At 37.7% G+C, this 124,156-nt stretch overlaps 2 protein-coding genes, 1 long non-coding RNA gene and 1 pseudogene across 19 annotated transcripts in view; 2 read left to right on the top strand and 2 right to left on the bottom strand.

Annotated features, from left to right (window-relative positions):
- The first annotated feature begins 1,088 nt into the window (after window positions 1-1,088).
- Window positions 1,089-89,217, top strand: KIF27 (kinesin family member 27). 14 transcript variants are annotated; one of them, XM_027094273.1, is made up of 18 exons: window positions 1,091-1,246; window positions 5,114-5,498; window positions 11,811-12,038; window positions 15,115-16,058; window positions 20,607-20,750; window positions 27,112-27,318; window positions 34,905-35,074; window positions 35,570-35,673; window positions 37,295-37,450; window positions 40,447-40,652; window positions 47,044-47,241; window positions 54,800-54,913; window positions 57,514-57,690; window positions 62,425-62,640; window positions 70,990-71,196; window positions 72,674-72,872; window positions 74,836-75,000; window positions 88,297-89,217. In XM_027094273.1, exons 2-18 carry the CDS (start codon window positions 5,201-5,203, stop codon window positions 88,779-88,781), a joined length of 4,218 nt encoding a protein of 1,405 aa, XP_026950074.1. In that variant the 5' UTR covers window positions 1,091-1,246; window positions 5,114-5,200; the 3' UTR covers window positions 88,782-89,217. The 14 variants fall into 14 exon arrangements, with proteins under 14 accessions (XP_026950084.1, XP_026950085.1, XP_026950078.1 ...); XM_027094274.1 differs by having other exon boundaries at window positions 11,838-12,038; XM_027094277.1 differs by lacking the exon at window positions 74,836-75,000 and having other exon boundaries at window positions 1,090-1,246.
- Window positions 41,540-43,501, bottom strand: LOC113613461 (heterogeneous nuclear ribonucleoprotein A1-like; annotated as a pseudogene).
- Window positions 89,218-92,996: 3,779 nt separating the features above from the next.
- On the bottom strand, window positions 92,997-107,635 carry LOC113613482 (uncharacterized). The gene is made up of 3 exons (XR_003430273.1): window positions 107,175-107,635; window positions 105,011-105,131; window positions 92,997-93,320 (listed from the first exon to the last, which is right to left on the bottom strand). It is a non-coding gene; the product is annotated as an uncharacterized LOC113613482 (long non-coding RNA).
- Window positions 107,636-107,661: 26 nt separating this feature from the next.
- Window positions 107,662-124,156, top strand: part of GKAP1 (G kinase anchoring protein 1) — an 81,427-nt gene continuing 64,932 nt past the window's right edge. For 2 of the 4 annotated variants that reach the window (XM_027094206.1, XM_027094209.1), the window contains exons 1-4: window positions 107,662-107,973; window positions 108,421-108,554; window positions 116,556-116,808; window positions 119,369-119,512. In XM_027094206.1, the coding sequence (XP_026950007.1) occupies window positions 116,599-116,808; window positions 119,369-119,512 (354 nt within the window). In that variant the 5' untranslated portion in view covers window positions 107,662-107,973; window positions 108,421-108,554; window positions 116,556-116,598. The remainder of the gene's footprint in view (window positions 107,974-108,420; window positions 108,555-116,555; window positions 116,809-119,368; window positions 119,513-124,156) is intronic. The other 2 variants (XM_027094208.1, XM_027094207.1) reach the window with 2 other exon arrangements.

Consider the following 124,156-nt stretch of genomic DNA (forward strand, 5'->3'; position numbering starts at 1 on the left):
ATTCCCAAACCTAAATTGTTACTGTTATTCATTGCAGTTTTGTCAGCAGACCAGTCATGATAGGCAACTTTAAAAAAAAAAATTCTAAAAGTGCAACATAATTAACAAATTCACATCTTTGGATTTTAAAAATTCAAAATAATTCAATTTAATAATTTAAGCAGCTTTTTTTCCTGCTTTCACTTTTAATTTTTATGAGAGAAGGACTGCTTTTTGAAGATACTTAGATGGTGCTATTAAAAATGGGAGGCATTGAGGCATTTAAAAGTAAATTGGAAAAGTTAAACATAGAATTACCATATGACCCAGCAATTTCATTCCTAGGTCTATACCCAGAAAAACTGAAAAAAACAAAACAAAACATTAAACAGATACTTGTACATGATGTTAATAGCAGCATTATTCATATTATTCCCAAAGTGGAAAAAACCCACATATCCCTCGGCTGATGAATGGATAAATAAAATGTGGTATGTCCACATAACGTAATATTATTCATCCATAAAAGGGAATTAAAGTTCTGATACATGCTACAACATGGGTGAAACTGGGAAACGTTTAGCTCTTGCCAGACACAAGGCCACAAATTGTATGATTCTATGACTATGAAATGCCCAGAACAGGTAAATCCATAGAAACAGAAAGCAGATTAGTGGTCGCCAGTGGCTGAGGAAGAGAGGAATGGGAGTGACTGCTAACTGGTGTGAGGCTTTCCTTTTGGGGTGATGAAAATGTTTTGGAAATAGGTTATGGTTGCACAACATTGTGAATGTCTAAAACGCCATTGAATTGTACACTTTAAAACGGTTCATGTTATGTTATGCGGACTTAACTTCAATAAAAATAAACGAATTGGTAGCTAAAATATTGAAAGCAATGTGAATCTTTCTCATATTCATCTTACAAACTCCTGGAGAGTTCTCTGGCTCAGCACTATGAGCGGGGTCCCTGGGTAGTATTTACTTCGGAGCTAATCTGGGAGACGGGGCCTCCAGGTGGCCGGCTCTAGGCTCCTCCCTGACGGGGCGGGGGCATGGGCGGGGCTTGGCGGGCTGGGGCGGGGCCTGGGGAGCTTCCGGCCGCCCTGAGGGGTGGGGGCGCGTCAGCGCGGGCTTTGCTGGTTGCCGGGAGAACCCGCCACAACAAAAGGCGCGGGCTGAGGCGGTAGCTGCGGTGCGGCGGTGCGAAGTGAAGGCGAAGAGTCCTGCGCTGCGCTAGCCGCGGGAGACTGGGGTTTCTCGAACCGGTCAGTGAGTGGCAGGCGGGTCGGGCCGGGCTGGCGGGGTCGGCCCTGGTGCGGCGCCGGCCGGCTCTCTGAGCCGGTGTTCCCGGTCGGCCGTTGGGAGGAGAAGGGGCCGGCCGGGGGGATCGGGAGCCTCCGCGGCTCGGCTGTCGGGGAGGGCGGTCGGGGCGCCCGCAAGGCGGAGCAGTGCGTCCGAGGGGCCTGGGCCTATGCTGGGACTCCCAGGCGAGCGGCCGGGGAAGTTGGGTGCGCCTTGAGGTAGAAGGTCTTGGGGAAGAGGGACGCGCGGGAACCCCGGGAACCCCGGACCGAGCCTCACTGAATCGGATCCTGTGTATTTCTTGTTTTCGTGCTTCCAGCTGCGGTATCTGAAGAGGGATGGAAAGGCCCATCTTCCTTGGGGGTTTCGTTTTGTCACAGGTCTCCTTTTTCCATTGCGGATGTTGAAACTTCGGGGCATTATAAGTTCTGCGGAAGTCTGAAAGACCCCTCCCTTAGAGCAGGAGATAATTGAGAAAGAAAGGGTGCCCAGATTCTTTCTTTGAAACACTTTTAAAATAAAACTTCGCCCACTCCAACTTTAAAAATCTTTGTTGTTTCCCCTGTTTGCTTCCTGTCTTCTCCATCTGTTCTTTATGCATTTGGGGCCTTTTCTGAGATCCTTATGAGATTCACTATCCACTTGCCAGAAAGTTTCTTAAGAAAATATTACTTACAAACTACAATTTTTAGCAGTCACTACTTCTGAAAAGCCAAGGGAACAGGATGGCAACGGTATTTGGAGACACTTTTCTGATCAACGACACGGCATCAGTGATCGAATATTTCTCCTTCCTTTGCTCAGATTTCCAAACTCCGTTGAGTATGCCAGCCAATCAGATTTCACCTTTCTTTACATTGATTGGTGAGATTAATACATACGCTTCTGATGGCTGTAATTGATCAGAATCTGAAGAAGTATAAGTGCTATGGATTTTTTAAAAGACATGTAAATTCTTTTTAAAATTTATTCATTTATTCATTCATTTATTTATTTATTTTAGCGGTACGCGGGCCTCTCACTGTTGTGGCCTCTCCCGTTGCGGAGCGCAGGCTCAGAGGCCATGGCTCACGGGCCCAGCCCCTCCGCGGCATGTGGGATCTTCCCGGACCGGGGCACGAACCCGTGTCCCCTGCATCGGCAGGCGGACTCTCAACCACTGCGCCACCAGGGAAGCCCAGAACCATTTATTTTTGTTTTGTTTCTTTAAACATTTTTGAGTATCTTCTTTTTTTTTAAGATTTATTTTTTTGGCTGCGTTGGGCCTTCGTTGCTGTGCGCGGCCTTTCTCTAGTTGCGGCAAGGGGGGCCTACTCTTCGTTGCAGTGAGAAGGCTTCTCATTGTGGTGGCTTCTCTTGTTGTGGAGCATGGGCTCTAGGTGAGTAGGCTTCAGTAGTTGCAGCACGCAGGCTCAGTAGTTGCGGCATGTGGGCCCTAGAGCATGTGGGCTTCGGTAGTTGTGGTGCATGGGCTCTGTAGTTGTGGCTTGCAGGCTCAGTAGTTGTGGTGCATGGGCTTAGTTGCTCCGCAGCATATGGGATCTTCCCAGACCAGGGATCAAACCCGTGTCCCCTGCATTGGCAGGCGGATTCTTAACCACTGTGCCACCAGGGAAGTCCTATGAACCGTTCTGAATTAACTTGTATACGATGTGAGGTAGAAGTCCAACTTCATTTTTATGCATGTGGATATCCAGTTGTCCCATGACCACTTGTCGAAAAAACTATCTTTCCCCCATTGAATTGTGTTGACACTGTTGTTGAAAATCAGTTGCCCATAAATATGAGGATTTATTTCTGTATTCTCAATTCTTTTCCATTGATCTTTAAGTCTGTCGTATGCCAGTACCACACTGTCTTGATTACTGTTGCCTGGTTTTAAAATTGGGGAAGTATGTCCTCTAACTTTGTTCTTTTTCATTATTGTATTGGCTATTCTATGTCCCTTGAATTTCCATATGAATTTTAGGATCAGCTTGTCAGTTTCTACAAAGAAGTCAACTGGGATTTTGATAAGCATTCTGTTGACTCTTTAGATCAATTTGGGGAATATTGCCATTTTAATATGTTAAGTCTTCTAATCCATGAACATGATATGTTTTTCCATTTATTTAAATCTTCTTTACTTTCAACAATATTTTGTAGTTTTCAGAGTGTAAGTTTTACACATCTTTTGTTAAATTTATTCCTAAATTTATTTGATTCTTTGTAATGCTATTGTAAATGGAATTGTTTTCTTAATTTATTTTTCAGGTTGTTCATTGTAAGTATAGCTACCAATTTAATTTTTTTAAAACATTGTCCCTGCAGTTTTTAAAAAATATTTATTTATTTTACTTTTGGCAGCATTAGTTCTTAGTTGCGGCACATGGCATTGTTCGTTGGGATGCACAGGTTCAGCAATTGTGACGCGCAGGCTCCAGAGTGCACAGGCTCTGTAGTTGTGGTGCACGGGCTTAGTTGCCCGTGGTGTGTGGGATCTTAATTCCCCGACCAGGGATCGAACCTGCATCCCCTGCATTGGAAGGCAGATTCTTTTCTGTTTGTTTTTAAAAATAATTTATTTTATATATTTATTTTTGGCTGTGCTGGGTCTTCGTTACTGCACACGGGCTTTCTCTAGTTATGTTGAGTGGGGGCTACTCTGTTGCCGTGCGCAGGCTTCTCATTGCAGTGGCTTCTTGTGTTTCAGAGCACGGGCTCTAGGCTTACAGGCTCAGTAGTTGTGGCACATGGGCTTAGTTACTCCACGGCATGTGGGATCTTCCTGGACCAGGGCTCAAACCCGTGTCCCCTGCATTGGCAGGTGGATTCTTAACCACTGTGCCACCAGGGAAGCCCAGAAGGCGGATTCTTAACCACTGGACACCAGGGAAGTCCCCCAATATAATTTTTAATGTATTAATTCCACCAGAGATCTTCAGAAATAAGTACCATGTAATTTAGGAGTGGAACAGCAGTTTTTCTGTTAGTTTTGGTTATTTTTAAATAGAAGATTTAGTTTTAAATTTACATTGACTTATAGAAATCCTTAAAACTATTTTCATGGATTGATTTCTAACATTTGCGACAAAGAGGAGTTGTTATTTTTCAGTACATAGCTGTAAAATCTAAGGGTTTGCTTTGCACTACTGTGTACATGTACAATTACCCAATTATTTCCTTGCCTTATGTTTCTTTTTAATTAATTAATTTATTTATGGCTGAGTTGGGTCTTCGTTGCTACACGGGCTTTCTCTAGTTGCTGAGAGCAGGGGCTACTCTTCGTTGTGGTGCGTGGGCCTCACATTGTGGTGGCTTCTCTTGTTGCAGAGCACGGGCTCTAGGCACATGAGCTTCAGTAGTTGTGACACGTGGGCTCAGTAGTTGCGGTGCACAGGCTTAGTTGCTCCGTGGCACGTGGAGTCTTCCCAGACCAGGGCTCGAACCTGTGTCCCCTGCATTGGCAGGCGGATTCTTAACCACTGCGCCACCAGGGAAGTCCTTGCCTTATGTTTCTAATTCCCCGGTTATTCAATATTTAGATTAATGATCTGGGAAACATATTACCACTATAGAAAGAATGGCACAGTGGAATCCCATGCACTTATCACTTTGCTTCATCATTTACCAACTCAAGGCTCCCATCCCCTAGATTATTTTGCAGCAAATCCAGACATCATATCACTTCATCTATAAATTATAGGTATACTTTTTCAAGACAGATTTACTCTTTGTAGCTATCTTATATTAGAACAAAACCTGCTTTAATTGACTTTGCTTTAGAAGTTGCTTAGTTTATTAGGATAGAGAAGTCAATAACTAAATTTTGTTTTTATTTTGATACACAGGAGTCCAGATCTTACGTAAAATGGATGTTTCTCACGCTAGATACTGAATATTAAGTAGAAAATCTGTTTAGTAAAATCTAAGCTGCCATGGAAGAAATACCAGTAAAAGTTGCTGTAAGAATTAGACCTCTGCTGTGCAAAGAAGTTCTTCATAATTATCAGGCTTGTGTGAGAGTTATTCCAAACACCCAACAAGTTATCATTGGGAGAGATAGAGTCTTTACTTTTGATTTTGTTTTTGGCAAAAATTCCACTCAAGATGAAGTTTATAATACCTGTATAAAGCCACTAGTGTTGTCACTCATTGAGGGCTATAACGCAACCGTTTTTGCCTATGGACAGACTGGATCTGGGAAGACATACACCATTGGAGGAGGCCATGTTGGTAAGATTCTCATACTCTTTTACTTTTATTTCAGACAGTAGAAAGAAGCTGAAATACCAGTGCCTGACACATAGTAGGTGCTCAGCGTATTAACTGAATGAAATAATCAATAGGATAACAGATGTGTTCATAAGATCATCATCTTTGAAAGATTTGCTTTAAATAGTGAAGTTTCATTAAACAATTTATGATTATATTAGCTTGAGGAAAGACGTTTAAGACAATGTTCAGTATTCAGCCCTTTGCTGTTTTTCCCCAGTTTTGAGATATAATTGACATGCAACATTGTATTAGTCCAAAGTATACAGCATAATAGTTTGATATATCTATATATTGCAAAATGATTCCCACAGTAAGTTCAGTTAACATCAATCACGTCAGTTACATTTTTCTTCTTGTGATGAGAACTTTTAAGTTCTACTCCCTTAACAATTTTCACAGCTTGGTCACATACTTAAAGCTATATTATCTTTTTTTAAGAGGCCATGAATACAATTTTAATTCCTTAAGGGAAAATGTTATTAAAGTTATCTATTGTCCTAAAATATTTTAGCTAAAATATTTCATACCAAAAGAAACAGATCACCATTAGGAAGAGTTTTTGATGTTTTTTTCTGCTAGTTTAAAAAAAATTAATGTTCATTGTAAAAAGAATTGCAAGTGATGCTTAAGAAATCTAATTAAACTAATGAAAGCTCCTCTCATTCCCAGGAAATAACAGTTTGATGTATACATTCAGAGTCCTCTAGACATTTTTCTAGGTATATTACAAGTACTCACACATGTAGTGTTTTGGGTTTTTTTGTTGTTAGTTTAATTGTTTGATGAGGTATTTCATACCTGTGATTCTGTAACTTTCTTTTTGCATTTAACGATATAAAATATCATTTCACTTCTTTCCATTTGGGTCATAGAATTTCACCTCATTTTTTTTGGCTGTACATATAATGTTCCATAGTTTGAATGGATCATAATTCACCCATTCCACTATTAATGGACAGGATTAATGGTTGGTTTTGATTTTTACTGTTATAAAAAGTTACAGTGTATATATCTTTATGCATTTAACTTTGCATCCATTTGTTAGTATTTGTAGAATAGATTCCTAGAAGTAGATTTGTTGAGTAATGGGTATGCACGTTTAAAATGGGGATAGATACTGACAAATTATCCAAAAGGGTGTACCAGTTTATATCCTGCCACCAATATGTGAAAGCCATTTATTTGCTCATATCCTTGCCAGTTACTGGAAATCAGAAATCCGAAATTTTTTTTTCACTATCTGATAAGTGAAAAATTGCACTTTGTTGTTTGAAGTTACATTTCTTGGTGTATTTGTGAAAATAGCATTTTTGATTTCCCAGCCTAGCTGTAAGACACCAATTCTGGGTCAGTCATCTGCTGTTTGATTATTGACCGTGCAAATAATGTAGTTTTTTTCTCCAATAAATAATTTATTGAGCTTTTGCAGTGGCTAGAGTACCATGCTAGGCACTGTGGTAGATGAAATCTCTTATTTTTCAATATGATGCTTATTTAAATTACTATTCATTTCCCTGTTTTTCAGAACCTTGGATTTACCAACTTTTACCAGGTGTAATCTTCTCTAAAAGCTTTCATTTGCATACTCTTTTTTTTTTTTTTTTTTTGCGGTACGCGGGCCTCTCACTGTTGTGGCCTCTCCCGCTGAGGAGCACAGGCTCCGGACGCTCAGGCTCAGCGGCCATGGCTCACGGGCCCAGCTGCTCCGCGGCATGTGGGATCTTCCCGGACCGGGGCATGAACCCGTGTCCCCTGCATTGGCAGGCGGACTCTCAACCACTGCGCCACCAGGAAAGCCCTGCATACTCTTTAAATAGTGTATAAGAGCTAAATGATGGCTATTAAAGTATAAAACTTTACAGTTTTTCTCTCTGAAATAGTCTTTCAGGAATATAAGAGTGACAGTGAAAATGTGATCTTTAGGTTACCAGAATACATTTTGAAGCTTTATTTGTAAATATTATTTGTAATTCAGCTTTTTTTTTTTTTTTAAGTCTTTTGAGTTACTCTGCTTTGTAATCTGTTGAAGTGGGAAATGAATGAGCTATTCTGATCAGCCTCATATTCTGGCTAATCTAGAATGCATATATTCAATATATGCTGGAGTTTATAGATAGTACTATTGGCTAGTTCCTGGAAGCTCTCCAGAAGGAATTTTCACTTTCTCTTTTACTCGAAAAACCTGCAGCTTCCCATATTTGCTACATGATGGCAATCAAAGGCGGTCCAAGTTAGTAAGGTTCAGATTTTCAGGATGTTTGTTGCCAAAAATCTGAACATTGGTAATCTTCAACTTGGAAGCAAGTTGTTTTTAAGGTTCATTTGTAAGCCACCTTTTTGTAGCTTGGAATATATTTTCCATGGAACAATGCTAAAAATGGTGGGCAGGTTTCTAAATTGGCCTACAGAAACTTATTTAACTTTAAGTCCAATTTATTCTTGTACTTATTCTAAATTTTATCTTGTACATTATTTTTACTATTTTAAAAATTGTGGTTCAATAAATAAATGTAAAACAAAATTTACCATTTTAACCATTTTTAAGAGTACAGTTCTGTGACATTAAGTATATTCACAGTGTTTTGTAACCATCACTGCTCTTTCCAAAACTTTTCATCTCCCCAAATAGAAACTTTGTACCCATTAAGCAATAACTGTCCTCCCCCTGCCATCCCCTGGTAACCTCGAATTTACTTTCTTTGACTGTAAGTTTGCCTCTTCTAGATATTTCATAGAAGTGGAGTCATACAGTGTTCGTCCTCCTATGTCTGGCTTCTGTACTTAGCAGAATGTATCTAAGGATATCCTACATGTTGTAGCATGTATTGGAACTTCATTCCTTTTTATGACTGAATGATTTTCCATTGTATGTATAAGTCATCTTTTGTTTATCCATTCATCTGTTGATGGACACTTGAATTGTATTCCCCTTTAGGCTATTGGGACTAATGCTGCTATGAACATTGGTGTACAAATACCTGAGTCTCTTGTATGCATTTCTGTTCATTCATGTTATTGTGTTAATCTATGTTCTGCGTTGCGCAAGTGATGGAGGAGAAGAGGCAGTAATGGAGGAGAAGAGGCGTAGAGATGTTCCCTTCCTCATTCCTGGATTGAGGTCTTGGCTTGGGCAGAACTGGTCTTTCTGTACCTCTCTTCTGCACACGTCCTTTGTTGCCATTAGACCCTGGCTTGCTCCCCTGTCCCTTTCTTATGCCTGTTTACCCTCAAACTACCTGTACCTTTCCATCCCAGAAATCTCAAAACATGCTTTTTGGCTAAATTTGAAGAAATACGACACAAATAATTTTTTTTAAAGGGTTCTTGCTAACATAAATGAGTTGCATTCCAATGATTGGGATTCTCTCCAGACCATAATAAATGATCTAAAGAGAGATATTTTAGATATTTTAGGTACTACCTCTACTTATTTTGAACTTCACTGGTGCCACTTATGCCTATTGCATTCCTGGGGTTTTCAATAAATATTTTCTTATTAAATCTTTTATTTTTGCCTTAAACTGTTATATAACTATCATTTAGTTTTTTTCATTGTCATGTCATTTGATTGTAAGCTTTTTTTTGTGCTGCTTGCAATTCTATACAGTATATTTAGTTTATTTTTAAGTTATTTATATTTAAAACTTTTAGACTATATATATTTATTTCTAAAGGTAAAAATTCAGATATTACAGCCATAAGATAAAAGTTTTCCTTTCTTTTCTCTCCCTGTTCTAACTCCCCAGAGGTAACCACCGTTTTTTGTGAATTTTTTCAAAAATATTCTTTGCATAGATATGTATGTTTTCTTTTATGCAAATGAATTTGCTCTCCAGTTGTTTTTTTTTTTTTTTTTTTTTAACCGTACGCGGGCCTCTCACTGTTGTGGCCTCTCCCGTTGCGGAGCACAGGCTCCGGACGCACAGGCCAGCGGCCATGGCTCACGGGCCCAGCTGCTCTGCGGCATGTGGGATCCTCCCGGACCGGGGCACGAACCCGTGTCCCCTGCATCAGCAGGTGGACTCTCAACCACTGCGCCACCAGGGAAGCCCTGCAGTTGCTTTTTTTAACTTTATGGATCTTAGACATCTGTTTAACAATAGGTGCATGGTATACCATTGTTAACCATTCTCCTACTAATGGATTTATTAGTGTTTGGAATTTTTTATCAATTACAGGAAATTGTTACTGATCCTTATACAACACCTTTGGGTATGTGTATATGTATTTCTTTAGGACTATATCTGAGTCAAAGGGTGATCACGTTTCAACTTTTGATACTATTTATACTAATGTTTCTCCAAAAAAGCTGTGCTGCTTAATATTGTCATAGTATTCTAAAGGACCAGTTTGCTCACCTTGAGGAAATGAGGCATTATCAAATTTAAAAATCATTGCTCACATGACATTTTAAACAGTGAATAGTCATAAACAGTGATCACAGTTTTTCATTAATTACATTGATGTTCACAATTACATTGTGAATACAGTTTTTTCATCAATTACAATGATGTGATTTTTAATAGTATTTTAGTGTTAATAATTGAGAGAATGCTGGGTAATTCAGTCTTTATTGTATCTTAAAATAATTACATTTCTCACTTCCCCTCTGTTTTACCCACTCTCGCTGCCATCCAACCACCCCACTTCTCACTGCTCCTCTTTGCTGCAGAACCTTGAAGGTATTATCTGTGACTCGTGTGTCAGTTCTCCTCTTGGTCTTTCATACACTCACTCCGTTCAGACTTTCACCTCCACTACCACTGACACTGCAATTGTCGAGATATCACAAATGACCTTCACTTACTAAATTTAGTGGTCAATTCTCATCAAACCGGCCTTTCAGCAAATTTGATGCATGCTGTCCACTTGGTTTCCAGGCCACCACGTTCTTGGTTTCCTCCTACTTAACTGGTCACTCATGCTCTCTTGCTGGTTCCTGATAAGTGAACCAACAAATGATGAAGTGCCCAGGGCTCAATCTTTGGTGTTCTTCTCTTCTGACTCTCAACTTTTCCCCTTGGTCTCATCCAGCCCTACGACATTAAATACCATCTATGTGTAGCTTCCAGTTTTTTACCTCCAGTCCAGATGACTGTCTTGTACTCTAGTCTTATATATCCAACTGCGTATTCAACCTTCCCAACTGTATCCCTAATAGATACCTCAAACTTAATAGGTCAAAAAATGAACTTCTGACATTTTCCCCTTAAACCAACTCAACACACACTCTTCCCTATATCAGTTGATGGCAACTCCACTGGCTCAAGACAAAATCTTGGAGTCATCTTTGACTCATCACTTTCTGTCACATTCCATATCCAATCTGTCAGGGAATCTTAATGGCTCTCCCTTCAACATAAATCCAGAACCTGGTCACTTCTCACCTTTCTCTGTTGCCAAGCTTATGTCACCGTCATGTCCACCTCTCCCCCGAACCCTCTAGACTCCTGGATTAGTGCACTGGTCTCCTAAGTGGTCTCCCCACTTCTGCCCCTACCCTTCTATGACTGAGGCAAAACGCAGCAGACAGAGTAGTCTCTTTTAAATCCCAAGTTACTGCTCTGCTCCAGTGGCTCTCATCTCACCCAGAATAAGACCTAAAATCTATCGTGGTCTACAAGGACCTACATGGTCTTGTTTCTGTCACCTCTCTGACCTCATGCCCTGCTACTCTCCCCTTGCTCCATCTGCTCCAACTACAATGGCCTCCTTATTTATGGATCACACCATTTTAGCACCTTTATGCTTGCTGTTCTGGGACATTCAGATACCTAGATGGCTCCTCTGCCACCTCTTTCAAGTTTCTGCTCAAAGGTCAGCTTCTCCGTGATGCCCACCCATCATGACTTTCCTATTTAAAGTTACAAGCACCTCCCATCAAATACACTTACACTTCCAGTCCCCCTTACCTTGCCCTATTTTTTTCTCCAGGCATACTTAATGCCTTTTAATATACTATATAATTCACTTATTGTTTTTAGCTGTTGTTTGTCTATCCTAGTACAGTTCCTTAAGGGCAGGGATCTTTTCCTTGTTTTGTTCACTGATGGTTCCCAGGGTCCTAGAATACTGCCTGGCACATAGTAGGTACTATATAAATATTTAATGAATGCATGAATGAAGTTTGAGTAAGAGCATACATGTGAAAATTTTCACTTCTGAACTTTATAGAAAAAAAAGTTTTCTTTTTCTATTTTTAAATTTTATAATAGAAATTTGAGAAAATAAATTTATTGATTGTAGCTTTTCTTATATCTTAAATTTCAGATGTGCTTTCTTTCTCTAAATTTTCAGCTTCAGTTGTGGAGGGTCAAAAAGGTATCATTCCTCGTGCTATCCAAGAAATATTTCAAAACATCTCTGAAAATCTTAGCATTGACTCTAAGATAAAAGTGTCTTATATAGAAGTATACAAGGAAGACCTAAGAGATCTTCTAGAATTGGAGACATCTATGAAGGATCTTCACATCCGAGAAGATGAAAAGGGAAACACAGGTAAAGTAGCCTACTTAATTGATAGTCTTCATTAGCAAATGAATATGATTTAATTCAGTTTCTGGATATTTTCCAAGGATTCTTTAAAAACAGACATAGAAACAAAATGCATTTGTTTTTGCTTTTAAATTGAATAGCTTATTGATTACCAGTAGCAGTTAACGCACCCAGGTGAAAAGTAGAAGTTCAGAGTGGTTGGTAAGATGAAGTTATTAAGGTGTAATTCCAAATACAGGTGACCCTTGAACAACGTGGTGGGGAGGGTGGCGATTAGGGGTGCCGACCCTCTGTGCAGTCAAAAACCCAAGTATAATTTACAGTCATCCTTCTGTATCCACTGCCTCACCGGATTCAACTAACCTCAGATTGTGTAGTACTGTAGTATTTACTATTGAAAAAAATCCACATGTAAGTGGACCTGCACAGTTCAAACCCGTGTTGTTCAAGGATCAACTGTATTTATTTCCTATAATTGCCACCTCCCCCGCCCCTGGGCTGATCTTAAGAAAGTGTGACATAGGCTAAATTAATTTTTGTACTTTTTTTTCTCCCAGAGTTACCCTGAGGTTGGGGATGGCTTCTCCCTTTGGTGTTTTGGTGTTCATCCAAGTTGATCCAAGAACTCTCCTTTCTTCCTTTCTGATTTTTGTCCCAGCACACCTATTGCTTCCTCTTTTTTTTTTTTTTAAATTTAGAGTTTATGTGTTTGCTCCTTCATATTGACATTTACTTGTCCTTTGTTGTGCTTCTCAACGTCTGACGTTCTGTGCTGTCAACCTGTTAATCTCATTAAACATCTATTTGTTTGGAAATGGGAGAACGTTAGAATGGGAAGGTCAAAATACAAGTATTTTAAAGAATAACACTTTCTGATTTTCTGACTTAAAAGGTAATATGTTCAACGTAGAACATTTTGAAAATATAGTAAAGTATAAGGAAGAAAGTTAAAGATCATCTTTAATCTCAGAACTCAGAAATAGCAACTTCCAATTTTGGTGTGTTTCCTTCCAGATTTCTTTTTCTGTACACATCTGATTAAAAAAAAAAATACACTCACAACCCCACATATTGTATGGCATCTTTTTTTTTTTTTTTTTTTTTGCGGTACGCGGGCCTCTCACTGCCATGGCCTCTCCCGTTGCGGAGCACAGGCTCTGGACGCGCAGGCCCAGCGGCCATGGCTCACGGGCCCAGCTGCTCTGCAACATGTGGGATCCTCCCGGACCAGGGCATGAACCCGTGTCCCCTGCATCGGCAGGCGGACTCTCAACCACTGCGCCACCAGGGAAGCCCCTTGTTTTGTTTTTTAGAAAGAAAGCATACATAGTACTTTGTGACCTTATTAGATAATTTTGTATAGTTTATCTTTTCTGGACGAAATCCAGACGGATGTTTTGAGCTTCTGTAAAATGTAATTATTGAATGTGTTTATCTTTTATTAAAAGTTACCAAAAAAATACATGTTTATTGTAAAATAGACAGTAGGGAAGTATACACTATCACTCCTCATAAATTTAATGATGGAAATACTCCACACCTGATAGCAATCCTGCAAAAATTTTGGGAGGATGTAACAGTCTTAAGACAAATTACCATATATCTTATAAAATGTCCCAATCACAACCAAAATGCATTTGTTTGACATATTTATTGAGTTTCTCTGTATCAAGTGGTAGTTGGTATCCAACCTAGATGCTGCACAATTAACATCACCTTGGAAGCTTTTTAAGAAATACTGATTTCTGGGCCCCACGTTTCACAGATTCTGATGAATTAGTTAAAGATGGGGCATGGGTGTTGGCACTTTCCCTTTTATAAAGCTCCCAGGTGATTCAGCTGGGTTTGAGGACCATAGATAGTGCTAAGCTATAGCCTAACATTAGAAAACTTTTAGAAAAGTTATACTATGATTTATGGTTAAATTGTTATATTTTATAAACTGATAGTTTAGCACTCCCTGTTGTAGTACAGGTACATTAGAACTTTAAATGAACTGGGCTGTTAAAAAAGGTGTCATGATGGAAACAATGCAAGAAAAGTGAATATTTTTTAAAGAAACAGTGACTGACAAGATCTGATTAAAGAGGAAGCTTGGTGCTGTAATTCAAGCACAGACTTGGGAGGTTTACTGCTGTGATTCAATTCCCAAATCCACCTACTCCTTTTCGAAATATTTTTGGATATAAACAAATAACACATGTAGTAAGCTTAGGTTATTCTGGGTTCTATTCTGTTGTTAAAATAGAAACTTTTTTGCCTTTTTTGAATTGCCTTGCACTCTTATATTATGTAGGGGGAAACTGTTTTTAAAATGAATAAACAGGGCTTCCCTGGTGGTGCAGTGGTTGAGAGTCCGCCTGCTGATGTAGGGGACACGGGCTCGTGCCCCGGGCTGGGAAGATCCCACATGCCTTGGAGCGGCTGGGCCCGTGAGCCGTGGTCGCTGAGCCTACGGGTCCAGAGCCTGTGCTCCGCGACTGGAGAGGCCACAACAGTGAGAGGCCCTAGTACCGCAAAAAAAAAAAAAAAAAAAAAAGAATAAACAACTTTATTTATATTGAAATTTTCATTTATCATTGGTTATTTACCAAAAACTTTAAACCTTAGGATGGCTTGAATATTAACGAAACTCAAAAGAAACTAATTTAATTTAATTTTAATCTACTACTGATTAATTCTTTTGAGTTATATATATAATTAATCTATTATCTTTCAATCAGTATATTAGACTCTACAAATCAAAATACTGGAATAAATAATTTTTCTTTTGTCATGTGTTTTAAAGAATTGAGTGTGATGTGTGATTCCAAGAAAACCCACAGATTGTTTAAAACATACATATATATGACATCTTTTAGAATTTAAACATCAAAATGAATGCCATCTATTAAAATAGTCCTGTTAGCAGATTATCTAAAATTATTTAATGATGTTGCTGATGTTACTTTTATTTTGAAATGCTATGAAGTTTTTTAAAGGGACTGTCTTAGCTGGGCGGTATAAGCAAATGATAATTGTTGTATGGTTAATTTAACTCTACTGGATTTTGATTAAAACTTGCTGTTGCTATTTTAAGTGATTGTTGGGGCCAAGGAATGCCAGGTGGAGACTGCAGATGAAGTGATGAGTCTCCTGGAGATGGGGAATGCAGCCAGGCATACGGATACCACCCAAATGAACGAGCACTCCAGTAGGTCACACGCGATTTTCACAATCAGCCTTCGTCAAGTGGCGAAAAATAAAGAGGCAGCTGAAGATGGATCGTGGTATTCCCATCAGCATATTGTCTCAAAGTTCCACTTTGTGGATTTGGCTGGATCAGAAAGAGTAACCAAAACAGGGAATACTGGTGAACGGTTCAAAGAATCCATTCAAATCAACAGTGGCTTGCTGGCTTTAGGAAACGTAATAAGCGCTCTTGGGGACCCACGCAGGAAGAGTTCACATATTCCATACAGGGATGCTAAAATTACCCGGCTTCTGAAAGATTCCCTGGGAGGCAGTGCCAAGACCGTCATGATCACCTGTGTCAGTCCATCCTCCTTGGATTTTGACGAGTCCTTAAATTCTCTCAAATATGCCAACAGAGCACGCAACATTAGAAACAAACCCACCTTAAACTTCGGCCCCGAGTCAGACCGTATGGGCGAAATGGAATTTGAGATTAAGTTGCTTCGAGAAGCTTTGCAAAGCCAGCAGGCTAGTAGCAACCAAACTAGCCAGATCCATCGGGAGGGGACTCCTGATAAAAATAGGATCCATTCTCTTGAGGAGCAAGTTGCTCAGCTACAAGGAGAATGTTTGGGTTACCAAAATTGTTTAGAGGAAGCCTTTACCTTCCTGGTGGACTTAAAAGATTCTGTCAGACTAAACCAAAATCAGCAACACAAACTGCAGGAGTGGTTTAACGTGACCCAGGAGGTCACGTCATTCAGAGGAGACCAAGGCATTGGAAACCTGGAAGAAGGACCACAGCATATTACAGTTCTCCAGCTGAAGCGAGAGCTTAAGAAATGCCAGGTACTTAGACACTTTTGTAAGTAACTTGTTTAAAGACTAAATTTATCTGGGCAAGTAAGAGTCATTTTGGAATTTCAGAAGTTTTTTTGGAAAGGATTATATATAAAATCTCATTTGCCTTTACTCTGTTTCTTTCTCCCTTTTCCTATTGCTTTCTCCTCATAATTCATCTCTTTCTTGGTTCCTCCTCCTTTCTTCTTCAAATGTATTTTAATTTGTTGTATTTATTAAGTAGGCTCTTGTGGGACTGGTCATTAATTTAGAGGATGAGAAGAAACACAGTTTCAGAACAAAATTAGGTTAAATTTTATTGAGTTTTTAATCCCTCTTTAGGTCAGTGCTTCTTGAAAGAAAAAAAATACTACCTGACTCCTTGAGTTTGGTGTTTTGATTTTTTAGACAAACAAATAAATCATCATATTTGATAATATTTAAGGAATGTAGCTATGTACATGTATACATATTGTATATATGTATATTGAGTTAAAATTACATTTTCCCACTTTTCATTTGAAAAACATTTGTTATTTAAAGATTATGTGTCACTGGGGAAATAATGGAGAATAGACATACCTAGTTCTGCTTATGTGGAGTTTGCAATCTGGTGGACAAATGGATAGTCCACCATTTTTTTTAAAATAGGAAAAGATATAGGTAATAAGACGGCTTTCTATTTAGAAATCTTTCCTCAATATCTATTTGTATGTATTAGAAAGAAACCTCTATTACAGCAATTCTCAAACTTTTTGCTCACAAGTTTTCTTTACTTTCTTCAAATTGAGGTTCCCTAAAGAGCTTTTGTTTGTGTGGGCTGTTATCTATTGATATTTACCATATTAGAATTAAAACAACAAATTTAAACTATTAATTCACTCAGAACTAACAATAATAACCCAATTACATGTTAATATAAAGAACATTTTTTCATTAAAAATAACTATTTTCCAAAACAAAAAAATTTAATAACAGTGGAATTGCTTTATATTTTTTCAAATCTCTTTTCATGTCTGATTTAATAGAAGACAGGTGGATTTTCATATCAGTCACCATGCAGTTTGTTGCAATATGTTGTTTTAGTTGAAGTATATGAAGAAAATCCAGCCTCATCTAGATTTGTAGCTGGAAGAGAGGAATATTTTAATGACTTTTTCAGATAATTGTGCATATTCTTTGACATTATATCAAAACTCAACAAGCGGAAATTTCCTAAAGGTTACCTGCAATGTGGGATTTGAAACCATTTTGTTACATTAACATTCACTGATTTTTATCTTGTACTTTGAATGGATCTTTTATCCACACACGATTTTGAATCAACATGCATTGGACACTTGAAAAATATTTGTTTACTAAATTATGAAGATCTTTCAATGCTGACACATTTCACTATACACTATCAAAAAAATCACATTCCTTAATATCACCACTGATCTCACCTGCAAAGTTGTTAATTACTGGAAGCTGTCAAGTTTACAGTAGCAGAAGTGTTTTCCAAAATTCTAATTTTTGCATGAAACTTGAATTTTATCATTTGCAACAAATACTATTAGTTGTTTTCCTTGAAATGATGGTTCTGTCACACATACAAGTGTGAATAGTTTGTCTGTTGTTCTTTAGAGGAAAAATAGCACCCTATGAAAAATGTGGCTAGTTCAGCTTGCAACTCAAACAGTTGCACAAGATTTTTTGCCCCAGATAACTATCACCCTTCAGTATACAGCAGAACTACTTTATGCATACCTCCCATTTGACACATAGAATACTAAAAAAGTGCTCATGTGTTGAGATTTAATGAAATCATGTTTATTCCTTCATCAAGATATTCTTAAGTGAAACTGGCATTTGTTGGTTTGTTTGTATTGTTAGGGCACAGCAGTGAAGAATACAGTGGCTACCACTACAGTTTGGTGACACTTTCTTTATTCATACTAGGAGCCAGCAGTATTACATATCATTGTTTTTGCACCATCAGTACAAATGACAACATGGTGAAAAAGGCAAATATCATTTTAGTATAACTAGGAAAATGGTTTTAACCTCATGGATACCCTGAAAGGATCTAAGTTTCATGCTAAAAGATTCACTACTGAATACACTACGAGAACTGCTGCTCTTTTACAAAGCTTTGATCTTTAAATATAAGCATATAAAGTACTGCTTTTAAAATCATGGATTTTTTTTTTTTTTAAAGGCAGTAACTCTGCTCTGCCTTTTTCTTAAATAGAGCAGGCCTGGCCCTTCCTGTTTGGTATAAGAAACTGGCAGAACATTAAGTACAGGTAATAGGAAGCTTGAACTTTGTGGTACGCTATAGGAGTTGGTGGTAGAAAGCATGCTTCTAAGATGACTGATTTTGGAAGCCCACAAAACCCATCTGCTTGGGGGTGAGATGGGTAGTAACCTCCTCTCTCAGTCTGTTGGAAACTCTAAATTTAAACTTGCTCTAGATAATGTACTCTAGATTATGATATCCCAAAGATATTAACAGTCTTGATGAAAAATGGTACCATGATCAGATAGTTTTGGGAAATGCTAGGTTGCAAAAAACAAACAGGTTTCTTAATCCAAAGACTTCCCAGAACTTTGAAAAGTACTGATGTATATTGTGAGTCTCCAGGTGAGAGATATAGCATTCAGTGTTTCCCAATTTAAAAAAATGGATTCCCTTTTTTGGTCTGCAACCTTCTAGGCCTAGTAATCTATGGATACCACTGAACAGCAAATAGACAAATGATTGGTGTCATTCCTTACCCCATATGTCTCTTTAAAAAATTGTTTTTTAAACTTCATTTCTGTTCTTTTTTTCTGTGAGAGAATATAGTAGTTAAGAACATGGGTAACAAACTTCAAAGGTTTGAATCCCAGCTCCTCTGTTTACTAGCTCTCTGACCTTGGACAAGTACTTAACCTCTCTGTGCTTCAGTTTCCCTACCTGTAAAATGGAAACACTAATAATAAGCTCCGTTTAGGGTTGCTTTGAAAGCTATTAGAGCATTATTAGTTCCCATAAAGTGATGATAAAGATGCCTGAGCTATAGTAAGGCTTAATACACATTAGCCTATTATGATCTCCTCTCATTTATTCTTCTTCTACCTGGGCCTAGGTTATACATCTGTGGCAGCTAAGGGATTGGACTCAGTAGTTGTAGGTAGGGCCACGTGCCAGGGGTTCTGTGAAGGCAGCTCATCCCCTCATAAATACCTCTTAAGTCTCTTGGTTACTTTTGTACTCCATAATTTGAACACAGGGACAGTATGTGAACATGAACATACTCAACAGATAAATACTTTTAAATAAATAATAAACAATAAAACTGTAGTTTATAAAGTATATGTAAAAATATTTAAATATGCAGCACTGGGAGAGCAGTTACATTTTAAGCTTCTCGGATGGGCAATTAATTGCCCATAGCAGAGGGTATTAACTAATGAGAATTATAGTTATATTTTATTTTAAAAACAGAAAAGTCATAAAGGTCATATAAATATATAGGGTTATAAGGACCATCAGGGTCATGCGTCCTCTCCTTATTTGGTCATTCAAAGATCCCAAGCAGAGAAAAGAAGGGACTTGCCCAAAGTCCCAAGGGAAGGCTGTAGCAAATTCAAGGCTGGCCTTAGTCCGTGGGTTCCCAGTGCAGAGGCCCATCCATCTCCACACCACCGCCTGAGAGGTCACGCACATGCTCTGGTTTTGTGAATTAAATCTTGTTTGTAAAGAGAGCACCATTTTGTAAATAGCTACTCCTCTTTTCCTGTGGCTTAGCAGAAAGAGCATAGGCTTCGGATCTAGAAAGGCCCTGGAGTTGACTGTCAGGAATTTGGTTTTATCCAGTGTGTTGTCCTGGGAAGAGGTGTTAACTCACTGAGCTTTAGTTTCTTCATGAAAAAGGAATCATGTCAATTCACTGAGATATTTTTAAAATGCCAAGTTACAATCTAGCATAAAGTAGACCCTTGATCAATGTTAATTTTCTGTTTATTTAGTTCAAAATTTGTTTTAAAAGTATTATTTGCATATCCCGAGTTTATTTGGAGACAGGCAAACTAAGAAAACTATACGTTTAACCATATTTCCAGACATCTTCAAAATATATCTCTTTTTAGTGAAAGGGTGCAAAATTAGCAAATGTTCTTTATTTAAACATCCAAATGCACTGTTATACTCTATAGGTCAGTTTGGGAAATGTGACCTCTTTGATTTTTAAAAACCCACATTAAAATCTCATGGCAATTCTAGAAAACTTATAAAAATCTCATTGAATGTACTCTAGAACTTGAATAACTGGCTTCAATGTTAAAATGCAGGAAATAAAAGTAAGGAAAATCTTCCTGTCTTTGTGGTGATTAATTCTTACATTATAGCAGTAATAGGTCCTCTCAGCTGTTTCTGCCTTTCTTATAAAGAAACCAGAAACAAAGGATAAGACAATTTTAAGAGACATCTTCAAGGTGTCATTAAACCACAGTTTTTGTGGTATTATGTGGGCTCTCTCTCGAGTACTTTCCATATTGAATCTCTCTTGTGCTTTCTTTCCCTCCCCCCAGTGTGCTCTTGCTGCTGCTGAAGTAGTATTTAATCAGAAGGACCTGGAAGTGAAGGAACTAAAGAATCAAATGCAAATGATGATGCAGGAAAACAAAGGACATGTTATATCTTTGAAAGAAGCGCAAAAAGTGAATAGGTTGCAGGTAGAGTTTTTTAATGTACCTTGCTCTGTATATTTCATTGGAATAGTACATGACTAAATAAAATAACATTGTAAATGATAAGTGGGAATGTTTGCAAAAATAGGTTTCAGATGGAGTTCTGAACACAAGCACCTGAAAGAGTTATTACAGTTTTCCTCCTAAATTGGTGTGAAGGGAAAACATTTTTATAGTTAGCTTGACTTATATTTCAAAAATACAAAACCTGGGGCTTCCCTGGTGGTGCAGTGGTTGGGGGTCCAAGTGCCGATGCAGGGGACGCGGGTTCGTGCCCCGGTCCGGGAAGATCCCACATGCCGCAGAGTGGCTGGGCCTGTGGGCCATGGCCGCTGGGCCTGCGCATCCGGAGCCTGTGCTCCTCAGCGGGAGAGGCCACAACAGTGAGAGGCCCGCGTACCGCAAATAAACAAACAAACAAAAAAACAAAACCTTATACCCAGGAACTTAATTTGCAAATCATATTATGGTTATCCTTTCTTTATACTTTCCCTTCCGTTGTTTGCCAAAGTAATAGGCAATATTATATTGTCAAGTGTTGGAAGGTAAACACATAATTTAAACTTTTTGATTTGTTAGATTATCGTTTTATACTCCATCAGTGATTCGCTCTTTAATTTTGGCTAAATATTTCAATTTCTCTATCTTAGCTTTTCTGTATTAACATGGATGTGCCTGCAGAGTAACATGGTATGTCCCTAAATATTATACTCCCTGGCTATGAACCCTACCACCCCCCCAAACAGTTAATTTCATTTAAAGACTTTAGCTTCCTATCAAGGAGTAACTACTGCTCTGAGTAATAATCTGATTCAGACAAATTAGACTTTGATTTTGACATTATTTTTGTTTTCTTTTTTAACCCTTCTAATTCTGTAATAATTTAAAAACATAAAACATATATAAAATAATATGTGTTGTTCAGTGATTTATCACAAAGAGAACAGCTGGGTAGCCACCACCAGTTCAAGAAATAGCACACTGCCAGCCCCTCGGAAGCCCTTAGTCTCTCCTCCTCGGAGAGAGCTGCTCTCCTAATTTTCATAATGATAATTTCCTTGCTTTGCTTTGTGGTTTTACTATGTATCCTTGAACACTACAGTTTAGTTTTTGGAATTTTTATAAATTTAATCATTCAATATATATTCTTTAGTATCTGGTTGCTTTTATTGAACATTTTATCTGTTCTGATTCATCCACGTTGTGTGTAGCTGTAGCTTGATTAGTTTATAGCTGTACAGGATTTCATTGTATGAATATACCACAATTTATTTTTCTGTTCTACTGTTGATAGACATTTTTTTCTATGAATTTTCTTAAACATGTCTCCTGGTGCACACGCACACACATTTCTTTTGGATTTGTGCCTAGGAGTTGAATTGCTAGGTCATAGGGTAGGCGAATCTTCAACCTTAGTAAATGATACCAAACTTGTTTTCCAGTTTAAACTTGCACCAGCACTGTATGAGCATTCCTGCTGCTCCACTTGCTTGCCAGCATTTGTTATTGTAAAGTTTTAAATCTTAGGCAATCTGGTAGGTATATAATATTATTTTATTGTGGTTTTAATTTGCACTTCCCCGATGACTAGTGAAGTTGAGCACTTCTTCATGTTTTTTTGCTATTTGGATACCTTCTTTTGTGAAATGCTCATTCAAGTTTCTTGCTTGCTTTCCTATTGGACTGAGTCTTTCTATATTATCTTCTAGGAGCTTTATTGTTTTGCCTTTTACATTTTGCTGTACAGTTCTCCTGAAATTGATTTTTGCATGTGGGGTAAAGTAAAGGTCAAATTGCATTTTTTTTCCATATAGCTATCCATTTGTTCCAGCGTCACTTTTTGAAAAGGCCATCTTTTCACCACTGTCTTTGTCATAAGTCAAGGTTCATTCATGCATGCATCTATTGTATATTTCTGGGACTTCTGTTGTATCTCATTGGTTTTTCTGTCTTTGGACCAATGTCACATTTCTTATTTATTGCAGGTTCCTAATAAGTCTAGATATTCTATAGAGCAAGGCCTCTGCTCTGTTTCCCTCCTCCCCAAGAATGTCTTGGTTGCTCCATATAAATTTTAGAATCAGCTTTTCAAGGACCACAAAAAAAAAAAAAAAAAAACTTTTTTGTGATTTTGGTTGGGATTGCATTAAATCTATAAGATACATTTGGAAAGAGTTAACATCTTTTGATCATGAGTCTTTTCACTAACCCATGAACATGGTATATTCCTCCATTTACTCATGTTTTCTTTGGTTTTTCTCAATAATGACTTTTTTGTGTGTATGTAGAAGTATTGCACATCTTTTGTTAGATTCATTCCCAGGTACTTTATTTTTTTATGTGACTGTAAATGGAATCTTTTCAGATTTTCATTTTTTGTTGGTATGTGTAACTGTATTGATTTGTGTATGTTGATAGCTTATACCCAGCAACCTGATTAAATTCATTTTTTAATTCTGATATTTTATGTAAATTCTTTAGGATTTTCATTTATAATTATGTCATCTGCAAATGAAGACATTTTTATTTCTTCCTTTATGATCCTTATACCTTCTGTTTTTTTTTTTAACCTTACTTCATTGACTGACATCTTTAATACAGTGTTGAATACAAGTGTTGATACCAAACATCCTTGTCTTGTTTCCAACTGCTGAAGAAAAGCTTTCACTGTTTCACTATTAAGTATCATGTTTACTGTAGATTTTTTTTTTTTTTTTTTTACTTTTTGGCTGCATTGTGCAGTATGCGGAACTTCCCTGACTAGGATCAACCTGTGCCTCCTGCAGTGGAAGTGTGGAGTCTTAACTGCTGGACCACCAGGGAAGTCCCAATATATATATATTTTTAATTTATCCTTTATCAAACCAAGGAAAATTTCTTTGCTGAGAATTTTTATTATGAATGGATATTAAATTTTATCAAATGATTTTTCTTTATCATGATTTCCTCCCTTTATCCTGTTAATGTGGTGAATTATATTGATTTTTCTAATTTTTAAACCAATCTTATATTCCTGGAATAAACCTTTCTTTGGGTCATGATGTATTGTGTTGGGGGTCCCCAAGACCACCCTCAGGTTGGATGATGAACCAGGAAGACTCAGCATATAGTTGTGCTCGTGGCTAAGATTTATTACTGTGAAAGGAGAGCAAAGGGAACGGGGACATAGAGTGAAGTCCAGGAGAAACCAGGCACAGGCTTCCAAGAGTTGTCTCCTGGTGGAGTCATCCACATGTGCTTAATTCCCCCAGCAAAGCCTGTGACAACTCACGTGAAATGTTGTCTACCAAGGAAACTCAGTAGAGACTCAGGTTTTATTGAGGGCTGGTAATGAAGGCATTCTCTGCCCAGCATGTACCAAAATTCCAGACTACCAGAAGGAAAGCAGGTGTTCAACATAAACCACCTTGTCTGTACAAACACTTTGAGCACAGTGAGCCACTCTTACCAGTTAGGGTGTTGGGAACCCTCTTAGGATCCAAGTTCCCAGACACCAGCCAATGGACAACCTCTTAAGCAGGTCTTTCAAAGGATAGCAGTCAGGTCTGCTGTGTTAACTGTTTTCTACAAGTGTCCTTGATTTGGTTTGTGATTATTTTGTTAAGGATTTTAGCATCTCTATTCATGTGTGAGATTAGCCTATATTTTCCTTTCTCAAAATATTCTTGTTAGATATTGTAACAAATTAGGTTAGCCTAATAATATAGGTTAGGTAGCATTCCTTCTCTTTCTATACTTTAGAAGAGTGTGTGAAAAATTAGTGTTATTTCTTCCTTAAATGTTTGGTTGAATTCACCTGAAAAACATTTGGGACTGGAACATTTCTTTGTGGAATGTTTTATTATGAATTCAATCATATTTTCTTTTTGCCCCCCTTTTGATAAGGTTTATTTGTCTAAGAATCTAACAACTGTGTCTAAGTTTTCATATTTATTGGCATAAGTTTGTAATAGTCTCTTATCTCTTTAATGTTTTTAGACGTGTGATGATATCCCCCTTTTCATTCCTGGTTATTTGTGCCTTCTCTCTTTTTTTTTTTCCTTGATCAACTTCACCAGGGATTTATCAATTTTATTAGTCTCTTCAGAGAAGAAATTCTTGACTTTGTTGATCTTCTCTAGTATATGTTTATTTATTATTTAATTAATTTCTACCCTTATCTTTATTATTTAATTTTTTCTGCTTTTTTGGGGATAGGATCCTATGCTATCTTTCTAAATTCTTTAGATGGATGCTTAGTTCATTGATTTTTAGCCTTTCTATATATTTTTAGCCTTCTATAATATATGCATTTAAATTTATATGTTTCCTCCTAAGCTTATTTTTACCTGCATTTCACATTTGCCTCAAAATATTTCCTAATTTTTATTGTGACTTTTTTCTTTGACCTATGGGTTATAGAGTTATTTTATTTCCAACACATGGAGGATTTCTTTTTATTAACTTTTAGCTTAGTTGCATTTATTAATTTTTAGCTTAATTGTATGATTTCAGTTCTTTGTGTTGAAAATTGCTTTATGGCTTAGCATAAGGCCAGTTTTTGTAGATACTACAGAAGTGTTTGAAAAGAATGTGTATTCTGCAATCATTGGGTACTCTTAATCCTGTTTATCCTGTTATTCAAATCTATATTTTTACTCACTTTTTGGGGGTCTTTTTGTCATATCAGTGATTTAGAGTGATGTTAAAATCTCCCACTATAATTTTGGATTTGTCTTGAGAATAGTGACCATTTTTGCATTATATATATTTAAGCTCGGTTATTAAGTACATAGAAATGTAGAATTGTTACATCATCCTGGTAAATTGACCTTTTTTTTAAATCACTTTTTCCCTCATTTTATCTCTTCTAATGGTTTTTGCCTTAAAGTCTATTTTATATTAATATAGCTATACCAGCTTTCTTTTGATTAATGTTTACATGGTATCTCTTTTTCTATCTTCTTTTTAATCCTTCTGTGTCTATTTTAGTTGTGTTTCTTGTAATTAGCAGGTTAGATAATTTTACAATTCTTTCTGACAGTCCTTATCCTTTAATTGGATTACTTAGTTCATTTCTGAATTTAACATAATTACTATTACATTCTGGTTATAATCCCACCATTGTGATTTTTACTTATCCTATCTGCTCTATGTTTCTTCTTCTCTCCTTCTTACCTTCTTTTGGATTAATTGTGTATTTTTAAATTTACTTCATTACCTTAGAAGTTGTACTTTCACTTTTTTTAGTGGTTATTCTGGAGAGTATACCATGCACCCTTGACTTAATACAGTCTAATATTAATTGGTATTTTTACCCTTTTCCTAGAGAGTATAAGGACTCCATTTAATATCCCCCGTCAACTTATATGCTATTGATGTTTTATATTTTAATTATCTGAATACATGACTTTTAAAATAAAGTTACATTTTATAGCTCAGCATTAACACAGTGAAAGTTTAGGGGTTTTTTTCCTCCTATTTAAACATTATAATACATGTGAAATATTAAGATGAATGACATTTCTTATTTACATAATTTTGTGCTTATAAAACAAAGATTGATGTTAGAGCTTTCTAGATTGGATATACTTCAGAATTTTTCTTTAGAGGATATGTAAGAAGCTAAACCACACACGGTGTCTCCCCCCCCCCACCCCCCCATATAATTTGTTCTGCTTTTGATTTCCAAGTTCTTTCTCCCACGACTCTCAGTTGCCTATCTTCTATCTCTTTGTGTTTCTGGCTTTCTTTTTCGCTGAGTAAAGGCTTTCACTTCACTGCACCTGTTACCACTTTCTGTCCCCTTTGCTGTCACCTCAGCTCTTTGCAATTTTCTACACTTTTTAACTTTCTGGTCTCTTGTTACTTCTTGGATTTCACTCTGAAGATTCAAACTTTTATAAAGATCAGCTAATCACAGTGCTTCAGGTTGGCAAGCTAACCAGTCACAGTGTGTGGGGCACTGTCTTGCACACTCTTTAGGCTGTATTTATTGGTGCTTACTATTCGAAAGTTTTTACCACTCAGGACAATCCTAAATTCTTGTGAACACCAGAAAGCTAGTCTTTGTTTTTTGGGTTTTTTTTTTTTAGAAAAAAAAATTTTTTTTTTTTGTGGCTGCGCCACACACCCTGCAGGATCTTAGTTCCGTGACCAGGGATGGAACCTGCGCCCACTGCTGTGGAAGTGTGGAGTCTTAACCACTGGACCGCCAGGGAAATCCCAGAAGGCTAGTCTTTGGATAAATGAGGTTTTACTGTTTTGTTAAGGTAGTTGTAATTTTGGTCGATGTACAGTTATTTTTAATCATTATACACATACTGAGGTTCTCTGTTTTAAAAATTCTTATCTCTCTTCTACAAAGAATGAAAAAATAATAGAACAACAACTTCTTGTGGATCAACTGAGTGAAGAACTAACAAAACTTAACCTGTCAATGACTTCGTCAGTTAAGGAAACTTGTGGAGATAGGCCAGATGCCAGGATACCTGAAAAGAGACCATATACTGTACCATTTGATACCCGTTTGGAGCATTATATTTATATTCCAGCAAGATCAGATTCCAGGAAGGTAAAGTCTAAGCATTAATTTCTTTCTTATTATGAGATTTAAAAAATATTGTATATAATATTATATCACAGTGTATTTGTGTAGTCTTAGCAGGTTTTTTTTCCATTTGGTTTCATACACTTTTGTTTATACTCTTCTTTTTTGTTTGTTATGTATACTCTTTTTTAAATCATGCTTCTTTTTAATAAAAAAATTAATAGGTAGGAGAATGTATAGATATATTTGGAAGGAATAGTTGAAGATAGTGCTTACATTTATCAAGGAGAAAAAAGCTACCCTTTGCTATTGTATTTTCAGACATGACTAAGTCTGATATCTTCATGAATTTTTTCTATCTTTAATTACCCAACCCAAGTTGATGAGGTTGGAGGTATTTATTTTGACTTACTTTGTCTGTCTGATTATTTTCAAAATGACATTTATGTGTTATTCAGTCTTGCCAAGTTTGACATAATCAAGACTATATAAAAATGAGTGTGAAGTTTCATCTTAATTTTTATTTATTTATAAAAAATATGTGTGTGGGTAGTAAATATGTGCACACACTGATTTCTCTTGAAAAATCAAGGAATCTCCACCATGGAAAAGACTAATTAGCAGATTCATGAATTTTGGTTTCCATTTATTAATTTTAGGACTGGAAATGATTTGTTTCAGATCTATACATTGGTTACAGTCAAAGGGATAAGAAATATGAGAGGTGTCATAGACTTTGCAGTCAGGCTGGCTTGGGTGTGGATACCATCTCTATGGTGTAGGCCTGGATGGATGACTAAAACCGTATGAACCCCAGGCTCCTTATCTGTCAGAATGGGGGACCTGCGGGGGTGTATGGAGGATTTACATGAGATGTTGACTCCAAAAGTGCCTGGCACACTGCATCCTAACACATGTTCATGGGGTGCTTCTACTATGTCCCAGGCTCCATGCCTCAGAATGAGTGGGACAGATGCTGCTGTTACCTCTACAGTTTTCAATTTTGAGTGGTTGGATTTAAAATTTAAACCATCGTTGCTATTAATTTCAGTTAAACTTTTTAGAGTTATTGACATTTTTTTCTTGGTTGAATACATGGTAAATTTGCATAGAACATTTGAGAAGAAAGATAAGGTCTTTGTAGGATTCAAATTGGATATCTATTAATTCAACTTAATTATATATCAAGTCTTCTATATTAAAAAGAATTTTTTTTACTATTGGCTAGTAATGTGAAAGAATTTCCTGTTTCTGGTCATTCTTTGTTTTTCTTTTTACATTTTTTTTTGGCTGCGTTGGGTCTTCATTGCTGCATGTGGGCTTTCTCTAATTGAGGTGAGCAGGGGCTACTCTTCGTTGCAGTGCGCGGGCTTCTCATTGCAGTGGCTTCTCTTGTTGCGGAGCATGGGCTCCAGGCGCGCGGGCTTCAGTAGTTGTGGCACGTGGTCTCACGTGTGGCTTGCAAGCTCTAGAGTGCAGGCTCTGTAGTTGTGGCGCACAGGCTTAGTTGTTCCGCGGCATGTGGGATCTTCCCTGACTAGGGCTCAAACCCTGTGTTCCCTGCATTGACAGGCAGATTCTTAACTACTGCGCCACCAGGGAAGTCCCTCTGTTCATTCTTTTATTTTATAATAATAACAACATTTTTTTCTGATTATAAAAATTAGACATATTTATTATCTCAGTCTCTGTTTCTTTCTCTTTTTACTAGATGTTCACACACATGCATGCGTGCACACACACACAAACACACACACATTCTTTGAGGAGACTCTTGAGAAGGGGTTAGGCCCCTCTGTTCCTTTTTTTTTTTAAGATTAAAAAAAATAATAAATTTATTTATGGCTGTGTTGGGTCTTCGTTGCTGTGCACGGGCTTTCTCTAGTTGCAGTGAGCAGGGGCTACTGTTCGTTGCAGTGCACGGGCTTCTCATTGCGGTGGCTTCTCTTGTTGCAGAACACGGGCTCTAGGCGTGCAGGCTTTCGTAGCTGTGGCACATGGGCTCAGTAGCTGTGGCTCCTGGGCTCTAGAGCAGTTGTGGCACACAGGTTTAGTTGCTCTGTGGCATGTGAGATCTTCCCGGACCAGGGTTCGAACCCATGTCCCCTGCACTGGCAGGTGGATTCTTAACCACTGTGCCACTAGGGAGGTCCCTAGGCCCCTCTGTTCTTATCTCTAGTTGTTTGATTAGACCTGAACAGCCATGACTGGAATAAAGACTTCCACAGTTATTGTTTCAAATTAGCAAATTATTATTTTTAAAATTTTAATTAGTTTCATTGCCCCCTTTCACTTTCAAGGGTTTTGGTTTGGAAAACATATTGTGTGGTTACCATAGCTTAGGAGAGGGCAGATACACTATAAGACTTGTAGCTCCTCTGTGGTTACAGGTAATCTCAAAGTTCCCTTATGACCAAGTGGGATTAAGATGTAACAGAAAGAAAGAACCAGTGAGTTTGCCAAAAGATTGCTGTGACATGGAAGGAAAAGACCCGACCAGAGAGACTCTGCATTATGTTGAGGAATGGCAACACTTACTCCCAGTGCTGTTTCCTTCACCATGGATGGACTATATTTAAATTAGCAAATTCTTAGTTTTGTTTTTAAAATTTTCCTTCTAGCCCAAAAGAGCCCTTCTAGCCACTAAAAGAAGGGGAAAAGGGAGAAAATGCAATGATCAGCAGTTTTGAGAGTTCTCTTGCTCTTATTGTGTGTCCAGGAATCCTGGCCCCCACTCTTGCTTGGACTGGTTACTGCAGCAGACATGAAGACTTGCATGGAAAGACACAAAGCCTGCCAAGCCTTGTTCAAGTCCTGTTTCCTGTTCCATTGTTCTAGAGTGAGCAGAACGTTTCATATTAAATACCAAAACTAGTTAAATTAAGCTAAAGAAGACGTCTGAAATCTCATTTCATTTTTTCCTGGATTTCTGTCACCTTGGCAGAAGTTGAACTAATATTTTCCAGCTCTAATATTTTCTTTTAGAATTTAGCTCAAATATTTTCTTGAAGTAAAAATAGTCTGACAAGGGAAATATTTCCTTGACTTAAAATACTTTCAAAGAGGGCTTCCCTGGTGGCGCAGTGGTTGAGAATCCGCCTGCCGATGCAGGGGACACGGGTTCGTGCCCCGGTCCGGGAAGATCCCACATGCCGCGGAGCGGCTGGGCCCGTGAGCCATGGCTGCTGAGCCTGCGCGTCCGGAGCCTGTGCTGCGCAACGGGAGAGGCCACAACGGTGAGAGGGCCGCGTACCGCAAAAAATAAAAAACTTTCAAAGGAAAAGGGGAACAATGGCTTAATTAGTTTTTAAATTGATTGCATAAAGAGTTTGATTTTATTTCTTATATGTTTGTTTATACATATTGGAGGGAAAGAGTGAAAAGATCTTATTTATTTTAAAAGTGTATTTTTTATATATATATATATATAAAACATATACTTTTGTAGCTAGCTTTTCTCACTTAATGTATCACAAATGCTTGACAGTCATTAAATATTCTATATCATGATTTTGACAGGTAATAATATTTTATCCTAAGGACATACCATTGTGTACTTTTTCCTATTGTTGCACATTTAAGTTGTTTGCAACCATCTCTTAATCTAAAAAGTTTAATTCCAAAATGGAATTTTAGGATTTATCTACTTATGTAGAAATCCTAAAGAAATTGCCCTTCACAACTAAATATTATAATTTACCAAATTATTAGGAAAAACGAGAAAGAAACTCATTTGTCTCAAAAGATACCAGAAACTCATCTAATATAAACTCATGTAAAATTGAATCTAGATTTAAATTTAAGGAAAAATATGTAACAGAGGTTTCTATTTTCTTAATGTGGTAAATGTGATATAATTAAAGCCAAACACCAGTGTTATATCAGTACATACCAAAAAGGCACTTTGGAAGGAAAAAAATTACAAAGTGGTACCAGTCTTTACTTAGGTTTAAAATAATACCATATATGCTGATGATGCTACCATTTTTCATGGATTATAAGACTCACTTTTTTTTTTTCACTTTATCATCTTTGGTGGTAGGATATGTTTTACAATTGATGGTACTTCATAGATGATAGCTTTTTTCTTTCTTGCTGATGTAAAAATAATGGTGTGTCTTACAATTGATGACATTTTAGATTTGATAAAATATTGTATTATGAAAAGGAAATAAAAGCAATAGGTAAATAATATCACTTTCAGTACTTGACATAATTGTATAGTAAGAAAACCAACAAAAATGTTCTTAAGGGATTCTTTTTCTTTCTTTCTTTTTCTTTTGGCTGCCTCGAGTCTTAGTTGCGGCACGCGGGATCTTTCTTTTTCATTGCGGTGCGTGGGCTCCTCGTTGCAGCACACAGGCTTCTCTCTAGTTGTGGCATGAGGGTTTTTCTCTCTCTAGTTGTGGTGCATGGGCTCCAGGGTGCGTGGGCTCTGTAGTTTGTGGCATGCGGGCTCTCGTTGAGGTGCGAGAGCTCAGTAGTTGTGGCATGCGGGCTTAGTTGCCCCGTGGCATGTGGGATCTTAGTTCCCTGACCGGGGATTGAACCCGCATCCCCTGAATTGGAAAGTGGATTCTTTGCTACTGGATCACCGGGGAAGTCCCAAGGGATATATTTTTTAAACCTCTGGAATCTCCAAACTCACAAAAGTGGAAATATCTGTAAAATCTTTTCTGTTTTTCCTGAATGAATTACATTTTTATTGAGTCACAAAATTCTTATGCATTAAATCCCATACACTGAAGTCAACAGCCTTTTCAGTTTTCATTAAGATTTTATCTTTCACACAAAGGCCATTTTTTTCTCACAAAATAATTAATTAGTTTTGCTTTTTAATCACGTCTTTGCATAGATTGTTGCTCATGATGAAGCAGAGCTGTGTGAGGTGTGTCTGCTGAGCTTTGACCAGGTTCCCTTGCCAGCCCAGCACTCATTCCTGCAAAACATACCAAGTTCACAGTAGCAAAATGACAAATTACATCTTATGAACCTTTGTGGAACTCTCAAATTCAACTACAAAATTAAATATGTGAAAGCCACAATCTGTGGTAAATAAGTTACAACACATCTCATGAAACAAAATCAAACGCATCACTAGTGAGAAGAGATTATCTTATTGTATGATGATTGAGAATATTATGCTCAGGTCTGGGTACAACACCTAAGTCAAATTAGATTATTTTTGGAGAACAACCAAGTTGCTGAAGGACCTTGGAGAAAATCTGAAGTAACTCTAGATTTAGTCTGATTCAGAGGAGACATGATAACTGCTTTCAAGTATTTGAAGGCTTATCATTACTGTTAGACTTTGTCTCTAGAGCTAGGACCAATGAGAAGCAATAAGGCAATATAAGAGGCAATATAAAGAGAGATTTATTAATGAGAACTGTCAAAGTAATATGAGAGGTCTCAGGGCTTGTGCGGGTCCCCACAGTGAATTTGTTTAAGCGGAGGTTAAATGATTATTTGCAGTATTACAGAGGAGAGTCAAACATGGGATGAGTTGAACTCTAATCTTTAAAGTTCTGTCCAGTCCTGTTGCTATGTAATTCTTGGAAAAAATGGTTAGAATAAAAAAATTGCCTTCTAGTTGGATACACTTCAGTTATCTGAATTATTACTCAGCTTATTGAGTACTTACATTGTGATCAGTGTTGCTTGGGGTATGGTTGAAAATGCAAAAATATTCTTTGTTGGGAGCAGGGAGTGCAGAAGCAACTGAAAGAAGCAGGACCCAACACTTAGGTAGGAAGGGGCCAGATTATAGAAGGCTTGGTGAGCCAGAAGGGGCTAAGAACCATTCTTTTGGATGGAATGACTGTTAAGGAATTAATTTACTGAATGTTACTCATTGTGGCAGAACCCATTTGGTGTTCATTATTAAGCTGGGTCATTTGCTTTTCTTTGTAAAAAGAAAATTTTAAAGCAAGTTACAATCCCAGAAAACAAAGTTTGATTCTGAACAAAAAGTTTTATTTGCTCCTGAAATAAAGCCCTCCTCCCAGCCCCCATCCCCACCCCCATCAAAGAGCAACCTTGAATCCTGTTGGTTATGGTGCAGGTGGCCATGCTAGGTACAATGTGCTTGTTAGATAAATACTTCTTGAGTTGGTTCTTCTGTAAATAATCTCCATACCCCAGAACTGGGAGGCCACCTAGAAAACTTTACCCTCCATCCATCATGGTGCTGATGTGATGGATGGTCTTATTAGGTGACCAACAGTGGAGGCACAAAAATCAAGTATCAAGGAATATCCAGTATCAGGTTGGCTTTCCTGGGAGGTGGTGTGTAAAGGACCTACGTCAATTGAATCTTCACACCATGTGATATACACATTCTACTGTATGTAGTAATTTTAATAGCTTATAATGATTTATATTAGTAAATTGAATGTCTCCTTTAAGATCTTATTATTTACCTTTTTTGAGAAATTACCCTCAGGTTTGGTTATAGAGAAGTGGTTAAAAAGGAAATATTTGGTAACAGAAACTAGAATAAAAGTATAAAGGCAATATCTAATTCATTGTTTTCCAAGGTGAATTTTTGAGAACTTAAGGCCAATAGAATAATAATATAGAAAGTTTCCAGGCTAGTCCATGAAAATCTATTTATCCCATGATACATATTAAGTGTCACTTAGAGCATTAATTCAGCTCTCCCTGACTACTACATGTAAAGTCTGAATAAATACATTTCAAATTTTCAAATCAGGAATATTTTTCCCTGGCAGAAGGAGTGGTAGTGGCTCTGGATTTCTTCATGTGGTAGGATTTGGATTAGAGGGGAATTGCAGATCCTTAGCAGCACTGCAATTCTCCAAGTGTTCAGAAATGGGAAGATTGTGGTGGGGTGGGTAACAGTTGTCTCCTATTACACTGTGTATGGGCTTCACATTTGTTGGGGAGTGCCTGAGCTATGTTTAAGAGCTGTGATGTTGGGACTTCCCTGGTGGTCCAGTGGTAAAGAATCCGCCTTACAGTGCAGGGCCTGGTCAGGGAACTAAGATCCCACATGCCGAGGGGCAACTAAGCCTGTGTGCCACAACTGTTGAGCTCACATGTCTCAACTAGAGCTGGCGCACCACAACTACAGAGCCCACGCGCCCTGGAGCCTGCGCGCCACAGCTGGAGAAGAGAAAACCCGCAGGCCGCAACTAGAGAGAAGTACACATGCCGCAATGAAAGATCCCGCGTGCCTCAACGAAGATCCCGCATGCCGCGACTAAGACCCAACGCAGCCAAAAATAAATAAATAAATAATAAAGAAATCTTTTAAAAAATATTAAAAAAAAAAGAGCTGTGATGTTTTCACTCATGCCTCTTTTTGGTTTCATTTTTGAGTGCTATTTTCCCTGAAGCTATATGAACTTTCTAGAAGAGGAAGAGCTGTGTATAGATTCTGAAAGAAGTGTGTGTCCATGAGGCACAATAGTATTATGAAATGAATTTTGACTTTTTTTGTGGGCGGGGGGGGGATGTATATTTTCAGTGATTGGCTATTTTAAGAGTACCTATCTAACCTCTTTAAAAAACATTTTGAGTGATAGGATAAAAACAGACACTAAAAATCACGTTTTTTGTTGTTGGGTGGGGTAATCACTTGTAAGGTCTACACTAGTCCTCCTGTATACTCTCTGGATCGACTAGTTGCCGGATTTCGAACACGAAGTCAGATGCTGCTGGGTCACTTAGAAGAGCAGGATGAAGTCCTCCACTGCCAGTTTTCTGATAACAGTGATGATGAAGAGTCAGAAGGCCAAGAGAAATCTGAAATTAGGTATGTTAATATAGACTGATTTAATAAACATAATTACATGATGCAATTAATATATACAGATGTAGGTTTTTTTCATTAAAGTATATCTTTTTCCATTTAGTAGGAGAGTTAAGTGGTTTTTGCTACATGTACTGTCAACTAATGTGTTATGAAACCAGTGTTTGAACACAAGTCATCAGTCTAACAACTGTAAAATAATTTTGCTTTAAAGCATTTATGGTGGTTGAATTTTAATTTTCAGAGAGAATGATTTTGGATTTCCTAATTCTGCTGCCACAGTGGCAACAAACATGATGAATTTTCCACTGGGTCCAACATGGTGGGGGATATCTTTTTATTCTGTGGAATATTAGTAAGTTCCATTTGTTTTGTATTAATCATTTAAAGAATAATTAATCAATTTAAAGAATAATTTGGGGGGAAACTAATTTGAGGGCATATTAGAAACCACTAACAGACAAGTTACCTTTGATCCTGATATTTTTTTTTTTTTAGACATAAAGGTTGCTCGTGGATTCAAAAGCCAGGCTCTGTTTGTTCTTTTGTTGAATTGAATGATATTCAGGATCAAACACAAAAGTCAAGATTGGAGAATGAAGGTACACAGACTTTCTCAAGTACTTTAGATCTAATATTTATGACACCTCTCTTTTTCTTCAGGCAATAATTTAAGAAGCATCTGGGAATTCTCCAAGACGGGAACTTGATTAGGAGTGCTTTCCTGGCTTTTCCTTTGTGTTCTCTGCTCTACCTCTACCTGAATTTTTGTTCGTTTTTATTCCTTAATGAAAACAGTTTTTCCACCAATCAATTCAAGCTAGAGTTATAGGCTAAATCTCTCAGAATGGGGATTTTATATTCAAACGTGAGTTGATATACATTGTACTCTTGACTTATTTAAAATGCATCTTAAGTAATTTACTAGCTCTCTACTGCTTCACTGGCACCCATGCCTACCATTAGTGATATATTTGTCATTAGAGCCAACTTAGTCTAGTGGGTACTTATAATGTTCACAACTGACGAGAATTTATGCATCAAAAAACAGCATAAAAGACATTTTATGTTGCAAAAAGTATACGCGGAGATTTTAGCTCATTTCTCTTAGCCTATGTGTGGTCACAACACCAAGCGTAAGAGTACAGAGAATATAAATAACGTGATAAGTCCTACACTGTGAAAATAGCATCTTTTTAAGAGCCTATGGGGGACTTCCCTGGTGGCGCAGTGGTTAAGAATCTGCCTGCCAATGCAGGGGACACGGGTTCGAGCCCTGGTCCGGGAAGATTCCACATGCTGCAGAGCAACTAAGCCCACGCACCACAACTACTGAGCCTGCGCCCTAGAGCCCGTGAGCCACAACTACTGAAGGCCGCACGCCTAGAGCCCGTTGTCCACAATAGAAGCCACCGCAATGAGAAGCCTGCTCACCTCAATGAAGAGTAGCCCCTGCTTGCCGCAACTAGAGAAAGCCTGTGTGCAGCAGCAAAGACCCAATGCAACCAAAGATAAATAATTAAAAATAAATTTGAGCTTATGCGTGTAATATTAAAAAATGAAATTGAGATAAATTTTTAAAATATATAAATAGTGTAGATAAGTGGTACCCAAGTAGCCATCCTTGAACTGTTTGTTACTGGTCTACAACCAGGTAAGAAACTTAATGTCAGGATGTAAATCAGTGCACCAGCTCCTTCATTGAGGAAGTCTTACTGTGAAAAAAATGTCAGCTGAGCTAAAAGAGTGAGGTAATTGATTTATGTTCTAGTACAAGACAGAAACAAACAGTGTGAGGCCACACTCTTATTAGCCTGGGGTAGAGGGAGACTACATTCTCTGATTACCGTAAAACTGTGAGTTAATAGGAAAAAAATTAAAACCTCTACCTATCTGGAGATTTTATATCTTTCTTAAATAACTCGGGTTCAAGAAAAAGTCAAATTGCAGAATATCTAAGGGTAATGAAAAACTGTATCAGAACCTACAGGATATGACTAGAGCATATGCATATGTTTTAAGGAAAGGAAAACTCATTGTGAGCTGGGAAACTAAAGTCCCAATTGCTATGTATTTTTTCCTTTTTTTTTTCTGTCTGTCCCTTCCTCTGTTACCTCTAGACTGCTTGTGTGTCTGCCTTTTTTTTTTTTTTAACTCTACTTCTGTCAAATATTTCTGAGCAGATAGTTTTTATTTCTCAGTTTTGTTTCTTTTATTTTAAAGATTTAAAGATTGAATGTCTCCAGGAGAGTCAAGGGTTGAATTTGCAAAAATTAAGGAATTCAGAGCTCATACTTACTGAAGCTAAACAAAAAATGAGGGAACTTACTATCAACATCAAGGTGAAGGAAGATCTGATTAAAGAATTAATTAAAACAGGTAATAGTATCCTGTGAACCAGCTTATATGAGAAAGAAAAGCTTCTAGGGCTTCCCTGGTGGCGCAGTGGTTGAGAGTCCGCCTGCCGATGCAGGGGACATGGGTTCGTGCCCCGGTCCGGGAAGATCCCACATGCCGCAGAGTGGCTGGGCCTGCGGGCCACGGCCGCTGAGCCTGCGCGTCTGGAGCCTGTGCTCCGCAACGGGAGAGGCCACAACAGTGAGAGGCCCGCGTACCGCAAAAAAAAAAAAAAAATCTTCTAAAGTTGCTTCTGATGTTGTAACATTTACTTTAATTTTTGATGTTCAGGACTATCCACGTCAGCTTGGAATTCGTTCTAACAAGGTGTGCTCTAGAGCCAGTATGTGGAGGTTAATTATCAAAAGAACTTTGTTATATTTGATTTCATCTATGAATTTTTCTAACCAGTGTGAATTCTGTGTTGTGCTGAAACTCTATGGCACTTAATGTTTTTTGCCACTCTTTAGAAACATTATACTAGGCATCTGGGATAAGTCTGAGATGTTTTCCGAGTTCATTTTTAGTAAATACTTATTTTAAATTATTAGTCTTTATTTTCTTGGATAGTTCATATTTAACCTTAATTATAAACTTTATATTTTAAATGTAGCTAATTTTTGTTTTTCTGAAGATATAAGGATTTGTCCTTGAGAGCTGTCCTCTTGAGTGAGCCGGGCTTTCATCTCCTCCCCTTAATCTACCAGGTTGGGCATATGTACCACATCCTCTCCTCACCCTGCAACTCCATTAGGCTTGCCTTAAAATGCACATCTCAAGCTTTTGGGGTTCCCCTCACTAATACACTCCAAGTGTAAGCCTTGACTATTCTGAAATTCAGTAAAGAATTGAAGGAATAAGACACACTAGCATTTCTTTCCCCCAATTTCAATGCAAAACAACTCTGGTCACTTTTGGGGAAACTGAAGGAAATACTATCCTCCTCTTCTTCAAGCCCAAGACTATAATCACACTCAAACTACACGAATTGTGGTTCCCAAATCCTCTGCCAGCAAGGAGAAACCTGCCTGGCCTCTCCCTCCTCTTTCCTGCAAGCTTGCTTTCTGACTGTCAGTCCTCCTTTCTCAACTTCCTCTCCTCTAGCTGCTATCCAATGCATTTTCCTTTTTCATTCCTAGTGGTGTATGGGCTATGCATCGTCCCAGCTCCAGTTATCCCAGATGTTTGATTTTGACCATTCTTCTTCCTCATAGGCAGGATCAATGCCAGTAAACCTCTCTTAGGAGTATCTAGGAAATGGTTTAGGGGTTTAAATAGCTTCTCTATCCCCATGATTTTAGGGTAGTGAGTGTAGAAATTGAGGATATTTACCACTCTGAAATAAACGATTTTCTTTCATATAGGTTATCCCACCATGGGATATCTAACTAAACAAGCACACTTTTGTAACCTGGTATACCCATCCTGGTTGCCTGAAAATAGAGGGTACCTGAACTTAAACAGAGAAGGTCCTCTTCTTGTTCGTAGAACGAAGGGCAGTTTGGAGCTTTCCTAAAGTCCCTTAGAAATGGTGATTAGCAAAAGGGTCAATGTGTACTTACTTTTCCAAGTCCTCTCACTGAAGACTTCCCCAAACAGTAGCTACTTCAGCCAAAATTAATAACAATGACAATTATACTGTATTTCATCAATTTTAATACACTTTTTTCACATTTTAATATCTCTGAAATCAGGATGCATCTTAAAAATCAGTGGCATTTTAGCATTTTGTCATGGTGTAATTGGTACTGTATATTTTTTTTCTTAGTGGTTCATAAAATATTAGCGTGTTAAACAATTTATGGGATCACAGATTCATTAAAACATTGTTGTCATATGTATTTTGAAGTTAGTTGAAAGCATAGAATTGTAGAGCCAGAAGACAACTTACAGTGCATTTAGTTCAATAACTCCCTTTATTAAAAAATTAAGAGTTTTACAGTATACCAGTATAACAACCTGTCCTGGTGATTATTCACCCCATGACCTCTAGACTCTTACTTCCCACTGCTGCTAGTTTGTCAGTCTGGTTCAGGACAGTCGACTATCCAGAATAAATCAGAACTAAATTTTTAGGGTCAGTAGCTGGGTTTAGAATGAAAAGAGATATAGAAATACCTATATTCTATTTTTCTCTATGTTCTAAATATTCATAAGAAAAGCATTTTAAAAAAATTATCTTTAACAAGTTAAAATGAAATAAAAAAGGAGAGGGGGCTAGCTCTATACTAAAGGATTCTTAAGAAACATAACAATAAGATGTACTGTGACCTTGTTTGCATTGTGATTAAAATAGACTAATTGTAAAAGACATTTTGAGACAGTTGGGGAAGTCTGAATAGGAACTGGTGGGTATTAGCATTGTTAGGTGTGATAATGACTTTTTGGTTATTTCCATATTCTGTTTAGATGCTTATTGAAGTATACATAGGTGATGACATTATATCTGGGATTGCTTTAAAGTTTTTAAGTAAATTGAAGAAAAAAAAGTATAGATGAAGTAGCTGTGGCAAAATCTTGATAACTGTTGAATCTGGGTGATGGACTTTCATTATATTATTTCTCTACTTTTGATATGTTAAAAAATTTTCATAATAGTAAAAGAAAAGAATTCGGAGACAGATTATGGGTGGTAGGAAGACAAAGTGTAGTAAGCAGTAGGCCAGTGAGTCATCCCAAATACCTTTTAACTGAAGTTTGATGCCAGCAAAGGTAAACTGCAAATTCAGAACAAAAGATGAACCAGGGAGAAGATAGAATGGCACCAGATGGGGACAGTCATTAAGGAACTAATTATTAAAAGGACAGGTGGCAAGTTGTGTTTGATGGAGATGGGAGGGACAGCTGGATTTTTAATGCTATGCCTTAAATAGTTACTGCCCAGCTTTTTAAGAGTAGGGAAATTTTATGTTTTTGGTGTTTTACTTAGTTTTTAAACATAATTTATAATTGTTATTACTATTATTATTATTATGAAGGTAATGATGTCAAGTCCGTAAGCAAACAGTATTCTCTGAAAGTAACAAAACTTGAACAGGAAGCAGAACAGGCAAAAGTGGAATTAACTGAAACGCAAAAGCAGCTAGAGGAACTGGAAAACAAAGATCTTTCTGATGTTGCTTTGAAGGTAAAATTACAGAAGGAATTTCGTAAAAAGATGGATGCTGCGAAGCTAAGAGTCCAGGTAATTTAAAAAATATAATTGAGAAAACTTATTTAAGGCTTCCTGATTTTGAGGATTCTTGTACCTAGTTAGGAAAGAAGTAGGATTCAGTTTTTACTAGCGGGAGGAACTGGATGGCAAGTTTTCTTTTCCAGTATGTTGGTGGGTTTACATAATTTTAGTCTGGGTAGTATATTTCTTCATTCAGGAAGTGTATTATTTTAATCTTTTTATCAAAAACCACATGGTGAGAAATAAAGATAACCACAGAAAATAGTATCCTTTTCTGAAGGATAAAAGATTAACTAATGATTAAATAATACATATATAACATCTGGTATGTATATAGCACTTTCTTGACACTCAACAAATAAAACTGTTTCAGACAGTTTTCTGAAATGATAACTGATTGGTTTAAGAAAGGTTAATAACTTTGAGTACCACATCTTATTCTTAATTTCCTAATGCTGTACTTTGCTATATCCTCAAATATAGCTACAGTTTAAAAATTCTGTTCTTTGAGAAATATTCCATTATAGAGAGATTTTGTGTATGAAGCCGTTCCCAGATGCTTTTGGTATAGTCAGAGTGCTTTGTTAGTTTGCTTATAATGAATTTACTAAAGTGCCTTTTCCAGTTCTTTTGATTCATAATCTTTTTTTTTTAATATTTTATTTATTTTTTCGCTGTGTTGGGTCTTAGTTGCGGCACGTGGGATCTTTCGTTGTGGCATGTGGGCTCTTCACCGTGGTGTGCAGGCTTCTCTCTAGCGCATGGGCTCATTAGTTGCGGTGTGCAGGCGCTCTAGTAGCGTGTGGGCAGGCTCAGTAGTTGTGGTGTGAGGGCTCCAGAGTGCATGGGTTCTGTAGTTGTGGCATGTAGGGTTAGTTGCCCTATGGCATGTGGGTTCTTAGTTTCCTGACCAGGGATCGAACCAGCGTCCCCTGCATTGCAATATGGATTCTCAACCACTGGACCACCAGGGAAGTCCCTGATTCATAATCTATTGCTTTCATATTGTTTCCACTGTACATAGAATGGAATTGTAGTTAACCTAGTCAGAGCATTAGTTATCTATTTTTGAAACTGTGCCACAGTTATTTTCTTTCAACAAGATAAGTGTTCATCGCACACCTCCTGTGTGCCAGGTCCTGTTCTAGATGGGGATGCAGGAGTGAAAAGAGCAAAAAAGTCCCTTCTTCTAGGGTTTTTAATGCCATCTCAAACATCTGCACATCGCCATTAAAATTTTTTTTTACTTAAGTAGCCTCTCAAGTCAACACCAAGTTAAAATAACGTGACATGACACTTTGCACTTTCCTTCAGAATACATTTTTTCCCTTAGCAATTCACCTCCGAGAGTCTTGTGATCAATTTTTTTAAATTTCTTGACCGTTAAATTAAGGCTGCGACGTCTAACAAAATACTCGTTTTAACAAAACATTAGTAGAACAAAACAATTAAGAGCTTTCCTTTATGATTATTATGAAATTTATTTATAATTTCATAGGTTTTTATCCTACCTTCAGTTCTTTTTTGTTTTTTAAAGACACATTTATTCAGCGTCATGATCAGACTATTACAGTTAGCAATCAACAGCATGAGTGCAAAAAAAAAAAACCTACATTAAATAAAATCCTTTGTTGGAATGCTTTACACTTTCCGCAGAACAGAAACTAAAATAACCTGTTATACAACTAGGCACAAATACAGCCCTTGAGTTTTTTTTGCCCATACACATGAGTATTGTCTAAAACATGTCTTCTTTGTAGCAGCTAGACCCTGCCACCGCTGTGCTTGGCCGAGTTCACAAATCTCTTGTAACCTGTAGCTTCCCTGTCACTTCCCTGGCTTCCTCTCCTGCTAAGCTTTGTTTCCTGGCAGTAATTAAAACCTTCTGCCACTGCCATAGCTACTGCTGCTGCTGGAACTACCATAGCCACCTTGGTTTCGTGGTTTGGCAAAGTATTGGCCTCCACCACCATAGGGGCCAGAACTTCTGCCTCCAAAGTTTCCTCCTTTCATGGGTCCAAAATTTGAAGATTGATTGTTGTAATTGCCAAAATCATTGTAGCTTCCGCCACCTCCAAAATGGCTTCCGTCATTACCAAATCCATTACTGCCATCCCCACTGCCACCATATCCCCCCACCCCATGGCTGCCACCAAAGGCATCTCGACCACTGACGTTCCCTCCACGACCAGAGTTGTCATTCCCACCAAAACCCCCTCCATGACCACCACCAAAGTTTCCAGAACCACTTCGACCTCTTTGGCTGGATGAAGCGCTAGCCTTCTCTTGCTTAGATAGGGCTTTCCTTACTTCACAGTTGTGGCCGTTCACTGTGTGATATTTCTGAATGACAGTCTTGTCTGCGGCATCATGGTCCTCAAAGGTTACAAAAGCAAAGCCTCTGTTTTTGCCACTGCCTCAGTCAGTCATGATTTCAATCACTTCAGTTTTCCCACACTGTTCAAAATAATCTCTTAGGTGATGTTCTTCAGTGTCTTCTTTAATGCCATCAACAAAATTTTTTTTCACGGTTAAGTGGGCGCCAGGTCTTTGAGAATCTTCTCTTGAGACGGCCCTCTTTGGTTCCCCAACTCTTCCATCCACCTCGTGTGGCCTCGCATCCATGGCCGCATCCACCTCCTCTGCAATGGCCTACGTGACAAACCCGAAGCCTCTGGAGCACCTGGTGTTTGGACCCCTCGTTACCACACAGTCTGTGAGCGCTGCCCGCTGCTCAGGTGGCTCCTCAGACTCGCATCAATTGTTTCAAGGCTCAGACGTCTGATGAGGAGCTTCTGCAGCTGTTCGGGCTCTTTGGGAGACTGACTTAGACACGACGGCAGTAGAGGGGGGAGACTTCAATGATGCTTACTTGGCGGCATCCACGGGCAGAAAGGTTATCCTACCTTCAGTTCTGATTGTAATTCTTATACTCAGTATTAATAAGTAAGAACTGATCTTGTACTGGTCATCTGTCTATTCAGATTTTCTATTTCTTCATGATTCAGTCTTGGAAGACTGTGTGTATCTAGGGATTTATCCATTTCTTCTAGGTTATCCAATTTTTTGGTGTATAATTGTTGATCATACTCTTTTTTGTCTTTTTTTTTTGGCTGTGTTGGGTCTTCATTGCTGCGCACGGGCTTTCTCTAGTTGCGGTGAGTGGGGGCTACTTTTCGTTGTGGTGCGCAGGTTTCTCATTGTGGTGGCTTCTCTTGTTGCGGAGCATGGGCTCTAGGCACGCGGGCTTCAGTAGGTGTGGTACGTGGGCTCAGTAGTTGTAGCTCGCAGGCTCTAGAGCTCAGGCTCAGTAGTTGTGGCACATGGGTTTAGTTGCTCCATGGCATGTGGGATCTTCCCAGACCAGGGCTCAAATCCATGTCCCCTGCATTGGCAGGCGGATTCTTAACCACTGCGCCACCAGGGAAGCCCCTGATCATACTCTTTTAGGATCCTTTGTATTTCTGTGGTATCAGTAATGACTTCTCTTTCATTTTTGATTTTATTCATTTGAGCCCTCTCTTTTTTTCTTTCTGAGTCTGGCTAAATTGTCGATTTTATTTACCTTTTCAGAAAACCAGCTCTTAGTATCACTGATCTTTTCTATTGTTTTTTTAGTCTCTATTTCATTTATTTCTTCTCTGACCTTTATTATTTCCTTTCTTCTACTAACTTTGGGCTTTGCTTGTTCTTCTTTTTCTAGTTCCTTTAGGTGTAATGTTAGATTGTTTATTTGAGATTTTTCTCGTTTCTTGAGGAAGGCCTGTATCACTGTACACTTCCCTCTTAAAACTGCTTTTTTTGTGTTGCATAGATTTTGGACAGTTGTGGTTCCATTTTCACTTGTCTCAAGGTATTTTTTGATTCTCCTTTGATTTCTTTGTTGACCCATTGGCTGTTTAGTAGCACATGGTTTAGTCTTCATGTGTTTGTGTTTTTTCCAGTTTTCTTGAAATAGCCAAAATTATTATTTTTCTAAGGAGGTTATTATATTAACCATATAAATCTATAGCTTAAGCCTTGTGTGTGGATTTAGCAAAGATTATTTTTATGGTTGTGATTAAAAGATTAAATGAAAGATTATTAATAGGGTTTGAATTATCATGTTCTTTTTGTTTTCCATGTTTCTTGTTGTGTATCTTTTTCTGCTGAGGGTACTGATGAGGAAAGGAAAGAACTTAATTAAATTCAAAAGAAACATCTCATAGAAGGAGGACTGAAAGAAGTGTCCCACATAGTTTTAGAGATTTCTGTGCCTTTGCCATATGCATGCACAACTGATGGGGATTGGGATGCTAAAGATGATAAGGATGGTGGTGGGGATGAGAAGTGTGATAGTTAAGTATCTACCAAGTGCTATATACATACTAGATGTTTCATATGTATTATATGTATTATTTAATCCTTTGAAGTGGGTATTTTTATTTATTTATTTATTTATTTTTTGCGGTATGCCGGCCTCTGTGCCACCAGGGAAGCCCTGAAGTGGGTATTTTTACACTCTTACAAATGAGGAAGCTAAGGTTTACAAAGGTAAAATAACTCACTCAGTCACATAATTGTGACGATAATAATGGTTTTCAGTACTCTAACATTTCATACCATTTTAACATTGAAATACTAGTGGTTTTATTGGTATAATGAAGTTATTTTAGTTTTTAAAACTTAAAAATTTTGTTTTAATTAAAAAAAATCTAAAATCTGTATTCTTGGTGTTTAGATATATATAGCATTATATGCTGCATTATATGCTCTGTTTAATGCTAACAGAGGTGCACGTTTGAGCATCGTGGAATAAGTGCAAATGACAAACCTATCTCACTTTTAAATAAGATTATCAGTACTTATACTGATATCTTCAATATCATGTGGAAAAGACACTAAAATTCTAGTATTAACATTTTTTACTCCAGTATTGCAATACTGTCAAATATAAGTGACAGGGGCTTCCCTGGTGGCACAGTGGTTGAGAGTCCGCCTGCCGATGCAGGGGACGCGGGTTCGTGCCCCGGTCCAGGAAGATCCCGCATGCCGCGGAGCGGCTGGGCCCGTGAGCCATGGCCGCTGAGCCTGCGCGTCCGGAGCCTGTGCTCCGCAACGGGAGAGGCCACGACAGTGAGAGGCCCGCATACCGCAAAAAAAAAAAAAAAAAAGTGACAAAGCCAGGGTCCAAATCCAGGCATGGGAAACTGCAGAGTCCTGTGGCCTCCAAGCTAGTAGTACTCCAAGTAGTCCATCTGCAGATTGTTCATTATTGGTCTGCAGTGAGATAAAGGTAAATGGGAGCACAGCTTCTCTCATCAACAAAGTCTTGCATGAAAACATCATCAGCTGAATCTAATAATGTGCTTCATGGTGCAGGCTGACAACAGTCTGTGAGTGGTACTGGTCCACAGACCACATTTTGAGTAGCGCTGCTCTAAGCTACAATGCCTCTGTGAATACTTAGTTTAATTAAAACAAAATGTGTTTATGTCAACAATTTATCGCCAAGATAAAGAAAATAATTAATCATAGTCTGCATAACTTACAAATGACCTCACCTTAACTTTTTTATGTCACATAAGAGGTACTTACTTAGTGTAACGCTAAAGTACAGCATACAAATCTAATATATGTTTGCTTGTTTGATCAGGATTAAATTGAAATACTCTGGTATTTTATATTAGTAAACTCTTCAAAAAATTTTAATGCTGTCTATGGATAACTTTACCTAGAGAGGAAAAGCCTTATTTAAGGTAATTAAAATAGTAATTACAATGGTTGGTCACTCTCAGGGAAAATGGTATCATTTCTGATTATCTTAACTCAGGGATTAATGATTTAGGCTGCAGCTGGATATTAAAGATGAGCACAGTGGAATACTATGCAGTCATATAGAAAGAACAAATCTATGAGAAAACACCTCTAAGATACGTTAAACAGAAAAAAAGGGGAGGTGGAGAATAGTCTACCTAGAACATAAAGTTACTTATGTGCATATAAATTATTTCTCAAGGAATATTTAAGAAATTGGTAATTTTGTTTCAGGAAACAGGACAGGTAGATTAGGCGTCTGAGAGAAGAGTCATTTTAAATATAAGTTTAGTTTTGTATTGTTTTAATTTTTATTATGTACATAAAATATTTTAAAATTAAAACAATAAAAAAAGCAACGATGTCAATTTTGTTCTGTTTGGCTGTCAGCACCAGGAAGTCTCATTATTCTTTATATCTGGTGAAAATTATGATATTTGCTTGACTGTAAAAATAGAAATGTAGAAAACAGTTGTGAAACTATCAAGAATAAATTAAAATCTAGGCAAAAATGCCTACCTGCATCATTAAATGAAAAGTTTAAGTTTAGTGGAGGGATATGAGAGGTGCAGTTTTTCATTTTGAAATATTCATATGATCCCAGGTCTTACAGAAGAAGCAACAAAATAGTAAGAAATTGGCATCACTGTCGATCCAAAATGAGAAACGTGCTAATGAACTAGAGCAGAATGTAGATCACATGAAGCATCAAAAGGTACAGCTGCAAAAAAGACTTCAAGAAGAAAATGAGAAAAGGAAGCAACTGGATGCAGAAATTAAGCGGGGTCAACAAAAAATCAAAGTAATATTGTCATACTTTCCTGCTAAGCATAATATGAAATGTTCAATGGCTCAGAGCTAATGTAACCAAGGTCTTGATTCAGTTGGCTTGTGAGGTATCTCACCTTGGCCTGTCCTTGGCTGCTGTCCTCATTCACTTTAACACTTTGTTGATCTACACAGTAAAAGCTATTTATTGAATTCTGAGTACTGTCTTGAAGGCTTTGACTTCCCAAAAGAAAGTGCTGTGATAATTTCTGTAACTAGGATCTTAACTTCAGTTGAGGCTGTCAAAAACACAAATTTATAAAGCTGACTTTCTAAAAAAATATCTAACATTTGAATAGGATTTGCCATTTTCAAAGTGCTTTGACATGCATTGTCCATGTGGCAGCAGAGAAAAAAGTACAAGGTAAAATGGTACCATTTCATTCATAGTGTGCAGAAAAGTGATCAGACCTGTATGCCCAGCCGTTCTATAGAATGGATTGGGCTGGGGAGGAACTAGTGGTGTCAGCCTGGGCTCTGGAGCCAGGCTTGCATGTATTCAATCCCAACTCTCTCAGTTCCTGGCTAGATAAGATCATTTACTGAGAAAATCACTTACCCTCTCTGTGTCTGTTTATTCTTATCTAAGATGGCCTTATCATACTTGCCTCAGTAGGGCTCTTTTGAAGAAGAGAATGATGATAATGATCATAATAACAACAACAAACACTTATCTAGCACTGTGTACCAGGCTCTGTTCTGTTCAAATGTTAAGCCAGACCCAAGGTTTGGAACATAATTGGAGATTTCCTAGATTTTAAACTTTGGAAAATAATATATTCTCAGACCTTCAAAAAAAAAAATGACAGAATTTAGTGATGGAAGGGAACTTAAAAGAGCATTTAAGCTAAATTACTGATTCTTTTTTTTTTTTTAATCAGCTTTATTGAGATATACTTCACATATCATACAGTTCACCCATGTAAAGCGTACAGTGAGTTTTGGTATATTACATTATTGATTTTTATAAAATAATATAACATGAAATTGACCATTTTAACTTTGTTTAAGCATATAGCTCAGTGCCATTAATTACATTCGGTGTTGTGCAACCATCACCACTGTCTTTTTCCAAAACTTTTTCATCACCCTTAATAGACACTTGGTAACCATTAGCAATAATTCCCTTTCCCCTCTTCCCCCCAAGCCCCTGGTAACCCTAATCTACTTCTCTCTTTATGAATTTGCCTATTCTAGATATTTCATAAAAGTGAAATCATACAATATTTGTCCTGTATCTGGATTTTTTCATTTAGCATCATGTTTTCAAGGTTCAGCCATGTTGTAGTATGTATCAGAACTTCATTCCTTCTTATGGCTGGGTAATATTCCATTGCATACACAACATTTTGTTTCTGCATTTATCTGATAGGCACTTGGGTTGTTTCCACGTTTTGGCTATTGAATAATGCTGTGATAAACATTGGCATAGAAGTAACTGTTCAAGTGCCTGCTTTCAATTTGGAATTGAAATACCTAGGTGTGGAATTGCTGGGTCATATGCTAATTCTATGCTTAGCTTTTTGAGGAACCACCAACTGTTTCTGATAGTGGCAGCACCATTTTACATTCCCACCAGCAATGTATGAGGGGTCTGATTTCTCTGCATGTTCATCAACACTTGTCATTTTCTTTTTCTTTTTTATTATAGTCATCCAAGTACATGTGAAGTGGAATCTCGTTGTGGTTTTGATTTTCATTTCCATAATGACTAATGGTATTGAACACCTTTTCATGTGCTTATTGCCCGTTTGTATATCTTCTTTGGAGAAATGTCTTTTCAAGTTCTTTGTCTACTTTTTAATTGGGTTGTCTCTTTGTTGTTGAGTTGTGGGAATTCATTATGTATTCTGGACATTAAACTTTATCAGATACATGACTTAGATTCTGTAGATTATCTTTACATTTTCTTTTTTTTTTAAAATTTTATTTATTTTTGGCTGTGTTAGATCTTCATTTCTGTGTGAGGGCTTTCTCTAGTTGTGGTGAGCGGGGGCCACTCTTCATCGTGGTGCACGGACCTCTCATTCTCATGGCCTTTCCTGTTGCGGAGCACAAGCTCCAGACGCACAGGCTCAGTAGTTGTGGCTCACGGGCCCAGTTGCTCCGTGGCATGTGGGATCTTCCCAGACCAGGGCTCGAACCCGTGTCCCCTGCATTGGCAGGCAGATTCTCAACCAGAGAAGCCCTTTACATTTTCTTGATAATATTCTTTGATGCACCAAAGTTTTACATTTTTTATGAAGTTCCAGTTTATCTATTTTTCCTTTTGTTGCTTGTGCTTTTAGTATCATATCTAAGAATCCGTTGCCAAATCTAAGGTCATAAGGATTTACCCCTATGCTTTCTTCTGGAATCTTATGGTTTTACCTCTTATATTTAGGTTCCTGGTCCATTTTGAGTTAATTTTTGTATATGGTGTGAGGTAGGGGTCCATCTTCATTCTTTTGCATGTGGAAATCCAGTTGTTCCAGCACCATCTATTGAAAAGACTATTCTTTCCCTGTTTAATGGACTTGGTACCCTTGTCAAAAATCAATTGGCTGTAGATTTATGGATTTATTTCTAAACTTTCAGTTCTATTCCATTTGTCTATATGTCTATCCTTGTGCAAGTACACACTGTTTTGATTACAGTAGCTTTGCAGTAGATTTTGGGAAGTAAGTCCTCCAACTTTGTACTTTTTCAGGATTGTTTTGGCTATTTGAGGACTCTTGAAATTCCACATGAATTTAAGGGTCAGCTTTTCCATTTCTGCAAAAAAGGCCATTGGAATTTTTTTTTTAATGCTTTAATTGTGTTTAATGCATGGTTCTTTTTTTTTTTACAGCAGCACTCAACAAATTTTTATTTTCAAATTATTCCTTTTATGACGATCTGTTCTTGGGTTTTTCTCTGTAGATCCACTTTTTAAAAATTTATTTATTTTCTTTATTTTTTTGGCTGCATCTGGTCTTAGTTGAGGCATGCAGGATCTTTCGTTGTGGTGCAGGCTCTTTATTGTGGCACAATGGCTTCTCTCTAGTTGTGGTATGTGGGCTTCTCTCTAGTTGTGGCATGCAGGTTTTCTCTCTAGTTGTGGTGCGTGGGCTCCAGGGTGCGTGGACTCTGTAGTATGCAGCACACAGGCTCTCTCACTGAGGCGCGCAAGCTCAGTAGTTGTGGCGCGTGGGCTTAGTTGCCCTGCGGCATGTGGGATCTTAGTTCCCTGACCAGGGATTGAATGCAAGTCCCCTGCATTGGAAAGCGGATTCTTTACCACTGGACCACCAGGGAAGTCCCAGCCATTGGATTTTTTTTTTTTTTTTTTTTTTGCAGTACACAGGCCTTTCACTGTTGTGGCCTCTCCCGTTGCGGAGCACAGGCTCCGGATGCGCAGGCTCAGTGGCCATGGCTCACAGGCCCAGCCGCTCCATGGCATGTGGGATCCACCCAGACTGGGGCACGAACCCGTGTCCCCTGCATTGGCAGGCGGACTCTCAACCACTGTGCCACCAGGGAAGCCTGCGGCCATTGGAATTTTGATATGGATTGTGTTGACTATGTAGATCTCTTAGTGTAGTATTGGCATCATGACAATATTAAGTTTTCCTATCCATGAGGATGGGGCATCTTTTCATTTATTTAAATCTTCTTTAATTTCTTTCAGAATGTTTTATAATTTTTAGTGTACTAGTCTTTTACCTCCTTGGTTAAATTTATTCCCAGATATTGTATTATTTTAGATGTTATTATAAATGGAATTGCTTTCTTAATTTCCTTGAGTTACTCATTCTAAATAATAATGGTAATAATCATTATTATAGCAGTAAATAATATTTATTATTTGTCTCCAGTCAGTACTGTGCTAAGCACTTATGTGCTTTATCTCATTTGTCTTTTTCTCTTCCTGTATTTTCATCTTTTCCTTTTCTCCTAGATTCTTTCTTTAAACATCTTAGACTTTTCTCATCCTAAAATTATTCTCCTTCAACTTTATACTTCTCTCTCTCACTTCTCCCCTTTATAACCAAACTTCTTGGAAAAGTTTACTACATTTGATTCTGTTTCCTTTCCTTTCATTTGTTCTCTTCTCCTCTCCAGTCTGGTTTCTGGGTCTTGGCTGTACCGTTCACTTCAAAGCTCTTGAGAAGTTCACTAGTGCTCTCTCTGTCACACCTCAGCTGCATCCACCATAGTTCACCACTCCCTCCATCTTGAAATATTTCCCCCTTTGCCTTTGTGAAATTATACTCACCTTGTTTTTTCTTCTCTGATTGCTTGTTCTTTGTCTTTGCTAGCTTATCCTACACTATCGTTTCCTACCTATGGAAATTACTCAGGGCTCTAGCCTATGCCCTCGTATCTTCCATACTCTGTCCTGGGTGACCTCTCACCTTGTGTTTTTCCATGACTGCAGTTTAACTCTGACAACTCCCAGATTTAATCCTTAATACCAGATTTGCCATTTGAGCTCTGGATTCATATATCCAACCATTGACATCTTTATTAGGTTGTCTTATAGGTGAATTCCTTTACTTACCTCGCCACTATTCCTCCTCCCTGCTCCCTTCATGGGAGAGAAAATATAGTTTTCCAGTGTACTTTACATGACATTTCAATGCATTCAGATGGGCCGAAGCTAGAAATTTAGCAGTCATCCTTGACTCTGTCCTCTTCCTCATTACGCATATCCAATGAATCACAAAGTCCTATAAATTGAGTCTTCTAAATATCTTGAATCTGTTCAATTCTCATTTCACTGACAACAGCCTAGTCTGTTCGTTCCTGTCCTTCCTCCAGTGTGAGGATCAGGCCTGCCTGTCAGTCCTGTGGTCTTTGGGTCTCAGCTTCTCATCTCTCATGAACCCTGGCTTAAAGCAACAAGACATAGCACTCTCTAAATCTATGTTTAGGGAAAAGAAAAATACTTTTGAGCAGAATGCATAGTCTGCTGAAATGCAACTCTGCCTGTAACTTAAACTTTTTACATTCTTATCTAGGGTAATTTTGTTCCTTCTCTCATTCTAGGGAAATGTGACCCATTTAAGGGGAGAATGAGTATTCCAGAGAAAGGAACAGTCTGCCCCGAAGATATATTGAAGTTTCTACTACTCAATGCAAAAGCAAAACCTGCTCAGAGTCCTAAGGGATATCTTGTCTTCTGTTTGGAGCTAACTGTCTAACATTCCATTTTTCACTTGACTAAACCATTTCCAGAGAATACTATGACTTCTGCATAGGTTCTCCATGTTCTTCTGCATGTTCTTCTGCATAGGTTCTTCAGTTCTTAACTGAAGACTATGGATGAGCTATAAAGGAAAGGTATAGAAACCCCTGAAATGTGACCTGGGATTTTTACTTCTCTAAGCACCAATTTCCTCATCTATAAAATGGGATTTATAATGGTATCTGTTTCATAGGATTATTGTGAGGATTAAATGGGATAATTAAATAGATGTAAAAAGCATAGCACAGTACCTGGTAGACAGTTATTTTACTATTATAATAGAGATTACAATATAAGGTAAAGGTAATTATGTCTAGAGCAACATGCAAAAGAGGGGATTAGACCACCTGCAGTACACTTTCAAAGCATTTGTAGAAGAATAGGAATAGTAGGCAGTCAGCTCCAGTATAAGGTGCCTTTATTTCAGCATCCTGAAGTTGCTGTGACTGTGACAGGGGCTAACTTATAACTGTGAACTAGAGCTAGGGAAGCATGAAAAATTAATGGGTAGTAAATATAACAGGGTCCAAATGCACTCATAATTCAACTCAAGTGGGCATAGAAAATTTATCTAGTCTATAGCAGACCTGTGTTCCTTATGACACCCCTCCCACCCTGCCCTGCCCAAACCATGTCACGAGAATTTCTGGAAATATCATGGGAACTAACCAAATTACCAGTCTGTCCAAACCATATTCTGATAGTTTAAACATTTCCTTCAAATAATTCTCAGTTCTCTTGAATAAGAATATTCAGTCTCTTGGCCTCTTCCTCCCCATGATTCTCAAAGATAGAGTCTGGTATATGTGGTGTTCTGGTGTGTGGCTTTATTGCATCACATGGTGTTGAAGGGGAAGGGACTTTCTGAGTTTCATTTGGTCCTTGGATGTGACTGGCTGGAATCTGCTCTCTCTTGTTCACCTTTCCCTGCTGGCACTTGATATGAAGCCAGTATAGTTCATAGATTGGTCTCACTTTCAGCTTAGAGCCTGGAGGTGCTTTGGCTTCATCTCATCTCCTAATGGCATTATAAATCCCTGTTGAGACTATTAGATCTTCCATCTAGCTTGCTAGCCCAGTGGCCTGTCCTCACCTTCAGTTTTGGGGTCAATTCCCCACAATAACTGACCCCTATTTGTTCTCAACTCAGGATCCTCATCATCTGAGGCCAAGAAGTCCAATTAGTCTCTGTTTCCTGATCGTACTTCTCTGTTCTTTCAGCAAGACTGGGCAGATCCATGTGTGTGTGAGGCCTCTGCGCTGCAGTCCTCATTTTCTCCATCTGCTCTCAGTGATACCTTTATTTATCATCCCCTTTCTGGGCCAAAACTCAGAGAGAAGAAAATTGGGACACACATCTTTTTTACTGTCTCTTTTCTCCTTTCTGCCATTTCCAGGGCTGGAAAATGGTAGACTTCCCTTTTACTTCCTTTTTATCAGTACTTCTGAAATTACCTATGGAAAAGATACAAGTTTCATTTTATTATTAATTTGTCACAGCCCAATACCTTTGTAAAACAAGAACTAGTAGAAAAATGAAATAAAAACTAAAATATACAAGTCTATCTTTTAATTATTAGATTCAACAGACATAAAATTATTCTGTTAAATTTTTGTAAAAGGTTCTAAACACTTACTTTTAATTTCTGTACTTATCCATCGTGGACCAGTAAGGAATAGCAGTGTGGACCAGTTCACTTTGAGTTCATGGCCTCCTTCCTGATTCCTGCTAAGCTTTGGTGGTGGATGGCAGCATCGTCTCTAAACCCCAGTAGAACACAAGGGCCCTCTTGACATGACTCTTAAGATGTGAATGGAAACTAAAGGAATTTGGAAAATACTCTTCAGAGGACCATGATCAATCATGAAAGACTATTTTCATGCTGCAGAATCTGATTTTTGAATGCTGGAAACTGAATATAACTTTTCTTTTTACATTTCTCCTGTGATAAATTCTAATATCCCCATTGCAGATGGGTGCCTTGGGTGGACTAACTGAAGGTAATGAACTCAGAAAGGCAGAAGAGAAGAGCAAATTTATAATTTTCATACTCTTATCCCTGTTATGCAAATTTGTAACACTGGCAAAGAATGAAAAAAAATACCTAGTTTTTCTAGTAAATCCTGATTTTTACTGTGAGATTTTATTGCTTGAATGAGGGGCTAACATTATTTTCTTCTTAAATGGTCCCAACCTTCATCTACTCGTTTTCTTTCTTTTTGCAACTAAGAAAGTAAATGTTAAAATGATTATCTGCATAAATATTTAATGATGACCATGTAGTAAAAGCAATAAGGTGTTTTCAATTCCTGTTATCTATAGGAACTACAGTTAAAAACAGAACAGGGAGAAGGTCTAAAACTGAAAGCTGAGGACCTTGATGCATTTAAGATGAAAAGGAGAAAAGGTTCGTTTGGAAGTATAGACCAACTCCAGGTTTGTCGATTCTATTTAGTGTTTCCTGGTTTCACTTCAATTTGATGATTGTCTAAGTAGGGGTAAAAAGTGGGGGACTCTGAATAAAATCTTCAAACACTAGATTTTGCCACTCAAGTACAAAATTTCTAATATTTCTTCTGAATTTTTTGTGTTATTAAAAAATTAATTTCCCATCCGGAATTGTGCTGTATTCTTATTTCAGTAGAAATGGGTTTATCTGAATGTTGAGGAATGTAAACATGAAAACTAGATTGTATTTATTCCCATGTCAAGACTGGTTTATTCACCTGGAAACATATATTTCTAAAGATAAGAGATCTCTACTCAAGCACAACCAAATTGTATATGCACCATATATAATATATTAAAAAGCTATTGTTTTAGTGCCACATTTAAAAAATGAAATCCATAGATTAATATCAAAGTTCAAAGAAACAAAGTTTTAATTTTATGTAAATTAGAAATGGCAGTTCTAAAAGTCTTAAAGATTAATGTGCTTAAAACTGTAATTACCCTCAAATGCAAATACATCACCTTAATTCTGAAAAATTTATTTGCTCTCTCTTCTTAAACCTTATATATTTTAATAGTAAAATTTAGGACATGAATGTATTCTCAGTTATTTTACTAGTGTATTTTAGAAATTAGTTGAAGAGCTCTCTCTCTGACGTGCTTGGTAATATTTCTGGGTGGAAGGGTATGTGGGGGAGTAGGTGAGGTAGGAATGCATAGAATAGTTAGACCTGCTTTTCAAAATGTTAAGGATCTAAATTTTAAATGAATACAATAATAGATTCCCACAGCTTGCACTGATTATGTTGGGTTAAAAATAATAATAAAACAAACAAACAAAAACCTTCATGCTTTTTAATGTTGTAAAACAACATTTTCCAGAATTTGACTCTAAACAAGAACAAGATTATATATTAATCAATATGACTATCCAAAGACCTTTTAATAGGACAATTGATTTGATATGAAGCTCTCTTATAAGAAGAGAGTATTTAAAATTGGAACTGTGTGGTAGGAATATTTATTATAAGAAAAGACAAAATAAGAAATTTTCAGAAAAGTTACTAAGATACAGTGAATTGCACAAATCATACGCTTTATTATATCAAATGCAGAAAAATCCATTCATTTATTATTATTTCCCTAAAAAACCTGTATTATGTTAGCAGACTCCTACCCATTCTTCAAAGCACAGCTAAAATATTGCCTACTCTGTGAGGCTGGCACTGACATTTCTTCCATTTCTCAGACAGAACCGATCCCTCCTTCCATTTTTGCATACATAGTACCTAGGAGTTTGCTGTATACAAAATTTATTATCAACCGTCATAATTTTTTGGTTTCTTTCCTGTTGGAATGGAGCTTACAGAATATCTGTTATTCATCTTTCAGACCCCACTCACAGTCAAGAAATGTTTGTAGAATGTTTTAAGTTAATTGCTAGTCTTCATAGGGTCTCATATATGGAGTTTCTAAGGTATAGCTGGATATAACAAAACTAAAGTATTTCTGTAGCTGCTCTGGGATATGCTTCCTGTTCCTAATAATTGTAGAGCTGCTATTTTAGGCCTCGATATTATTTGGATGCAACAGCTTATAGGACCATACTATCTAGGTCTGGATGGAAAACTACATAGCTCTGGACCTGCTTTGCCGTGGCCACTTTGCTCTCTTTTTCTCATGCATATTCACTGTCTTATTGTCTTAATATAGATTTCTAGGGACAGTTTTTATCAAGTTTGAGAAGAACTGGAAAATAGTTCTATATTGATTTGTTTTATTATTTGTTATTTAGGTGGCATTGCTTCATTACTATGTCCCAGTGCAGATGGGCACTTGGTAGAGTTCATCTTGGACAGTCATTCCACTCACATTTTTGTTTGTACTTATTTCTGGGTATCCTTAACTGAAGAGAATACTGAGATGTTTGTTTTGGAAATCTTTACAGCTCAATTTATTTTATTTTGTAATTATTTGATGTTGACAGGCTACAATGCAGAGTGGATTTCCATGCTCCATCATCTATGTCTTCCACAATGCGTATTCATTTATTCACCTCATTAGTTGATTGATTGAATCAAGAATTCATTTAACATTTTATTGAAAGCCAATCATGGGCCAGGCAGTAGATCAGGCATTGAGGCTAGAGAGGCAAAAAGCACTGTCGCTGCAATCAGTCAAGGAGCTCAAGTAGGGGAGAAAGACTGTAGAACAATCAGTAGTATTAGTGCTGTGAGAGAGGTGTGCACCTCTGTAACAGAGAAGATTTCCAGCATGTTCTCAGAACTAACTCTCAATATAAAGAAAACCGTCAGCCTGAAAAATCTCAGACTCAAAACATATTTGTGGAATAAATTTTAATTCCTTATAAAACAACACAGAAAGATGTTAGCTTAGAACCACTTATTTCTTGACAGTTTTGGACAGACACTATTTTATTATTCTCACTGTTCATTTAAGGTATTCCAGATAGTTTTTAAATGTTCATTTAAGGTGTTTTAGTCAATCTGAAGCTATATTATTACCATATAAATTTTATGGTGAAGAAAAACAAATTATAACATTTCTTTGGAATTTTAATGTAGAAATTGGATGAGCAAAAGAAATGGTTAGATGAAGAAGTAGAGAAAGTTCTGAACCAACGCCAAGAATTAGAGGAGCTGGAAGAAGCCTTAAAGAAACGGGAGGCCATAGTTTGTAGGAAGGAGGCCCTGTTACAGGAGAAGAGCCATCTGGAAAATAAGAAGTTACGATCTAGTCAGGTATTTTATTTAATATGCTCTTTGATTCTGGTTGTAAGCCTTATAAACTAGGATTTGTTTTTCTCTATGAAGTAAATCATACCACTGTAAAGTTAGAAACCAAAAGAAAACTTTTCTGGTTTTCAGTGTATTTCGCTTATTAGTGCTTACTTAATGACTATCACTAAAATCTATTTTGAAGTAAAATGTTCAATGTTCTACCAAGTATGATTTACTTATTATTAACTTTTGGGGGGTATTTTAAAAATTGTAGTATATTATACATAACATAAAATTTACCGTTTTGACCATTTTAAAGTGTATAATTCAGCGGCATTAATTACATTTACAGTGTGGCACAACCATCACTGTTGTCTATTTCCAAACTTTTTATTGCCTGAAACAGAAACTCTGTAACCATTAAGCAATAATTCACCATTTCCCCTGGCAGCCTCTATTATTAACCTTAGTGGATATTTTATTTATTTATTTATTTATTTATTTATTTATTTATTTATTTATTTATTTATTTTGCGGTACGCGGGCCTCTCACTGTTGTGGCGTCTCCCGTTGTGGAGCACAGGCTCCGGACGCGCAGGCTCAGTGGCCATGGCTCACGGGCCTAGCTGCTCCGCGGCATGTGGGATCTTCCCGGACCGGGGCACAAACCCATGTCCCCTGCATCGGCAGGCGGACTGTCAACCACTGCGCCACCAGGGAAGCCCCCTTATTGGATATTTTAAAAATTAATTGTACCATTTGATGCTGTAGAGTGAACATTGATAATTTGGAAGAATAGACTTGAAAACGATCTGTCATTTACTACTCACAGTTAGGGGTTTGCAGGTTTCCTGTAAAAGAAAGAAGATTTTGTATAATGAAGATTTGTTTATTTTTCTAATTAAAAAGACAAGGGAGACTTCTAGTTTTCTAGTTTCAACAAGATGTGATATTTAGGAAGTCAGAACATACTGAGGTAAGCAGAGAGTACAAATAAAGGAAACCCACAGGAAATTATAGCAAAATTGATTCTTTGAAGATTGTTTTAATAAAACAGAAGAGAAACTTGAGACATATTTCTGGGTTTCTTTTAAAACAAAAGTCATAAGAATATTACATATTTTTTCAGTATTTAAGAAATACCATAAGATGCGATCATATGCATTTCAGACAAGAAACATGATATAAAAAAGCCTATATTCATAACATATAGAGATTTAACTCAAAGGAATGAAAGACCTAGATGTAAGTGCTAAAACTATAAAAGTCTTAGAAGAAAACATAGGTATAACTCTTTGTGACCTTGGGTTAAGCAATGGTTTCTTGGATATTTCACCTAAAACACAAGCAACAAAAGAAACATTAGATAAATTGGACTTCATCAAAATTAAAAATGTTTGTGATGCAAAGGACGTTATCCAGAAAGTGAAAAGATAACCCACAGAATGGGAGAAGATATTTGCAAATCATATGTCTGATAAAGGACTTGTATCTAGAATAGATAAAAAACTCTAACAACTCAATAATAAAAAAACAACCCAATTAAAAAATAGGCAAAGGATATAATAGAAATTTCTTCAAAGAAGATATACAAATGTCCAATAAGCACATGAAAAGATGCTCAACATCATTAGCCGTCAGGTAAATGCAAACTAAAATTTAAATGAGATACTGCTTCACACCCACTAGGATGGCTATAATCAGAAAAATAGATAATAAGTGTTAGTGAGGATATGAAGGAATTGGAACTCTCATACACTGCTGGTGGGATTGTAAAATGGTGCAGTTGCTTTGGATAACTATCTTGTAGTTCCTCAAAAGGTTAAACATAGAATTACCAAATGACCTAGCAATTCCACTCCTAGGTGTATATCCAAGACAAGTGAAGACATACGTGCACAGAAAAACTTGTACATGAATGTTCATAACAGCATTATTCATAATAGTCAAAATATGAAAACAACCCAAATGTCCTTCAACTGATAATATATAAATGAAATAATGGGATATTATTCAGCAATAGAAAGGAATGAAGCACTGATACATTCTACAACATGGATGAACCCTGAAAATGTTAAGTGAAAGAAGCCAGTCACAGTAGGCAGTTCCATAGAGACAGAAAGTAGAATACTAGTTACTTAGGACTGGGTGGGGGCTTGGTGAGGAAATGGAATGACTGCTAGTGGGCATGGGGTTTCTTTTTTGGGGCTGATGAAATGTTCTAATATTGATTCTGGTGATGGTTGCACAACTTTGAGAATATACTAAAACCATCTAATTATACACTTCAGGTGAATTGTATGGTACGTGAGCTATATTTTAGTAAAGCTATTACTCAAAAAAACTATAAACCCATAAAGGGAAAAAACAGTAGGGGAGACAACAGAGGACAAAATGTTACCAAAAAATGTAAGATGGAAAGCAGATAGATAAGTGGTTACTGACTTAGCAGAACAGAAGAAGCTGAAATCCAAATGTCTAGAAGAGGGACATCAATGAGAGCCAAGCCTTTAACTTTAGTTTTTTTTTTTTTTAAATAACAGCTTTATGAGATATAATTCACATAAACATGAAAAAGACTCAGAAATGAAGGGACCATGGTTTTTAGACGGCGGGAGTGAGGCCTAAGGATGAAAACAGGGCATAGTCAGGAAAGCATCCTTTTCTGATTCTGGGACTAGATGATTTATTTTCTGAAGATTGAACCAGATACAGCAGAGGGCCGGGGTAAGTCAAAATAAACAGGGAATGAATGAAAGTCTGAATCCTGAGATATCCATTTCCTAACCCCTACTTGGATCCCAAAATGCTGGCAGCCAGACTTACACTTCCCAGCAGGAGATTGGTGGATCTTTCTGAAACAGTCCCAGAAAAAAAGACCTTAAAAAATTTACATTTGGGAGCCCCCAGCTAAGTGGCCAGATCCCAGATATATCCTATTGTGACACATCTTGCCCACAACAGTTTATCAGGATTTTAATACCTGACTCTTTTAAGTATGATGTATATTTCAGGAATGCTACTAACATTAAAGACAGAGGCCAAAACAAAAGGAAAAAAAAAAAAAGCTCAGATAAATTATAGAGACAGAGCAAGGAGCTGAAAAAACTTCTTAAAAAACCTTAATATCTTCAAGGTGGTAAAAGATGATACTCTATCCATAAAGCAAGAATTGCAGCCTATAAAAAACATGAAAGAACTTTTGGAAATTAAAAGGATTGGAGGATAATGTTAAGGAAGTATCTCAGAAAGTAAATAAAAAGATAAATAGAAATTAGGAGGAATAAAATTTAGTTGGCAGGTAAACCCACAAAGTCCATCATCCAAGTAACAGGAATTCCAGAAAGATACAACAGAGAAAACAGGAGAAGAGGAAATTATCAAAGACATAATACAAAAAAATTTGTCAGCACTGAAGATATAAGACTGGGTTGAAGTAGCTTATCAAAGGCACAGCAAAGAGTACTAAAAGCATATCATTGTGAAGTTTTGAGTACACTAGGGGAAAAAATATATCCTGAAAGCTTCCAGATAGAAGACTAGTCACTTGAAAATCTTGAGAGTCAGAATGGCATTAGACTTCTCAACCTTCTTCATTAGAAGTTAAAAGACCTGAAGCAGTCTTAAAATTCATAAGGAAAATGGTTTCCAAACAAGGATTCTCTTTTTAGCCTAACTATCAATCAAATGGGAAGGTAGAATAAGGACATTTTCCGGTGAAAAAATTACCTACTACCTAGCCTGTCTCAGGAAACTAGTAGAGGATGTGCTCCTTAAAAATGAGGGTGCAAGCTATGATAAAGGAATACTCAGGATCCTGCAAATGTGATCTAACTGGAAATTTTCAGGATAATACCAAAGGAAGTCCAGGAACAACTAGTCCAGTTTGGAGCAGGAGGATGGAGGCTCCAGGCAAAATGTTCATGTATTCACAAAATCATGTAAACTGACCATTGGTTTATCTAAAAACTATAATACAACTTATGTTGGGAGAATAGAGGGAGGGGAAGTACAGAAGAGGAGGCATAGGAGTGCTAAATCCTTGTCTTCCGTAATAGATAATCAGCAGACAGTATCTAAAATTGGTAATGTTATTTAGAAACATGGACATAAACACCAAAAGAAATAGCTTAAAAGGTTAAAGATGGTTGTTTCTAGGGAGCAGGACTCAGGGGAAAGGGTCAGGTAGGGGACTGCTTTTTAAAAACATTATTAAACCTTATGGCAGTATATACATATAATTACTTTGACGAAAAACTCTTTTTAAGATTATCTTAAATTGGTCATAATGAGGATCACCGTAAATCTAACTGGCCATAATTTTGACCGGAATGAAATAAGAGTAGAAACAAATTGTATGTTTAAATAACAACAAACCAAATGTCAACCTCTAGGAAATGTTAGCACACTTAATTCTACTATGTAACAGGCCAAGAAAGAAAAGTTTAATTTGGAAAATAATACAAAAGAAAAATACTGCCTCTCAAACCTGTGTTGTATAGTCTGGTTTGGCCAAGCAATACTTAGTAATAAATTCATTGTTTGAAAAATCTCCACTTTTTAAAAAAAGGCATTCAACTTAAGATTTTAGAAAATGAAGCTCCCCAGTCCCCCAAAAAACTCCATGGGAGAAAACAATAATGTAAAAGCTAAAAATATGTTCACTTAGTAATTTTCTCTGTGTTTTTCCTAATTTATTTACAGTCTGGATTTCTAATAACTGATCTTGGGGTGTCTGGTTGATTGTCTTTTTAGGCTTTAAACACAGATAGTTTGAAAATATCAACTCGCCTGAGCTTGTTGGACCAAGAGTTGTCTGAAAAGAATGTGCAGCTCCAGAACAGCACAGCTGAGGAGAAAATAAAGATTTCAGAACAAGTTCAAGCCCTCCAGAAAGAAAAGGATCAGCTACAGAGACGAAGAAACAGCGTGGATGAGAAACTTAAAAATGGTAGTGTGTTATCACCTGAAGTAAGTCGGTATGCTTTGAAACTAGAAGTACTGTATGATGGATCACTTGGATGATTTCCTCCATTTTTGTTACTTAAACATAAAAATGACAAATCTGGTCAACTTTGTTTCCTTGAGACTTTTGTCAGATGTAATGAGTCTGCCTGTCACCTGTTTGGCGCCATGAGGCATGCTTGACTAGAAACTGTGATGTCCTCTCGTAGAGGTCCATGAACGTGGTCCCTTCCAGGCATTGCCAGGGACTGGGAGACTAACGTTTCTTTTGAGTATGGTCTTTCTTAGCTGGGGTTTCTCATCTGAAATCACAGAACACAGAAAAAGATTTGAGGGACACTTTTCTTCATTTCTTCCAAAGAGGGCACCTGTCTTCTCTCTATGTACCTTTCTTGAATGATACTTGGTAATTCATCACATATAACCGATGTCTAGGGCATTAATGCTTAATTCTTTCAGAAAGTATGGGAGCATGTTCCACTCTAAGTCCTAGCCAAGTAGATGCATAAAACTCATACCCCAATAAAAACACCTTTTAGGCGCTTCCCTAGTGGCGCAGTGGTTGAGAGTCCGCCTGCCGATGCAGGGGACACGGGTTCGTGCCCTGGTCCAGGGGGATCCCACATGCCGCAGAGCGGCTGGGCCCGTGAGCCATGGCCGCTGAGCCTGCGCGTCCAGAGCCTGTGCTCCGCAACGGGAGAGGCCACAACAGTGAGAGGCCCGCGTACCGCAAAAAAAAAACCAAAAAACAAAAAAAAAACACCTTTTAGGATTTTTCATTTAGGGGAGGATATGACTTCTCTCACCTTTATTTTTTTTAACTATGTAAAAGATGTTTCATTTGTTGGCTAGCAAACTGTCCCAGACTTTGTCTTTTCAAAATTTTACTTCAGTTGGCAGTGGTATCTATACCTTATTACTTTATCAGACAAAGATGAACTTTTTTTTTTTTTTAATTTATTTTTGGCTACACTGGGTCTTTGTTGCTGTGTGCAGCCTTTCTCTAGTTGCAGCAAGCGGGGGCTCCTCTTCATTGCAGTGCTTGGGCTTCTCATTGCAGTGGCTTCTCTTGTTGTGGAGCACGGGCTCTAGGTTTGCGGGCTCAGTAGTTGTGGTGCACGGGCTCAGCTGCTCCGCGGCATGTGGGATCTTCCTGGACCAGGGCTCAAACCCGTGTCCCCTGCATTGGCAGGTGGATTCTTAACCACTGCGCCACCAGGGAAGCCCCAAAGATGAACTTTTGAGCCTGGATTTTCTCTGCAAATATTTATAGTTGATGTCCAAAGTAAGGGAAAGCTGCTGAGAGAAAGTAAGTGGCTGGGAATCATGTATCTTGTGGTGTTTTAGATTGGAGCAAGTGTGACAAGAAGTGAAAGGGGCTGGTTAAGAAGGAACAGGGGAAAGGATTTCATGACATTATTGTTCATTGAGTTGATGAAAGAAATTGAAGACAACCTTGACTGGGGGCTATGTGACATTATAAGCTTCTACTGCCCTATTTTATAACTTAATTGGGGTAGCTTTGTCAAGGATCACAGAATGAGGTTGTCCTCCTGAGGCTGTTAAATTGGAGCCCCAAGCCTACAGATGTGAAGGTCTGAGAGCCTTAGATTCAGCAAAACATAGGATTTAAGGAATTCTTGCCTGCCCAGGACAGTTACTGGGCCCTATGGGAGAAAAAAAAAGAAGGAGAAAACATTATGCTTCTCTTGAGGAATTCATACTACATCTGAGGAGACAGATAGAAAGATGAGAAAACTCTAAACCCTGAAGAACATAAAAAAGCAAGTTATAGATAATGTAATAAAGCTATACTTATTACATTATTTATACAAAACAATGCAGTGATCATTTGGGGGAAGATTCAATTAAGGCAGCCTTGTTAGATCAGAATCTTGAGCTGGATTATGAAAAACATGGTATATATTGATAGATATAAGAAAGAAGGCCATTTTAGATAGAACACTGTTAAATAAGGCATAGAGATGGGAATGAGCAAATTTTATGTTTGCAGAGGGGTAGAGTGGCCATTCTTTTTTAATTTTAATCTTTTTGTACAATTTTTTTTTTTTTTTTTTTTTTTGCGGTACGCGGGCCTCTCACTGTTGTGGCCTCTCCCGTTGCGGAGCACAGGCTCCGGACGCGCAGGCTCAGCGGCCATGGCTTACGGGCCCAGCCGCTCTGTGGCACGTGGGATCTTCCCGGACCGGGGCACGAACCCGCGTCCCCTGCATTGACAGGCGGACTCTCAACCACTGCGCCACCAGGGAAGCCCTTTTTGTACAATTTTTAAGGTTACACTCCATTTAGAATTATTACAAAATATTGTCTATATTCCCTGTGTTGTACAATACATCCTTGTAGCCTGTCTTACTCCCAATAGTTTGTACCTCCCATACTCCCACCCCTATAATGCCCCTCCCCCCACACTGGTAACCACTATTTTGTTCTCTATATCTGTGAGTCTGCTTCTTTTTTGTTATATTCACTAGTTTGTTGTAATTTTTAGATTCTGCCTATAACTGATATAGCATTTGTCTTTCTCTGACTTATTTCACTTAGCATATTGCCCTCCAAGTCCATCCATGTTGCTGCAAATGGCAAAATTTTGTTCTTTTTTATGGCTGAGTAGTATTCCATTGTGTATATATACCAATTCTTCTTTATCCATTCGTCTGTTGATGGAAACTTAGGTTGCTTCTGTGTCTTGGCAGTTGTAAATAATGCTGCTGTGAACAATGGGGTGCATGTGTCTTTTCTAATTAGTGGGTTTTTTTTTTTTTCTGGATATGTACCCAGGAGTGGAATTGCTGGGTCATATAGTAGTTCTATTTTTAGTTTTTTGGGAAACCTCCATACTGTTTTCCACTGTGCACCAATTTACATTCCCACCAACAGTGTATGAGGATTCCCTTTTCTCCACATCCTCACCAACATTTGTTATTTGTGTTCTTTTTGATGATAGCCATTCTGACAGGTGTGAGGTGGTATCACATTGTGGTTTTGATTTGCATTTCCCTGATGATTAGCAATGTTGAGTATCTTCTCATTTGCCTGTTGGCCATCTGCATTTCTAGAGGGTCAATTCTTATCTTCAAGAAACATTTAAGTTTCTATTTCATGAGGAATTCTGTAACTAAAAACATTATGTAGTGTTTTGTGGTGAAAATGCAGCACAATGCATGGTACTTGTTTGGCAGCCACCCTGGATTTGTTTGAGGGAAGGGTGAGCCGCCTACAATCGGTGGGGTTCCATTTAGTCCTGTGAGCGTCTGTGCACCCTGCTTCCACATGGTTGGTTCTTCTTAGCATAGCTCTGAAATGGGCTCTGCTCTCACCACTGTTTTCACGCCAAGATTGGTAGTACTAAATAGATCTCCAGTAGCAGATGATCAGGAACATGAGATTCTGCTGTGACATAAGACATCAGTAAAATCTAGGTGGAATGGTTTGCTGTTTTGATGTCTTTAAACTTGCTCAGAATTATTTTTTCTTTCCACAATAAATCAGAATATTTTTTCTAATTGTATTACTTCATGGGAAATGATAGAAAGATTTTAGATCACTATACTAGTACAGGATTACCCAACAATTTAATATAGACAAATCACCTCCTTTTTTGGGGGGTAAAATCCAGAAACTAAAATTTAGAAAAAATAAAATATTTGAACTCTGTTTTTCTAATAATGCAGAGCAGTTACCTAGTAAGTGGAGTATAGGAAGAATACATATGAATATCTATGTTTATTTCATCTTTTACATTTTCAGTTTCATGTTTTTTCGGGTTTTTTTAAATTTCATGTTTTATCATTAGAAAATGCATATAGTTTATAGAGAAATACATGCAGTGCTTGCTCAAAAGGTTTTGTTTGTCATGTTTGTTTTTTACTAATGGGAAATTTGTGATCTAAGATGTTTGGAGACCACTGCTTTAGATCCTTGTTACTTGCAGTGTGATCTCTGTACCAGCAGCAATAGTATCACCTGGGAGCCTGTTAGAAATGCAGAGCCTCAGGCACCACCAAGACCTGCTGAATTAGAAGTCTGCATTTTTACAAGCTCCCTGGTGCATGTTTGGAAAGCAGTGCTCTGTGACAAAGCATAGTCAACTCTTGATAATCTAAGGTTTGAGTTGTGGCAAATTCTTCATCCTGGGACAGCTTCCCATTGCCCCTCATCTTCTCAACCTACAACTTTTTGCTGGGTTAGATGGAACCACAAATATTTATATGCTGGAGCCTCACTAGAGCAGGCTATCCTCAGGGTTCTATAGATTTGCTGCCTTACATTATCTCAGTGCTTCGCTAACATAGATCCAAAACAATAGAAACTAAATTTGTACCAAATTGTTCTCAGCCATTACATAAAGGCAAACTCTTTCCACATTTATTTTTTTTTGTTTTTTTTTTTGTGACCTTTCTAAACTGTTTTAACTTACAGGCCTTATAAAATGTCAGTTTTGTGGCAATAAATATTAGCTCCTGTGCTTGCAGAAAACATGAACTTACTACTTTGCAGGAGAAAGAGTTATCAGCAGAACTATGTCTTTTTCACAAATAATGGGGCTCACTGTGCTCAGGTGTACTAGGTAATCCTTTCTTTTTTTTTAATTTTTATTTTATTTATTTTTTTATGCAGCCGGTTCTTATTAGTTATCCATTTTATACATATTAATGTATATATATCAATCCCAATCTCCCAATTCATCACACCACCACCACCCCCCTGCTGCTTCCCCCCATTGGTGTCCATACATTTGTTCTCTACATCTGTGTCTCAATTTCTGCCCTGCAAACTGGTTCATCTGTACCATTTTTCTAGGTTCCACATATATGCATTAATATACGATATTTGCTTTTCTCTTTCTGACTTACTTCACTCTGTATAACAGACTCTAGATTCATCCACGTCTCTACAAATAACCCAATTTTGTTCCTTTTAATGGGTGAGTAATATTCCATTGTATATACGTACCACATCTTTATCCATTCGTCTGTCGATGGACATTTAGGTTGCTTCCATGACCTGGCTACTGTAAATAGTGCTGCAATGAACACTGGGGTGCACATGTCTTTTTGAATTATGGTTTTCTCTGGGTATATGCCCAGTAGTGGGATTACTGGGTCATATGGTAATTCTATTTTTAGTTTTTTAAGGAACCTCCATACTGTTCTCCATAGTGGCTGTATCAATTTACATTCCAACCAACAGTGCAAGAGAGTTCCCTTTTCTCCACAGTCTCTCCAGCATTTCTTTGTAGATTTTCTGATGATGCCCATTCTAACTGGTGTGAGGTGATACCTCATTGCAGTTTTGATTTGCATTTCTCTAATAAATAGTGATGTTGAGCAGCTTTTCATATGCTTCTTGGCCATCTATATGTCTTCTTTGGAGAAATGTCTATTTAGGTCTTCTGCCCATTTTTAGATTGCGTTGTTTGTTTTTTTAATATTGAACTGCATGAGCTGTTTATATATTTTGGAGATTAATCCTTTGTCCATTGATTCATTTGCAAATATTTTCTCCCATTCTGAGGGTTGTCTTTTTGTCTTGTTTGTAGTTTCCTTTGCTTTGCAAAAGCTTTTAAGTTTCATTAGGTCCCATTTGTTTATTTTTGTTTTTATTTCCATTACTTTAGGAGGTGGATCAAAAAAGATCCTGCTGTGATTTATGTCAAAGGGTGTTCTTCCTATATTTTCCTCTAAGAGTTTTATAGTGTCCGGTCTTACATTTAGTTGTCTAATCCACTTTGAGTTTATTTTTGTGTATGGTGTTAGGGAGTGTTCTAATTTCATTCTTTTACATGTAGGTGTCCAGTTTTCCCAGCACCACTTATTGAAGAGACTGTATTTTCTCCATTGTATATCCTTGCCTCCTTTGTCAGAGATTAGTTGACCATAGGTGCATGGGTTTATCTCTGGGCTTTCTATCCTGTTCCATTGATCTGTATTTCTGTTTTTGTGCCAGTACCATACTGTCTTGATTACTGTAGCTTTGTAGTATAGTCTGAAGTCAGGGAGTCTGATTTCTCCAGCTCTGTTTATTTCCCTCAAGACTGCTTTGGCTATTCGGGGTCTTTTGTGTCTCCATACAAATTTTAAGATTTTTTTGTTCTAGTTCTGTAAAAAATGCCATTGGTAATTTGACAGGGATTGCATTGAATCTGTAGATTTCTTTGGGTAGTATAGTCATTTTCACAATGTTGATTCTTCCAATCCAAGAACATGGTATATCTCTCCATCTGTTTGTATGATCTTTAATTTCTTTCATCAGTGTCTTATAGTTTTCTTCATATCAACAAATTGAAGAATAAAAACCATATGATCATCTCAATAGATGCAGAAAAAGCTTTTGACAAAATTCAACGCCAATTTATGATAAAAACTCTCCAGAAAGTGGGCATAGAGAGAACCTACCTCAACGGTAATAAAGGCCATATATGACAAACCCACAGCAAACATCATTCTCAATGGTGAAAAACTGAAACCGTTCCTCTAAGATCAGGAACAAGACAAGGATGTCCCCTCTCACCACTGTTATTCAACATAGTTTTGGAAGTCCTAGCCACGGCAATCAGAGAAGAAAAAGAAATAAAAGGAATACAAATTGGAAAAGAAGAAGTAAAACTGTCACTGTTTGCAGATGACATGATATTATACATAGAGAATCCTAAAGATGCCACCAGAAAACTACTAGAGCTAATCAATGAATTTGGTAAAGTTGCAGGATACAAAATTAATGCACAGAAATTTCTTGCGTTCCTATACACTAATGATGAAAAATCTGAAAGAGAAGTTAAGGAAACACTCCCATTTACCACTGCAACAAAAAGAATAAAATACCTAGGAATAAACCTACCTAGGGAGACAAAAGACCTGTATGCAGAAAACTATCCACATTTGTTTTTGGTAGAATATAATCATAGTATGCATTCAAAAGTCAAATATTTTCTTGGGTTATTCACTTTTATTTTCTGGTTCTTCTTATTCACCTAAGTACCTTTCAGGATTTAAGTTTGTTTTTCTTAAAAAGGTGAATATTATTTTCTTCCTTATGGAGTGATTATCAAATCTTCAAATTCAGTAATTGCACAAAGAAATAAAATGGCTGCTGAACATTTTTTTTTCCAAAATGGCTCTTTCAGGAGATTTTATAAAATGGCTTTAAAAAAAATAAGTATTATTCAACCTCCCATTGGAATAGGTTATTAACCTACCTTTTCCCTGAATTCCAGAAAAGGAGTTCCAGAAGTCATTCTAACTGTTTGTTGGGGAGATCAGAAATAGTAACATTATTTTTCTTTGAAATGCTATGGGGAGGAGAGGAGAGAAATACTTGGATCATATACCTAAGACATATGAAAATGTTTTTTGCTCCTCTCTCTTAAGTTGTTCAGCAGATACGTACTGAGTTTAAACTATGTAATATGTACTGTGCTGGGCAATAAGGATGTGAGTATGGATAAGACCATCTGCCCTCAGGGAACTTAAAGTTGAAGTGGTCTCCACCACAAGTACGGGGATACAAAAATATATATCCAGGTCTTACCACGTCCAAAATAATTTCTTACCAGAGATTTAGATCCCCCAGGTAAGATGTTATTTGGATAATTCAGAGAACGGCTAGGTTTTCTGACAGCAACTCATCAGATTTTTTTTTTCCTACAGAGGGAATCTTCTTTGGCATATGAAAAAAAGGTTTTGCTGCCACCATTTTTAGTGCCTACACTTTCCCTCTAATGACATCTCCTAGGAATCTTATAAAATGTTTCATGTCCTTAAATCCTCACTACTTTTTCTTATGTTACACAGTGTTTTTTCCCTGGAGACTCTCCTCTGATTACTAGTTCTTAATAACTTATTTTAATATATTTCCTCTTTCCTTCCTAGCAATATATTGTTTTGATAGATCCTTGAAGGGACCCCCGAGGTCTCCAGATCTCAGTGACACATAATATGCACTTTAGGAGCCATGGAGGGAGATAACATGATGACATTGTCAAACCTGTGGGCTGAGGCTTTGTTCAAGTGTATTCCTTCGTGATCAGCATTTGCTTATGACCTTGGGATGTTTCATAACTCACCTAACCTTCTTCCTCTTCCATTTTGCTACCCAAGGTTTACTACAAAGATTCAATGATTATTTGTTATATATATGTGTGTGTGTTTGTGTGTGTGTGTGTACACACAGTGCATTGTGTAGCATAGCAAGCACTCAATAAACATTTTTTTTAATTTAGTAGAAGAATGGTACTGTCCATTAGACTCAAATAGCATAATAAGATCTTAGTATATGACAAAGTCCAAGTTATACTGTTTCATTTAAAATGAGTGATTTCTTTTGTATTATATCTAGGAAGAACATGTTCTTTTCCAACTTGAAGAAGGGATTGAAGCTTTGGAAGCTGCAATTGAATACAAGAACGAACATATCCAGAGTCGCCAGAACTCACTCAGAGCTTCACTTCAAAATCTCTCTCATAGTGAAGAAAATGTCTTAGAAAAACTAATCTGCCTGAGTCCTGTTGAGATTAGAGCTATTCTTTTCAGATATTTCAATAAGGTTTGTTCTTCAGGGACAGAGGATTTTCTTATAAAGAGGGGTTGAGATGCTTATACAGCTCACATTTATGTAGAATTTACAGCACTGAATGTTGTCATCTGAAATCTTTGCACTTATCCAAGTATGTAGGCCTAACTTTGTGAGGTTCTTAAAGTTGAAGGGCCTTTTGAAAGAGGGCTTTTGGGAATAGTTTTAAAAACCAAAGAATTTAAGTTATATTCCTCAGTCACTATATCTTGGTTGTATGTTTTCTAGATTTGATTGTTCCTACTCAGCATTCGTGAAAAATCAAGGGCCCTCCAGGTTTGGGTTCCCTTTCCTTCATTGCTGTAGGGTAGGGGTAACCTGTACCTTCTCATTATACCCTATGAATTGAAATGGAGGTGAAATGGTGCATCAGTGACAAAGATAGTAATAGATTTTAGCATTAACCTGGATGGGCTTAATATAAATTAAAATATTTTATACAGATTTGACAGCTTACTGATAGAGATGTTTCACAGCATTGAAAACTATATCTGTCTTTTCTCTAATGTCTTTTCTTAAGATATATATTATGAAGTGTTAAACAAGTAGATAACTCTTTTCTCTGAAAAATATATTCAGTTTAAGGGAATAGCAGACAGTTGATGAAAAATGAAACACAGAAGTTTTAAGATAAAGTTCTAATTCTGTTAGACAATTGAAATAAAGATGACTAAATTAATGGAAATGTGATACACAGGCCTTCTCTTGGATAATTACCGTCAGTAGTAAGCTTCTATTATTGATGCAAGTGCATCCCATCACTGGGTGTGTGGAGGGCAGAAATATGGTGCATGTTGTCTGAGGCTTTGATACAGATAACTCTTTTGTGGTGTTCTTAGAGCAAGGGTTCTTAACCCAAAGCACCCAGGTGAAGGTCAGTGGATTTTCTGGTCTTAAGAACTCTTTGTAGAAATGAGTATTTTTCTGGAGAGAATATCATTACATTATTAACAAGTTCTGTGACACAGATATTGTCTGAAGTGTTTTTACTTTATATCAGTGCAGAGAGGAACCCACTGGACTAAATGTACAATCTGAGACCGAACTCTATAGCTTAAAAATTCTGTCACTTATTTATAACATTCACTTTGGAGTTAAAAATGAGAATTATCTAGATGTTACAGAAGTCTTTAGATTCTTGATATCTTTTTAGACTGGAGAAATGGAGTTGTAGGATTATAAATGTAAACTACAAAGATCATGTCTAAGAAATGATGGAGAGGTGATTGTTAGAGTAGAGCAACATTATATTTAAAATGAAGTTGTTACCAATTCAGAATCTCAACGAATTAAAAAGGCTGTTAGGTTATCTTGTGGGTATATTACAAAGCATTTGCCTAGTTATACCATGGGGATTAAGGGAGTTCATCTTTATGAAGTCTAAGAGAAGTAAATTGTCTATTAGGCTGTCTAAAACACACTTAAAAGATCAAAAAAATGTCTTTGCTAGGTGGTTAATCTGCGAGAAGCTGAACGGAAACTACAGTTACAGAATGAAGAAATTAAAATGAAAGTTCTGGAACGGGATAATGTGGTTCGTGAGTTGGAATCTACACTGGAACATCTGAAATTGCAGTGTGACCGGAGACTGACCCTTCAGCAAAAGGAACACGAGCAAAAAATGCAGCTTCTGCTACATCATTTCAAAGGTAACTGCCCCTTCACATCAGTTGTGTAATGGGGACTTGTAGGAGGGGGATTGGGAAAGGAAGGTAGGACAGAATTGGATCACTTAAAGTCCAACATGTATAAATAGTTACTACTTATATGTGTTTTGTGCTTTACATGTTTTGGTCCACATGTTGGGATAGTTGACTTTGATGCAGGGCTATTCATGCTTGAAATGCCATCTCCTCTGCTTGTCCCCAGTGCCACACAGAGAACTGCTGCAATCCTGTTACTTTGTTGTGGTCTACTTTTTATGTAGGAATGTGGGATGACTTCTGGCTTGGTGGTGTACAGTTGAAAAGTTCCCCATCTCTAGGATATAGAACCTTGATATTTAAATCACTTTCCCTTCATAAAATTAAACTGATAGGTTCTGTCAGATTTCTGGTTATATTTCTTGTTACAGTTTTCAGTAAATTATAAATTTTATGCATTAAGGTTATAGCTTAGGTCAAAATTAGTCTACCATTGATGGGCACGTAGTGTTATCAGCGCACAGTAGTTCAACCATCAACTGTGGTATGGAGTTGTCATAGCAATTGGTCTTCAATACCTGGGCTTATGGCTGGTACACACAGTTCCTATGGCAACAAAATCACTGCCTGGCGATAACTTCAACGCCTGGAATGCTTCAGTCCAGGTGGCTTGGCTGTTTAGTCTTGATTCTTATGAATCTATAGCTGGAAATGTGCTAAAAAGGATCTGGAAGAAGCAACCTGAGTAAGCAGAAAATTGGAAAATATATGCATTTGAGTGTTGAGGCAGTTTGCCTCTAAGTTAATTCTATAACAAGTTAATTAGCAACCAGTTGCCTGATGACAGGATTTCCTTGACTGGATTCCATATGTTATTTCATTCAAACATGCTTTCCTTACCTTATGTTAATTCTGTCTTAAGTCTCTAAAAGTGATATTTTAATAGAATTTTTAATATGTTTTTCAAGTGGTTGGCATTTTACCGCAAAAGTTCATGCTTTAGCCAAATGAGAACATTTAAAAAATCATTCATTTCTATAGCTGGGACAAGTTTTTCATAGCAAGGTTATAACTGAAAATGTTAACAACTTACGAATTTTCTAATTTCAACTGAATATAGGCCATAAAATTAAGTTCATTTTTATGATATCCTTCATGGGGATTCTGATTTGTAATGTTATTAATTTAAAATGTTTTTTAAATAAGATGATGGGTTAATATAAAATTACAGATATACTTAGATCAATTTTTACAAAACAACCAATTATAAGAAAAGAAAATTACAAACCAGTAGGACCATTTTATAGATTTACCAATAGGAAAGAGTAGGTCTGAAAGTGTGTATTTCTGAAGGTCAGTAAACTGCGTTTTACTGGTTCTAGAACCTAACCCAAAGGGGACAGTTTTAGACATTCCTAAATATTAATTAGAAGCTTTAAAATTATATTGTGTCATAAACTAGAACTTTACTTATACTTTCCCCCCCCTTCTCCTTTTTTGGTGGTGTTTTCCTTTGTAATTTAATCTTTCTAGCCTCTTTTGACAGGTTTCCAGTTTTTGAGGGTTTTTTTGGTTCTATATTTCTTGGGCCTATAAACTTTAGGCTTATAACTTTCCATATATCCGTGGTTCCTGATATAAACTTCAAGACATTGATGCAGCTGGACAGAGTTCCAAATGTGAACCTTACTTCTGCTCTTCTGAGGATAAATTTAGTTAGTAGCTATTCAAAAAGTGCTTATGAATCATGAAAAATGCGGTAGCTGGTAGGGATTAGGGTGGAGAAGGGCTCATCCTACTTCGAAAAATTTTACAGGCAGAAGACTCCAAATTGTAGCTGAAAACAAATCCAGCCAAGTAATAGATACATGTAACATACTTCTGACCCTACAATATAGTCTGGGAGTTCTGTTAGAATTTTCAATCATTTACTTTAAACTGATTTTAAATGTAAATTTCTGTTTTATAGAGCAAGACGGGGAAGGCACTGTGGAAACTTTAAAAAATTATGGAGATAAAATCCAGCAGCTGGAAAGAGAGCTTTATTTCTATAAGAAAACCAGCAGAGATCTTAAGAAGAAACTTAAGGAATTGGTAGGGGAAGCAATTCGGCGACAACTAGTACCATCAGAAAGTAAGAGATTTAGTGTTACTTGTCATGCCAACACCATAGCATGGTTTGTAGTGGAGCCTTTCCCAATTGATTGGATTATTTAGGATTAGATATTTAACTTCTCTTTGTCTCTGTAGACAAAAATAGTTGTCTAGTCTATGTGTAACACAGAACCACTGGAGAAAAGAATAAATGAACAAATGTACATGTGTGAAGGAAATGATCATTTATTCGATTGCCTGCCATGTACCAGGGGCTCTTGTGTTCTCTAACTCACTTAATTCTTAAAATAACCCTAAATATAGGATAGCTGTTGTTTTCCTGTTTTATAGTAAATTAAGCCTTCTGATTATCATAAAAAAGTAAAATAGAGAATAATAAAAGTAAAATAATATTTATGTATTTCTAAGATCAGTCATGTTTTTTCATATCATGACCTCTAGAAATTCAAACATATAATAAAACCCATCATTGAGACAAGGAAGTTTTCTTGCATAATTATATGTAGATATGTAGAAATAACCATCTTCCTCAATGAAATGATAAAACATGACAAAGAACTTTGCAAAAGCAAGAAGTGCCGTGAAGGTGATATACTGTTATGATTAAAACACATTGTCTTACTACCATGTGTAAAATAGATAGCTAGTGGGAAGCTGCTGTATAGAATAGGGAGCTCAGCTCAGTGCTCTGTGATAACGTAGAGGGGTGGTATGGGGGTGGGGTGGCAGGGAGGCTTAAGAGGGAGGGGATACAGGTATACGTATAGCTGATTCACTTTGCTCTACAGCAGAAACTAACACAACATTGTAAAGCAATTATACTCCAATAAAAAGAAAAAAGAAAAAACATATTGTCTTTAAGCCACCAATAGAGAGGAATCAATATCTCTAAAATAATGTATACTCATTTTATAAAAGAATTAGCCTTCCTTTAGAGAAAGTATTCTTCTAATAAGTTAAGAATGGCTTTTGAAAGTTGACTTTACAACTCTTTTTAGGAACACAACTATTTTGTACCTGTAAAGAAAACTAAAGATGGGTACAACAAGATATAAAGAGTACACCTGAAACTAATATAATGTTATATATCAATTATATCTCAACTTAAAAATATAATTATAAAAATGAAACCATAAAAATATAGAAACCAATGGAAAATGATATATATGCACAATGAAAAGATATATACTGAATATATAATATAAGCAGAATTAACATAGTTTTAAAACTTAGTAATATTTTAGAAAAGTAGTTCTAATACTACCTTATATTTATTGTATTTATCATTTACAGGCATTTTCTCAAATAGTTCAGTTTAGCCCTCAAACTCAGGGTAGGCCGGTATATGCTAACCTCATTTTTAGATGAGGAAATTAAAGCTTAGAGCGGTCCAGTGACTCACGAGCCGACCAGTAATTAGAGCATGGTCTAAGGTCCCTGGTCTTCTGATTCCTGGTTCTGTGTTCTAGTATAAAAGTCATTTTAGGATAGAGATGTGATACAAACATACGAATTCTGCCAAAGAGACTAACCTTTCTGATTTTCAATGTAGTAATGCAGAGGTATTTACTCATATAATTAAAATATTTACTTGAAATACAGCCTGCAACATATAGCTGAACCTTTTACTTGAAACGCTATCTGCAAAAAATTAAAATGTAAACAGGTATTAAGTAGGACACAGAGCAATTAGCACAAAACCATTTTTGCTTTAAAAAAATTCACTTTCAAATTTGAGATATCTGAAATTAGATGTTTACTGTTTAAATGGCCCATGTTTATACTGCTGAGTCTACTAGACATCTCTTAAAATGACAGTGTGGTATATGGTGGTAAACAGGTTTAAGAAACCTGGATCTGGGACTTCCCTGGTGGGCCAGTGGATAAGACTCCACGTTCCCAATGCAGAGGGCCAGGGTTCAACTAGATCCAGCCTGCCGCAACTAAAGATCCCGCACGCAGCAACGAAGATCCCATGTGCCACAACTAAGACCCGGCGCGGCCAAAATAAAATAAGTAAATAAATAAATATTAAAAAAGAAAGAAAGAAAGAAACCTGGATCCTAATCATGCTCTTGAATGAAACAAATATAAAAAGCTTTAAAAAAGCTAAGTAATCTTGGAGATGTGTAAAGTGAGGATAACTCCTGTGTTACCAACTGACCTGGGAAGTCTAGTCTTTTTCTTTCTTTTTTCGGCTGCACCACGTGACTTGCAGGATCCTAGTTCCCCGACCAGGGATCAAACCCCGGCCCCCAGCATTGGAAGCTCAGAGTCCTAACCACTGGACCGCCAGGGAATTCCTGGAAGTCTAGTCTTAAAAATAATAATGTTGAAGATGTTATCTCAGCTAATTTGCTATATCCCCTAGAACCATCTTAAATATGTTTATTTTTTGGCTATAAAAAGTAATACATAGTCATTATAGAAAACTTTGAAAATATAGAAAAAAATCAGAAAAAGACCACCCATAATCCTACCCACATTAACATTTCAGCATAATTCTTTTCACTGTTTTACTTATGTTTTAAAAAAATTCATTTGGAATCATATTGGTGATATAGCTTGTACTATATCCTACCTCAAAATGCAGCTCCAATAAAATGACATTAAATAAGACTTGTTTGAATTATAAAATATAGCAGTTTAAATATATCAAATTTTGAGTTCCCTAACCTGTATTATATGCTTAATAATCAGTATCCTAATTAATATATAACTGTCTTGGTATTCAGTTGACTGGGTTTTGTTAGTAGTCTTTTCATTGTCTGCCTACCAGACTTTATCTGCTTTGAATATTTTTAGCATTTTCAAATAGCAAAAGAATTAATCTTTTGACTAAAATATCTTGGTCACTTCTAAAAAGTGACCAAAAAGACTAAAAGCACTTGGTCATGCTTCTGTCACAGTGCATCTATTTTCTAACATTTTGTGAGGATAAAATCAGTATATATGGACATGCAGTCTGTGTACTTGTTTAAGTATTTAAAACTCTATACTTTTTTAAATTGAATAATATTGTATTTTATCCCAAAACAAAACATAAAAGTCTTGAAAGATACACAATTTAAGACATAAATTCTTATTTCGTTAAATCCAAGCAACTCTTTAAATTCAGCTTTAGCCATAATTAGAAGAATTTAATTATTGTTTCTTTTCTTTGGAGAGGATTGTTGTTTGAATATAAAAATACTTACATATCATTCATTTCAGAGCCTACATTGAATTTCACTGAGAAAGAAAATTCTTTTTTAGCAAAAGTTATGAACTTAATTATAAAATATAATATTTTGAAGACGTTACACTGGAGGTACAAGTTTATGACACAATAAAAATTTGATGAATGTATATGATACTAAATGTATTAATTAGATTTGTGTGTTATACCATACATTTGTAAATATATAATTTACAATGTGGTCAATTACATTAGTAAAACCATTCATCTTTTTTTTTTTTAACCTTTTATTTTAACATCTTTATTGGAGTGTAATTGCTTTACAATGGTGTGTTCGTTTCTGCTTTATACAAAGTGAATCAGCTATACATATACATATATCCCAATGTCTCCTCCCTCTGGCGTCTCCCTCTCTATCCCTCTAGGTGGTCCCTAGATCCCTCTATCCACCCTCTCTATCCTACCCCTCTAGGTGGTCGCAAAGCATCAAGCTGATCCCCCTATGCCATGCAGCTGCTTCCCACTATCTGTTTTACATGTGGTAGTGTATATATGTCCATGCCACTATCTCACTTTGTCCCAGCTTACCCTTCCCCCTCCCCGTGTCCTCAAGTCCATTCTCTACATCTGCCTCTTTATTCCTGTCGTACCCCTAAGTTCTTCAGAACCTTTTTTATTTTGGATTCCACATATATGTGTTAGCATAGGGTATTTGTTTTTCTCTTTCTGACTTCCTTCACTCCATATGACAGTCTCTAGGCCCATCCACCTCACTACAAATAACTCAGTTTCATTTCTTTTTATGGCTGAGTAATATTCCATTGCATATATGTGCCACATCTTCTTTATCCATTCATCTGTCGATGGACACTTAGGTTGCTTCCATGTCCTGGCTATTGTAAATAGAGCTGCAGTGAACATTGTGGTACATGACTCTTTTTGAATTATGGTTTTCTCAGGGTATATGCCCAGTAGTGGGATTGCTGGGTCGTATGGTAGTTCTATTTTTAGTTTTTTAAAGCATCTCCATACTGTTCTCCATCGTGACTGTATCAATTTACATTCCAACCAACAATGCAAGAGGGTTCCCTTTTCTCCACATCCTCTCCAGCATTTATTGTTTGTAGATTTTTGGATGATGGCCATTCTGACTGGTGTGAGGTGATACCTCATTGTAGTTTTGATTTGCCTTTCTCTAATGAATAGTGAGTTGAGGGTACTTTCATGTGTTTGTTGGCAATCTGTATACCTTCTTTGGAGAAATGTCTATTTAGGTCTTCTGCCCATTTTTGGATTGGGTTGTTTGTTTTCTTGATATTGAGTTGCATGAGCTGCTTGTAAATTTTGGAGGTTGATCCTTTGTCAATTGCTCCATTAGCAAATATTTTATCCGATTCTGAGGGTTGTCTTTTCATCTTGTTTATGTTTTCCTTTGCTGTGCAAAAGCTTTTAAGTTTCATTAGCTCCCATTTGTTTATTTTTGTTTTTATTTTCATTTCTCTAGGAGGTGGGTCAAAAAGGATCTTGCTGTGATTTATGTCATAGAGTGTTCTGCCTATGTTTTCCTCTAAGAGTTTTATAGTGTCTGGCCTTACATTTAGGTCTTTAATCCATTTGGAGTTTATTTTTGTGTATGGTGTTAGGGAATATTCTAATTTCATTCTTTTACATGTAGGTGTCCAGTTTTCCCAGCACCACTTATTGAAGAGGCTGTCTTTTCTTCATTGTATCTTCTTGCCTCCTTTGTCAAAAATAAGGTGACCATATGTGCATGGGTTTATCTCTGGGCTTTCTATCCTGTATCATTGATCTATATTTCTGTTTTCGTGCCAGTACCATACTGTCTTGATGACTATAGCTTTGTACTATAGTCTGAAGTGCAGGAGCCTGATTCCTCCAGCTCCATTTTTCTTTCTCAAGACTGCTTTGGCTATTCGGGGTCTTTTGTGTTTCCATACAAATTGTGAAAGTTTTTGTTCTATTTCTGTGAAAAATGCCATTGGTCGTTTGATAGGGATTGCATTGAATCTGTAGATTGCTTTGGGTAGTAGAGTCATTTTCACAATGTTGATTCTTCCAATCCAAGAACATGGTCTATCTCTCCATCTCTTTGTATCATCTTTAATTTCTTTCATCAGTGTCTTACAGTTTTCTGCATACTGGTCTTTTGTCTCCTTAAGTAGGTTTATTCCTAGATATTTTATTCTTTTTGTTGCAGTGATAAATGGGAGTGTTTCCTTAATTTCTCTTTCAGATTTTTCATCATTAGTGTATAGGAATGCAAGAGATTTCTGTGCATTAATTTTGTATCCTGCCACTTTACCAAATTCGTTGATTAGCTCTAGTAGTTTTCTGGTAGCATCTTTAGGATTCTCTGTGTATAGTATCATGTCATCTGCAAACAGTGACAGCTTTACTTCTTCTTTTCCGATTTGGATTCCTTTTATTTCTTCTTCTCTGATTGCTGTGGCTAAAATTTCCAAAAGTATGTTGAATAATAGTGGTGAGAGTGGACATCCTTGTCTTGTTTCTGATTTTAGCGGAAATGCTTTCAGTTTTTCACCATTGAGAACGAAGTTGGCTGTGGGTTTGTCATATATGGTCTTTATTATGTTGAGGTAAGTGCCCTGTATACTTACTTTCTGGAGGATTTTTATCATAAATGGATGTTGAATTGTGTCGAAAGCTTTTTCTGCATCTATTGAGATGATCATATGGTTTTTCTTCTTCAATTTGTTAATATGGTTTATCACATTGATTGATTTATGTATATTGTAGAATCCTTGCAGCCCTGGGATAAACCACAGTTGGTCATAATGTATGATCCTTTAATGTGCTGTTGGATTCTGCTTGCTAGTATTTTGTTGAGGATTTTTGCATCTATGTTCATCAGTGGTATTGGCCTGTAGTTTTCTTTCTTTGTGACATCTTTTTTTTTTTTATTTTTTTTGCGGTACACGGGCCTCTCACTGTTGTGGCCTCTCCCGTTGTGGAGCACAGGCTCCGGATGCGCAGGCTCAGCGGCCACGGCCCACGGGCCCAGCCACTCCACAGCATGTGGGAGCCTCCCAGACTGGGGCACGAACCCGTGTCCCCTGCATCGGCAGGCGGACCCTCAACCACTGCGCCACCAGGGAAGCCCTCTTTGTGACATCTTTGTCTGCTTTTGGTATCAGGGTGATGGTGGCCTCATAGAATGAGTTGGGGAGTGTTCCTCCCTCTGCTCTATTTTGGAAGAGTTTGAGAAGGATAGGTGTTAGCTCTTCTCTAAATGTTTGATAGAATTCGCCTGTGAAGGAATCTGGTCCTGGACTTCTGTTTGTTGGAAGAGTTTTAATCACAGTTTCAATTTCAGTGCTTGTGATTGGTCTGTTTATATTTTCTTTTTCTTCCTGGTTCAGTCTCGGAAGTTTGTGCTTTTCTAAGAATTTGTCCATTTCTTCCAGGTTGTCCATTTTATTGGCATAGAGTTGCTTTTAGTAATCTCTCATGATCCTTTGTATTTCTGCAGTGTCAGTTGTTACTTCTTTTCCATTTCTAATTCTATTGATTTGAACCTTCTCCCTTTTTTTCTTGATGAATGTGGCTAATGGTTTATCAATTTTGTTTATCTTCTCAAAGAACCAGGTTTTAGTTTTATTGATCTTTGCTATTGTTTCCTTCATTTCTTTTTCATTTATTTCTAAACTGATCTTTATGATTTCTTTCCTTCTGCTAACTTTAGGCTTCTTTTGTTCTTTCTCTAATTGCTTTAGGTGTAAGGTTATATTGTTTATTTGAGATGTTTCTTGTTTCGTGTGGTGGAATTGTATTGCTATAAACTTCCCTCTTAGAACTGCTTTTGCTGCATCCTGTAGGTTTTGGGTCATCGTGTTTTCATTGTCATTTGTTCCTAGGTATTTTTTTATTTCCTTGTTGATTTCTTCTGTGATCTCTTGGTTGTTAAGTAGTGTATTGTTTAGCCTCCATGTGTTTGTATTTTTTACAGACTTTTTCCTGTAATTGATATCTAGTCTCATGGCGTTGTGGTCAGAAAACATACTAGATACGATTTCAATTTTCTTAAATTTACCAAGGCTTGATTTGTGACCCAAGATATGATCTATCCTGGAGAATATTCCATGAGCACTTGAGAAGAAAGTGTATTCTGTTGTTTTTGGATGGAATGTCCTATAAATGTCAATTAAGTCCATCTTGTTTAATGTATCATTTAAAGCTTGTGTTTTCTTACTTATTTTCATTTTGGACGATCTGTCAGTTGGTGAAAGTGGAGTGTTAAAGTCCCCTACTATGATTGTGTTACTGTCGATTTCTCCTTTTATGGCTCTTAGCATTTGCCTTATGTATTGAGGTGCTCCTATGTGGCGTGCATAAATATTTACAGTTGTTATATCTTCTTCTTGGATCGATCCCTTGATCATTATGTAGTGTCCTTCTTTGTCTCTTGTAATAGTCTTTATTTTAAAGTCTATTTTTTCTGATATGAGAATCGCTACTCCAGCTTTCTTCTGATCTCCATTTACATGGAATATCTTTATCCATCCCCTCACTTTCAGTCTGTATGTGTCTCTAGGTCTGAAGTGGGTCTCTTGTAGACAGCATATATATGGGACTTGTTTTTGTATCCATTCATCCAGTCTATGTCTTTTGGTTAGAGTATTTAATCCATTTACATTTAAGGTAATTATCGATATGTATGTTCTTATTACCATTTTCTTAATTATTTTGGGTTTGTTTTTGTAGGTCTTTTCCTTGTCTTGTGTTTCCTGCCTAGAGAAGTTCTTTAGCATTTGTTTTAAAGCTGGATTGGTGGTGCTGAATTCTCTAGCTTTTGCTTGTCTGTAAAGGTTTTAATTTCTCTTTCAAATCTGAATAAGATCCTTGCTGGGTAGAGTAATCTTAGTTGTAGGTTTTTCCCTTTCATCACTTTCAATATGTCCTGCCACTCCCTCTGGCTTGCACTTTCTGCTGAAAGATCAGCTGTTAACCTTATGGGGATTTCCTTGTATGTAACTTGTTGTTTTTCCCTTGCTGCTTTTAATGTTTTTTCTTTGTATTTAATTTTTGATAGTTTGGTTAATATGTGTCTTGGCGTGCTTCTTCTTGGTTTTATCCTGTATGGGACTCTCTGCACTTCCTGGACTTGATTGACTATTTCCTTTCCCATATTATGAAGTTTTCAACTATAATCTCTTCAAATATTTTCTCAGTCCCTTTCTTTTTCTCTTCTTCTTCTGGGACCCCTATAATTCAAATGTTTGTGCGTTTGATGTTGCCCCAGAGGTCTCCAAGACTGTCCTCAATTCTTTTCATTCTTTTTTCTTTATTCTGTTGTGCAGTAGTTACTTCCACTATTTTATCCTCCTGGTCACTTATCCGTTCTTCTGCCTCAGTTATTCTGCTATTGATTCCTTCTAGAGAATTTTAAATTTCATTTATTGTGTTGTTCTTCATTGTTTGTTTGCTCTTTAATTCTTCTAGGTCCTTGTTAAACGTTTCTTGTATTTTCTCCATTCTGTTTCCAAGATTTTGGATCATGTTTACTATCATTACTCTCAATTCTTTTTCAGGTTGACTGCCTATTTCCTCTTCATTTGTTTGGTCTCGTGGGTTTTTACCTTGGTCCTTCATCTGCTGTGTTTCTCTGTCTTCTCATTTTGTTTAACTTACTGTGTTTGGGGTCTCCTTTTCGCAGGTTGCAGGTTTGTAGTTCTTGTTGTTTTTGGTGTCTTCCCCCAGTGTCTATGGTTGGTACAGTGGGTTGTGTAGGCTTCCTGGTGGAGGGGACTAGTGCCTGTGTTCTGCTGGATGAGGCTGGATCTTATCTTTCTGGTGGGCAGGACTGCATCTGGTGGTGTGTTTTGGAGTGTCTGTGGCCTTATTATGATTTTAGGCAGCCTCTCTGCTAATGGGTGGGGTTGTGTTCCTGTCTTGCTAGTTGTTTGGCATAGGGTGTCCAGCACTGTAGCTTGCTGGTCATTGAATGAAGCTGGGTCTTAGCGTTGAGATGGAGATCTCTGGGAGAGCTTTCGCCATTTGATATTACATGGAGCTGGGAGGTTTCTGGTGGACTAATATCCTGAACTCAGCTCTCCCACCTCAGAGGCACTGGCCTCACACCCGGCCGGAGCACCAAGACCCTGTCAGTCACAAGGCTCAGAAGAAAAGGGAGAAGAAGAGAAAAAAAGAAAGAAAAATAAAGTTATTTAAAAAAATAATTATTAAAAATAAAAAAGTTAAAAAGTAATAGATAAAAGAAACAAAGAAGAGAGCAACCAAACCAAAAAACAAATTCACCAATGATAACAAGTACTAAAAACTATAGTTAAAAAAAAAAAAAAAGCCAGACTGACAGAACCCTAGGACAAATGGTAAAAGCAAAGCTATACAGACAAAATCACACAAAGAAGCATACACATACACACTCACAGAAATAGAAAGAGGAAAAATATATACATATCTATATATATAAAAAAAAAGGAAGAGAGCAACTAAATCAATAAACAAATCTACCAATGATAATAAACTCTAAATACTAAACTAAGATAAACATAAAGCCAGGAACAAATTAGATGCAGAAAGCAACCCCAAGTCAACAGTTGCTCCCAAAGTCCACCTCCTCAATTTGGGATGATTCGTTGTCTATTCAGGTATTCCAGAGATGCAGGGTACATCAAGTTGATCGTGGAGATTTAATCTGCTGCGCCTGAGGCTGCTGGGAGAGATTTCCCTTTCTCTTCTTTGTTCAAACAGCTCCCGGGGTTCAGCTTTGGATTTGGCCCTGCCTCTGCATGTAGGTCGCCTGAGGGCGTCTGTTCTTCGCCCAGACAGGACGGGGTTAAAGTAGCAGCTGATTAGGGGGCTCTGGCTCACGCAGGCCTGGGGGAGGGAGGTGTACGGAATGTGGGGCGAGCCTGCAGCGGCAGAGGCCAGCATGATGTTGCACCAGCCTGAGGCGTGCCGTGTGTTCTCCCGGGCTAGTTGTCCCTGGATCACAGGACCCTGGCAGTGGTGGGCTGCACAGGCTCCTTGGAGGGGAGGTGTGAACAGTGCCCTGTGCTTGCACACAGGCTTCTTGGTGGCTGCAGGAGCAGCCTTAGCGTTTCAAGCCCGTCTCTGCGGTCCGTGCTGATAGCCGCGGCTCTTGCCCGTCTCAGGAGCTCGTTTAGCCGGTGCTCTGAATCTCCTCTCCTCGCGCACTAGCCCCTTCAGGCTGTGTTCAGGCAGCCAACCCCAGTCCTCTCCCTGGGATCCGACCTCCAAAGCCCGAGCCTCAGCTCCCAGCCCCCGCCCGCCCCAGCGGATGAGCAGACAAGCCTCTCGGGCTGGTGAGTGCTGGTCGGCACCGATCCTCTGTGCGGGAATCTCTCCGCTTTGCCCTCTGCACCCCTATTGCTGCAGTCTCCTCCATGGCTCTGAAGCTTCCCCCACGCCCAACCCCTGTCTACGCCAGTGAAGGGGCTTCCTAGTGTGTGGAAACTTTTCCTCTTTCACAGCTCCCTCCCCGAGGTGCAGGTCCTGTCCCTATTCTTTTGTCTCTGTTTTTTCTTTTTTCTTTTGCCCTACCCAGGTATGTGGGGAGTTTCTTGCCTTTTGGGAGGTCTGAGGTCTTCTGCCAGTGTTCAGTAGGTTTTCTGTAGGAGTTGTTCCACATGTAGATGTATTTCAGATGTATTTGTGCTGAGGAAGGTGATCTCCATGTCTTACTCCTCCGCCATCTTGAAGGTCTCCCCCAAAACTATTCTTGTATCAATTTAAACCACTATAAAACTCTACATGTCAGGATACTAGAGTCAGAAGATCTGGTTGGGATCCTAATTTCTTTTACTGGCTGTGTGACTATGGGTGAATAAATCTTTCTTTAGTTTGTTCCTTCGGTGTTGAAATTCTGGAAGAGGGAAACTTTATATTGTGAGGAATCTAAGTGGGCTTGGGAGTGAGCCTTTCCAATGAGCCCATCTCTGCTCTTTCTCATATGATCTGTAAAAATTAAGGGGCTTCCCTGGTGGCACAGTGGTTGGGAGTCCGCCTGCCGATGCAGGGGACACGGTTCGTGCCCTGGTCTGGGAGGATCCCACATGCTGCGGAGCAGCTGGGCCCATGAGCCATGGCCGCTGGGCCTGCGCGTCCGGAGCCTGTGCTCCGCGGCGGGAGAGGCCACAGCGGTGAGAGGCCGGCGTACCGAAAAAAATAAAAAATAAAAAAATAAATTAAGATGCCTGGCTCCCTCCCCGAGACTCTGTGACCTGGGCATCAGGATTTTTTTTTTCATTGAAATATAGTTGATTTACAATATTCTGTTAGTTTCAGGTGTACAGCAAAGTGATTCAGATATATATATATACACACACGCTCTTTTTCAGGTTCTTTTCCATTATAGGTTATTAGGCCAAAGGATTTTTAAAAGCTTCCAGGTGACACTAATGTGCAGCAAAGTTGGGGAGCCACTGTGAGCACTATGATCAAGTTTGTACCTGCTAATTCCACATGAGGATTTATGTCATTTGCTAGTTCAAGTTTTTTGTGAGAAGAATTTTAAAAACTAGAAAATCAATCCTTTTTTTCTTTTTTTTATTGAGTAGAGTTGATGTATGATATTATATAAATGTCAGGTGTACAAAAGAGTTATTCACAATTTTTTTTTTTGCGGTACGCGGGCCTGTTACTGTTGTGGCCTCTCCCGTTGCGGAGCACAGGCTCCAGATGCGCAGGCTCAGCGGCCATGGCTCACGGGCCCAGCCGCTCCGCGGCATGTGGGATCTTCCTGGACCGGGGCACGAACCCGTGTCCCCTGCATCAGCAGGCAGACTCTCAACCGCTGCGCCACCAGGGAAGCCCCAAAAGAGTTATTCACAATTTTTAAAGGTTATATAGAAAATCAATTATGTTTTAAACCAGGGTCACAAACTAAAATGCCTGCAGGAGCCAGGAAGCCAAAGTGAGCGGTGGGACTGCAGCAGTTGTCTAAATTGGCAGGGGCAGCTCTGCTCCAGCTGCTGTTGCCAGGCAGAAATTGTCAGTTTTTCTCATTTTCTTTAAAATCCGGAAATCTATATTTTTATATGAAACTTTCCACTTTTTAAATTTTGTATCACATATTATTTTATAGGCTAAGTAAAACATGTCTGTGGGCAGATTTGGCTTGGGAGCTGCCAGTGTGCAACTTCTGTTTTTAAACTTGGTTCTCGCAGGACCAGAAGTGTCCTAATTGCATCATCAACATATTTTAAAGTTGGCATTGTTTCTTTGCATTAGGTCTAGTACCTATATGGACTTCCCTTAAGTAAGTTTTGTCTTTGATATTAGATTATTCTATGATTTGAGGGCCTCAAGCTTTCATAATTTCACTCACTCCTATCACTCATTCCAGCAAGGTGGTCCCCACTGAGGGGTATGCTGTCATTTCCATTTTGATGGTGAAAGCAGTGGCATGTACCCCAGAGTACATTCAGACGGAAGAACCCTGCTCTCATGCTTGGAGTTCAATCAAGACTAGATTTTTGGGCTTCCCTGGTGGCGCAGTGGTTGAGAGTCCGCCTGCCGATGCAGGGGACACGGGTTCGTGCCCCAGTCCAGGAGGATCCCACATGCCGCAGAGCGGCTGGGCCCGTGAGCCATGGCCACTTAGCCTGCGCGTCTGGAGCCTCTGCTCCGCGGCGGGAGAGGCCACAACAGTGAAAGGCCCGTGTACCGCAAAAAAAAAAAAAATTTAAAAAAAAGACTAGATTTTTCACACATATAATGCCAAGTCCCAGAACATTCCCTGGAGATATGACCAGGATTTGAAATGTGATTCACCAGTGGCAAGCCCAGCAGAGGCAGGTGTGGAAGGGCACCAGAGAGGCCTAAAGCACCTCTGTGTTTCCAGGGGTACCAAAATCTCTAGAAGACTACTTCTCAGTTTTGTTCTATTAATTGAAAGTTCTCAGTTATTCACATGGAAGATGCCTCTAAGTGAAATAAGAATAATTAATGTTCACACTTCTGTTCCTCTCAAAGAAGTCACTTAACAAAAAAAGCTGGAAGACAATTTATATTGCATGATAATAATGTAGTTATGTTAAGATATCATGATTAAAATACCTGTTTTGGAGGAAACCTCTTAATTTTTTTTTCTGCTTTTTGGATTATTTTTAGATCATGATGCTGGAAATGGAGTACAGAACCCAGAAGAAGCAGGCATGGTTTCAGAAGAATTAAAATGGGCATCCAGAACTGAAAGTATAAAATTAAGTGGAAGGGAAAGACAATTGGACAGTTCCGCAAGCAGTTCAAGAACACAACCAAATCCTCAGAAGCTCTGGGAAGAAGGCGCAGAATTACCACCAATTTATAGCTCTTTAGCACCCACTAGTGGGCATTTGTTAAGCAATGAGGCCAAAACAGAAAGGGATGGCAATCAGTTTACAAAATCTCACAGTCGACCAACACCCCAAATTCAGCCAGTAGGAAATGTGGCACAGTTGCATAGTGTCACACGTGTAAAGTTGTGTCGCAAAGAGTTACGTCAGATTTCTGCCTTGGAACTGTTGTTACGAAGTTCCAGTCTTGGAGTTGGGGTTGGGTCTATGACTGCTGATTCCATTGAAGTAGCTAGGAAAATGAGTGACTTAAAAACTTAGGCATTTAATAAGAAAAATTTTAATTTAGTAGGTGGGTAAGATTCCTTTTTCTAATCTGTTAAAAATTAAAGCTTAAGCTCACTAGCTGTTCCCTCAGGATAAAAGAAGAAGGGGAGGAAGTAATCCCTAATCCTTTTGTATACCATGGATATGTATATCTTCTATAGTATATTTGAGGAGTTTTAATTTGTATTTCCATAATAACCAAACACATACTTTATCAAGTAATGGAACATTTAAATGTTTCCACTTCTAAATTTGCTTAAAATTTTTTCCAGGCATATTTGAAGAACAAAACTAAGAGTAGAATAATAAACTAAAATATCCATTAAATGTATATTATTATATAATATAAAAGTATATTATTAAGTATATTGTAATATTATAAGAGTATGTTATAATACAATAATTATAATATAAATTTATATTGTTATTCTCAAATACAAGTATATTTTGTTATTTTTTTAAAAAACAGGGGGCTTCCCTGGTGGAGCAGTGGTTGGGAATCTGCCTGCTAATGCAGGGGACACGGGTTTGAGCCCTGGTCTGGGAGGATCCCACATGCCGCGGAGCAACTAGGCCCGTGAGCCACAACTACTGAGCCTGCGCGTCTGGAGCCTGTGCTCCACAACAAGAGAGGCTGCTATAGTGAGAGGCCCGTGCACCACGATGAAGAGTGGCCCCCACTTGCCACAACTAGAGAAAGCCCTCACACAGAAACGAAGACCCAACACAGCAAAAATAAATAAATAAATTACTAAAACTCCTACCCCCAACATCTTATTTAAAAAAAAAAGAAACAATTAAATATTGCTTATATCAGAGAGAGAGTCACCTGCTGCATATGTTTTGGCTGAAACAGCTGAAAATTTGTGCCAGAATGCACTCTATGGGCTAAGGCAACTGGCTAGGTTTAGGGATTAAGGTTAATTTATGCTCCTCAGAGGCTGAGTGATCATTCTTGACTTTTTAAACACGGTCTCTGCTCTTTTTTCTGGAATTGCTTTTAGAGTATTATATTATTGGTTTGCTAATATTTTGGAATATAGGTTTATCATCTCTCTCTTGCCCTATCTATTCAGCATATCTCTCATTATGCTACTAAAATTGGGAGAAATGAATACAGTTCCATGGAATAGGGAAACAAGGACAGAATAACACTGAAGTATTCTAACATATCAAGGAAAAGGTATCTAGTCATATGGAGTACACCTATAAAGCTTGACATCTAGCCAGAGGATCTTTAGCTAATAAGTTGATGGGCTTAATCTGCGATTTTTTTCCTCTACAACCTGGTTAGTCAGGCCTGTACACAGGCCGCCCAGATTGCACGGGGGTTGTAAATATGTAAATGAAATTTTTTCTTCAAGATATTTTTGGTCTAAATCTTATATAATGTAAACCTCAGTTTGGAATTAAGAACTAAACATTGCTTTGCCCAACAAATTTTTCATTGTAGTTTTCAATCACAGAAAACATTTCATTATAATGACCAGAGGTATGATTTTGTTACTTATATTGTTATTTTTGTTACTTTTCCAAACTTTTGCTTGTAAAATAAAAGTTTTTTCTTAAACCAATTAATGTTTGGGGGGCAGTAGCAAAATCACCCTGATTTATGGAAGCTTACTCCATGAGAGTAACCCACTTTATTACTGACTCCAACTTTTCCTACCTGATACTAAGTTTTTTTTGTTCTTTCCTTTGTTGCTATTGACCCTGACCATCTTACCTAAGACCCAGACTGTTGCCCTGTGCTCAAAGACTGTTTTCCTTTTCTAGTTTCTAGCCCCTAGGAAGTAGGGTTCCTTGGTCTTACCGGTAAAAAACAGTTCCTATAGGAGAAGAAAACCAAGCCAAAACAAACTTCTAAATTGGTGAATAGTTTCTAGATCTCTTAAGTATGGTATTAAAACTCATTTGAATTATGGGTTAAATAGACTTCTGTGGACTTAACCTGGAAACGGAACCACAAGTTATAACTTCGGCCCAATGAGAAACTGTTTCAACCAACAAATTTACAAACCAACTTAGAGATTTTATTTTTTTAACAGGGACTATTTGAAGTCAGATTCCTGTTTTCAGCTAGTTTTCTCTTTTTACCTTTGGTTTGTATGATATTTATTTAATATATATATTGTATATAATGTGTGTTTTAGATAGATAGACAATGGCAAAAGGCCAGTGCCTTAGCAAAGCACAGCAATCATATATTAATATGTACATATTAATGAAGCCCCTAATTTTAAGTTCCTTATAAAATTAAGTAATAATTTAGAAATAATTCATATAAGAATGTATTTTGACATTGGAATTCTGCTTGCCCAAGAAATTGACACATATTTGCTTTACCTGTGGAAATATAAACACATTTTCTAAAAGCCAGCTCACTAACAAAGCAAGAAAATTTATATTAAACCAACAATGAGTAGATTTGATAATGCAAATGTGAACTGACATCTAAATAACAAAGGTACAATTTTTTTTCTTCCTTTTGGTTAAACATACATCCTTTATATGCTATGATAGATTTCATATAAATAAACAAACATATAAATCATGTCCTGGATAATATATTCTGGGAGTGAACCTCTTGTCTTTCTTGTTTAGTCAGTGCAGTCACAAAGGAAAGAAAAATTGTCATCTCCCCCAAGGCAAGTACAATTTTTTTTACATTAACTAGTAATAAATTTACCCTCTGTTTCATATGCTCTCCTTAGTCTAAACATTTTGTCTTTGCCTTTTTGCGTGTATATGAAATATGTTTGTGGGGGTTTTTTTGTTCATTATTTTTTTTTCACCTATAACAGAGCATTTGGAAAGAAACATATTTGCCTCCATAAAGTACTAGTTCTTTCCCTAACTCCAGAGTGTTGTAGATAACAGAGTTGGAGAATTCTATGAGTCTGAGAACTATGGGTGGCAAGAACATCAGTGAAGGTGCTTTTGTGCTTTAATGTTTGTTTTCCTTCGCTAATGTTTTCCCCCCCTTAGTTCTTCATATCTTCATGAACTCAGTGTCCAAGGAGTCAGCAAAAATATACATATGATCTTCAGTAATGTGGACTTTATTACCATTGGCTTGTTTGTAATAGTCCAGGTCAATAAAGTGATAAATGCTTATTTAAGAATGGGTGTCTTATATTTTAAAACAAAGTGTCATACGAAGTTTTAGAATGAATTGCTAAGAAGTGAAGTCCTTAGTGGGAGTTTGGTTCTATAGTCAACACAAATTCTCATGCATTAAAAGCAAGTGTGACATGTTCGGCTCTTTCATTTATTTCCTTAGGGACATACTTGTGATTTTATAAAGCACCTGGAGTATGAATAATGAAAGCTCAGTGTCCACTCATGTCTACAATTCCTCTCTCAACTTCACTGGAATTTTTTAAAATATTCATTATGTATATTTTACATTTAAAGATATAACGGGCTGCAGGCTGCCTTGATTAGATTGATAACACATATATCTTCTATGTTTATATTTTCAAAAATAGAAAATAAAGTTGAGAGTGAGATCTTGCCACAATAAATATCTCATGCATTGGGTATGTAGTATTTTGAGCTCATCTGGGCAGTAATACTCAAAGGGTGGATATAGGAGCATCTTTCTTATGGCGAGGAGTATTTTATCACTGTCATTGTTTACCTTGATGCTAATAATAAGAAGCAGACTGACTTTTCATAAGTTTCATTGTTTTAAAATTCTCTACAAACAATGCACCCCTTAATGCCTGCATTAGGGGTGACTGCTTCCATTCCTTGCTTTTGGAATGCAGTGCATACGTGGCAGCGAATACTAGAGTGGTGTTTGATTTTTATGATGGCCTTCATGTTGACACCAAAAATACCTCAATGTGGTGGTAGTTAGAACAAGAGAAATTATAAAAAGAAAGCTCAGAAAAACTTGATGTTATAATGTTGGCTTTTGATATTTTGCATAGTTCTTTTTGTCCATTTTTATATCTTCTTTCCTAGGAATGTCCACAATGAATCAACAGAATTGTCACTATTGTAATTTAACTGAACCCAAATATATTGACTTAGATTTAGGTATTAGGTTCTATTGGTAAATTATTACACAAAACTCCACTGAGTGATCTCTACAGTACTCAAAGAGAAAAATAGAACAATCTCACAGACTTTGTTATAATGAGCAAGATCCTTATATGCCCAGGGAACAGAACCATTCACAACAGAAGAGTAGAAAACTAAACATCTAAAAACTTGTATACTTAGGATTTTTGGAAATTTAAAACTCCATTTATTAGTAAATACTTATGTAATTAAAGTAGAACAAAAGAAATGCATTTTGAAACAATATTTACATACTGTATTATTGTGTTTTCAAGCTTATTACAGTATATACAAAGCAAGGTATGATTTTTCAAGTCCAAAGTGGTAAATATTGTTAGAATTTATTTGATCTGAGGGGTCTCTTAAAAGAACCACTTCTTGAACCCTGCCCCAAGTAACAACAAATTATAGGCAGATTATAGCTCCCCTCACTCCTCACAGTGTTCCAGGATTCAAATAGCTCTGATAAAAAGAGAAGAAAAAGAGGTTTATTTTAAAGCATTCCATAGGCCAGCAAGGAATTTTCAAAAATGTTTTAAGAGAATATATTTTATTTCTCTTGAAGCAACATAAATTTAACTTCACTCTTTGGCTATCTCTATACCCTAAAGAATACTCCTAGTTAGTATTGAATTTGCCATTTGAAAATATACATCCCAGTTTTTAATACTGATCTCTCTTCCTATGATTACTATTAATTCAGGATTGTATGAAAAAAAGCCACCCTAGACAGAATTTGAATGGAAATTGTGGAGCCATTCAGTAGAGAATTACAAGAAACATTAGTTTTAGATAAATTTCATCAGTTGTAACATAAACTGAAGAATTTAAGTGAAGGACTTAAGTGATTTTACCGTTGAAGAACCATCAAGAATATGCAAAAACAAACACTGTAGGCAGAATTGACAGGATTTATCTTTATAAAACAATACTTAACCATTTTGCTTAATTTTTCTCTCTGCTAAAATATCCCTGAATTTTTCTCCTGAAAAATCTTTGGCTAAAAGACTTCCATTCATAATTACAAACCAGCAGCTCTTAGACTGCCTTGAGAGGCTGAACTGATGTTATTCATTTTTGTTTGTGGCCTTCAGTGGTATTTCATTGTCCACCATGAAAAGGAGTAAGGAGTGAATCTGAATTTATAATTTTGATAATTTATAAGTATTATCAAAGTTTTGTTGTCACTTTCTAGCGTGATTATTTTTTTCTAGATCGGGAAAAGGGCAAGGTATTTGTATACTGAGGTGCCAGTCTTCTTTTGAAATTCATACCCATCACCTGGGGGTTGGGCAGCATTTAAATTGTTCCATTCAAAGCCTGGAAGTAAGCCTGTCTGTTTCACTGGACATTTTCCCTAGGTGTCACTGGCTGTAAGACAACCAGAACATGATCAGAATGACCCAGGTTATAATCTTATTAATGGAGTACCTTAAATAATTATATTTTCTAAAACACCAAACAGCCATTTCTTTTAAAAGAAAGCAATGTATGAATCACTCCCTTGTATTTAAAATCAAAACCTTATTTTTCAAATGCAACTCTAATTATTTAATAAATTATTTGGTAGTAAAACTACTGTTTTTACTACATGTAAATAGTTTGTTGCTTTATCAAATAAATATATAAAAGCACTTTGAAAACTAAAGGATCATACATGTTTATGATAGAATTACAAGTAGGTTTTCCATGGAGTTGGTTGTCAAAATGTGATAACTTTTTAGCACAAATGTGGTTGCTTATTTTATATATATCAAAAAACATTTTAAAACAAATTCTCAGAGTTTTAATTATATATGTTAGCAACAGTAGAAATAACTAGTCTCTGGGAAGTTTCATGTGAATTCAATTCTCACAAGAAAATATTTTAAAGACTTGGCTGAGTCTATTTTTATAGGCCTCAGAAGTGCTTCATTACTATTTCTTTGATTTACAAACAAAAAAATATGTTTTTACTGGGTTTTTAACCACCAGTTTTTGGCCATTTATTACTTATTTCTTTAGTAACAATTACATTTTTTTGTTATTGATGAATTCTGGCTAGAAAATAACTTTTCTGGGACTTCCCTGGTGGTGGAGTGGTTAAGAATCTGCCTGCCAATGCAGGGGACACGGGTTCAAGCCCTGGTCCGGAAAAATCCCACATGCCACAGAGAGACTGAGCCCGTGCGCCACAACTACTGATCCCGTGCGGCACAACTGCTGAGCCCACGCACCGCAACTACTGAAGCTGGCACGCCTAGAGCCCGTGCTCCGCAACAAGAGAAGCCACCGCAATGAGAAGCCTGCGCACCGCAATGAAGAGTGGCCCCCGCTCGCCACAACTAGAGAAAGCCTGAGTGCAGCAACAAAAACCCAACACAGCCAAAAATTAAAAAGAAAAAAAAAAGAAAGAAAATAACTTTCCTTAAAACTGAAAAGTCTAGTTTCTATTTGGTAAATATTTTAAGCTCAATTTTTCCCTTAGGGAAACTGTAAAAGTTAATTTTTTGGTACATGTATAGGTATGTGATCAAATTAACAGCAAAGTCAGTCTTTGGCCTTTCATACTCTTAGCTACTATATACAAGAAGTATATTAGAATTAAATCTAACATTACCATGGCAGTCTCCTTTGTAAGTATTCTGAGGGAAGCTCATTTCCCTTAGTTCACAAGTATCTGCCAATGTTAAGGAATACTTTGTCTCTATTTAGATCAAAGCACCCATGACCTGTGCAGCCAAGTAATCAAAGAGAAGGCCAAGACTTTAAGTGTAATGGAACCTATAATCAGAAGTATTCTAGTGGATTGTGAACAAATAGAGAGGAAGAATACTAACATACACTTTTCCTGGGAGAGTTACTTTCATTGGTCCTCTTATAAGGTTTATTACAAAGTTCACTTTCTCACTAATCACTGAGAAGGGAAACTAGATGTAAGGACCTGATTATGTGAGTTTAATTGGCCAGGCTACAGCAAACCAAAACACCCTTCAGAACCAGGCCAGTACCCCGGGGTTTAGTTCTTGTACGGGGAAAAATCTGTACCTCTTTCAAAGGGTGAGCTGATAATTAAAGTTACCTGTATTCTGAAGATATCACAAAAATGGCATCTATAGACAACTGATGGAAATTTTCTTTAGATATTTGTAGGCATTTTTCTGCTGTATGTTTTCTATTAACCTTTTATCATTGAGGCTAGAGCTGAGAACTAAAAGCCCTATCACTCAAGGAACTTACATTGATCGCAGTGATGAGTACTATGGAGAAAATAAAGCAGGGTAAGGGAATAGAGAATCAAGGATGCTTTTTTTTAGTTAGAAATGGTTTCTGAGTTAGGCAAACACACAAAGCTGTAAAAAACAGATGTAAGCTCACCAACTTAAAAATTGCTTTTCAATTGACCCAGTGCATGCATGCTCAAAAGGGGCAATTATCATAAATTGCATCTGAACACAGAAATCCCATCCAGCCAGTTTTTATGGGAGCGGAAGAGCACTGACTAATTTTGCTGAGCCATTGGAAACTGCTCTAGATCTACTGTTTTGATCTATACAGTTGCTTAGAACTTATTTTAAGTTTAGGATCACATTCCACTTAAAAATTTTTTGAAATATAATTCACATAACAAAAAATTTACTATCTTAAAGTGCACAGTTCAGTAGTTTTTAGTATATTCACTGTGTTGTGCAATCTTACTAATTCCAGAACATTTTCATCATGCCAAAAAAACCTCTGTTTTAATTAGTAATCAGTCCCAATTTTCATTTTCTCCCATCCCCTGGCAACCACTAATCTCTCTGTCTCTGTGGAATTGCCTGTTTTTGACATTTCATACATCCTTTAGTGTATGGCTTTTTTCCTTAGGATAATGTTTCCAAGATTCATTCATGTAGCCTGTAAGAGTATTTCATTCCTTTGTATGACTGAATAATAATCCATTATGTGGATATACCACATTTTGTTTATCCTTTCATGAGTTGATGGACATTTGGATTATTTCTATAATTTGGCTCTTATGAATAACCATGCTATAGAATGCTATAAACATCTGTGTACAAGCTTTTGTGTGAATATGTTTTCAGTTCTCTTGGGTATACGCCTAAGAGTGGAATTTCTGATTCATATGGTAAATCTACGTTTAACTTTTGGAGAGATTGCTGAACTGTTTTCCATAGCAGCTGCACCATTTTACATTCCCAACAGCAGTGTATGAGGGTTCCAATTACTTTACATCCTTGCCAACGCTTGTTATTGTCTTTTTTATTATACCCATCCTAGTCGATGTGAAGTGGTATCTCACTGTGTTTTGAGTTACATTTTCCTAATGACCAATGATACTGAATATTTTTTTCATGTGTTTATTGGCCACTTGTTTATCTTCTCTGGAGAAATGTCTGTTCAAATCCTTTGCCCCTTTAAAATTGAGCTATTTGTGTTTTCAATGTTGAATTGTAAGAGTTCTTTATATTTGCTAGATACAAGTCCCTTATCAGATATGATTTGCAAATATTTTCTCCCATTCTGTGTTGTCTTTTTACTTTTTTGATGGTGTCCTTTGCATTGTAGAAGTTTTTGCTTTTGATGAAATCCAGTTTATCTTTTTTTCTTTTGGTTGTTTTTGCTTTAGTTGTCATATCTAAGAAACCATTGCCTACTCCAATATCATACAGATTTACACCTGTCTTTCCTTCTAAGAGTTTTATTGTTGGGACTTCCCTGGTGGCACAGTGGTTAAGAATCCACCTGCCAATGCAGGGAACATGGGTTCGAGCCCTGGTCCGGGAAGATCCTACATGCAGCGGAGCAACTAAGCCCATGCGCCAGAACTACTGAGCCTGCACTCTAGAGCCTGTGAGCCACACTACTGGGCCTGCATGCTGCAACTACTGAAGCCCATGTGCCTAGAGCCCATGCTCCACAACAAGAGAAGCCACCACAATGAGAAGCCCGCGCACCACAACGAAGAGTAGGCCCCACTTGCCGCAACTAGAGAAAGCCTGCGCATAGCAACAAAGACCAAAGCAGCCAAAATTAAATAAATAAATAAAAAGAGTTTTATTATTTTAGTTCTTTCATTTATGTCTAGGGTCCATTTTGAATTAATTTTTGTATGCGGTGTGAGGTAGAGGTTCAACTTCATTCTTTTGCGTGTGTATATCAAGTTGTCTCAGCACCATTTACTGAAAAAAACTATCTTTTCCTTACTGAGGTGTCTTGGCACCCTTGTTGAAAGCTAATTGACCATAGATGTTTGAGTTTGTTTATGGACTCTTGATTCTATTCCATTGGCTTATATCTTATGCTAGTGCCACAGTTGATTACTGTAGCTATGTAGTAAATTTTCAAGTTGGGAAGTGTCAGTTTACCAGCTTTATCTTTTTTCAATATTGTTTTGGCTATTTGGGGTCCCTTGAGTTTGATTATGAATGTTAGGAACAGCTTACCCATTTCTGCAAAAAAGTCTGTTGGAATTTTGATAGGAATTACATTGAATATATATCTATATTTGGGGAGTATTGCCATCTTAATAATATTAAGTTTTCCAGTCCATAAACATGGGCTGTCTTTTATTTATTTATATCTTTAATTTCTTTTAACCATCTTTTGTAGTTTTCAGTGTACAAGTCTTATGCTTCTTTGGCTAAATTTATTCCTGAATATTTCTTTTCTTTTGATGCTATTGTAAATGGACTTGTTCTATTAATTTCATTTTCAGATTGTTCATTGCTAGTGTATAGAAATACAACTAATTTTTGTATATTGATCACAATTTGTGATGAATAGTAAATTTGGGTTAGAAACACACCACACCATGAATCAAGGAACTTAGGTAATGTTTACCCATACAAACTGACTGAACGAGCAGAAATCCACCTTTTTTTTTTTTTTTTTAAATTGGCCGCGCTGCATGGCTTGCAGGATCTTAGTTCCCTAACCAGAGATTGAACCTGTGCCCCCCTGCAGTGGGAGCTCGGAGTTCTAACCACTGGACTGCTAAAGAATTCCCAGAAATCCAACTTTTTTTTGTTGATGATGATCATAACTTTTTAGCTGATTATTTTAAGATTATTCCTTCAAGAATTATTTCTGTTTTTCTTATTGCTAGGTGAAGGATGGTAAGAGCATAGAGCACCACTAGGTAATTTGGCCTTTGTAGTCTATAGTCTCAGGTCTTTCACATGTATTTTTCCTATTTAAGTAAAACACAAATGGAACAATCCTCAGCACCCTGTCTCTCTGTATCATGAGAATACTTTCTGCATATTCCTCAATGCTATATATTTTAAAGATTAATGGTGATGCAGAGAAAGCTAATTTATTCAACCAATTTCTATGTGCTAGGTGTTATGCTAAAAAAAAAACATAGTTTAATAAATCACAGACCCATCCACCAAGAAGCACACAGTCTGTTGAATAAAGACAGACAGTAACATTTTGACCATTTGAACGCATACAAGGAGCCTGGCACTCTAGTGACATACAAGTGAGTAAAAGGCCAGGTTTCTGTTTTAATGGGACTCACAATATAAAGGAGAATATAATGGCTCTGGTAAAAATATAGAGGGCACTATGGGAGTATGGAGGAAGGGCTTTTAACGTTCAAGGGTAAGGGAAGGTGCCCCTTGTGTCTTAATGGATAAGTTGGGTTTTAGAAGGTATAAGAATAAGAGGAATAGCATTTTAGATCAGGAAACCCCATTGCAAAGGCTAAGAAAGGGGAGACAACACCATATACTCAGGGAACAGCAAGCAGTTTAGTAATGGTCCTAGTACATTGGGGACTCCAAATAAGGATCTGCTGAGTGACTGAATTAGTGCTGGGTGTAAGGGATGGCTGAAGTTGAGGATAGGAAGGTAGCTTAGATCACAAAAGGACCACACTAAAGAATCGAAAGGCTATGGAAAGCCTGCTGCATTTATTCTGTACAATTTACACAGCAATTGGACTGGTTTACTTTTGCTGCCCGAAATCCTTTCTCTTTAGACATAGTACAAATGATGTACAAAATACCAGAAGAGAATTTAAAACCCATTAAGTAGAACTAATTATTTACAAATAATTTATACGTGATATCTGTGTCTATATCTATGCATAACATCGATTTTAATCACTGCAAGGCTCCTGAGGAAAATCCTTTTTTTTTTTGGGGGGGTCTAGTGTGAGAGGGTATTTTAAAAATTAATTATTTTTGAAAGTACAAAATAGCCTTTCATAAAACAATTCCATATTCACGTAGGTCATTTTTCAAATTCAAGTTAGTGATGTTTGACTTCATATAAATAGTACACTATAAATAACACCATAGTAAGGGCAAGGGAAGGAGGTAGCTGAGTCAAAATACTAGCAAAGCCATATTGACATTTCTATTTTGTAGTGGACAGTGTGAAGGTAGAATGAAAAAGTTTAGCTTATTTGATTCATCCAATTCTCTTGAAAAAGATATTTTAAAATTAATTATTAATCAGGAATAGTTTTACTTACAATCTTAATATTACTGTGGGATGATTAATGATCAATCTATTAAATTGACTGAATTAAGAACAATAATACTGGGCTTCCCTGGTGGCGCAGTGGTTGAGAATCTGCCTGCCAGTGCAGGGGACACGGGTTTGAGCCCTGGTCTGAGAAGATCCCACATGCCGCGGAGCAACTGGGGCCCGAGAGCCACAACTACTGAGCCTGCGCGTCTGGAGCCTGTGCTCTGCAACAGGAGAGGCCGCAACAGTAAGAGGCCTGCGCACCGCAATGAAGAGTGGCCCCCGCTCGCTGCAACTAGAGAAAGCCCTCGCACAGAAACGAAGACCCAACGCAGCCAAATAAATAAATAAATAAATAAAATAAATTTATAAAAAACACACAAAAAACAAGAAAACAATAATACTACAACATTTCCCTCTTCTCACTTGGCATTAATTTTTTCTTAAGTGTAAGAAAAAAATTTTTTCTTACATTTCTTCTTGTCATTTTTTTCAAAGTGACAGCATATATGGTTTGAGTCAAATAATTACAAGGCTCGTAACAATAAACAGAAGGCCCTGCTCCATTGGTCGTCACTCTGATGCCTGCTTCTCAGAGGAAAACTGCTGTTCTACTATTTAACTCCACGTTTCTAAAAAGCACATTTCTTTTTTCTTTTTTTTTTAATTAACAGTAATCTTTTATTTATTTATTTATATTTATTTTTGGCTGTATTGGGTCTTTGTTTCTGTGCGAGGGCTTTCTCTAGTTGTGGCAAGGGGGGGGCCCACTCTTCATTGCGGTGCGTGGGCCTCTTCACTATCGCGGTCTCTCTTGTTGCGGAGCACAGGCTCCAGACGCGCAGGCTCAGTAATTGTGGCTCACGGGCCTAGTTGCTCCGCGGCATATGGGGTCTTCCCAGACCAGGGCTCGAACCCGTGTCCCCTGCATTAGCAGGCAGATTCTCAACTACTGTGCCACCAGGGAAGCCCTAAAGAGCACATTTCTATTGCCATGGCTTAGTTATTCCGTTTTAGCCATTTTATGCCATTTACTAATTTCCCAATATGCTTATATCCCATTGTTCAGTGTTTATATATTTTAATCTCTATTTTATATATTGTCCACAGCATCCCATGTTATATCAGTCAGGAGAGGTTAATTATGCTGCATTAACAAATTACCACAAAAACCTCAGTGGCCTACAACAATAAAGGGTTATTTCTCATTTACACAGCATGTTGGCGGCAGGCCAGCTGCAGTTCGCTCTACCGTGTCTGCATTCAGGACTCAGATGGCCAGAGGCAGCCTCTAACAAGTGCCCACCTTGTGGCAGGCTCAGAGACATGGCTCTAAAGCTTCTGCCTGTGCCTCTATTTCCCTGGCCACCGTAATTCACCCTGCCGGGTCTGACATCAATGGGGCAGGGAAGTATAATTCTCCTCCAGGAAGGTAACATCAAGTACTAAACAATCATATAGTCCACCACAGTTATTTTGTTTTCCCTGGAATTTATAGCCCCTTCTTCCTTGGGTTGCTTAGTTTTCTCTATATCCTATCACCATTTCATCTCTTTATGTTCCACCAGAGCTGTGAAATTTCTCTCATAAGGTTCAAACACAGTAGGTAATCGATCAATTCTGTGGCTTTTATAGTTGTTGTTTTGTTTTTTCCTTGGAGACATCCCTTCTGGAGCCCTCCATCCTCCTGTGTCAGAGTAGACTGCTCTCCAGGCCTGCTACACAGTTGTCATCCTGGAACTTCCCTTCACCTTTATCTCAGGAATTCTCCCTATTTTCTCTTTTGTTGGAGCTCCTGTTTACCAGGTAGGTCCTATGTGTTTCTGTTTCTTGGTTTACACCCTTATTTTGATGAGGCATCTCCCTCTAGTAGATTCCTGAGCATATGTGAGTTAAAATTTTTTACTTTGACATCTTTTTCTGCTCCCTCCATTGTCTCTGTTTCTTTTCTTCTTTTTTTTTTCGCCGTACGCGGGCCTCTCACTGTTGTGGCCTCTCCCGTTGTGGAGCACAGGCTCCGGACGCGCAGGCTCAGCGGCCATGGCTCACGGGCCTAGCCGCTCCGCGGCATGTGGGATCTTCCCAGACCAGGGCACGAACCCGTGTCCCCTGCATCGGCAGGCGGACTCTCAACCACTGCGCCACCAGGGAAGCCCCTCTTTTCTTTTTCTCTTCTTCTTCTTCTTTCTTTCCTTCCTTCCTTCTTTCCCTCCCTCTCTCTCTGACTTTTTCTTTTTTTCTTTCTTTACCCTGTTTGTTCATTTCAGGCTCTTTCATGTAAGGAGGTTTCTTCAAATATCTGGAGATCCTGGACTATTCACTATTGACTAACAGTGGATGAGAGCTTCTGTTGGTAGGAACAGGACTTGTCTATTGTTGGTCTTCATTGTAAAGAGATAGGTGACAAGCCACATTCTCCATTACAGAACCCCCAATTGTCAATATTTGTAGGCCTTTACTCTTGGACCAGCTGGTTTTCCACCCAGAGGAAGCTTCTAGTTCCCTGACATGATCCCAGCATTCTAGAATCTGAATTCGGGAATGAAGCTGGGGTGGGGGGGATATGTCTCATAACTCAACATGCATAATTTCATTTAATTCTGCTTTTCTATGGAGTGAGTCATCCCTGTCCTTAGCTCTGCCTGGGGTCCAGAGGAGCTCTGCGTCAAACTGTCCAGAAAGTAAACTTCCTGTCTGCTGAGTTAAGGCAGGAGGGAATGGGTTAGGGACTGGGGGAAGGAAGGATCCCACTGTTCATCATAAAGTCTTCATAATAAATTCTCATTCTCAGTCCCACTCTACTTCTGCTTTCAGAGGTGCGGCAGCTCTAGCTTCAGACCCTTTCGAGGGTCTGGGATGTGAAAAGGTTCACTCTGGCTGGGTCAACCTCCTCCCAGAAGCTTAGATATTAAATTTTTTAGTTTGGGTAAGTTAGTTGTCACTCATCCATCTCCTTCCATGTTCCTAAGTTTGTTGACATCCTTCATCAGCAGGGATCTTTTTTCCTGTTTGCATTGTCTTTATGGGTTTATACCTTTTTTATCCCTTCACTCTCATTTTAATGAGGTATCTGGAGTGAGTAGGGAAAAACATGTGATCAATGCACCGTGTTTAACCAGAAGTCTCCTTACCATGAACACGAATAGATGTAACGAACATGTTTTCTAAGTGGGAAAAGTCCAACTATAGTTATAGGCAATTCTATAAGAATTAGATATAGATTAGTACAATAATATACCTAAATTTTATTGAGTGCTTATATGTGCTAAAAAGTCTTTTAAATGCTTATATGTATTATATATATTAATATTTTATCCTCACAATAATCCCATGAGATGGATGCTGTGATTCAACACCTAGCAGTCTGACTCCAGACCACCTATGCTATATAATGGGGTACTTCGTGTTTTAAACTACAGGTAATCTTGTTATTTTCAACTTGTCAGGCCTCTAATCAATCCCTATTTATTGTTAGCTTAAGCTATAGCTGAGGTTTTTCACATAGAATTTTAACATTTACAGCACGTTATTTGATGTGGCAAGGCTAGCATCACTTTTGATGTGTCTATTTGAAGATACATGTTGGAGGTAGAAGGAGTAGTTTATGACCAATTTTAAAGCATAGTCATTTAAACTGGGAACCCTAGCATGTGTTTGTTTTATAATACAGACAGATGGGCATTTCCTCTTAAAGAAAGCAGTCACCATCTGTAATCTGAGAGGTCAAAGAGAAGCAATTAGAAATCTCACATTAGCAACAAAACTTTAAAGTGCCTGAAACATGCAAGAGTTTAACATCTTAAATCACTGATGGCCTTGAACACCTTAATTCAGAGCATTCAGCCCCTCATTCTTTGAAGATTTTAGGACCAGGCTCATTATCACTCTCTTCAAAGCTACTCACTACTCCAACACCACTGTCACATCTGCAGATAATTCTTTGCAAGATATAGATATAGATATAGACATAGATATCTTTCAAATTCTTACTGCCTCTCAGTTCCTTGACCATCTCTCTTGGAATGATCTTTCCCTCTGCTATCGCATCTACCCACTCTTATGGTCATTCCCTACACCTTGACATTACTGACATTACTTCTAATTTTAATTTCAAGCCTACTACTCTCCAACCCCTCTCTTCTCTTTTCAGGTCATTCTCTATGGTACCTAAACTCCAGCAATTCTTCAACCTGATCAGAAACACCATTCCATTCACCCTCCCATCTTTTCACAGTTCCCCACCCCTCTCAAAGCCTTATTTCTTACCACATCTGAAATTATAATGCCTCCTTTGCATCTACCCTCAACTACCCTTTGCCAATCTCTCCCCATCCTACTTGCCCAGCCAAATCTCAGTCCTGGGTAATCCAAAACTGCCTACTCAGTGCTTGCACATCGCATGAGCAACTAAATCTGTCTGGAGAAAAATGCACAATCATAATGACTGGTCTCACTATAAATTCATGGCCACTCACTCAGGTGGGCGTTATTAGTGCCTGGAAACCTTACCATGTTTCCCTCATCAATTCCCTCTCCCACACTGACAGACTAGTATTTCATCTCTCTTCTTCTCTCCCTCCCCTGCTAACTCCCCCCTCATTACTTTCAGTTAATAACTACATGAGCCACAGTAGGCTAAACTGTTATAACAAACAAAAATGTTATGGCTCCCACTCAATAGAAATTTATACCTTGCTCACAAAATAATCCAGAGTGGGTGTTCCAGGTCAATGGGCAGCTCTCCTTCATCCCTGCACGTTCTTTCTGTGGTTCTGCCAACTCCAGGGACTTGTAGTCATCTGCATAATCCAGCTGGCAGGAAGGAAAAATGCATGAAGGAGGCACACTAGCCTGGCAGTGGCCGACATCATCTCTGCTCACATTCCAGTAGCAATAACTTCACATTTGACCATACCCAACTGAAAGAAAGGCTGAGAAAAATAGTCTCTGTAGTCAGGAAGAAAGAGAGAATACATTGTGATGGACAATTAGCAGTCTCCCAAAATGATCTTGTTTCTTATTTCACTGAGAAGATAGAAGCAACTAGAAAAGAACTTCTACTTTGTCCCACTATGAAATCCACAAGCCTACTTTAATATGTCCCATATATGTGGGGACTGGAGGGATTATATTTCTAGGCTGTCCCCAATCACAAAGGGGCAGTTTCCAAGCTTTCAGTTAGAACAACATGGTCATAATGACCACACCACTTAATCACAAAGTTCAAACATACCTTCTTTCCTTGCACTTTTTGACCTCTGTGGTTTTGGATATTGTGATCAACTCTCCTTCCTGCCCCTGTCTTTGTGAAACTCCAATGTATCTTGCTTTGGTGATTCTGTGTTTCTCTGGTTCTCCTCCCACTTCCTCCTCTCTTTCTTTGCTGGCTTCTCTATCTAGGTTAGATCCCTTCTTTATTTGTTGGCTTTTCTCATCTAGGTCTGAGCTTCTTAAACTTTAATGTGATACAAATCACTTGGGGTTCTTGTTAAACTGAAGACCTGATTCAGCAGGTCTGGGGTGGGGAGGGCTGAGATTCCACCTTTCCAACAAACCCCCTGGTGATGCTGGGCCAGTGTGGCTGGGCCACTGACCATGCTTTGAGTAGCAAGGTTCTAAAGAAGATGTTCTCCAAGATTCTGCCCTTTGTTTTCTTTTTTTCTCTCACAGTGGTATCACTGCTAGGCTGATAACTTCCCAATCTATTTTCTAGTTCAACCCTCTTATCCTTACTTCAAAACCTTTACATCTAACTTCTCAGTGTCCACCTCTATCTGGCTGTCTCAACAATCTTTCAAACCCTTAAAATGTCCAAGTCTAAATTGATCTCTCAAGAAGTTCCTATTCCTATCTCTAATTGTCTTTTTTCTATCTTCTATAATTATCTCCAAACTCAAAACCTCCATTACCTTTAATTTTTCTCTTCCTCCTTCATGTATGTTCTCAAGCAATCCCCTCTTACTGGAAAACCAATTAATCAAATGCCAAATTCTGTAGATTCTGCTTCCACATCATCTTTTAGCCAAGCTCTTTTAAATTCCTCCTGCCTTACCTTTAGTTCAGATTTATCATTACCTTTTACCTGGCCTATGGCAAGTCTATCTGACCATTTTCCCACCTCTTATTTCTGTATCCATTCACAGAGAGATCAAAGAAAAGCAAGGTTTTTAAACCCCCAAACTTTTAAACCACAAAAACTAAGTAATGATTTGAATACAAATTCTTCCACTTGGCATCCCAGGCCCCATTCTCCTCTGTGTCTGCCACTTCTCAACATGCCCTAGAGCCTTACCATTTGCTTTTCCTGAACACAACTTCCATTGATTCACTTTCATATATGTTCTCATGCTGTCTCTTCTTGCTGTAAAACCATCCCCATCTCCTTCAAGGTCAATCCCAAATGCCTTCTCCTCCTTACTGCCTTTCTTTCCTGATTCCCCAGACAGGTGTGAGCAGTTCTCTGATATTCTGCAGTACTCTGTATTTTTCACATGGCATCTGTCATGGTTTGTCTTTTAACTGTTTTATCCTTGTATTATTTCTTATTTTGAAGGCAAGGATAACAGCTTTAACTCCCCTCTGTAACCCTGCAGCGTCTTACCTATGGGGGCGTCTACTATTAGTTGAAACAAAGTGATTTAGGAAGATAATGTGACACAACGGTAAGCAGCACAGAATTTGAAGTCAGGACAGCTGTGTTCCGGCTGTGCCGTTTATTAGATGTGAGGCTTTGGGTAAGTCACTTAACTTGGCTTGCAAAATGAGAATCCTACTACCTGATGTAGCACGAAGGGAGGTAACGTGAAAGTGCTGTAACTCTACAGAGAACTGAGCAATGGTCATTATTTTCCTTACAGAGAAATGATGCAGTCTTTCTATTCAAATCTTGTTTGCAGGACCAACCCTACTTCACTAACTGGAGGTCGAGCCCGGAGGGGCTGGGAATTCGGGCCCCCACGTTCCACTGGCCCTTTTCTACTGCAGGGCTCTCTAACTGCTCTCCGCGATTCAGGTGAAGCCGCCGAACTGCGGAGAAATAGCCTGGAGTCCTATTCTCTCGGGAGGCCTCCGTCCTTCCACCTACCCCGGGTAAGCCCTTCTCTTCCCGGTAACCCCGAAGACCGCGGCGCCGCCGCCTACGTGAGACGTTTGGACCCTGCCCGGCCCCCGTAGCTCCCCTTCTCCAGCAGGTGGGTCTGGTCCTTTCCCCCAACTCCGGGCGCTCACGTCACCCGCGAACCCCTACCCACGCGACAGCGCAGCAACCAACCTAGAAAATAAACAAACCCCCGCGCGCGGCGGCGGGCGCGTCAGGCCCCTCCCCCGCTCCGCCCCGCGGCTCTCAAGCCGCCCCCTCCGCCGGGACTTCCCTCCCGCCCTCAGCTCGCGGCCGCGTTTTCCCCGCCCCTCACCGCAGCCCGCAGCCGCGCTCCCCGCCGCGGTCCGCCCGGCCCGCCGCCCCGGGGCCCGTTAGTGCTCCGCGCCCGCTCGCGGGTCCGCCGTGCGACCCCCGCCCGGAGCGAGCCCGCCCCTGCCCCCCGACACTTGACCCAGCGCAGTCCCAACGCCCAGTGCGGCCGCCCCAGGAGCCGCGGAGCGGCGGCGGCGGGGGGAGGAGGGAGAGGAGGGCCGTGCCGGCGGCCGGGGAGGCCCGGTGAGTACGCGGAGGGCGGGCCGCCTCGCGGGGGACCGCTCCGGGGCCCCTGAGGCGGTGGTGGCGGCTTGGCCGCGCTGCTCCGTGCGCCCCAGTCTCGGCAGTTGGGGACTCGGCCTGAGGCGATGGGCCCCGCTGTCCGGAGCCGCTGGGCAGAGTGCGCGGGAGGGCCGCTCCTTGGGAAGGGCCGCGGCCCCGACGCTCGGCTCTGGTCTCGGGGGCGGCGGAGAGAGACCCACGTCGACCTCAGGCCCAGGCGCCCGGGCGGTGCCTGCGGCTCCCGAGACCCCGCGGGGGCCGGGGCCGGGGTCGACCGCGGTCTCTGGGCCGTCGAGTGACAGGTGCCGCCGCCCCCTCCCCGCCGCGGGCATCGCGCTCCCGCCCGGGGAGCCAGGCGCTCGGAAATTTCTGGAGCTTCGACCTGACTCGCTGTTTTCTCCCTTTCAGGTTTTGAAGCCGCTTCTCTGCCCGAGTTAGGTCTCGCCCAGCCCTGTTTCCTTCTGTATGTACTTTGCGCGAATAAGTTTTGGAGCATTGGTTAACAGCCTGTGGGTGAAATTTGGCTTTCATTCGTGAATGAGGTATAGTGAATTACTTTTTGAGTAAAGTGCTTCTCCTCCTCTCCGCTAACTGTTGAAGGGTAAAAGGGAGAAGGGTTTTGAATTTTGTTTGTTTTTTGTAGTTATTGTTTGGAACAAGCACTCTTCCAGAATTTTTGTCATCTCTAGCACTTAGGGTGCTTGGTAGATATTGAACAGTGATAAAAAATGACTTATTAAATTGTCTTTTCTCTCCGCCTTGTTTTAGATTTTTCATTCTTACCTTAGCTAGATTCTACAATTGAGTAGGTGCTATGGCTTTCATTAGAAGCACTAATGAAAGATCGTCTTTCCTCTACTGAAAAGCCAGTGAAATTTTCTCTGCACTGTTCATTACTATTTCTTTACGTAGTAAACGTGCTTGTGATTGTAACCTGAATCATCAGTTTAACAAATTTGACTTGCAGCCATAAGAATATTGAACTTTGTGGCAATTAAAAATTTTTTAAATCTTTAATCTGTGGAAACTTAGATTTTTTTTCTCAACAGGTTCATAACACTTAAGTTCTCATCAGTCAAATCCTAATTAATGGAAGATATTGTCATAAATGGTTACAACAAACTTATCTATAAGATAATCAGGTGGCTTCACTCTTTTAAGAGTGAAGAACCCAGAAGTTGACCAAGAGATCACTGGGGCAAATGAAAATACACGTGCTTTATTTATAGGCGAATCCCTTAGGTCCTCAACCGGTACCTGCTTGTACTTTTTGCCTAGGTTTTTCAACCCACAGAAATTAGGTGATGCAGATTGGAGATGGGAGGCAGTATTTAACTATGAAGAAAAAAAATGGAATTTAGGGCATACCCATTAAGTTTATATGGTTTGTTTGCGTTAAGTTGGTTGCGAGCAAAGTTTTGGTATGCTCTTGGCACTTACTGGTTGTGAACCTTACTTTATAAGAAGCCAAAGTGAAAGATATTGTGTAGTTGTGTTATTTGAGGAACAGACGTGAAATAATATGATAAAAAATTTCACCAGGTATTAAGTCATTCATACTCAATGCCATTTCATTTTATGGTTTTTGTTTTTTTTTCATCTAAGCTACATTTCAGTGAGACCACACTAGTTGGTATCTACATGGTATTCACTTCTTTTTTCATCAGGCTTACTGGTCAATAGTGTTAATAGAAGATGACTATCATTACATTTTATAAAAGGGATATATTTGGTCTTGATTGAGGAGCTTATACATATACCAGTTTTGAAGTGCCCTAATTGTGGTTCCCTGGACCTGAGGTATGGCTACTCCTACCATCTTTCTTGACCTTAGAGAGATCATAGTCTAAAGGGATTACATCATAGTGGCACTGGTCCTCAGAACCTTAGTAGAGGAGCCCAAGAGGATCAGCTGTTCATAAATCCTTCTGCTTGCAGTTTAGGCTATTCATTTAAAAAAGTAGTTTACTTAAGCTCCTCATGTATCCTAGTTCTTTTTAATCAATACTTTGAAACCAGTTGTGTTTCCTAAACAAATATGTTTCCTAAACAAAATTAGTTGTGATAATCAGTTAGTAGAATGGCCCTTATAATGAAGCAACTTTGAACTGCTAATAATCACTGTTAACTCACATTTGCATTCTGGGAATTGAGGATTATCTCTAGTGCACTTTGCATTTTCTTTAGCTCCATTCTATTTTAGAGCTTGTCTTTGAATGCATAGATAGCTGTGTACTTGGGGAATGTAAATATTTTTTAAAAAAACAAATTCAATAAATGTATCTTCTGTGTGCCAGGTCCTGTGGTTTTGTTAGGGGTGGAAAGAAGAAGCTCTTGCCTTTCAGAATGTTGAAATCAGGATTATAAGGGGCTAGGCACAACAGTAAACAGATAATTTTAATTAAATCTATTCAGTAATAAAAGTAAATATAAACTACAGAAATATTACAAAGGAGGGAATGATTAAACAGGCAGGTCAGAGAAAGCGTTATAGAGATCCTAGCATCTGAGCAGGATTTTAAGGAACAAATACAAGTTGTAAGTGGAAGAGATGGAGGGCATTTTAGGCAAAAGGCACAGCAAAAAGATTTGAGCAAGTAAAACTAAATGTGTGGTCAGGAAATTTTAAGTAGTTTGTTTTGCTGGAGTACAAAATCTGAGGAAGGACAGTTGCTATAGAAAACCCTAACATATGCTCTAATATTTAATAAGTAATTGGCTTTTCTAGTATTGAGTATATATAAAGTGGAGACTTCACTATAATTTGATTTTGCTGCGATTTTAAGTATAGAGGAATTAATAGTTTTTACTAATAGATTCATTAAGAAATTATAGAATGTTGCACTTATATGTGATGAGCTGCCTGCATATTTGTTTCTTATGCATTTGACCTGAAACATTTGTTTTCAAATTATCTTTCAAATTTTCTTTTGTCTTCCTTCAACTACTTAAATTAGCCTTTAAATTATTTTTTGAAAGGAGACTCAGGATTTCCCTGGTGGTCCAGTGGTTAAGACTCTGCAGGTTTGATCCCTGGTTGGGGAACTAAGATCCCATATGCTGCGGGGTGTGGCCAATATATAAATAAATAAATAAATAAAATAAAAGGAGACTCAAAGGGAAGAGGGAGAAACATAGAAAATAATCATTAAATTTCTGGACTAAAAACCTAATTTGTGTAGTATTTTAGTAATTTGTAACTGTTTAACATAGAGCACTAGCCACTGCACTCATAGACTGACCAATGTAGGTAGCTTAGTGGATGTCCACTGTATTTTTGTTTTGTGTATCTTAATTATGTCCTTGTTATTTAAATGTATGTTTATAAATGAGCATTTATATATACTCAGGTATCTGGATTTTAAAGACCATGTGATGCATAAAGAAAGGGAAAATAACAGGGGGAGGGAGAAGAACTCTGAATCTATTTATCCAGGTATCTCTTAGGTATGACCGTAGGTGGAGATGCAGAAGTTTAGGACACAAGACCTCTAACCGTAGCCTCACAAGAATACTGACCCTAGCCTTTCCCTGAAATAGTATCTTTAAAAGTCTCATGTTTTTGTGGTCTGCTTATTTATCTCTTTTTCTCTTCAAGGTTTTAAAGCAGTTACAAATGAATTCCTGGATTGTATAACATGATTATCTTTTTGCAAATTCTGAAAAATCTGTTAATGAAGGCAATGTTCTCTTAAAAACATGCACCATAATCAGTCTTTGACAATTGCTTTGTGTCATTTATCTTCTCAATCACTAACATAAAAGAACCTGAGGCATGTCATTGTTAATTCTGACCTGTAGTTGCCCTTTTTAAGTTTTGACACAGGGCAGAAAAATCAATATTGCTTTGATTACATTATGTTTTTCTTTTTTGAATTTGGGTATAGATGACCATTATTCCTTTTCACGATGAGAGTTTTTTCTTATAGAAGGAATATGGTCGTTACAGAATATTTGGGGAAATAGTGAAAACTATAGAAAGGAAAAGGAGTAGTCCCATGCATTTCCTCCTTTTGGTATGTAAATAATACACATATTTACAAATTGGGGATTATTTTTATATTTTTATTCCCTTCTTTCATTTAAAATTTACATTTCCCCCCTCTTCCACCTCTGAAGTACTGGTTAGTGTATGGTATATAGATTTTTGACATAGTATACAGATTTCTCTCATGGCTAATGAGGTAGTTGATGTGTTGGCTGTTTATTACTTTTTTTTTTTTTAAGTACAGCTTGAGTACAGATGATGAGCCCTTCCAGTTGTCCCATCTCCTTACTCCCTCAGCTGCTGAGTAGAGCTATTTTTGGCCTTTAGTATTTACTATTATGTAGAGTATAGTGCAGGTGGCTACCACTCTCCTATTCTACCTGTACCCCTTACCGAACAAGGGATCATTGGAGGTGAGCATTTACCCTTTGCATTTACCCTTTCATTAGTTAGAGAAAGTATTTTAACACATGGGTTGCTAAGATGTAGCATAGGTAGCTGCCTCAGAAAAATAATTATTTTGAGTGTTTATCACTGATTCTTTTCTCAGTTAACAGTATTTGTTCTGATGCTTTCTTTTCACTTTGTCTTTCTTTTATTCTTTTCATTCATTCAGGAAATATTTATTGCTTGTTGTGTGTGTCCACTGTATAAGAGATAGTCTCTACTGTGATTCTAGGGTTTCAGATAGATTGGTGTTTTCCTTATGCATTGTTAGGTATAATCTTTAGGTCTCTGACTCTTCAGTGGCCGACTGCTCAACCACAAATTCTCAATGCCTAAAAACTTTTTTCTTTTCATTTCAAAGAAAAAAAATTTCTGTGAGCTTTGGAGAGATATTTAGAACACCTGTGAACATTTCACTCATGCAGAACAATCCAAATATGAAATTCACAGTTTTGATATCAGTCCTGAAATGGAGAGGAAATGTATTTGTGTAAGCTATCAGTGATGATAAGGTTAGATTATATTGCAGTAGCAACCCGAAAACCTCAGCAGCTTAAAGCAGCAAAGTTGCTTTCTTGCTCAAGCTACATATCCATTACAGGTTAGTAAGGAGATTTTGTTCATTGTAGTTTTAGACTCCATCAGACTTGACTCTAGGAGGCTTCATCTCAGCATACACTTCCACAATAACAGAAGCAGAGAAAAGAGAACACGGTGAACCATGTTCTGGCTTTTAAAGCTTTTTAAAGCTTGTATTTCACTGGTAGTCACATGGCCAGCCTGCATTCAACATGAGAGTGATACGCAATTCTCTTTCAGGGAGGGGTGGTGAATATTTGTGAACAGCTATCATATGCAATTTATAGTTGCGACAGTTAAAATTAAATACAGTAGTTGTAGAACAACTGTGTAGGATTAGTGTACCTAAAGTGGTCAAAGCTACTAAAACTTACAGGATTTTAACATGGCATGTTGAAGTTGAAGCAGAATTAATGTTTTCCATAATATTTTTGAGTCTGGAATTTCCTTTTCATTTTGTAATATTTTCTTCCTTATAGTAACTTACAAAGCCTTAATTCTCATGTCTGTGGGAAAGATTTAAGCCTAAAAATACGTCATAATTTTAATGGTGTGATGTCATCTCTGTATGTTGTGGTATTTTATCTTAATCTGTATGCTTCTGAACATAGGAGCAGTAGGTATGAATGTGGTATTGTGATAAAAATACTTTGATTTCATAACTATTAGATGACATCTTCAAATCTCAGTTCTTCTTTTGATTTTTTTTCATTGTTTAACAAAAAATTGAAAGATTTCCAAATAATTTTCTAGATTCTTAGGTTAAGATGGAAGATTGAACGTATGCTTCTCATTTTTGTTCCCTCCTGAAAACATGCAAACTGTAGTGTGTGGTTAGCTTTCAAAATGGACCTCAGTGATCCTCACCTCTTAGTATTCACACTTTCACACAGTCCCTTCCCACAATGAATAGGGTGGACCTGTGTAAACAGTAGGATATTGTGGAAATAACAGTAGCTAGTTCAGATATGAGCGCTGTGGCTCAAGACAGACATGATAAAACTATAAAGAAAAACAAAGTAATAAGTAACAAATCAGAATAATAATTATCTCTGGACAGAGTGGGAGTTGGGGGGTTGCTATTGGGGAGAGGCATGGGGTGGGTTAACATTTTGTTAATCTTAGTGCTAGGTACTTGGAGTGTTCCTTTTTTTAAAAAAACTTAATAGTTTATTCAGTTATGTACTCAATACATTTCAAAATAAACAAGTTTCTCAGTTTCACAACTTATTAAGAGAATCTGTTTCTTTTGAATTGAGAGAGTACTTAGTCTTCTAGTAGTTACAAGGCTGCTTACTTAGAAATTGCAGAGTAAGGTTCAGCAAATCTAGTTTCAGGTCCTGACTTTGCCAGTAACTTGCAGAATGACCTAACCAGTCTAAGTACCAGTTGCCTCATCTGTAAAAAAGGATTTGGGTTAGATATTACTAGAGGACCTTTTTTGTAAAAAGTTTTTTTTAATTGGTGTATAGTTGATTTACAATGTTGTGTTAGTTTCTGGTGTACAGCAAAGTGATTCAGTTTTTTATGTACATATATTTTACTAGAGGACCTTTGCAATCCTGTCTTAAGTTTAAAAGGCTCTTAAAAAGCTGAAAGGTACCAACAAGGGATTAATTTCCAAAATATACAAACAGCTCATATAGCTTAACATAAAAAAAAAACCCAATCAAAAAATAGGCAGAAGGCCTAAATAGACATTTCTTCAAAGAAGACATACAGATGGCCAACAGGCTCATAAAGATGCTCAGTATTGCTAACTATTAGGGAAATGCAAATCTAAACTACAGTGAGGTATCACCTCACACCAGTCAGAATGGCCATCATTAAAAAGTACAAATGATAAATGCTGGGGAGGCTGTGGAGAAAAGGGAACCCTCCTGCACTGTTGGTGGGAATGTAAATTGGGGCAGCCGCTATGGAGAACAGTATGGAGGCTCCTGAAAAAACTAAAAATAGAGTTGCCATATGATTCAGCAATCCCACTCCTAGGCGTATATCTGGAGAAAACTCTAATTCAAAAAGATACATGCAACCCAATGTTCGTATCAGCGCTATTTACAATAACCAAAACATGGAAGCAACCTAAATATCGACAGATGAATGGTTAAAGAAGATGTATATACATACAATGGAATATTACTCAGCCATAAAAAGAATGAAATAATGCCATTTGCAGCAACATGGATGGACCTACATATGATCATATTAAGTGAAGTAAATCAGAGAAACTCAAGTATCATATGATATCACATATGTGGAATCTAAAAAAATGATACAAATAAACTTATTTACAAAACAAATAGATTCACAGACATAGAAAACAAACTTACACTTACCAAGGGGGGATAGTGGGGGGAGATAAATTAGGAGTTTGGGATTAACATATACACACTACTATATATAAAATAGGTAAACAACAAGCACCTGCTGTATAGCAGAGGGAACTATAATCACTGTCTTGTAATAACCTATGATGGAAAAGAATCTGAAAAAGAATATATATGTATATATATATATATAAATAACTGAATCACTTTGCTGTACACTTGAAACTAACACAACATTGTAAATTAACTATACTTCAATAAAAGAAAAAAAAGCTAAGAGAGGTAGGGGGCACTGAGACTAGTGAACTAAAAGATAATGGTGGAAGGTGATTTTGAAAAGTTTCCTTTGGTTGAGAGAATTTAAGTTCTCTATTTTGCTGTCACTTCTCTAGAATCAAACTCAAGCAGAATTTGTACACGGTAAGAATGTTCTTTGTTTCCTACTCCTTTTTTCCTGTCTTGGAAGTTGGGGATAAGCATGTAGTTGGACCAATGGTCTCTGTGTGTGGTGAAAAATGATATTCTTACTCTTCCATTGTAAACCATATTGATTTAGGATGTTCTCCATAAATACGTATATATTAATCAGATTTAGGATATTCTTCATATATATGTATATATTAGGATATTCTCCATAATTATGTAAATATACAGCAGTGTATTTAAAAGAAAGAGGAAAGGGCTTCCCTGGTGGCGCAGTGGTTGAGAGTCCACCTGCCGATGCAGGGGGCACGGGTTCGTACCCCCGTCCAGGAAGATCCCACATACCGCGGAGCGGCTGGGCCCGTGAGCCATGGCCGCTGAGCCTGCGCGTCCGGAGCCTGTGCTCCTCAACGGGAGAGGCCACAACAGTGAGAGGCCCACGTACTGCAAAAAAAAAAAAAGAGAAAGAGGAAAATCATTAATTTTTGGAAACTGTATATGGAAAATCAATACATTGTATTGGTGGTATTCTTGCAATAATTGTGAAATCTCAGTATATCATTTTTCTTTTTTATATTATACAATCTTACGTTGTTTACTTAAGTTTAAAAAGTATGTTTCTACCAGTAGAACTGTGTGTACGAATCCAACTGTTAACTAAATTCAGTGTCAGGAGAAGTGTATGTGTGTGTGTGTGTATATATATATATTTGTTCTAAAATCTGAAACAAATTCTACTGTGTTTATTCATCTTCCTCCTTTCTCCCTTCCCACAGGAATTATTCTTGACAGAAGTATTTTAAAAGAAAAATCCTTACAATGGCCTCAGCAGTACTTAGTTCTGTTCCCACTACTGCTTCTCGTTTTGCCTTGTTGCAAGTGGATAGTGGCAGTGGTTCTGATTCTGAGCCTGGAAAAGGCAAAGGTCGGAATACTGGAAAGTCTCAAACAAATAAATCAACTACAAATGAGAAGAAAAGAGAGAAAAGAAGAAAAAAGAAGGAACAGCAACAGAGTGAAGCAAATGAGGTAGCAATTATAATTATTCATGTCTGCTTTCCCAGTAGGTTGTATGCATCATGAGGGTAGATACTATCTTGTTGACCTATGTATCCACAGTTCCTGGTCCATAGGTACTTGGTAAATATGACTTGAATGAATGGATATAAATTTGTGTGTATTTGAAGTCAGATGTAATGAACATATTTTAAATTGCCTTTTTTTTTTGTCTACGGAAGCTTATGTGCTCATTCGAAAACGTTTCTGAAAAACAAAGTCTTAAAAGGAAACAAAGGTCATTTGTAAATATAACTAGAGATATAAGAAATTAATATTTTGGTATGTGTTTTCTGTATACATATATAAGTTTACTTGAATATATAGATACATTCATATATACATTCATATTTTACTTAAATGAAAATGAGACTATATAATAGACTTTCATAACTGGCTTTTTAAAAATTAGCATGAGCAGGTTTCCATGAGTAAATAAAGATCTACATTATTTTATCCACATTATTTAAAATTATGTGGCTTTGTCATAGTTTACTTAATCAGATTGTTGTGATAAACATTTAGGTTGTTTCCTTTTTTTTTTTTTTTTTTTACTGTTATAGACAGTAATCCTATGACTAGACAATAAGCCTATGACTAACCTTGAACATTTATGCATTTGATGGTCATCTGTTTCTTAAGGGTAGTAAACAGGCCCTTCTCCCCTAGACATGCCTAGCATGAGTTACGTGACCAACATTTAATGCGCCCATTTATTTTTAAAAGAAACATTGAAAAACACCTCTAGTCTGTGTCTGTCTGTGTTTTAACAGAAGAAGCAGTTAGATATTAAGGACTTTTCTCAATATCACTTAATGAGAGAAGTAGTAAAAGTGTTTATTTCCCCCTATATTCATTTTATAATATCCCAAGACTTAGAAAAAGCCTTTTCAATTTATTTCCATCACCATTGCTTTCTAAGTATCTCTTTAAAATGCTGCCACACAGAGAGTCACTTTAAAAGACATTTTTCTCACCATACAACCTTTCAGAAGTCCAGTCTTACAGAACTTTTGATTGCCCACCATTTTCTTTTTTTTTCTTTTTTTTTTGCGGTACGCGGGCCTCCCACTGTTGTGGCCTCTCCCGTTGCGGAGCACAGGCTCTGGACGCGCAGGCTCAGCGGCCATGGCTCACGGGCCCAGCCGCTCCGCGGCATGTGGGATCTTCCCAGACCGGGGCACGAACCTGAGTCCCCTGCATCGGCAGGCGGACTCTCAACCACTGCACCACCAGGGAAGCCCCCATTTTCTTTTTGGTATTAGATGTGGGGAACAAAAAATAAGGTAATAGTGGGGTTTACATTACATTACTGAGAATGAGCCTGAGGATCCTCCCTTCCCACTTCCACAGCTATAGTTCTGTCAGTCTACTTTCTGTAATAAATCAGTAGTGTACCTGCCATGGCTTTGTCTCTAGCAGCATCCCCTCTACTCTGTCTTTTCCATAGCCGAAAACAGCTGCTTAAAGTGATGTTTGTATCTCATCACTCTTGCAGAACAGTCTATTGATTATCAGTTCAATTGTTGATCCTTGATTTAAAGCCTCTTCATTGGTTTCCTAGGGCTGCTGTAACAAAGTACCACAAACCAGGTGGCTTAAAACAACAGAAATTTATTCTCTTAACAGTTCTAGAGGCTGGAAGTTCTAACCATGGTGTCAGCAGGGCCAGGCGCTCTCTGAGACTGAGTAGACTCCCTCCTTGCCTCATCCTAGTTTCTTATGGTAGCTGTCAGTCCTTGACGTTCCTTGGCTAGTGGCTGCATCTTTCCAGTCTGCCTCTTCTGTTACATGGTGTTCTCTTTGTGTATCTTTGTCTATACCCTTCATTGGATTAGGGCCCACCCTAATTCAGTATAACCTTAATCTTAACTTGATTATATTTGCAAAGATCCTATTTCCAAATAAGGTCACATTCACAGAGAGCAAGGGTTAGGCCTACAACATATGTTTTGAGAGAATACATTTTAATCCATAGTAACCTCTCAGTATTTTTCTCCCTGTTTCAACCTCTGTGACTAAGATTTTTCTTATTGTTGGGAGTGGCTTGGCCAGTACAGTTTTAGTTCATTATGTTACTTTGTGGACTAGGCCCTGTATTTTTCAGGACTAGCAAAATAGTTGTTAGAGTTCCTTAAGCTATCTTCTCTCACTATTTAAACTTTTAAATTTATAAGCTATTAAACTTTAATCTTATTGAACGTTATTGTTTTGCATTTTAAAAGCATACTTGTTATCCTGTTCTCTACTCCTATAAACTTCCCTTTAGTAAAGCAGACTCATTAAAATGGTGGTATAGTAGAGTATAATCCATTCTCACTTATTAATCATTTCATCGAGAAATCCACCAAAATTATCTCAAATGCTGGTGAAATTAGCATTCTACAAAGACTACAAAAAATTCAAATAGTGACTTTGTGAGTTAGCATAATGAGTATTTAGAAGTATAAAAATATTGATTTCTTAACTTCCAAAATAATCATTTGTATCTCAGGATTGGTAAACTGAATTTAATTTTTTGTTTGTTTCGTAGCTCAGGAATCTTGCTTTTAAGAAAATTCCCCAGAAATCCTCCCATGGCATTTGTAATGCTCAGCATGAGCTATCATTACCAAACCCAGTACAGAAGGATTCACGGGAAGAAAATTGGCAAGAGTGGAGACAAAGAGATGAGCAGGTACAACTAAGTAAATCAAATTGTTTTGCTTTGGTTTTCAGTGCATTTTTGCATTTTTAAGATAGCAGTGCATCTGACCATGACACCACTGTTCTGAGGAGCATTTTATATTGGATTAACTCCCATGTGTTTGCTACTTTTTATAAGAGGTTCTGGTTTTTATCTACTAGGAAAGCAGATTGACACATATTATATTTGTTAGTTTTGGCAATTTCAAGCAGTTATTTTCTGAGTTTTAAATTCATCTGCCTTTTTACAAATGAGGGAGAGATAGGGAAGGGAGAAAAACAGGATTAAATTATTTCAAGTAAAAAAATCACATTTGTAAGACCAGAGGTCTCTTATTAAAAATACTCAGTGAAATCATTAGAGAAGTGCAAATCAAAACTACAATGAGGTATCACCTCACACCAGTCAAAATATCTACAAACAATAAATGCTGGAGAGGGTGTAGAGAAAAGGGGACCCTCTTGCACTGTTGGTGGGAATGTAAATTGATACAGCCACTATGGAGAACAGTATGGAGGTTCCTTAAAAACTAAAAATAGAACTACCATACGACCCAGCAATCCCACTGCTGGGCATATACCCTGAGAAAACCATAATTCAAAAGGAGTCATGTACCACAATGTTCATTGCAGCTCTATTTACAATAGCCAGGACATGGAAGCAACCTAAGTGTCCATCGACCGATGAATGGACAAAGATGTGGCACATATATACAATGGAATATTACTCAGCCATAAAAAACTTGAGTTATTTGTAGTGAGGTGAATGGACCTAGAGGCTCACACAGAGTGAAGTAAGTCAGAAAGAGAAAAACAAATACCGTATGCTCACACATATATATGGAATCAAAAAAAAAAAAATGGTTCTGAAGAACCTAGAGGCAGGACAGGAATAAAGACACAGACGTAGAGAATGTACTTGAGGATATGGGGAGGGGGAAGGGTAAGCTGGGACTAAGTGAGAGAGTGGCACGGACAGATATACACTACCAAATGTAAAATAGATAGCTAGTGGGAAGCAGTGCATAGCACAGAGAGATCAGCTCGATGCTTTGTGTCCACCTAGAGGGGTGGGATAGGGAAGGTGGGAGGGAGACGCAAGAGGAAGGACATATGGGGATATATGTATATGTATAGCTGATTCACTTTGTTATAAAGCAGAAACTAACACACCATTGTAAAGCAATTATACTCCAATAAAGATGTTAAAAAAAAATACTCAGTGACAGTTTTACTTAAAGAAAGAAAGACTTTGAGGGGAAACTTTTCCTTTTCAACCTTGTTGTAAAATAGTTTATGACGTTTGTTTTTTTTAGCCTATTTACACGATGTTTTGTTCTTTTATGCCTCTATTAAATAAATGTCATTAATAACCAAATCAAAGAGATAATTTAATAAAACCAATCAATTTCTTTTTGTGTGTGTGGTATCCAGGGAAATAACACACTAAGCCTGGAGTGTACTCTAGGAGGTGCTGTATGTATGGGAAATGAATAGTTATTTTCTTATCTGTTAAACTGCCATTTGATCTGTTGGGAATAGGTATTGTTTTAGCAGATGTTTGGCTTAATGGAGTGGCTATACCTATCATGTTTGGGTTACCAGTTTTAAAAGAATTAGACTAGGGACTTCCCTGGTGGTGCAGTGATTAAGACTGCCTGCCAATTCAGGGGACATGGGTTCGATCCCTGGTCCAGGAAGATCCCACATGCTGTGGAGCAACTAAGCCCGTGTGCCACAACTACTGAGCCTGTGCTCTAGAGCCCACGAGCCACAACTACTGAGGCTGCGTGCCACAACTACTGAAGCCCACATGCCTAGAGCCTGTGCTCCACAACAAGAGGAGCCACCGCAATGAGAAGCCCGCACACTGCAATGAAGAGTAGCCCCTGCTCGCCACAACTAGAGAAAGTCTGTGTGCAGCAACAGAGACCCAACGCAGCCAATAAATAAGTAGACTATACTAAACTCTGCTCTTAACATAAACTATGTTAATTATAACATTTTCTATAGAATTTTGTAGTGCCTCGGGCTCATCTTTACGAGCATCAGTTATTACACTAGGGCTGTGCAAAAATGATATTTGTGAGCATTGGTTAACTGGATAAATCATCTTGTATTATTCTAGAGGGGTTATTTGATTCTTTTTTCCTTCTACAGCATTCATTATAACAATTTTTTTTCTGGTTTACAAGTATTATTAACGTAATGATCTACTTGTTTAGACAGTAATAGAATTTGCTAGTGTCTTCACCAGAGACAATTTCTCCCAGTGGCCCAAGAGGCACTGGAAAATTAATAAAGGAAAACTACTCAATTTTGCACCAAAATAAATGCCACGTAATAGGGGAACTTAAGCACAGATATTTGATTGCCCTTCTTCCTGCTGCCATTGATTGCTGCCAAAATGACCAGGTAATTATGAGAAGGAAATAGTCAACTTGGCCCCAACCCTATATAAAAATATCATCCAAGGCTGAGGAACTTAGAGGAATTTCTGCTGGATATACTATTGATGGGTCACTTAGGAAAACCTGGTACCTTATTTGGAAGTCTCACTTGTAGGAAAATAATCAAGGTCATGAGAAGTAAAGTAGTTCTTGGGATAATTACAGTGACAAGTGAAGAAGAGATAAGGGCAAGCTTTGGGACTGATGGACAGTATACCATCTGGAATCTATTTTACTGTGTGGAATAATAGATTTTTAAAGTAGGGACCAGACAGTGACTGTACTAGGCAGAAGGTATACAGTTGTGGTGGGTGTTCTCCCTCACACAGGGAAACAACACTATGAGAAACTCCACGTGTTGAGGGCTGAGCCAGTCAAAAAGCTGGATATAGAAATCCTGTCTGTTATGTGGCTGCTTATTGTAAACACAAAAGAGAAATGCTAAGACAGAGTTTACTACTCCTAAATTATCAAAGCGATAATGTAAATTTACATTGGCTAAGCCTCAGCATAAAATCTGAGAGCTGGCATTAAACAGCAACAAGATAGACAGTAAAGAAACATCCACTCCACTTACTTAGAAGCAAACACTGGATCTTAGTTGATCTCATGCCAGCTGAAGAAAAGTTTCTGCCACATAAAAGGAGAAGAACATTGTACTTAATGTCCAAAGTGAAAGTGTACTTTGAAAAAGATTTGCTACGGGGAACAGAGAAATTGATTTTAGACAGCACCTATTTTTTGATTTAATAAAAACTAAGGAGCTAGAACATTTTGTAAAAGTCAAGGTGTCGGTAATGTTATATAAAAAGGTGAAATAATAGACTGAGATGAAAAATTGGGTAAGAGAAATTGAAAGGGAGATGAGCAGAATACAGAATTTCTTTGCAGAGATGTATACATCAAAGGAGGTATACGTTTCACACTTGAAGTGGGTAGATTTTATGTGATACATAAAATATGTGAATTATGTCTCAGTAAAGGTGTTTAAAAAAAAGTAGAATAGGCCATGACTTTGATTGTTTTCAGAATTTTTAACATTTTTTTAAAATATTGAATCAAGATCAAGAGACATATTGTTCACCATTACTTGTTGCCTGGGAATAAATCTCAGTGTAGATGTTGTTCAGGTATAACCTCTTATATTTGTGGTAGTGCATTGATAATACTGATTCCAGTATTACCTTTTTAAAATTTTACATCATGGCTCAAACATAATGAATGAATAGAAAAGTCTCTTCTCGTGGATATTCAGTGATAAATAGATCAAATTTTATTGTGTATTTCTTACTCCTGTTGTATTGATTCAGACTCCACATATCACTGGTTTTGTCCAACTCTGAAGTTGAATATCTGCTAGCATGTGCATAGTTAATTGTTTTTTCACACTGTAGCCTCTAGTACATCTATCTGATAAAGGCATTTTGCCAATAGTTTGTTCTGTTTTTTGTTTGTGAGTGTGATATTTCTCATTAACCTTGTGGCTGGTATAATAAGTCTATTGTTGATAGTTTGACTTGCACCTGGTTTTACTATAAGCAGTGCTCTTTGTTTTTTTGGCTTTTTCTTTAGCAACAAAATTCATCACTTTTGTTCTGGAAAGCATTACTTGGTACTTGTTCTGTTCTGGAAAGACTCATACAGGTCATTGTGCTTTGGAAGTGAAACAAAAACTATAATGTCTTTAGGCCACTGGTCTGACCATGTTTCATAGCAGGAAGCTAGGAACAAATAGATTGATGACTCAATAAATTGAAATTTCAAATATTCACTATGTTAATTTTCTATTTATAATTTTCCTTTTCATTTGCTTATGTGACAATCACTCTTGTGCTGACACATGCAGATTTATATTCTGTATTCACTGTATTAGAGTCTTCTTCATTTTAAAATTTATGTGTTTTTATAAGTTGCATTATTTACTATTTTCATTACTACTTTTAATCCTTCAGTGAATCATTGAACCATTTTTATTACTTTGAGATATAATTAAAGCATACAACTTAAAAAATGTAAACAGCACTCAAAAGATATGAAGATGCATTAATTGAGATTAACAAAACCTGATCATTAGTATGAACACGTAGATACAGTTTTTGTAGAATATTTACAACCTTTAAAATCATAATGTTCAGGCTTCCCTGGTGGCGCAGTGGTTGAGAGTCCGCCTGCTGATGCAGGGGACA

This window comes from Aethalodelphis obliquidens, unplaced genomic scaffold (genome assembly GCF_003676395.1).
Source record: "Aethalodelphis obliquidens isolate GAN/ISIS:26980383/991018 unplaced genomic scaffold, ASM367639v1 scaffold88, whole genome shotgun sequence".
Classification (NCBI taxonomy): Eukaryota; Metazoa; Chordata; class Mammalia; order Artiodactyla; family Delphinidae; genus Aethalodelphis; species Aethalodelphis obliquidens.

Coding starts and splice junctions, on each gene's coding strand:
- KIF27 (XM_027094273.1), top strand. CDS start 5,201: ATGGAAGAAATACCAGTAAAAGTTGCTGTAAGAATTAGACCTCTGCTG. Junction 12,039..15,114: donor AGATGAAAAGGGAAACACAG/GTAAAGTAGCCT, acceptor TGCTATTTTAAG/TGATTGTTGGGGCCAAGGAA. Junction 27,319..34,904: donor CAAGATCAGATTCCAGGAAG/GTAAAGTCTAAG, acceptor ATCACTTGTAAG/GTCTACACTAGTCCTCCTGT.